The 144,179-nt window shown below is 37.6% G+C and overlaps 4 protein-coding genes and 1 non-coding gene across 8 annotated transcripts; 4 read left to right on the top strand and 1 right to left on the bottom strand.

The window, feature by feature from the left end:
- Positions 1-12,077: 12,077 nt before the first annotated feature.
- Positions 12,078-12,184, bottom strand: LOC116637919. Its single transcript, XR_004300559.1, has one exon. It is a non-coding gene; the product is annotated as a U6 spliceosomal RNA (small nuclear RNA).
- Positions 12,185-20,034: 7,850 nt separating this feature from the next.
- On the top strand, positions 20,035-54,176 carry DUSP19 (dual specificity phosphatase 19). Of its 3 annotated transcripts, none has more exons than XM_032406741.1 (4): positions 20,035-20,444; positions 26,291-26,337; positions 35,956-35,990; positions 54,157-54,176. In XM_032406741.1, exons 1-3 carry the CDS (start codon positions 20,219-20,221, stop codon positions 35,986-35,988), a joined length of 306 nt encoding a protein of 101 aa, XP_032262632.1. In that variant the 5' UTR covers positions 20,035-20,218; the 3' UTR covers positions 35,989-35,990; positions 54,157-54,176. The 3 variants fall into 3 exon arrangements, with proteins under 3 accessions (XP_032262632.1, XP_032262613.1, XP_032262624.1); XM_032406722.1 differs by lacking the exon at positions 54,157-54,176 and adding an exon at positions 41,532-42,642 and having other exon boundaries at positions 35,838-35,990; XM_032406733.1 differs by lacking the exon at positions 54,157-54,176 and adding an exon at positions 41,532-41,619.
- Positions 30,773-32,655, top strand: LOC116637500 (translationally-controlled tumor protein-like). The gene is made up of 2 exons (XM_032412933.1): positions 30,773-30,865; positions 31,695-32,655. Exons 1-2 carry the CDS (start codon positions 30,773-30,775, stop codon positions 32,142-32,144), a joined length of 543 nt encoding a protein of 180 aa, XP_032268824.1. The 3' UTR covers positions 32,145-32,655.
- Positions 42,667-49,312, top strand: LOC116633899 (tigger transposable element-derived protein 1-like). The gene is given in 2 exon segments (XM_032406708.1): positions 42,667-44,062; positions 44,065-49,312. Coding segments are annotated over 2 exon segments (1,779 nt in total). The 3' UTR covers positions 44,448-49,312.
- A 10,210-nt stretch (positions 54,177-64,386) lies between the features above and the next one.
- On the top strand, positions 64,387-136,245 carry NUP35 (nucleoporin 35). Of its 2 annotated transcripts, none has more exons than XM_032406693.1 (9): positions 64,387-64,526; positions 67,793-67,963; positions 71,092-71,219; positions 73,391-73,457; positions 96,654-96,795; positions 99,711-99,780; positions 101,188-101,316; positions 102,366-102,530; positions 136,126-136,245. In XM_032406693.1, the coding sequence occupies exons 1-9, from the start codon at positions 64,487-64,489 to the stop codon at positions 136,198-136,200; spliced, it is 987 nt and encodes a 328-aa protein (XP_032262584.1). In that variant the 5' UTR covers positions 64,387-64,486; the 3' UTR covers positions 136,201-136,245. The 2 variants fall into 2 exon arrangements, with proteins under 2 accessions (XP_032262584.1, XP_032262575.1); XM_032406684.1 differs by lacking the exon at positions 136,126-136,245 and adding an exon at positions 104,099-104,758 and having other exon boundaries at positions 64,393-64,526.
- The last annotated feature ends 7,934 nt before the right edge of the window (positions 136,246-144,179 follow it).

Below are 144,179 nucleotides of genomic sequence, written 5' to 3'. Positions count from 1 at the left end.
ACCCAAAATATTTACATTTAGTAGACCCCAAAAGTAAACAGTTTTTCAAAAATTTGGAAGGATATTGGATAAACTGAACTGGACATCCAAGGAATGGCCTAGACTGTAGATACAAATTTGGGATCATCAGAATACAGATGTTATTTGAAGCCACGGGAATAGATGAGATCACTTTTGGAACAAGTGTTTAAAAAAGGTAAATAAAGCCTGGTCTAAAGCCCTTAGGAACTCCAACTTTTAAGAATTGAGAGCCAGCAAACTGAAACTGAATAGAATTGTGAAAGGGAACAGAGACTGGGGCAGTACCTGGAGGGGTTAAGGGAGGGGCTTTTGCTTATTTTCAGTGGTAGTTGCCAAATTATCCTGTAGAAGGAGAGATTTATAACTCAGTGCAGAGAGGATGGTCAAAAGAGCAGAATCTTTGGGGCACCTGGGTGGCTCAGTTGGTTAAGCATCCAACTCTTGGTTTCGTCTCAGGTCTTGATCTCAGGGTCCAGGGATTAGACCCTGCTGTGCCTGCTGCCCCCACCCCGCACCTCCCACTCAGCATGGAGTCTGCTTGAGATTCTGTCTCCCTCTACCCCCCACCCACCCTGGTCTAGCACTTGCCTGTGCTCTCTCTCTCTCTTTCTCTCAAATAAATAAATAAATAAATAAGTAAATAAAATCTTAAAAAAAAAAAAAGAGCAGAAGCTTTGATAGAACAGGAAGGAAAGAGATGATGGGGAAGCAGATAATATAGAGCCAGAATGATATTTGATTGGAGGTTGTAGGGAGAGACAAGATAATGATATTAGCTAACATTTACTGGGTACTTGCAATGTGTCATGTTCTATTCCAAGTGCTTTTCAGGCATTAATGTGATTCATAATCATAACAAATAGTTCATTAGCCTGAACTATGGAAGGTCATGTGCCAGAAGATGTTAAATGTTCATTTGAATTGGTGTTATGTATTTAAATGGTTAGCAGAACAAAACCTAAGCTCTGAGGTCAGACTGATAGAGTTGGATCCTGCCTTTGCCACATACAGCAATGTGACGTTGACCATGTGACTAAAGCTCTCTAAATCTCAATTTTTCACCTTAAATCGGTATAACTTACCTACCTCACTAGATTGTTATGAGGAATGCATGAAATAATTTTTAGCACTGTACTTTATACAATTCAGTGAGAATAAATGTTACTGGTCATTACTACTATTATGGCTATTATTCTTATTGCCCCAGTCTGCTCAGTTGTATAATTTTCTATATTGGTAATGGCACAAAAAAGATGGAAGGTTATGGATTTTTCTTTTTTTGGGTGAGTGCAAAGGAGAGAGAAAGCAAAGGAGTTGAGAGAAGTGGTTAGGGAATAATATAGCTAATTCATTGTGTTTTAGCATTCGACAAAAAAATTAAAAGCCTACCTAATTGTATTAACATTGCTTTGCTTGACAAATTCCTATTTCAAAGTAATAATTTCTGAAAACGATATTTTCACTATTTCATGTTAAACACACACCAAAATCATTAAGCTTCTAAGTGTTAATTATGTGCAAATGTTAAGGATACTAAATTTGTTCTTATTATAAAATATACATTATGCTAAAATATTATAAACTCATTATAAGATGATTTTTTCCTCCATTAAAACATCACTGAAGTCTAAATGTTTAAAATAAGTCAGGAGTTCACTGATGCTTAAATTCAAGTTTGTATTCCCACTTAAATTCAAATCCAACATTACTTGACCACTATCATAAAAACTGAGCTGCTACTGTCAAATCCTTTTTTTTTCCTGCTTTAAAACTATGAATATACAACTGCCCCACCTGGATTGTTTGCATGTTAAAGTTTTACCATTTCTTCTATTATTTTTAATTACTTCAACTGATTACTATTTTCACAACAAAACTTTAGAATCAGAAATTATTCAAATTTTCCACACTTTTTGTATTTCTCCCATTCCTAATCATCTTTATTTGTGCCATATTTGCAATGATAGGATAAGCAATTAACTTTCAGTTTATAAGGAAATGAAAACCACTTCTCCTAACTAGTTTCACATTATCACTTATTTTATATAGTAGATTCTGCATTTAGAATATTAGGAGCATTTTAAAACAAACTTTTGCGTATACTTGTATATGTATAAATACTTTCTTGTGTCAGATTTTAATTATAGAATAGTTTGACATGAACAGTAAACATTTGTAAATTGATTTAAATAGAAAATAGTTTTGGTAGTTCTGTTATCTAATATATCAGCTAAAAATGCAACCACTCAATTATAAACTATAGAACTTCTAAACATCAGAAGAAAATCTTGGCTCTGTAATCAATTCTGGAAATAATGGAATTAGTCTAGGTCACTCTCTTGTTTTAAAATAGAGGATGAGATAAACTCAAAGCCCATGAATTGAATCAGAAGAAAGGAATGAAGTGAGCAACTCATTGTTACGCATGTCCTCCAAGAAGTTGAAGCAGAAACAAAACAAACCTGCAATCAGTTTTTCTTTATGTGTTGGTGTTTACAGACCAAATTAATTCTTGTTTCTGACTTAGGTTCCTAATTAACTTTGGATCTTGGACCCCTTTGTACATCTAATGAAGTATGCATCCTATCTATAAAAATATGCAAATTTTTAGTGCAATTTACAAGAGTTCATGGTCTCATTAAAGCCTCTATACAGCTTCATAGACCCAAGATTCAGAACCATTCTGGATTATAATGAGTCCACCTGAAAAGGCATAACAGGAGCAATTGCATACCCAAGTAATCATGTAGCTAAGTGTCCAGGTTTAACCTGACATAAATGTTAAAAGACAAACTTTTAAGACCATTGTCCAGAGGTGTAAAAAGTATTTTTCCTTTTTTTTTTTTTTTAAGTAGGCTCCATGCACAGTGCGGAGCCCAACATGGAGCCCAACGCAGTGCTTGAACTCACCACCCAGAGATCAAGACCTGAGCAGAGAACAAGAGTCGGACACCCAACTTACTGAGCCACCCAGGCACCCCTAAAAATTATTTTTCCTTATAGTTCAATGCATTACGACCAACTCCATGGTAATCTTTCCATGGACGTCATAGGGTCGCCTTTGTAATCTTATCAGGCTAATATCAGGACTGAATATCCCACTGCAGATGGATGACTCAAGTTCTCTCTTTATCTGCCTCCTCTGGTTGCCAGAACTTTGGCACCTCCAACAGAAGGTGGGAAGGAGAATTGAAAGCAGGAAACTCAAGTTGTTTTGTTTTTCTTTTAGTTGAATACCTTGACTAAACAGTTTAGTGCAAGGAAAGATGGAAACTGCTGTTTAGCACTAAATCTTTGAATTGTATGCAAGTTATCATTTGCCTACCTATCCCTTTCTCCTATTGTTATATGTAATACAGGGTTGGCTGCCTCCTTAATGAAATGTGCAGTGCTTTAAAGAGATCCTGTGGCTTCTGCACATTACATAAACCATAGTTAGTCAGCCTCGGAATGATTGCAGAAAAATTGTAAATTTAGTCTCAGAAACCTGCTGCTTAAAGCAGGCTCAGCCAGCTTTTCAGTTTTCAAAGCTGCTCTGTATAAAGCAGCACATTTGGAAATCTGTGGCTGATACACCTTATTCATACTCTACTCATAAGAAGTAAGACTTCACAAACTTAACTTGAGAACGAAAGGGGCATAGGATACATGAAAGGCTCACAAAAATGGAAGAAGCAATGAATTCTAAGAAAATCCAGTATTTGGTTTTCAAATACCTGGACATTAACATAACTTTGAAATTCTTGAATTATATGCCAGGTGGCAAATTCCCACTCTACCAGCATATAATTGGCCCTATGTTTCACACTGCTAATGCTTTTCCAGGTAAGCAAAAGGTAAATATAAAGTAAATGCAACTGCCACCACTACCAGCATCATTTAACATTAAATAACAGTTTGACACAAAGCAATGGACTTGACTACAATTATCAGAGTTAGGTAAGGTGCTTCAAATTCTTTGACGTCATGTAAAAATATAACCAAATACTAGGATTAAGGGATTTTTTCCCTCTCCTCCATGGGAAACAGATTAGTTTAATTCGTGTGAAGGATTTATTTTTCTTTTATGTCTCTTTTATTTGAAGAGGTATTTCAAGAGGTATTTATTCAAAGGGAATGTTTTTCTAAATTTTAACTTTTTATTACAAATGGTTTCAAACATAAAAAGAGTAGAGAAGAGTATACTAACTTCCCATGTACCCATTACCAGGTTTGACACTTAACATTTTCCAAAATTTAAATGTAAAGGGTTTTAATTTGTTTATAATCTAAACCAGAATTTTTAAATTTATGATAAATAATAAATTATTATAATATAAATAATAAATAACTAAGAACTCTTGAAGAGATCTCTTTGAATTATTTTTCTTTTTTTAAAATTTAAATTCAATTTAATTAACATATAGTATATTATTAGTTTCAGAGGTAGAATTTAGTGATTCATCAGTTGCATACAACACCCAGTGCTCATTCCATCAAGTGCCCTCCTTATTGCCCATCACCCAGTTACCCCATCCCCCCCATTTGAATTATTTTTTAAAAGATAACTATTTAGGGGCACCTGGCTGGCTCAGTTGGTGGAGCATATGACACTGATCTTGAGGTTGTGAGTTCAAGCCCCATGTTGGGTATAGAGATTACTTAAAAATAATCTTAGAGAAAAAAAAAAAGACAACTAATTATTGTTCCCTCAGGAAGGACCTGAAAATAAACAATACTCTTAAAATGGTGCTAATTTTATTTTCACCTTTTTTAGTGGTAATGTTTAGACAGATTTTAAAAGAGGAGACTGTGAGGATAAATATCAAAGTGGCATGCCTAACAATGGCCAAACCAAGTGGTAAAACTTACTAAGATCAGTTAAATATATATCTCTTTATCAAACTGAAGCTAAGCTAACAGCATGTGATATCACAGCTATCTGAGTAGTGCTCCCTAAATCTTGGTTTGATCAAAGAAGCAAATACAGAATGCACCAAGTACATTCATCGTGCTGAGTCACTGGGTTGGAAGAAAGATAAACCACCTACTGAACAATGACATATTTTTCTTCTAAGTGACTCACAAGTCTTTGAGGACTGGCAGGCATAAAGCCACCAGGCCTTGTGTTACCTGTCCTGTCTACGATAATTCTCACCCAGTGCTTATTCTGTAAATTTTGATCTTAGGCAACTTTGATTATGAGAATTTGCTTATGTAAAAAGCTCTCTGGCTGGCACGTAGGTGTAAGTAAAAAAAAAATTTTTTTTAATCAGATAGCATTCAAAATCATAGCGAAGTATTTATTAATCAAAACCTTTTTAGGTTAGTATTAAACATTTGCTAGATATTTACACTAATTGACAAGAAAATTACAAAATCATTTTGACCAACTCGGTCTAAGAATAGTTTCTCCTTTTTTCATCTCCAAAAAAATCATGGAATACCATTTTTGCTGGAAATACTGCTGTAGCTTTGGGAAACTTGACTTATTATATTGACAAGCTTGATAAATATACTCCTCATTTATTTTTTGTTTAGCAAATTTTAAGTTAAGCCTAAGATTCATTGTAAGAAAAAGAGCTGTAATAAAATAGAGAAATATTAATCTTTATAATTTTGTGTTGTCCATGTCAAATGCCTTTTCCCCTCTATAACACAAAAAATCCAAACTGCATTTTCTTCATGAATTTACAGTATGGGAAAAAAAGGAGATCTCCAAAATTTAGAGCAGCAAGACTTCATACTTTGGAAAACAAGAAAAATGAAGTTTAAAAATAAGCTGGTTTTGCAGTAAAAAGACCACTTTTATACAGTGCTATAACTCTTTTGGGGATCAGTTTGGACATATGTATGAAAATCATTTAAAATATGATACATATTTTGGTATTGGATTAAGGGATTTTTTCCCTTATCCAATATATAAGGGAAATATATATATATACATATATATATACACACACACACTCATAAATTGAATGTTTGACTCCTGGAAATATTCCCTAAGAAAAAAATCGAAAATAAAAAAATTTTGCACGTATGGATACTATTTATAACTACACAGTAAGATATAACCTAAATTCTTACACTTACAGGAGTTATAGCATATCCATATCAAGAACTTTTTTCTTTTAAGATTTTATTTATTTATTTGACAGAGAGACAGCGAGAGAGGGAACACAAGCAGGGAGAGTGGGAGGCAGAGGGAGACGCAGGCTCCCCACTGAGCAAAAAGCCCGATGAGGGACTCAATCCCAGGACCCTAGGATCATGACCTGTGCTCAAGGCAGACACTTAACCGACTGAGTCACCCAGGTGTCCCCATACCAAGAAATTGCTAAGCAATTCTATGTCAGTGAAAGAAAACAAGGATATCCAGGTCTAAAACCTGTTATATACCTGCTGCTAGCTGAGGCTTTTGCTAGAAGTTCTTGGTCCTCTATTAGTTTTTGAGAACTAAAAGGTGTGTATTAACTGGTAAAGTAGGCCCTATAATAAAAGCACGTAGATCACCAACTTGATGTGATATGCGTAACACTAAGTTCTTGATACTTAGAGTATTACAGTGTTACTTACCTTCAGTTCAGATTCTTAGCAGAAAGGAGAAAGTGGGTGAAATACTAAACTATCTCTTAGGCCCCTTTAAAAGTACTTGGGTCATAACCCAAGATTCAGTAATTCAGATAAATGGGCCTTCAGAGAGGGAGGGGTACCTGGAAGCTTGGTGGTCTAAAAAAAGGGTCAAGACAAGATAAGCACCACCATTTCAAGTCCTCCTTGGCCTCTGGACAATGAGTGACAGAGTTGGACTTCTGGGATACAAGATCCATTAACCTGTGGGAACTAAAATGAAGTTTCCACTTGGGGTTCTTTGTATTCTCTGTGGCACTCACAAAGCCCAATACCAAAATCACCCCTTTCATCGATTGAAGAGGCCTTTGCACAAACTATGCCTTTTGTAGCATTCTGTGGTGCTGCCCTACCCTTTTAAAGTCCCCACCATTCTTGAGGTGAGCCAAAAAATGTAATGGCACTGACTGAAAGACTGCTTTTAAAATATACTTGTATCCAAAAGGTAGACACAAATTCTCCAGTCCCTCTTTTCTTTTGTTAGCCTGGATTAGGTCACTAGGCAGCCTTGTACTGAGGGGGAAGACCTGAACAGAGTTAGTCTGTTTGGGAGGGAGTCTGGGTTTGGCAAGAATAACAGTGATAGTCTTGATGGTCTGGCCAAGGTGTGCTGTTAGAAGCACCTATTCCCTGATAAGAGAAAGAGGAAATTTCCTCTCACTGAAGAAAGCAGAGGAGGAGGACATATGAGCTTTCAGATGAGCTCTTAGAGAAGAGGTGATACTCCAAAGGAAGGAAACTATTTAAAAGGAATTCTAAAGGAGTTGGGCCCAGAGTAAGGATTGCTCTCAAAGGACAAGTATGGTGCTCCAGTTCTGCCACAGGGAAACTGCCTCCTCCCTATCCGTACAAATCTTGGAGGATAGAGAATGTACGGGCCCTGGAAGTTGTTGGGGTGGGGGAGGAGGAGTGATAGAGAAACTGAAACCCTGAGGAATCAGCCTTCAATTTCCCAAGAACTGAAAATGGGTTGGGTAGAATCAGCTCTGCTTTTTACCATTCTCTCCATTGACGTATATTATGACCCAGCCCATCTGAGGGTCACAGAGACTTTCCCAATCCCTTCGAGGAGTCAGATATTGAAATAGAGAAAGTGGGAAGGAGTATGTGTGAAATAAGCATCTTTAAAACTATAGAAAGGATTTTCCCCAATGTAAGAACTCCATTCAACTTGTCGTCATTTTAGAAAATTAAGATATTCTAATAAAGGTTAAGAAAATGAAGACAACTTATTTAGGAAAAAAGACTAAAAATTTGGAATTTATTAATTTATTATGGTAAATAGTTTTAAAACTCTCCTTTATAGGGGTGCCTGGGTGGCTCAGTTGGTGCCTGGGTGGCTCAGTCGTTAAGCGTCTGCCTTCGGCTCAGGTCATGATCTCAAAGTCCTGGGATCAAGCCCCGCAGTTGGCTCCCTGCTCCCTGCTCCGGAGGGAATTTGCTTCTACCTCTCCCGCTCCCCCTGCTTGTATTCCCTCTCTTGCTGTGTCTCTCTCTGTCAAATAAATAAATAAAATCTTTAAAAAACAAAACAAAAAAAATTAAGAAAATGTAGACAACTTATTTAGGAAAAAAAGACTAAAAATTTGGAATTTATTAATTTATTGTGGTAAATAGTTTTAAAACTCTCCTTTATAGGGGTGCCTGGCTGGCTCAGTTAGTAGAGCATACAGCTCTTGATCTCAGGGTCATGAATTCAAGCCCCATGTAGGGCATGGAACCTACTTAAAAAAAAAAAAAGTATAAAAAGGTGCATTGCTGATAAAGAAGACTCTTAAAAAAAAAACAAAACAAAATACCCTCTCCTTTATCTAACTAGTAAGGAGGAAAAATTGCCTGACTTAGGTTTCAATTTTTTTGTTTTTGTTTTCCAAGCTGATGTTCTCATAATGTTTCAAGTCGAATAGAGAAATCGTAAAATCATAAACTCTTAGAACTAAGAGAGACCTGCAAGATTGATCATTTCTTCCTCTTCATTTTATAGCCAAGAACTCTCAAAAAGGGTAAATGGCTAAAATGCAGGAAGCCAAAAAGTTGCAGGAGAAGCAATAAGTATAGATAGTCCATAAAATGAAAATGAGACCAAACAAAATCTTGAGTTTATTATAGAAATTGTTATTGCACTTAACCATAGTTTCTCCACAGATTTGGATATATGTTTGTTGTCTCTATTTTTGTTGGTTAAGGAATGGATCAAAGTTTTTCAAAATTGTTTTTTGCTGCTAAAATGGAAATCTACAAAAATGGGTAATAGACTATTTTGGGATCATTGTTCAGAAGTGCATTTATCTTAGAAATGGTTACCATGGAGATGAGCACACATTGTGTGACTCTACAGCTTGTGAGTTACAAGTCATCTATGCTACAAAGACATAAATAGCCATACATACACATACATGCACACACCCCCATGCACACATGCACAGTGAAGTTATATTGTTCCTCTCTTTTTGTTAAATAATAATAAAACTCCATGCAGTGCTGATCTCTTCATGGTGAAAGGACCTGCAAACTCTAGACATTTCAAAATGTTATATTGTATAAAGACATAAAATCACTTTTTAAAAACATTGTGACATGCTAAGCGAAATAAGTCAATCAGAGAAAGACATGTATCATATGATCTCACTGATATAAGGAATTCTTAATCTCAGGAAACAAACTGAGGGTTGCTGGAGTGGTGGGGGGTGGGAGGGATGGGGTGGCTGGGGGATGGACATTGGGGAGGGTATGGGCTATGGTGAGTGCTGTGAATTGTGTAGGACTGTTGAATCACAGAACTGTACCTCTGAAACAAATAATACATTATAAGTTAAAAAAAAAAAGAAGAAGAAGAAGATAGTAGGAAGGGAAAAATGAAGGGGGGGAAATCGGAGGGGGAGACGAACCATGAGAGACTATGGACTCTGAGAAACAAACTGAGGGTTCTAGAGGGGAAGGGGGGGGATGAGTTAGCCTCATGATGGGTATTAAAGAGGGCACGTATTGAATGGAGCACTGGGTGTTATACGCAAACAATGAATCATGGAACACTACATCAAAAACTAACGATGTAATGTATGGTGATTAACATAACATAATAAAATTTTATTTTATTTTATTTTATTTATTTATTTATTTTTTAGATTTTTTATTTTATTTATTTGGCAGAGAGAGACACAGTGAGAGAGGGAACACAAGCAGGGGGGAGTGAGAGAGGGAGAAACAGGCTTCCCGCCGAGCAGGGAGCCTGATGCGGGGCTCAATCCCAGGACCCCGGGACCATGACCTGAGCCGAAGGCAGACGCTTTACAACTGAGCCACTCAGGCGCCCCATAAAATAAAATTTTAAAAAATTAAAAAAAAAACATTGTGACAGTAGTCTGAATCAAGCTTAAAGACTAATAACATGCTTAGCATGTAAAACAAATAAAGAAGACATACTTCTTAGATATCACGCCTCTTTAAAGTAAAAATGCAAAAATAAGGAAGTATGATGGGGTGCCTGGCTGGCTCAGTCAGTAGAGCATGTGATTCTTGATCTTGGGGTCATGAGTTCAAGCCCCACCTTGGACATAGAGCTTATTTAAAAAAATAAAATATATTTTAAAAAATAAGAAAGTAAAAAAAAAACCCAGAGTATATTATTAAAAAGTTATTGAGTTGTTTTTTCCAAAGCATTATATAATATTAATACTAATATATTACTAATATTGATAATAATTAGTTATTAATAATAGTAGTAATAATATTAGGGCATAGTTTTCTGGCTAGTCTTTCCCTCCCTGCTTCTCTTTCTTTTTTTCATTTGTTTCCTTTTCTTCTTTTGCTTTTGCTTTTTCTTCAATAAATAAAAATTTTTTAAAAGATTTTATTTATTTATTTGACAGAGAGAGAGACAGTGAGAGAGGGAACACAAGCAGGGGGAGTGGGAGAGGGAGAAGCAGGCCTCCCGCAGAGCAGGGAGCATGATGCGGGGCTCGATTCCAGGACCCTGGGATCATGACCTGAGTCAAAGGCACACGCTTAACAACTGAGCCACCCAGGCACCCCTCAATAAATACAATTTTTAAGATGCTTAAATTCCCAAGACACGGGCCAATTTCAGGAGATCACAAAGGTATATATTCTTTTTTTTTTTTTAAGAGAGAGAGAGAGAGAAAACGGGGGAGGGGCAAAGGGAGAGGGAGAGACAGAATCTTAAGCAGGCTCCACACCCACTGTGGAGCCTGACAGGGGGCTCAATCTCATGACCCTGAGATCATGACCTGAGCCAAAATCAAGACTTAGACACTTAACTAAGCCACCCAGGCTGCCCACAAAGGTATGTGTTCTGATAAAAGTTAACCTGTTTTTATTTATTTTACTTATTTGTTCACTTTTTGGTAATGGATATTTTCAATTTTTCAGCTTTAGTACTTAATTGACATACAGCTAATTCTGTTTGATTTATAAACCTCCTTCCTCCATCATTTTAAATAAATTCCATTAGCCAATAAGAAAACTTTTTCCTCCATAATTTGATTTTTTATACTTTTCTTAGAAACTTCAAAGGTTTCCTTGTGAATAGGGTACAATATGAGGTCCTAAATTCAGTAGTGTAAGAATGACTAGAACTAGAATAATAAGGCTTCCTTGAACATTCAAACATTGAATACACTGATGATTTAGCCACATTTAGTTTTGAAGCACTGTTGGACTCTTTCTTATGTAAAACGAAATATTTTCTTACGCAGCATAGTTAAATTTCTTAGACTAATTAGTGCATATGTATTTAAAAGCATATTTTAAGGAAGCCACGAACCTTTATTTGTCTTATAGAAACACAAGAAATATACATTAAATAAACAAAACCAAAATATGTTTTTGCTCTTTTTCGCAAGACAACAATTTTAACATATTTGATTAGTAGACAAATACTCTATTCTTGCTAAAAGAGTACACAAAAGTTGTATAGTACAACTATAGAACAGCACGTCATCTTTTGCAGTCTTTCCATAAAAAATAGTCATGTAAAGTTTCTCATTATTTGCTGCTTTTTTCAAACTGAGGCATCATGTAGTTTTAGAGCTGGGGTATATTCTTCCTTTGAAAAATTAACAAAATCCAAAACTGAGATCAGCAAAAAATCTAATATAACCTTTATTCCCTGACTTTTACTTCACTATTCTTGCAGTCTGCTTCCTAGAATTTTAGCATGGGAAGAGTTGTGAAATTTGCATTTTTTTCCTAAATTCATTGATCCAATATGCCTTACTCTCTTCATGCTAAATACTTATTTATCAATGTATGTAAATCTAAATCTTTAAAATCTGAAGTTTTTCAATCTTGGTCTTTTAAATCTAAACATCAGGAAGTAAAAGACTTAGCTATCATCAAATGAGTGACCTCTCAGATAGCAGAAAAAATCCTTTCACCCTACATAGTCTCATCCCAAATTAATTAATAGTTTTAAATAACCATTTTTTATAAATACGAAATGCTTCACAAATATGCATGTCATCCTTGCACAGGGATCATGCTAATCTTCTCTGTTTCATTCCAATTTTAGTGTATGTGCTGCCAACATGAGCACTTAAATAACCAATTTTTGAAAAGAATGAGTGCTTTCTTCTATATGCTTAGCTCTAGTGATTCTAGCTTTTACTGTTCATCCTCATAGGATATTTTTAGAGATATTTCCAGATAAGTATATAGTTCTTTAGGAGTATTTCCAGAGAAACAAAAGTTACTATGAACTCCTGACTCAGTTGAGAAGATTGAAGATAAAAATAGAAGAAATGTCATATTGCACTGGGCCAAGTGGTCATCCAGCTGAATTTTGACACCAAGACACATTTTTTAGATTTTTAATTTTAATTCTGGTATAGTTAACATAGAGTGTCGTATTAGCTTCAGGCATACAACATAGTGATTCAACAATTCTATGCATTACTCAGTGCTCATCATGATAAATGTACTCTTTAATCCCCATTACCTATTCCACCCATGACACAGAGACACATTTTGAAGGAAAGCACTATGGCTTTCTAATGCATCCATCTAAAATCCAGAAATATATATGGTTTCCTTAGTGGATTAGACCAGTTGATATATGATCCAAACATTTTCTAAACTTCTTGACCATTATTCTGTTGTTTGCTTATTCCAGTGCTTTAGACAACATATTCAGTTAACATTACTACCCACCATGTTTTGTTTTGTTTTTTTTTTTTTTAAGATTTTATTTATTTGACACAGAGAGAGAGAGCACAAGCAGGGGAAGCAGCAGGCAGAGGGAGAGGGAGAAGCAGGCTCCCCGCTGAGCAGAGAACCTGATGTGGGGCTCAATCCCAGGACCCTGGAATCACGACCTGAACCTAAGGCAGATGCTTAACTGACTGAGCCACCCAGGTGCCCCCACCATGTGTGGGTTGGGTTGACATAAAATTACTTTTTTTAAACTTCAGGATATACTCCCTAGTATTTTTTAACATCCTAGGCTTTTATTAACTTAGTTAACATTATCCATATTATTCCTAATTTTTAAAATAATTTATTCACAGTTCTCTTCTCCATTTCTATCATTTTAAATAAAAATATAATAAGTTATATTAATATATATATTATATATATAATACATATATATACATAATAGGTATAATTATAGGGACACCTGAGTGGCTCAGTCAGTTAGGCATCCGACTCCTGATTTCGGCTCAGGTCATGATCTCAGGGTCCTGGGATCAAGCTCTGCATCAGGCTCCCTGCTCAGTGCAGAGTCTGCTTGAGATTCTCCCTCTCCCTCTCCCCTCCCCCTGCTTGCACTCTCTCTAAAATAAATAAATAAAATTTTTTAAAATATGTATAATTATATATAATGTAATTATAGATCTCCAATGTATACATATTTTATATATAATGTAATTAAAGAAGTTTAAAGGAAGATAAATTCATGACAGAAAGTGGAGAGGTTAACATTACTTGAGGATGATGCCATGGAAGGGGAATTTTCTGTCATTGACAATCTAGTACTTTCAAGCATGACCTACATCTGCCTTTGCTTCCAGTCCATCAAATCCCTTCAACCCCTCTAATTTGACATCTGTCCCTACCACTCTAATGAAGCCATTCCATGAAAAATCACCAGCTGATCTCATTTTATCATGCCAAGTTATCTTTTGTTGGTTCTCTGTACCTTGGCCTTTCTGTAACTTTTTATACCATTGGACAACTTTTTTGTTTTCAACTCTATTTAACCTTTGATTACACAGCCCATATTTTCTACTGGCTTTCATAACTTCTCCTTGTCTGGTTTCTTTTCATGTTTCAGTTGCTTTTCAGGCCTCCAAAATTTGTCCCCTGGGCATTGTCCTTGACTGAGCTTTCTCTAAACTGGATCTTTTGAGAAATTCATATTTTCTCATTGAACCATCACATCTATGTGAATGGCCTCAGTGAAACTCAGATGTCCTGGCTTTACTCACTCATTTGTCCATCTGTGAAAATTTGTTGAAGGCTTACAAAATGGCAGGTATTAAATAAATAAATTGGGTTCCTCAACACTTGATAAAACTGTAATTCATAACCCTTATAAGACTAGTATACAAGTTTCCCTAGCTTTAAACTTTCATAGCATGTTTGATGAACCTCTTTGTTTAATCTCTATATTCATTCTTTCAATATCTTTCACTTATTTTTTAAAAAGTGCCTTTTAAGTCATCAGTTCTTATGGGCTTCAACATAATCCCAGTTATCATGTCCCTATACGTGGATTATTGCTTTAGTTTTCTAATTGGTCCTCTGATAATTTTCTTCAGCCTGTATAATAAAAGATTTCTTATCATGTCACTTCTATTGTTCATAAACACTATAAGCCCAAACATTTCCACCTGGCTTTTGAAACGTATATAAACTAAACTTACCATACTGTGTAAATTTTATTCCCAACATGCACCCTTCTTTAAAGCTAGGAAGTTTCCCCACAACATGAATTATTATTTTTTACTTCTATATTTTTGCAAATACTGTTTTTCCTATTCTGTGATTTATTTTTTCTCAGTTGATTACTCCCCTCAAAAATGGAATTCTAACCTCTTGGAAACCAGGATCTATTTGTAGTTGTTGAATTTTATCAACTCTAAACTGCACATTTTTTTCATACTACTAACTTCCTCAAAGTCAAGAAGCATTTCATAATAAAGTTGACATCTTAAACATTATAAAAGTTTAACTGGCAGAATTTATTCTCACCTGGTGGTACACAAAATAACAGTGTGTATTCATTAGTATCTTAAATGCAATCAAATACCAATTTTTTTTTTTTTTACTTCTACAGCCCTTGAAGAAGTATTAGGCTCATTGCAGATATGCCATAAATGCTTGTTGGTTGATTTTTTTCCTAGTAATATGGTTTTGAACCACAAAAGTGGCTGCAATAAAGATAACCCACATTCCTAGCATGTTACTGATTTCAAAAATTAAAACAAAAACCATTTGTTTTTTGAGGGGAGATAAAAAAGATGAAAAAGAATTAGACAAGTATGTGAAGCCTACTTTTAAAAAAATGTGTATTACAAAGAAATTGATGAATCACAGACCTGTACCCGTGAAACAAATAATACATTATGTTAATTAATTGAATTTAAATTAAAAAGAAGTTATTAAAATACTGACCAATTATTTCTGTATAATGTAGGCAGAGTTCAAGTACTGAAAAGACTTTTACAAAAGTGTACAGAAATGTGATAGTCTATATTTCTATGTCATCAACAAATACAAATGTACAAAAATAAATTTAAGACGATAGAAAAAAAATGTATGTTACAGAGAACTGAACTCTAAATTTCTAAATTATATCCTAAACTCTCTTCCTCCAGGCTTTGAAAAGATCTCACTTGTTTTGGGCCATGTGAGATCCTTAACTATTGTATTATCATTATAGCCATGTATATATAAACAAAAGATGTTATGTAATCAAAATGCTCCAGTAACAAATTCATATAATAGGCATTGTATCCATAAAGAAAATTTGCATTCAAACTTGTTTTAATTGAACTGATTTTTTAAAAATATCTTTAAAAAGCTTGCACAGGGAAAAGTGCCATAATCATGAGAGAAGTTTGGTTTTTCTCTGTATTTATTTCAGCTTATGTCTGCACATCTCAGTGAAGTGCAGAATTGAGACAATTAAGTCAAGCCCTACACTGTAATGCAAAGTAGCTTTTTTATTATTTATCAATGTTTTTAGCCATGTAAGTCATATCTGAATTAATTAAGATTACATATTCCCACAATGATTTTATTATGTAATATGCCCAAATGTGTTATGTAGTGGGATGAAAGTGGGCACTGGGATCCAACAGACCTGAGATTGAATACTAGATGCTTAGTAGTTCTTTGCATTTCAATTACTTTATCTAAAAGCGGGATTTTTGTGAGGACTGAAGATAATACTTGGAAAATGCCTAGTACAGCGCTTGGCATAAATACTCTAAATCTGTTAGAAGGGGGAAATTATACAGGGGGCATGGGAACATATTCCAGGGTGTATTCACTTCACACTTTCCCCTTTTGCCCAGCCCAGGGCCCCTTAGCCCCTGGAAGGATGTGCCCCCTCTTTCAGGAAAATTCCTTACCAATCTTGTCCCAACAAATGCAATGCTTCCTCCATGGATGAAATGCTGCCTTCTCCCTCTGGCCTGGATCTCATAACATTTTGCCTCTTCTATGTCGTCTGCCAGCACTGCAGTCCTGAAAGAGTGGAGCTTCTCCCAATCCCTCTGCATCCAGGCTAGCTATGTGAGCCCTTAAGTGTGAGTTTTGCCCTTAAAGGACTTTTTGGAAAACCATATAGTGAAGTAGAACAAGCATTAGCTATTGAGTCAAGAGACTTGGGATCACGAGCGATGTGCCATTAGAAAGATCAGTTTATTTCTCTGGACGTTGGTTGTTGTTCTGTAAAATGACCTGTTGAGTTGGGTAGAGTTCGTGAATAGAATCAGTGTTTGGGTGTCCAGTGCTACTGCAGGCATGTTAGTATTACAGTATAATCAGCAGGGACCAGAGCTATCGATGTGTAACCAACCATTCTACCCATCCTCTACAGAGTGATGTGGTGCAAAGAGCATAGGCTTTGGAGTAAGATGGACCTGTATTCATCCTTGTTATTAGAATCTTACAAACAAACCCAAACTCTGTGACCAAAGGCTAGGTCCTTAAGTTCCAAAGTAAATGTAATTTTCTTTAAAAATGTAGTAGATACTATCTACCTCATTGGGTTGTCATGAGGATTGAATCAGGTATTATTCATATAGTGCTGGGACATAGCATCTGTTCCTGCTGAGGAAGCCTTTAAATCCAGTAATAGTGCTCAGTCTTCATCTTAATCAACACTATCAGCAACATGTGACAGTTGATCATACTGTCCTCCTTGAAACATTTTCTTCATTTGTACTCTCTGACTTCTCCCTCCCTTTTCCCTCCTATCTTTTGGATCTCTCCTTCTTAGTCTCCTTTGCTGGATCCTCCTCATCTTCCTCGCCCCCGAATGAAGGCATACATCAGGCTTCTCTATCAGTTTTCACTACTAGATCATCATATTTAGTCTCACGGCTTTAAAAGGCATCTTTAAGCTGATTACTCCAAAATTTACACTTCTGCAGGGATCCTTTCTATGAAGTCCAGATTCATATGTGCAGCTGTGCACTGGACATATCTATTTGGTTGATTAATAGGCATATTAAATTTAACATGTCCCAAACTGAACTTTTCATCTCCACATCACCTCTTTCTTGGTAAATGACAAATCTTCTCATTAGTTTCTTAGGCCAAAAATCCTTGTAATTATCCTAATCTCCTCCATATTAATCTGCTAATAAATCCTCTTGCCTTGGTTCTCATATATATCTAGGATCTTCCTACTTGTTACCTCTCCTTCTGCTGCCATTCTAGCCCAAGCAACTGTCGTCTCCCATGTGGACCATTGCAGTAGCCCCCTAACAAATCTCCCTGCCTCCATTTTACCCCCTCTCCTCACAGCAGCCAGAAAGATCCTTCTGCAGCATAAGCATAATTTCATGTCACTTGTCACTGACTGGGTTTCCCCAGAAGCAGACTGAGGTAGGGTTCTGGCATGCAGGACTTTTTTAAGGATTGTCCTTGGTATCGACATTTGTGGAAGTGAAGGGAAAGATCAGGATCGGGCAGAGAAGTCAAGAGGTTATGCATGTCCAATGACAGGCTTGGCCAACTACATGTTGGACTTTAGAGCTACAGTGCCCTTCAGAGTTGTTTCAAATTGAGCCAAGATGGCCAGGCCTTTATGCTTCCTCACCAATCAGTCATCAATGTGGTGTATCCTGTGAAAGGAGCAACCGAAGGCAAGGCAGCCCTCTGCAGTCGAGGCAGTTCCTAAAGGGACTGTCAAAAGCACTCCCAGACAACAGGCATTCACTGAAGGAGCATCCCGGCAGCACAATACAGGATTCACCACTTCTCTACCTGTTTCCCTCCAGTGGCTTCCCATCTCACTCGGAATAAAACCCGAAGTCTTTATCATTTTTCTCTTGACCTCATCTCTTACCTCTCTTCCCTTCACTTACCCCCAAAAGCCACATTAGCCACCCGTTAAGTTTCTTGAATATCTCCATTTCTTTCCTCCCACCAGTACACTTCTGTTTCAGCACTTACTATTTCCTCCATCTGCAAAGCTCTTCTCCCAGATGGCTGGGAGGGTCTGGCTCTTGAACTTTATTCAAATCTCTGCTCAAATTTCACTTTATCAGAGGGGCCCTCTCTCACTGATGCATAGCAAATAGCGCATTGCTCTTTCACTCTGTTCCCTTATTTCACTTAATTTTTCATTTTAGCACTTAAATCAGGACCTAACATGGTTATATATTTATTTATTGTCTGTCCATCTGCTCCCTCCACTTGGATACAAGCTCCATGAAAGAGGGGACTTTTATTTTTTACTCAGTGCTCTATCACCAGTGACTGTGACAGTGCCTGGAACATAGCAAATACTCAATAAATATTTTTAGCTATAATTTTGGGGGAGTGGGGCACTATTTCAAAGAAAATAAGAGCTAAGTCATTGGCCTAAAACAAATCTAGGTTTTATTTGTAGTTATAAATTTAGGAGCTGTGAAGTGTAAGATCTGTTATTTGCTCTCTCTGCATCTGAGTTTGCTCAGTTGTAAAATGTAGATGATTATAATACTATATTCATAATAGACTTGTCGTGAGATCAAATGGGATAATGTGTGTAAAGCATCATTAAGCACCTGATGGATAGCCCTGAGAATCTACAAACTGCTTGCAAGCACAGTTCCTAGCAAGTAGGAAGTGCTCAATAGTTGATCGTTTTTATTGTTGAATTATAAACATATGGAATAATGTGTGGTTAGAATTGATTTTGATGAACCTGTGATTATTTAAATGGTGTGAATCATTTCTTCAGTTTTTCATTTTAGAGTACTTTGTAGATAGCCTGGGCTTATATCTCACTGTTCAACAGAGAAAAATTTGGTTTATTTTAATTCTACATCAGAAAACTTCAAAAGAACAAAAACTTTGGTATGTAGTGTTGGAGAAGTTTTCATTAAGTGCAACTTCCTCACTTTATACATGTGTAAATAAACATTGTGTGTGAGACCATTTAAAAGTGGGGTAAGGAAAATTCCAATTTAATCTTGTGATTTCTTTTGCAAAACAAACCATTCTTTTGTAAGCAGAATCATCATTCCGTAACCGATCTGTCTTACAAATTTGTCTGTCTGCGTATCCATTTTTCTGAAACCATGTATGGAAGACTTGAAGAAATGCCTTATAAAGAGCGTATATTCACTGCATAAAGGACTCCAGTGTGGCGAAAACAGGAAAAAAAATTAGAAAACATGTTCCAAGCTCGTCTCAACCACATATAGGAACTTAAAGTATTTTTGTGGATTTATCTCACAATTCACACAACAGTATTTATGCAGCAAACGCCCCTCTTGGCAGTGATAGCATAAAATGTACAAAACATAAGCTTAAAGTTATTTTTGACATCGATAGCACCACTGTGTTAGTCTTAAAACAGGCGGACAAGAAAAGCTCTGCGGAGTAGGAAGGTTTGCACTACGACCTCGCCTTCTCGCTAAAAGCAGCAGCCGTACGTCCTTCAACCCGTTGTTTATGGTCTCTACAACAAGTGACACCAATCCAACATAGCCAGAAAATCATTGCATTTAAAAGAGCGAGGGAATATCAGTCGTCTCTCCAATTAAGTCTTCTATTTTCCCACTTTGCATGAATAATAAAGCTAGGTTTAAGCAGCAAAAATACACTCTGAGCGGATTCCTTGAGCCAGTGGAAATTAACGCAGCTTTTCGGCGGACCGGAAGAAGATACAGCATCCAATCGGGGTTCGTTTCTCAATGGCCAATCAAACTTCGCCTTACTTGGTGGTGCCGGGGAAAACGGACCTGGAAGTCTTTGTCTCCGGTGTGTGGCTGCTATCACCTGGAGGGGATTGCACACCTGAGGCTCTATTTTTTTAATCTGAGGGCTAAGGGACGGGCAGTTCCGGCCTTTTCCAGTCTTGGCTAGAGTTGCTTGTATTTTGTTCTTAGCCGCTGCTCATGTAATGCACTCCCTTAACCAGGAAATTAAAGCGTTCTCCCGGAATAATCTCAGGAAGCAATGCACCAGGGTGACAACGCTAACTGGAAAGAAAATTATAGAAACATGGAAAGATGCCAGAATTCATGTTGTGGAAGAAGTAGAGCCGAGCAGTGGGGGTAGTTGTGGTTATGTGCAGGACCTTAGCTTGGACCTGCATGTTGGTGTTATTAAGCCATGGTTGCTCCTGGGTGAGTATATCGATTTGGCACTAACTCATTCATTCCTTTTAGCCATATTTCTCGTTTTTTCCCGAATATGTATTATTCTGTTCTATCAGCTACCCTGCTGAAAAGTTGAAATGTTTCCTTTTTTAGATTTGGAACTTCCATTAGCTGGCCCACAATATATCCATAAGAAGCATAGATTCCAGTAGCACATGGCACCTGGTATTTGGATTTTAGAACAACTTTCATCCGTTTTTTGGTTTTTTTTTTTTTTTACTTCTCCGGAGGATAGCATGTTAATGTTGTATTTTCTTGGATTATAAATGGATTAGCCTTAAAAATCATCGAATTAGAAAGAATGCTTTTATTAGGTAAAACTCTAAGTAGCAAGGGGTTAAGGTTATAGAAAAGTTAGTACTTGAAATAGCCAAGTGCTTGTTTGCCTTCTCTGCTGTTACAAATCATGGAATGCATGACTCTTATAGCCACAAAAAACAGCCATCTAAGTGCCTGTTTTTTGAGTGTTAAGGAGAAATTGTGTTTTCATTTTATAGCTATGAATTTGGTAGTTTTATGATTTCTTGTATTAGGGAGAATATTGTTTCCCTATATAAAGCATGCTCCGCAAATAGTAAATGAAGAACAGTATGAAAAGTACAAACTTGTTAGCTTGGCAAGAATATGGTATGGCATTCTTTAAAAAAAATTAGTATGTTCAAGTAGATTTGAATTATTTTTCATTTGTGAGTAGAGAAATTAAGACTTGGAAAGATTAATGATTTGCCAATATTTATGCAGCCAAGCCATTCTTGAGTAGAAAGAACACGGAACTGGGAGTCAGAAATAGCCAGGTCCTGTTGTGAAGTGCACATAGCATCTCCTTTTTAAAAAACTCTCTGAAGTAGGGATTATCAACTCCATTTCACAGATGGGAACTGGATTTAACAATAGTTAAGTAATTTGCACAAGGTAACACACCTAGTAAATAACAGAGCTGGGCATCAAGGTCAAGTCTGATCCACTCCCGCTCTACATTATCATTTAGACTGCTTTGGGGAGTCCAGGTTTTCAGTCCTGCTCTACCTTAGTAGATGAACTAGCATAAGTCATTTGTTCTCTCTGGTCCTGCAAGAAACTATCTGTAAAACTAAAGTAAAGGTATCTATTTCTCTCATAGGGTTATCCTGAGGTTGTGAAAATTTTTGAAACAAATTAATTGCAGTTACATATGAGTTGTTATTGTATTATGTATTACATGTATTGCTACATGAGCTATCTTTCACTTCAAATAAATATCTCCAACTAGTTCCTGAAGCCCAGTGCAAAATCAAGGGACCATTTAGCTAGTCTGAAAGGTTGACCCAGGACTTGCACACCATTTCTAGGAAAGAAAATACGCTCAGGCACATTTTTCAGTTATTTGGCTTCCTTGTAGTAATAATGGTTTAAAATTCTATGGTAGAATTTTAAACTAAATTTTAAACTATCATTTCACTCTCATGAACTTTGCTTGTGATTTTTTTTATCTAGACTTATCCAAAGTGAGCTGATCAAGGTAGTATTCTCAGATTGGCATTGGAACCCTTCCCAGAATCCTGGGAGAGTTCTGGGAGAGACTTCTGAAACTAGACCTTATATGGATGGTCTCCTCTCTGGACCAGGAAATGGGATGTTTTTATCAGGTACAACCTGCTTTCCTGTGAGAGGTAGATGGACCTTTTTCTGCCTAGTTACAAGTGCCTTATTTCCAAGGGACCCGTGGATGATTACATCTTAAGTTCTTCCACATGAATGATGCAGGGGTTCTTTCTGACCAGACTGAGTTTCTCTCTGGAGATGGGGGGATTGTTTCTAGGTTGCTTCAAAGAGCTTTCTTCATCTCTTCAAAGCAACACAACTCCCACCTAGCACTATTGAAATTAGTATTTGTTTTTGGTAGGGAATAAAGAAAATGAAGCTGTAAAACTGTAATCTTTTTCGGTTAGCTCATAAATTCAAACCAGCTTCTGCATTTCAAAAATCTTACGTAGGCCCTTGAACTATCTAACAGGTTGACAAAAAGATCTTAGCATTTTTGTCCTAGGCTTTGAAAGTTATATTTTTACAGCAAAATCCCTAGGACTTTTCTTAAAACCAACTTACTTCGTAAAAGTAGAAAATTCCATTTCTCTTGGGTAGTTGAAAGGTACATGTATTATTTGTTTATATATATATATAAACTTTATATAAATATATATATTTATATTCTGTTAAGAAGTTCCAAATGGTGACATTTGAGATCTTCTCTTCAATTCTAAGTGAAAATCTTGGGATCTTTTATAGGGTTATGGAGATGGGAGGTGATAATACATTAAATTTGTATAGCTCTTTATTTTGTGCAGTTCTTCCACAAATACTGTTAACTCATCCTCATAGTTATTTATGCTCCTGTTTTTATTCATTTATGAATGTTCACTCCTACCAATTTTCTCAAATAAAACATTTCTCTTTCAAATATCATTTATTTCCCATTTCAGTAATGCTTTTGGTTTGTTTTTGTGATGATGAAAATGGTGACTTATAAATTAAGACATACTACATCAGAATTTATACAATACTTAGTATTTTCATAAAAAGAATCTCTTAAACAGGATTCTGGAGATCTTATGTAGTTATTTTTTATGATACATATATTATGATGGCAAAATACTGAAAATACCTCATCTTTGTATTTCCATAATAATCCTTGGCCAAATAATGAGTATTAGTGGCTTGTAAGTATCGATGTAAAAATAACTGTAAATTGTTATTCTTAGCCCTCTTTGTTTAATTGTTTCCCTATTCATCAACTTTTTAATCATTTTCAAAACTATTCATACAGTAAAGTTGACTTGGTATTTAGTTCTATGAGTTTTAATACAACTATGATTCATGTAGCCACTGTTAAAATTGTAAAATTCTTAAAATTGATATTTGTTTTTAAATCTCAATTAAGATAGTTTATAAAAGGATGACATTCTACTTTTTCAAAATAAAGGTTTAAATAATACATTGTTGGGGTACCTGGGTGGCTCAGTCGGTTAAGTGTCGGCCTTCAGCTCAGGACCAGTCACAGAACCAAGTCCCACATGGGGCTCCCTGCTCTGTGGGGAGCCTGCTTCTCCCTTTACCTCTGCTGTTCCCCCTGCTTGTGCTTGCGCGTGCACGCTGTCTCTCTCTGTCAAATAAATAAATAAAATCTTTAAAAAAAAAAAAAATCATTTTTAAAAATAACACATTATCGGGGCGCCTGGGTGGCTCAGTCGTTAAGCGTCTGCCTTCGGCTCAGGTCATGATCTCGGGGTCCTGGGGTCGAGCCCCACGTCGGGCTCCCTGCTCAGCGGGAAGCCTGCTTCTCCCTCTCCCGCTCCCCCTGCTTATGTTCCCTCTCTCACTGTGTCTCTCTCTGTCAAATAAATAAATAAAATCTTAAAAAAATAAAAACACATTGTCATGATATACAGTATACAGTGTTTCTTTTAATAATGTGTCTTTCCAATAAATGTTTAACAGGACTATAACACAAAGCAACCACTTAAAATTGGAGAAAAGCTGATGTTTATATCTAGAATTTAGAGAGAATTAACTTGAACTGTAATACTACCAAGTATTAAATGAAACATACAAGCCAATTACCTGAAATCCATTTATGCTGACTAAAATTGTTTCCCCACCTATTAACACTCATAATTTTCTTATTTGAAAAGGCAGAGCATACAAGTTAACATTTTTTTTGGTCTCAAGGATACTAAATTTATTTCAATAGAGTTCATATTCTGGAAGTGACTTTCAAAATGTACCAGCCAATTCTGAAATATAATCAACCTGTCGTGTTTGATGTGTGTGTGTTTAACGGAAATGATTGAAGTATTCAGCCTTGATAAATATAATAATGGCAATCTAGGGTTAAAAGAAAGAATTTCATTCATGCATGTTTCTTTCTTTTTTTTTTTTTTTTTTTGCTATTTTAAGACCTAGGCAGAGTAGAATTAATTATTATTTATTTTAAAAATGATTTGCATTTAATTTATTTGAAGCCATTTCCCCCCTGGAGATGGTTAGAACTTCCTGCAGAAAACTGAGAAATTACTTTTCAATTATGAAGTATTTCAAAGGTATAGATGATTACAGACAATAATATGACAGACAACTACATATCCACCATCCAGTTTTTAACAGATATTAATATTTTGATAGGCTAACTTTTAGGAATAAATTTAAATGTAGGCTCAGTAAGGAATCTGTGAGTTTCAGATTACTAGGCGAATATTGACCAACCAGTGTACTTGCTGGCTTTTCAGCTACCTAAAATCACATAATAGAAGCTGGCAGATTGCCTAGATAGGTGAGGTAAGAAAAACATCATGCATGGAAATGGATCCTAATTTAGGAAAGTAAAATACTTGAAATCTTTAAATAATAAATGCCCTATTTTTCAATTGTTTAACTCGCTTTATTTTAACTGGTTATCTCCTGTTTGGACTTGCATATTAGCTAGAGTCATTTTCCAAGTTTGGTAGATCTGGAGAGCCAACTTTGACAGGAAGAAACGGTAAAAGGGGATAGATAGCCCTATTGGTACACGGAATGTGGGTAGAATTCATAGACCAACAGTGTTTGCTCTAAGCTATTGGGTATTCCCAAACCAAATGGCACTGAGTTATTTTGTGGGTGGTTTTTTTAATACCCTTTTTTAAGTTACAAAAAAAGTAGATATTTATTGTAAAAAATACAGATGAACATAAAAAAAAGTTACCTGTAATCCCACTGTAAACATTTTGTTCTATATACTTCCTGTCCATTTTTAGGCATATACATGTTTTTATAAAAATGGATGATGGTATTTTGTAACCTAATGGTATCATCACCTAATATATTGAGAATATATTTCCATGCCATAAATATTCTTCTGCATTCTCATTGTTTTGTTTTGTTTAAGTAAACTCCACCCCCAATGTGGGGCTCAAAGCCATGACTCTGAGATCGAGTCACATGCTCTACCCACTGAGCCAGCCAGGTACCTCTGCATTCTCATTTTAATGGGTGTATATATTTCACTACATAAATGTATCATTTTATTTAACCCAACCCCTATGATTAGGCTTTTGGTTGTTTTTATTTGTTTTGGGGTTTTTTGTATTATAAACAGTACTATAGTGAACATCCTCATAGCTAATCTTTGCAACACCCGGGAGTTTTAAGACAAATTGCTGCAAGTGGGATTGCAGAGGACAAGATACATACACAAGATGAATTTTTTTTTTTTTAAAGATTTTATTTATTTATTTGACATTGTCACAGCAAGAGAGGGAACACAAGCAGGGGGAGTGGCAGAGGGAGAAGCAGGCTCCCCGCGGAGCAGGGAGCCCGACGTGGGGCTCGATCCCAGGACCCTGGGATCATGACCTGAGCCGAAGGCAGACGCTTAACGACTGAGCCACCCAGGCGCCCCAAGATGAATTTTTTTTTAAAGATTTTATTTATTTATTTGAGAGCAAGAACACAAGAGAGAAAGAGCATGAGCTGGGGGTGGGGGACAAAGGAAGAGGGAGAGGGAGAAGCAGATTCCTCACTGAGCAGGGAGCCTGATGGTGTGGGGCTCTATCCTAGGATCCCAGGATCATGACCTGAGCTGAAGGCAGACACTTAACCGACTGAGCCATATAGGCACCCCACAAGATGAACATTTTTTAATGAATATTTCTAAATTTTCTTTTAGAAGGTTGGATTGAGGTCCTTCCAAGTTGTATTTTTTAAATAAACAAATAACTAATAGAATTGCTACCAAAATTAGATTAAAAAGTTAGGATGATTATTTTTATGTTCAAGGTGATATGATTTATTTCTTATAGGGTCACAAGATGCTGCTCATGATCTGGATACTCTGAAAAAGTACAAGGTAAAAAAATGCTTTAGGTCTGGCACCATGTATAGGAAGTATTTTAATTGTTACATTTATTTAGAAACTATTAGTCCATTTCAGAGTTTGTTGGGTTTTTTTAGATTTATTTATTTATTTTTAGAGAGAGAGAGCACAGGGAGGGGCAGAGGAGGGGGGGAGAGAAACTTTTGCAGACTCCTCACTGAGCTGGGATCCCGATGTGGGGCTTGATCTCAAGACTCAGATCATGACCTGAGCTGAAACCGAAGAGTTGGACGCTTAATCAACTGCACCACCCAGGGGCCCCCATTTCAGAGTTTAACTGGTAACATTTTTGGCTCCTGTTTTAATAAAGTTGCAAAAATTATTGTACCTAATTAAAATATGTGGATTTGTAATCCATCTTTCCAATTTTATATTCTCTCTGTCTCCCTTCATGTATCCTTATGAACCTGACTTTGAAGCATGTTTTCTTGCCTCTGCTTATGTAGTTCCTTTGTGTGGGAAAGACTTTCCTCTTCTTTTCTCGTCCAAGACCTACCCATGCCCGAGTCCCAACTCACATACTACTTCCCCAATGCCATCTTCTTCCACCCTCAACTGGTGTGATTTATTATTTATTTCAGTGTTTACTAAAAATATTTCAGCCATCTATTTTGTCAAGCAGTACTTCAGCATCATGGAATTGCTATGGTTTGTGAAATGCAAGAGGTTTTTATTCACATGAAGCTTATGATCTGAGGGGCAGAGAGGGGAGAAAGACAAATAAGCAGCTTCAGTACAGGTGTATTATGTGCTTTGATGGGGAAATGCAGGTGCCGTTGGAGAGCATATGAATGAGATGATGCCCTTGACCCATGTTTGGGTTGGGTTGGGGATTATAAGGTCAGGGAAATCTTCCTGGAGGAAATGATACTGAAGTTTGCTCGGAATGGGATGGGGAGGGAGCAGACAGAAAAGCATTCAGATAGGAGAAATTGTTTGTGTGGAGGCCCAGAAGAGAAAGGCCAGTGCTTTCAGAGACAGGAAAAAAAAAAAAAAAAGTCAGTAACCCAGGACTTAGAGAGTGAGAAGGAAGGATACCAAGAAACAAGGTCAGAGATGTAAGCAAGAGTAAGATCACAAAAGTCCATGTAAGCCAGAGTAAACGCTTTGGACTTTATCCAGGAGTCTTTGAAAGTCTTTACCCAGGGGAGTAACAAGATCAAATTTGCAGTTTGAAAGGTTGCTTGTCAGAGGCAGTGTGGAAAATAAATTGGAGTGTTGCATAAACTAGCGTGGGGAGACTAGGAGGCAGTTGCAGTCACCATTATAACTGCCTGACAATAAGAGATAATGGCCTGGAATTGCATAAGGTTAAGAGAATTACTGTATTTCCTAATAGGATCCGTCTTAGATTAATATTTTAACATAAGTAGCACAAGTTTCGAAGTCTTGCTTATGCTAATAAGTTAATATTTCTCAAGGAAAAAATGAAAAATAGAAAAACTGATAAATTCGTTCATTGGCAAGTGTCTTATTATCTGTCCGCTCTTAGGATACACCAATTCAAATTCGCTTTCATCCTGGTGGTGTGAATCAAGCAGCTGTTTAAAAGATCCCTCTGTCTCTGTACTTGTGACACTGTTAGATGCCTAATAGAACAAAGGTAAACTGAGCAGCTGAATAGAGGGTTTATTGAAAAATTTAGTGATTTGGCAAAACTAGATTATTGATTTAAATGCATGGCACATTTCAAAGGGATATAATTTTTTTTTAAACTTTTTAAAATTTTTATTAAAAAGTGGAAACAGTACTAAAAAAAAGTTGACGTGAAGTGATACACACAAACAGAGAGATGCTGTCACTGTTCCAGGTGTTCTCACAAAAGTCACCTCCAGTCTTCTTTGTTATCAGTACTGTTGTGTTCATCCTTTCCCTTCATCTGGCGGGAGATCATGTGTCCCATTCTTTCCACTGAGCCTTGCAGCTTTCAGGACCCTCGTGTGTGTGTCTCACCTGGCCAGCCCGGAAATACAACCTGAAAGCAGTTCGCTTGGTGCGCCCGGCCTCAGAGCGGGTTGTAGGATTCCGATTGCAGGACTTTCAGTCCATTCTTCTCCACCACAGAACACACCTGCCTCTGGGAGTCAGTGCATCAAGTTGGGGAAAATGGGCGCCTTCTGCCTTCCTAGTGTGCCCACCTTGGCCTCTCTGTCCCTTGGTCTCCTGCCTCCCACACGTACTTGTCCTCCCCCCCGCCCCCCACCTGGATGGCACAGTCTTTCTCATTCTTCATCATATTGATCAGGTCAAACAAGTGTCTCAAGCTTCCTGTTGAGAGCATGTGAAATGCTTTCTTTCTAAGGTGACTCTTGCCACTATTTGATCTCAAGGACCCCATGATACTTTCATTCAAGTTGTCAACTCTTATAAGAGGTCCTGTTACTTTTCCCCAGGGTAGAATATATTAGGCCTGCTTTTTGAGGCAGATGGTACTCATTTGATTGTGTCATCTGCAAATGCTTAGGTTTCAACTTCCATCGGAGGGACAGATATTCTTATTAGATAAATTGACTTCAGAAGTACAAATTTCTTGTCAAAGGAAGTCTGAAAGAGCAGATATTGTAACTAAAAGAACAACTGGTACCTGAAGCACAAGAACGTTGTTGAAATAACAATAGACTAGAATTTGGAGCGCCTGGGGTCTCAAGCCGATTCAACCTTAAAAGCTCTGTCCCTGGCTCTCCCTCTCCCTCGCCCACCCCCTCTGAGGGCCAGAAGGCAGCCAGCCTCCGCAAGCCAGGCATCAAGCCCTCACCAGGAACCGGATCAGCCAGCATCACGATCTCGGCTTCCCAGCCTCCAGAACTATGAGAGATAAACGTTTGTTGTTTCAGCCACGTAGTCTATGATATTTTGTTTTAGCTCCCTAAGACACCCAAGGCCCTACGGTTACTACCAGGTTAGAACCAGGTTAGAAATGACAAAAACATCTGAAGAAATTGCCCCCAGGGCAGCCTAATAATCCCAACAGTCCCAGATCTTGGGTGCTGCTACTCTGAGGGCAGAATTAGAAATTAATTTGTGTCAGTGCCAGCCCTACTCCCCAAAACGTAGCAAATGACCTAGATGGTCTAATTCAGAGGATAGGCACTCCAAAGGCCACCTTGTGCAATAGTATCTTCCTGGCCCGGGAGCCAGAAAGCTGGGCACTTGCCAAGCCACCATTCACAAGTCCGTTCTTCTGGAATCAGCACTACTCTCTTCTGGAGGCTCTCTTTCAAACTGCAGGTTTCACTGAGCTGGGAGGCAGAAGCTCATTGCTCCAAGCTGGTCCACCAGATGCAGCTGCCAAGCAAGAGAGAGCCCAGAGGCCTGGAAAAAGAAAGGGTGGGGACCGGCGGGAGGGAACTGGGGGGAGGGAGGAAGGCAGATGAGGGGCCACTATTGCCTTTTCTGTGCGCTGGCACGATTCCACCATAGAGAATTCTGCTCCTGGCTTGAGCTGGGGTGCTAAAGCTATTATTTATAGCTTACAGCCTCCCAAATCAGGCGGCACTACACGTATGGGAAGGTAACCAGAAGAAGCAGGGAGCACATCACGGTGGGGACATTGCTACAGCAGATGGTGGCCATGGGAGCTGTGGTGGCAGCTTGTTCAGAGAAGATTCTGTTCTGCTTTAATAGCATCTGATTCCAAGTGAGGCTGAGCCTCCAGATCTGCTGACACTGCTGCTCCTGGATCCAAGTCGGTCAATGGCTCGGCATCTGGACCCCTCAGCCTTCGGGCAGGCTGCACTGAGCTCAGGCAGAAAATGGAATTTCCCCTTCCTGCCTCATTAAAGGAACCATCCGAGTTCACTTCTCCAACAGGAGCAATTTGGGCTGAATTGAGTCTTGAGCAGTGATGAGCCGAGGCATCAAATTCCATGAACCTTCCTGTGTCTCAGTAAGAAATGCACTGGAGTCAGAAAGAAATCGCTGCACCAGTCCTCTCTCCCATGGGACGTATGCAACTCCATCTGCTGCTTCATGTGCTAAGAGCTACGGATGACAGTCATTTCTAAGAAACCACAAAAATAAATTTCTTTCCAGGCTGTACTTCGCATTTTTACCTCCATTGAGCATATCACTGGGCACCAGGCAGAGAATACTATGGGTAACAAAATCTCATTGGCTTTAGATGTATCTACATTTGGGAAGCGGGCCATTCTGGAGGTTTCCTCTGGAATATCCAGATGATGGAGGTGCCACATTGATGAGATGTTTCCTATAACATCTCTCTTAATCCCCTCCTTTGTTTCTCCTGTGTGGACCCCGCTTTCCTTTCAGCTTCTTCAGCTCCATTCTCGGGCATGAGATTTGTTGTTCCAGCGTGGACTCACTCTCCATCCTTAGAACTGTCACCGATAGTTGCTTTTCTGGGTGAATAGGCAAACTCATTGGTTGAGAGACCTCAAGGTAGGAGGAAATGAGCTGCAGTGTCCACGGGAGAACTAGGGTGCGCTCAAGGAGTGACTTGGTGGCGCGTTCCCCTGAGGGTGGAGGCCAGCCTGCCGGGCGAGTAGGGAGGCCGAAGTAACCGCTCCGCCTCCCGGGCCCTTTCAGCCTTAGCTGAATCTCGCCGCAAAACAAGGAGGTTTTGCGGACCTAACGTAATTTGGAAAAACCACCTTTCAGCCCCTGCGTGTTTCTCCTCCCAAAGGTCCAGGTGTGCCTGCTCTCTCGTGCACCCCGGTCATTCCAGGCCGTCCTCTGTCTCAGGGCCGTAAAGTGCTATAATTAATAGAAATTCTCTTGTGGAGGACCATTTCAGAAGTTTCAGTAGGAATTTCATTTTAATGTTTAGGTACAGTAATAGTAGTTGCTTTATTAATAAGGTATTCAAGTGCCTGGTGTGTGCCCTATAAAGCCCTATGGAAGATAGAAAACTGACTCTAACATAAAATGTTCCAAGGTACTTCCTGCTGCATTGTTCATAATAGCAAATCATTGAAAACAGCCCACGTGATCATCGATAGGGAACTGTTTAAACAATAGTACACTCATACCATAGAATACTGAATAGCTATACAAAAGAACACCAAGAAAAGGGTCTGTAAATATACGAAAAAATCTCCAGGACATATTTAAGTGAGAGGGGAACCCAAGGTGTTGTCTTTGTGTAAGAAAGGGAATAAATTATTTGCCTAAAGATGTTCTAAAAGCGCGCAATGACGTAGGGGGACGTGCGTGCCCTCTGTATGAGGTTGGGGAGCGACTGAGTCGGCCTTTTCTGCCCGTTCCTCCCCCTAGCCCCTCCTTCAGCTTCTTTGAGCACTTAATAGAAAGTGCCGCTCCGGCTGCACCGCGCTCGGTCAGAGCTCCCGGCTCCTGCTAAGGTAGTGCCTTAGCATGATCATCTACCGGGACCTCATCAGCCATGGTCAGTAGGACAGACAGAGGGTAACGTTGATGACTCGCTCATTGGTGGAAATGCGTCCTCTGAAGGCCCGGAGGGCGAAGGTCCCGAAAGCACAGTAATCACTGGTGTTGGTACTGTCATGAACCATCAGTTGCAGGAAACCAGCTTCACAAAAGAAGCCTACAAGAAGTACATCAAAGATTACATGAAATCAATCAAAGGCAAACTTGAAGAACAGAGGCCAGAAAGAGTAAAACCTTTTATGACAGGGGCTGCAGAGCAAATCAATCACATCCTTGCTAATTTCAAAAACTACCAGTTCTTTATTGGTGAAAACATGAATCCACATGGTGTGGTTGCTCTGCTGGACTCCTGTGAGGATGGTGTGAACCCATATATGATTTTCTTTACAGATGGTTTAGAAATGGAGAAATGTTAACGAATTCTGCCATGACTTTGGATGCATCAGCTGTTGCCATAACGGGCTGCTCCTCTTCACCCACATGACACCAGGACTTAGACAGATGGGACTGATGGCCTCTTGAGCTCTTCATTTGTTTTGACCCTGATTTATTTGGAGCAGAGGCATTGTTTTTAAGAATAAAAAACATGTCATGTAGGTTGTCTAAAAATAAAATGCGTTTAAACTCATTTGAGAGAATGCCTCTTAGTTTAACACACATTTAAATCCATCCTGTGTAGTGTCCTGGAGAAGCTAGAGCCTGGTCGTAGACTACTGCTAGAAAGTATAAGACTGCCTGCAGATAACTTCTACAGTGAAAAACTACTTCTGGGACTGGAATATAAAAAACAAGAATCAAAAGTCTTCATTCTGAGTTCAAGTAAAGGGAAAGACCATGCTCATAGCTGGGCCAACGTTTGAAGTGGATTCCTTACACATTTCATCACCCACAAACAGAAGTAGTTAACTCTGGAGGAGATTACCAAAAGAATAAAAGGAGACTAATAACAGTAAAAAAAAAAAAAAAAAAAAAAAAAAGATGTTCTAAAAGAATATACAGGAAACTTCAACAAAGGTGGTTACCATTATTGTGGGAGATAATGGAGTAGATAGGGACACGGTGAGAACAAGATTTCTTAATGTTTCTATTTTGTAATGTTCTGATTTTTGAACCAGTTTCTTTCTTTTTTTTTTTTAAGATTTTTATTTATTTGACAGAGACACAGTGAGAGAGGGAACACAAGCAGGGGGAGTGGGAGAGGGAGAAACAGACTTCTCACTGAGCAGGGAGCCCAATGCGGGGCCGAACCCAGGACCCTGGGACCTGGGACCGTGATCTGAGCCGAAGGCAGATGCTTAATGACTGAGCCTCCCAGGCACCCCTGAACCAGTTTCAAAATATAAAAGTTTATTAAAATTGGAAATAATAATGCCTAAATGTGAGGATAAAGTGACATATGCCTAGCACATACCAAGTTCTCAATAAGGGGCTATTATTATCCATATTACAAAGGGCTTCCCAAGGGCAATCATTGTTAGGACCTCCGTAATTACATTTTGGAAGTATGCCTAATTACTAGAAAGGGTTTTAGACTGGATGCCCATCATCACCACTACCTGTGACTCAGTACAATTCTTTTTAATCAGGACCAATCAATAGCCATATAAACTGCATTTCCCAACAGCTACACTCCCCAGGCATTGGTAATCCACAATATTTGTAAAGCACTTTTACCTTTCAACAGGTTTTCCCAAGATTCTGGTTTTCTCCATAATCCTGTGAAGATCTATAGATCTATACATTTATATGAAAGACCTCATTTCTGTTCTTTTGGGAATGTAGAATACATTTGTAAAGACAAGGCGAACACATCAATAATGTAAAACATTGGAAGATGTTCTATAATTAAGGGCAGAATCGTAATATAACATTGGAAGATGTTCTATAATTAAGGGCAGAATCATAATATAATCCTGGTCAGAAGTACACTGACAGTGAGTGACTTGACATAGATAAGACTTCACTGGGGAAAACAGAACATTTCAGACTTTATCTTCTAAAAATGTTCTTACCTTTCTAGTTTCTCCCATCTCCTCTCTATTTAAGTCTTTCTTGAGTAGATAGTTGAGGTGTTTTCTGTTGTCTTTCTTCCACAAGGCAGTTAGGTTAGTAAATGGCTTATGGCTCTGTCTTCATAAGGTCTAATTCCTGGAGTGTCTTAATCAATGTTCTTTGGGTTGGGAAGCACAGAAACCTGAGCAAGGAATGAGAATGTGTATAATGATTTAGGGGGAGCTCTGGAATCAGAGCCGAGAGTAGCTGCACTGGAGAAGAGAACGCCATCCAAGATGGTTCTTCTCTCACACTGGCATCATGGCCCCTCTCTGCACATCTACTCTATTCTTATTTGGGAGCAGAAATTTTCAGCTTCTTTGAGCACTTAATAGAAAGTGGCTGTCTTAAAGCTCTCCAGTTTGTGGATCATTCTAGCTGTCTTGTACACCTATTTTTAAAAATTTCTTTATTTCTTTATTTATTTTTAAAGATTTTATTTATTTATTTGAGAGAGAGAATGAGATAGAGAGAGCATGAGGGGGGGGAGGGTCAGAGGGAGAAGCAGACTCCCTGCCGAGCAGGGAGCCCGATGCGGGACTCGATCCAGGGACTCCAAGATCATGACCTGAGCTGAAGGCAGTCGCTTAACCAACTGAGCCACCCAGGCGCCCATAAAATTTTTTTTTAATTTTTTTTTTTTTAAGATTTTATTTATTCATCTGACAGAGAGAGACACAGTGAGAGAGGGAACACAAGCAGGGGGAGTGGGAGAGGGAGAAGCAGGCTTCCCACTGAGCAGGGAGCCCGATGCGGGGCTGGATCCCAGGTCCCTGGGATCATGACCTGAGCCGAAGGCAGACACTTAACGACTGAGCCACCCAGGCACCCCCTATTTTTAAAATTTCTAAAGATTATTTGATCAGTTTTGTTTTAAGTCAGGTGTCTGCCTGAATCCAGTCAGCTGTGCTAGGGGAGGAGTAGGGCACTGCCAGAGCCATATCTAGGAGGGTAGTAGGGGCAAGAGAGGCAGAGCTGGACAGATAGTCTAAAATATATGTGAAATACATGAAAATACAGAGCTCAGGCAAAACCTAACACCCATGTTAAGAGAGAATAAGTACAGTGAGGCATGTCATAACAAGAAACAGTGCCTTGGGTGCCTGGGTGGCTCAGATAGTTAAGCATCTGCCTTCGGCTCAGGTCCTGATCCCAGGGTCCTGGGATCGAGTCCCACATCAGGCTCCCTGCTTGGAAGGGGGCCTGCTTCTTCCTCTCCCTCTGCTGCTCCCCCTGCTTGTGCTCTTTCGTTCTCTCTGTCAAATAAATAAATAAAATCTTAAAAAAAAAAAAAAAACAACAGTGCCTTATTTTTCTGATCCATTTTGCTTTTGAATTCTTTTAATTGACTTTCCACATAACTCCTTCCATATGCTTGGTAGACTGTAGGAAAGGAACTCAAATGCACAGATGGAGTAGAAGGTTGCTTTTGTGTACCATTTGAAAGAAAATCTTTCATGACCATCCTTTCAACCAGACTAATTCATTGGAATCTCTGGGTTTGAGGCTCTGTGGCATTGACATTTTTAAAAAACTCACTGAGTGATTCTGATGGGCAGGCACACTTGAGAACCATCATATTTATGACGAATAGGAAGGAAAATTGGGAAATAATTATTGAAAGGGAACTTTCTGTTATTGATCTACTTCCCTTATTCGAGTTTATTATATGGATATTCATTGATTTTTCTAACAAATATTTTAAGTAATTTCTGTGCTCAGGTCACTGCTCACTCACAGTGCTTACTTGGAATAGTGAATAAACCAAACATGGTCCCTACCCTCATGGAGTTTCTAGTACCATGAGGGAGACAAATAATCTCAAAGTGGTAAGAGCTATAATTAGGGCAAGTAGAGGGTGCTATGGGAATGTATAGAGTTAGCACTTCTGGTGAGGGATGGGCGGTCAAAGAAGGCTTCCTGCAAGTATTATTCAAGTGAGTTATGCTTAAATTGTTTATTCTTGTTACAAATCTCAACATCCCATTCTCTTTTTAATTAGCCTAATATTAATTCATTAGAGAATTTTTAAAAATCATCTTTTTTTTCTCTTTAAGGTGACTCATATTCTCAATGTTGCATATGGAGTTGAAAATGCTTTCCTCAGTGACTTTATATATAAGAGCATTTCTATATTGGATCTGCCTGAAACCAATATCCTGTCTTATTTTCCAGAATGTTTTGAATTTATTGAACAAGCAAAAATGAAGGTAAGTTTCATTTTGATCCACAGTTCCTCAAAGGCAGAAATTTTAAAGTACAAGTCCATTATCCAATCTTTATTCTTTTTGTGATGAATATAGAGAACCACTATGAAATTTCCCCTCCACCAATCGTTCATGAACTCCTACAACTTTTTAGTTCTCCAGTTTTTCTTCTCAATGAGATATATACTTTTTTTTTTTTTAAGTAATCTCTGTGCCCAATGTGGGGCTCAAACTCATGACCCTGAGATCAAAAGTTGCATGCTCTATTGACTGAGCCAGCCAGGCGCCCCTCAATGAGATACTTACTTTTAACATTAATTTCTCATCTTCCTATGGCTTCCTGAGAAATATTAGGAGATAAAAATCTCCACTTAACTGAATTTTCCTGTGTTTATATGTACTTAGATTTCCTTTGATGCTTTATAACCACCTGCCCTCTAACCAGTTTGCAAGATAATCAGGTGGAGTATGGGATAGATACTGCTGTAGTCCTTTTAATGTATTTATGAAGATTAATTTGCATTTTTGTGGATGTGGTAGGGATAGTGAATTTATGCATTTTTAACAATAGAAAGTTATAGGGTGCTCTAAGGACTAAATGTGTATTGCTTTACTGAGATTGTATGAAAATGCTGATCAAAAGCTGTCCACTGGTTCTCTTACTTTAAAAGACCAACAGATAATATCCTACTTCAACTTTGGTAATAGATCCAAGTCAACACTGGGCTTCTCGGTTGGCTATTACCAGTAATTATACCTTGAAATGACATCATTTTTAGTTAGCATATAATTCTTAAAAAATTTATGTGAGATAAATAGATGGGAGTGTAGAAGCACTTACAGAGAAAAGTTAACTCTCCTGGGGCACCTAACAATTAATGACACTCAACATTAGAATCCAGCTTAGTTGAATTCTGGCTAATGATTTCCCTTCTACCTTTTCTCCTAACCTTTTTTCTTCCCTCTCCCTTCCTTTTATTTAGTAAAATTTATTGAATGCCTTACGTGCCCAGCACTGTTCTAGGTGCTTTCCTTTAGATTATCTGGAAAATATAAAACTCTTCAACTCTACCATTCAGCTTTATTTAATAGCAGATATTTAGATAAAAGAAGAGGAAGAGGGTTTCTAATTCAAGGCCTACTATTGGCCAGTATTTTCTCTTATGAAAAATTTTATAAGATCTGGATTATAACATTCCAGTGTGCCAGTTGATAGTGTTAAAAATAAACATGATCATGTTTCTGTATTAGCTGCTTCTCTAAGGAGATGTGAGATATGCCTTAAATGGCAAAAGAAAAATATAGGCATCATCCATATGCATATTCATATTCAAAGATATGTACATGTTGCAAGCAAAAAGTAGAAAGGGTAATAATTGATTAAAAGTTTCCTTGGCTTGGGTTTCCTAAAAAACAGAACCTGAGACAAAGATTAAGAGCTGGTGCCTCATTTGAGAGATGGAATCCATGGGCAGTGAGAGTGGGAGAAAGGGAAGTGATTCAGGAAAGGATGGGAAGCCACGTGAGATGATGCATTTCCCTTGCTAAGCACAACTGCACAATGAGCTGACAGTGGACTAGTTGGGTGCTTAGCAGGTGTACCTGCTCTGCCACTTAAGGCATCTTCTGGCAGGGAGCACAAAGAATTGCACCTCTGTACAGACTTGGGGAGGGAGGGAAGAGAGAACTCATCTACCTGGCTTCCTGTCAGCTCCTGTTTTAGTGGTCAAAATTTACCCCCCAGGGAGGTAACTAATCCCACAGTTCCAGGTTACACACTCTGTCCTTCAGCAGCTGCCTTGAAGCCAAACTCAGTGGCCTGTGGACTTTGCATCCACGTTCAGAAGCAGCAGGGGAATCCAGAACTCAGGGTGTACTTGTTTCTGCAGAGACCATCACAGGGGAAGAGCCAGGCTTTCTCAGTAGGCCAGCAAAACTCATCAGGCCTAAGGGGGGCAGTGGGCCAAGAAGTGGAGGCTGAGGTGGAGAAGCTTAGGGCCCATGAGGTGATGGCACCAAGGGAATCTGAGGAGGTACCTACAAGGTTTCTGCTACTAGATGTATTAGAATTCCATAATCTGTTCTCATTTCTCAAGCATTATGTTTGTTTGTTTGTTTTTAAAGATTTTATTTATTTATTTGAGAGAGAGAGAATGAGAGAGAGAGAGCACATGAGAGGGGGCAGGGTCAGAGGGAGAAGCAGACTCCCTGCCGGGCAGGGAGCCCAATGCAGGACTCGATCCAGGGACTCCAGGATCATGACCTGAGCTGAAGGCAGTCGCTTAACCAACTGAGCCACTTAGGCGCCCCTCAAGCATTATGTTTTATACTGCAGTCCTAAACTCAGCCAATATTTCCTTGCCCTGAAAACTCTTTACAGTTCAAATTAATACATACTTAGTTTTAGCAATAGAATTCTTGAATTTTCTTCATTTTTTCTAGAAGAGATCTTTTCGTAACTTTCTCTGTTATATATGCAGGTTTTATTAAATGTGATTACTCAGTTAATTGAGTGTCTCAAAACTACCTTTCTAGGCCCTACACTTTGTTGTTTTATCTTTTCACATACAGCTGCCAAAAGGAATCTCTTCTATTTTCCCATGTCTTTTCTCATTTTCCTCTGTACTTATAAAACCCTGTTGTTTGGTTTCTCTGCCTTTTCTCTATGTCTGCCTCATGCATTATTTGTTAGATTTATGCCTTAAGGGACAAATACACACAAGAGGAAAGTAGTAGAGTAAGCTCTGTAGCCTTAAGAGTTCTTTTATGAAAATTTACTTGACTCCCTTTTTTTATGGGCAAAAGGTTTTGTTAATATGAAAAGGTGTATTTGATAGTCCATGTTTACTTTATTACTCATTTTATGGGATATGATTTTAAAAACATGATGTAAGTAAACTATGTCATTGTAGAAAAATTGGAAAATACAAATAAGTAAAAATTTACCCTCCTCACACCATTTAGACATAATTACTGGTAACATTTTCATATATATTTTTTTAAATATCAAAAGACTCATTTAAAAAAGACCTAAACTTGGCTCAGTTAATCTGTCAACAAATATTAATTACTTATTCTGAGAGGATATGAGGGATACATACATACTGCTGCCCTCAAGGAGCTTGCAGTCTAGTTGAAAAGTTACTCACAACAGCGTGAGAACAAAGAATGCTTGATAAACTGGAAATACTATAACATGATTTCTATCTGCCCATAGCAAAACGGTGATTCAAATTTTTAAGAGAACACTTTCTTCTTGGGAATGGAGAACAAAATTAATTTATTTGCTTGGCAAACATTCATGGAATATCTACTGTGTGCCTAAAATTGCACTAAGGATGCAGCATACAAAGATGGCTAAGATATCCCCCCTGACCCCATCTCACTCAGAGAGAGACAGGCTTCTTAGAGCAGAAGCTGGTGTTAGCTGGACCAAGAAGCGGAGCAAAGGCCTTCCAGGTGGAGGACAACAGTTAGTGCGGAAAATGTTTCTTTATGAATTTAAATCATTACTATTTTGAGTCCTGGAAAGCGGATATAAAGTGAATAACTTTTTTTTTTTTTTTTTTTACAATTTCATTCATTTATTTGACAGAGAGAGCACAAGCAGGGGGAGCTGCAGCCGAGGGAGAGGCAGAGGGAGAAGCGGGCTCCTTGCTGAGCAGAGAGCCTGACGTGGGACTCAATCCCAGGACCCTGGGATCATGACCTGAGCCGAAGGCAGACGCTTAACCTACTGAGCCACCCAGGCGCCCAAGCCAATAACTTTTCTGAGAATACTTTCTCTCCTTTTTATTTTAAGATTTATTTACTTATTTTAGAGAGAGAGCGAGGTGGGGAGGGGTAGAGGGGAGCAAGAGAGAATCTCAAGCAGACTCCCCGCTGAGCACAGAGTCCAGGGTGGGGCTCGATCTCATGACCCTGAGATCATGACCTGAGCAGAAACTGAGAGTCAGACACTTAACCCACTGAGCCACCCAGGAGCCCCTTTGGGAATACTTTCAAGGACAATATGATACCCAAAGAATAATAAAAGATAAATAAGTCAATTCAAAGGCTATAGAAAGCAACAGAAAGGTAGCTGTTACATAAGGGTATAAGAAAGAAGAAAATAATAACATTATTAAACATGAGTAGTATGTAGTCAGGATATATTAAAAATGACATTGAATGATATCTCTTATTTAGCTTACAATTCTGTGTTTCTTTCGAACATCTGATTTGTTTTGAGATGAAAGAAATTCCTTACTAGTTTTCATCATTTACTGTAATATGATTTTTAAATGCCTCTAATCTCATAAAAATGACCTATTACACAAAGTGAGAAAAGTTGCATGTATGTATAGTATTGGTATTAGCCCATCCTGTACAGAAACAGTTAAAATTTGGAAATAGTCATAAATATAAGAAAACAATTGAAATTCTTTTTTGATAATGAGGATTTTCAAAATACTAATTTTTATTGTGAATCATTTGGTTTTCTTGAAATGAGAAGCATTTGCAAATTTATTGCAATACATTAGGAAAGGAATTTTGCAACAGATTTATAATTGTGAGAGAACTGCCTTGCAAAAGTGAAATAATCCAATGAGTCCTAAGGATGATATTGTTAATCTATGCTTTGGGTAGAGAGTTTTCAGTTTAGGTTTTATTTTGTTCCCCTTCCCCTGTTCCCATCTTTCTTTTGTGTTGTACCAAAAGAAGAATCAGGAAATGAAGTAATTAACCAGAATGTCTAATTCTTTAGGGTTCACTTCATTTCATCTAGATCATTAACTTTTTAAAAGCCTGAGATAAGTCAACCTATATCAGTGCTGTTCCGTCAGCTCCATCATTTCATTATTAATGCAGTATTACCCCGTCAGCATTGGTCTTGCACTGTGTCCCTCTTCACTTGTAAAGTATCATTTGCAAGTTACCCGAAACATTTTTCATTTATTGACCTGATGCTAAGGTATCTAATTGCCTTTTCTACTTCATATTGTCATGAGCTGTTTGTGTCATCATTTTACTACCTCATAAATTTAACTATTTTTTAAGTTACTTCCTTCCAGAATAAAGTATATCCAAGGGTAGAAAATTTTTTCCTTGCTGGTCATTTTACACATAGATTACCAAGCCAGTGACACTAGTTTCTTCTTGGTCTTTCTGTTCAGTGTTATGATTGTCATTTTATTTGTTTCCACATATATTACCTGTGATTTTTCTCTTATTTATGGATGTGTATTTCCTAAGTTTACTAGGCTTTTATATGTACTTTACTATATTACTTCAGTTTAATAAAAGATACTTTTCCAAAATTCTAAATACATTATCAAGGCATTTCAATCCCTGGGGGGTAGGAAAAGAAGTTGGTTGATTGATTAATTGAATTTTTTTTCCATTCATTGCTTGTAAGGAATTGTATTTTGGTAATTGAATACATTGAGTCAAACAAATTGATAAAAGGAATATTTTAATAATTTCAGGTAGTATAAGAATGTACAAGTGATTTAATAACCTTTCTAAGTGAATAATGGAGATTTTTGATTGATTTTATTGCAGGATGGAGTGGTTCTTGTTCATTGTAATGCAGGAGTTTCCAGGGCTGCTGCAGTTGTAGTAGGTTTCCTGATGAATTCTGAAGAAATCTCATTTACCAGTGCTTTCTCTTTGGTGAAAAATGCAAGGCCTTCCATATGTCCAAATGCTGGCTTCATGGAGCAGCTTCGTACATACCAAGAGGGCAAAGAAAGCAATAAATGTGACAACATACAGGAATTAGAAAGGGGTGACAGCTCATGAGTTACATTCCAGCAGATAAAGGACAACTGTAATTTCTGAATTGGCCCCTATAGCCACCGGTCCCCTTTTTTGAAGAGTAGACTAGTAAAAACTTCCTTTTGTCTTGTGTTTTTCAAGTGGAAATGGAGGTTAATTGATTGTCTTGAAGTAGTGTATAAACACATTTTTAAGTTATATCATTTTTTCTTGGGTATTATAATGTGTGATTGAATGCTTCTTTAATTTGCTAAGAGGAGATAATGTATTACCAATAATTGATTTCTGTAGAAGAAAAAGATTTAATTCAAAATCTTTATTAGAGCATGAAAGGATTTTTTCTATTCCAGCAACCATTTCCATGAAGGAAAAAACTTGAAGTGCTACTTGACTTACTATTTCAGAGGGAGGTAAATTTCTTTGTAAAGAATTTGAGATTAAAAACTAATACCTTAAACCTCCCAAAGAGATAACCCAAATCTGAAGGTTGACACAATATAGGCATACCTCATTTTATTGCACTTCACTTTTTGTGCTTCGCAGATGTTATGTGTTTTACAAATCGAACTTGGCAGTCCCCCATCGAGGAAGTCTATTGGCACCATTTTTTTCCAATAGCATCTGCTCACTTCGTGTCTCTGTGTCACATTTTGGTAATTCTCATAGTCTTTCAAACTTGTTCATTATAATTGTATTTGTTATGGTGGTCTGTGATCAGTGATCTTTGATGTTACTATTGTAATTGTTTTGGGGTGCCACGAACCAGACCCATGTAATACAGTGAACTTAAAATTGATAAATACTGCATGTGTTGTGACTGTTCTATCAGTTGGCCCTTCCCCCATCTCTCCCTCCCCTTGGACCTCCTTTTTCCCTGAGACACAACAATATTGAAATTAGGCCAATTAATAATCCTACAATGGCCTCTAAGTGTTCAAGTGAAAGGAAGAGTCGCATGTCTCTCACTTTAAATCAAAAGCTAGAAATGATTAAGCTTAGTGAGGAAGGCATGTCAAAGGCAGAGATAGGTCGGAAGCTAGGCCTCTTGCGCCAAACAGTTAGCCAAGTTGTAAATGCAAAGGATAAGTTCTTGAAGGAAATTAAAAGTGGTACTCCAGTGAACACACGAATGATAAGAAAGCGAAACAGCCTTATTGCTGATATGGAGAAAGTTTTAGTGGTCTGGATAGAAGATCAAACCAGCCACAACATTCCCTTGAGCCAAAGCCTAATCCAGAGCAAGGCCCTAACTCTCTTCAATTCTATGAAGGCTGAGAGAGGTGAGGAGGCTGCAGAAGAAAGGTTTGAAGCTAGCAGAGGTTGGTTCATGAGGTTTAAGGAAAGAAGCCGTCTCTATAACATAAAAGTGCAAGGTGAAGTAGCAAGTGCTGATGTAGAAACTGCAGCAAGTTATCCAGAAGATCTAACCAGGATAATTAATGAAGGTGGCTACACTAAACAACAGATTTTCAATGTAGATGAAACAGCCTTATATTGGAAGAAGATGCCATCGAGGACTTTCATAGCTAGAGAGGAAAGGTCAATGCCTGGCTTCAAAGCTTCAAAGGACAGGCTGACTCTCTTGTTAGGGGCTAATGCAGCTGGTGACTTTAAGTTGAAGCCAATGCTCATTTACCATTCTGAAAATCCTAGAGCTCTTAAGAATTATGCTAAATCCGCTCTGCCCGTACTCTATAAATGGAATAACAGAGCCTGCATGACAGCACATCTGTTTACAACATGGTTTACTGAATATTTTAAGCCCACAGTTGAGACCTACTGCTCAGAAAAAAAGATTCCTTTCAAAATATTACTGCTCATTGACAATGCACCTGGTCACCCAAGAGCTCTGATGGAGATGTACAATGAGATTAATGTTGTTTTCATGCCTGCTAACTTGACATCTGTTCTGCAACCCATGGACCAAGGAGTCATTTCAACTTTCAAGTCTTATTATTTAAGAAATACATTTCGTAAGGCTATAGCTGCCATAGATAGTGATTCCTCTGATGGATCTGGGCAAAGTAAATTGAAAACCTTCTGGAAAGGATTCACCATTCTAGATGCCATTAAGAACATTCGTGATTCATGGGAAGAGGTCAAAATGTCAACCTTAACAGGAGTTTGGAAGAAGTTGATTCCAGCCCTCATGGATGACTTCGAGGGGTTCAAGACTTCAGTGGAGGAAGTAACTGCAGATGTGGTGAAAATAGCAAAAGAATTAGAATTGGAAGTGGAGCCTGAAGATGTGACTGAATTGCTGCAATCTCATGATAAAACTGTAATGGATGAGGAGTTGCTTCCTATGGATGAGCAAAGAAGTGGTTTCTTGAAATGGAATCTACTCCTGGTGAAGATGATGTAAAGATTGTCAAAATGACAACAAAGGATTTAGAATATTACATAAACTTAGTTGATAAAGCAGCAGCAGGGTTTGAAAGGATTGACTCTAATTTTGAAAGAAGTTCTACTGTGGGTAAAATGCTATCAAACAGTATCTCATGCTACAGAGAAATTGTTCGTGAAAGGAAGAGTCCATCAATGCGGCAAATTTCATTATTGTCTTATTTTAAGAAATTGCCGCAGCCAGCCCAACCTTCAGCAACCACCACCCCGATCAGTCAGCAACCATCAACATCAAGGCAAGACCCTCCACCAGCAAAAAAATTACGGCTTACTGAAAGCTCAGATGATGGTTAGCATTTTTTAGCAATAAAGTATTTTTAAATTAAGATATGTACATTATTTCTTTAGATATAATGCTGTTACACACTTAATAGACTACTGTATAGTGTAAATGTAATTTTTATATGTACTGGGAAGCCCCAAAATTCATTTGACTCACTGTTGCAATATTTGCTTTATTGTGGTGGTCTGGACCTGAACCTACAATATCTCTGGGGTAGGCCTGTATTTATGTAGTGGTTACAGTATTCACAAAGTTTTTATGTCCTTTTATGAAAATGTACCTACTTTTCATTTTTATTTTTAACTTAATTCTATTGCCTGTATTTATTTTTTATTTTTAAAGCTTTTGTATAGATGTTCTCTCATGTGATTGTGAGCTTATGGTTCTTTTGGTGATCTGGTCTCTTATAGTAGGTGTTTCACATCCTGGGTCCCTAGCTTTCTGTTTTTGGGTTACATGTCATAATTTTTGGTCTCCTTGGATCTGTGGGAGAATATTTTACACTGAAAGATCATGCTTTAGGTGTGATTTGTTCAAATCTCTTTTCTGGTTTGGTATTCTACTAGAGAATGTATTTTTAAGGAAAGAAGAGTTATGGTTTTGTAAGAAAATTTAAGTACTTTGTTAGAAAGCCTAAAATCATTTACAATTTTATCTCTGGCCAGAGGCTTTGAATAGTTTTCTTTTCTTTCTTTTTTTTTAAATTAAGTTTCCATACTGGCAAGGCTAAACTCTGTACATTGTAAGTTTGCTTAAAGATATTGTTTGAATTATTCAGAATAAAGTGTACTTAAAATTATAGTAATTAGGATAGAATTTATTTAATAGCTTTCAAATAGTCTTTCATGACTTAGAAAATTTCATTGCCATCTAGATTTTATTAAGAAAGTCTTAAGCTCTTCTTAAATACACATTCTAAAGAGCAAGCATATTCCTATGTGTAAGTTGGAAAGTGCACGTTGAGTACCTCTGTGTATTTGAGAAGGCAGGCTTTATTACGCTGTCATGATCAAAAAGTAGAAATGATAAATGCAAATTATATTTTGAGAGTGCTTATAGCCTGACAAGATGCCATCACATGCAAAGCTATGAACTTTGCTTCTGTTGAGAAGCAGCATAAATATATGTAACTGACCTACAGTGAGCTCTTTGAAGCAGACCAAGGAGACAGAATCTTCTCAAGTATGAGACTGATACATCATGTTGTCTTTATGGTCAGTATTGCTTAGAGTTTGCTAAGTGAACCTTTTCGACTCACATGAAAGCATTTATTTAAATACGTTTTCTTTTGCTAGGTGCTCTTTAGTTTTTAGCCATTAAATGTTGTGACATGAAGCCTTGACTAGAACTTGTTCATAATGAATAGTATATGATTTATGTCTCTGGTTTGTGTGCTTTGTTGTTGCCTGTTATCTGGTTATGGGGCAAACACATATCTTCTGTATCATCTACAGAAGTACTTTGAACATCAGTATTGTTTTATCTTAAATGATAGTAATTTGCCTATCTAAAATAGATAAATAGATGAGTGAATGTAATTCAGTCTCTTAAATTAGGGGTACTATGTAAGGCAATGGTGTGTTATATATAAATATATATGTCACATACACACACACACACACACGCACAGTATTTTTCTTGTGTGTCCCACGGATATGTCACTCTGTCAGACCTCGTTACTTATAAAAAGAAAACTGTTTCATTATGATCTTCTGTCTCCCATTTTAAAAATTTTTCTAAAAATGTATACCAAACATAGGTCTGTTTTGAGGCGAGGAAAAATGTTTCAAGGAGTTTTTGCCTCTGTTTTAAAATAGATTTTTTCTACCATTTTTAAAGGGAAGAGGAATGAAAATATCGTTTGCTTTTAAACATTGAAAAGAAATCTAGAGCCTTCCTAGCAAGCTGAAAAAAATGAGTAGAACAAAGGTACTGGAACATAAGATAAAATTATATTTATTTGAGGTTGATATTTTTTAAATGTTCTGCTAACTTTGTACTTTAATATAAGTTTGTGATTACATATAATTTGAATTGAAAATCCAGGAAGTATTTAAATTTTTGGAAAACAAGAAATATTTTTCTTAGTTTCTTTTGGGCAAAATTTAGACCATTATACTAACTCAAAGCCAAATATTTAAGGGAAAATGGAATGTGGTATTTAAAATTGTTATTGCAGTTTTTCTGCATCTCTTCTTCCCTTTTGAACCTGATTGAAATGTATGGATATAGAACTTGGAAATTTTTTTGCATGTGACATAGGGAACCTACTTTGATTCTGATGGAGAATTTCAGTGGTGGTGGGGAAATTTTCTGAATTTGTCAGTGTGATTGTTAGTAACTCAAATGGTTCAAATGTATAAAGTCCCCCTCAAAAGTAATTTCTCCAAATATTCAAAATGTAGCGAATATAAGTCAGAGTATTTTGTCTTATGGTATTACTCTGTGAGTTAATGAATTAACACCTCTATAAGCAAAACCGTGATACATTTTAAAACAACAGAAATACAGCATAATGAATTATAGTTGATCCTTGAACAACACAGGTTAGGGGCATCAACTCCCCACATAGTTAAAAATCCATGTATAACTTTTGACTCCCCCAAAACTTAAGTACTAATAGCCTACAGTGGACCAGAAGCCTTACGACGGATAAGGTAAACAGGTGATGTGTTATGTACTGTATTCTAACAATAAAGTAATCTAGAGAAAAAATGTTATTAAAATCATAATGAAGAGAAAATACATTTATGGTACTGTACTGCAACAAAATCTGCATGTAAGAGGGCCCGTGTAGTTTAAGCCCATTTTGTTCAAAGGTCACTTGTATTTGGTTTGCTAGGTGACTGTAAATAATTTTTATGCCCAAAGGATCCTGAACATATTTAGTTATTCTGTAGTTATTTAAGAATTTAAACAAGAAGATTTTAAAGTTTTATATTCTTACAATACATATAGTGGCATTTAAAGTTAACAAATTTATGGTTTGTTTCCACTGATATACTTTTAAAAATAACATAGTTAAAGTTTTCTATTTCAAGTGACTCTTTGACCTACTTATTTTGTATCCATATTTATAATGTACCCTTAATTGTTTCTAGGTATTGATAATACTTTAATAAAAATAATACATTTACTATTTTCCCCTATTAATATCTGTATTTCTTTGAGGCTATTTGTTTTAAAAGATTTACTACTTACTTGTTGTCACATTCTGGGTTAAACCTTCTATTGGCAAGGCACAAAATTATACATTTTGGAATATAAGTTAGTTAAAGGTCTATGGAGATTTGTTGTGCCGGCTACTTCAAGAAATGAAAAACTAAAGATCTTATAATTGGCATTACTGTGGATAAATTGGCAGTGAGAATTCAATAGAAAATTCTAGTATTTTAAATCAAGAGAATATGCTGAATTACTCTTAAACTACTGAATATTCTAGCCATGACAGCATTGAGATTATTTGGACACAGTCTGGCCCCTACCTCCCATGTTCACACATTATTACTTCTCTGACCTCATTGCTGTTGCTTTCTCCCTCACTCTGCTTCAGCCACACTGGCCTCTGCTGTTGCTTGCATACGCGTAATCAAGACTATGGCATTACCAGCGTTTCCCTCTACCTGTAATACTTCTCCAGCAGGAACATCCGATCTGTGCTCAAGTGTTAAGTCTCAGTAAAGCCTTCTCTGACACCTTATTCAAAATCGCCCCCATCCCTAACACTTTTATCTCCCTTTCCTACTGCATGCCCTAATTATCACCAACATTCTATATATTTTACTTCCTTACTTTGTTGTTTTTTCCATCAAAACTTGGGCTCCCGAACAGGGCAGAGGTTTTTACTATGTTGTTTATGTATACCAGTGTGTATCCCATTGTAGTCTTTCAAAAACTGCATGTTAGAAGAAAGGGAGGGAGGAAGGAAGGGGGGAAAACTGATGCATGCTGGTCGTTGTGGCAGTTTAATACTGGCCACTGCAGGTTTCAGTTCAAGCTCTGGCAAACGGTCCACACTGTACCTCGGTAGCCACATCTGATAGTGCACGAAGGTGACAGTTTGGAATGATAGGTCTGAAACAGGATCCACGTAGGACTCAGCAGCAGCAAATATGAATGCCTTTTACCTAAGGTAAAGTCTTCTACCAAAATTATTTAGAAATCAAAACATCAGCAAGAGTATTCAGTATATGGTATTTTGCATTCACTCATGATACAAAAACAATGGTTTATGTGCCGATTATCAATTTATTGTCTCTCAGCTCTAAACCCACCCTTCATTGCTTCTGCAAAAAGGAGGATGGGCCATTGAAGGATTTTTTTCCTTTGACAACTGGTATGATGCTGAGTTTTGTCAGTGGAAGGCACTGTGTTGGAGAGACCCTTCAGGAGGAAGGTCTGATCTGCTCCCGAGGTAGGCTCCTGCAGTATGGACCGTTCTCTGGCGGTACAGCCGGGGTCCTATGGTGCTCACGGCTTCTCTGCCACCCGGTCTTGTGGTGCGGGTGGCTCTTCCAGTGCTTGGCTCCTGGAACGCCCAGGGGCCAGCAGCTTCCCAGATAATTCCCTGGGGTGGTTTCGTAGTAGTGCCTATGGTGAGACATCTCCCTGTCGACAGCTTTGCCCGGCACCCTAGAGGGTGACCTCCCAGCAAGTTCTACCAGTCAACATCACAGCACTATCTCTGCCATCCAGGGAGCCATGGCTTCCCTCTGCAACAAGATTCAGATTGTAACCCCGGGAGTGTTCTTCCTTGAACTCTCAGCCTCAGGCGTGGTGGCTGCTCTTTTATCTGCTCTTCCTATATTGTTTAGACTTCTTTCTAAACAATCACTCATTACTCCAATCCTGTTATAGTTAATAAACCTTTATTAAACTTTCCCTGTTCAAATTAGTGTGTGGTTTATCTCTACTGATTGGATCCAGGCTGATCCAGCCTATAGTGTACAATTATTTTAGTAATGGTTCGTGTGGAGTATTTCTAACAGCAGTTCAAGTTATGCTACAATCATGCAGATTAGCATAATAACAGCTCAAATTGCAATTAGTATTGGAATATTTTTGAGGGTTTAATTCTATCAATATAAATGGTGTCCAATGTAAGAATATATACCCAATGACCTGATTTTGTTAATGCTTATTATCTACAGAGCGATGAATTCTTCAGTTAAAAAAACACACAAATAGTACAATTTGCTTTTATTCTTGTTTTTTACCCACTCTTTCACTTGCATATCAGCAGGAGAGGAAATGTGTTCCATTGCTTGCACTCTCTAAGCGCCTATTCCCCTCTTTCTATAGTTCAGTTCTTCTCCTAAATTTGTGAATTACTTAATCATTGTAATTACTGCTGTGCAACTTTGTGAACTCTGAGGGGTAAATGAAAACAGATAATGTCTTGCCACTACAGATTTGTTTATATATACTTTTTATAAAAGCAAATGTGTTTTTTCTGAAATAAGAGCCTGAGCTCTGAAGTCAGATTGTCTTAATTTAAATTTCTACTCCATTTCTTACGTGGGTAAGTTAACATCTCTAGGTCTCTTCATTAAGTTGTTTTAGAGATGGAGATAATAGAAGCTAATCTTTTAGCACAGTACCTGGCAGATTGTTCTCAGTAAGTATTAGTTACTATTATTAAAGTACTAAAAGTATAATAGTTACTGGGGTTGGATCCAGCTGGCAGCCTCATCTGATAAACCTACTCCCTTAGAAATGACTAGAAAGATAGATAAATATGTAAATCTTCAAGAGCACAGGAAAGAGAGAAACAATGTCACCAGTAGAGTAGAAATTTTGAGCAATTTCTGAAAGATAGAATGTGGGATTAAGGATAAAAGAAACCACAAATCATGTATACTTAGGACTCCTTTGGAGATGGTGTCATTCCAGAATTGCTCTAAGCTGAGGCTATGGATGGATATTGTCTGGGGAGAGTGTGTTGGTGTGGGCTGGGTATAAGGGTTGGGAGGTGAGTTGGGCATTTGGCCGGCTCCTCCCCACTTTTGCTAAATAATCAGCAGTGGGGGGCTTTAGCCACTAGTTAAAACAGGGATGTAAGTGCTTTGCCTAGTGAGGCAGATAGCTACTAAGAATACAGGAGCATTTCCTCTACCCCCACCATTAAAAACACAAAGTCCCCAAATGCCCCCAATAGTAACTAGCATCATTCAATAGAGTGATTTTCACACAAAGAGAAACAAATAGATCAGTGGCACAGAGTAGAGTACAAAACAACAGACCCAGGTATATGTGAGTATGACTTCTCTTGTTTTGGTCACTGATAGATGCACTAGGGCAACTCAAAGTTAAATGCTTTCTCAGGAGCCTCATCACATTACTTAGAGTCTCATATTGCACATCTAATTATAATTTTTTTTTGATCCTGCTTTTTTTTCACATCTCCATCTTGCACTTTTTCTTTGCCCCCCCCCCCAAGTAGAATTTAAAACTAGGGGGGAAGATGGCTTACTCAAAAAGGAATTAAAGATAATTTAATAAAGGGTCAAATTACAAAGGTGTGGACAGAGGGAACATTCAGGAGATGGAGAAGCACCTTGAATCTAGCAATAGTAGACAGCCATTGCAACCTCTTGGACAGAAAGTCGAGTGGGTCAGAGAAGTTACCAGAACATTGGGAAACTTGTAGCCATGGAGAGGTATGCCGGATAGGAGGGAGCAGTGGCCTTAGGTAGAGGCACACAGCCACTGCCAAACTGTGGCCTGACAGGGAGGGAGCCCTGGAAATGCGTACCTGGAATTCTCTCTCCTCCCCTCCTCCGATCTCTTCCCTGTGACTTTAATTGGCTGACTCAGCTGGAAGCAGGAAGTCAGTGGAACCCAAGATGACACAGTCTTTATATATAGATCTCCTGAGGTGCACGGCAGAATAGAAAAAGATAGTAAATCTATAGGATCCAAGAGAGAATATCTAGCATGCTAAACACTGCAAATCATTTGGGATCTTGATTCTGCCACCCACCATATTATTATTTTTGGTTTCATAAAATCTGTGAACTTCGTAAGAATGCTATGTCTATCTTTATTCAGGTTATTGACAAAAGGGTTGGATTGTCTAGGATAGAGCAATTCTGCATATTACTACATATCATTAGACACAGCTCTCTTAGTTGAATTTTCCTTTTCAAGTTAATCAACCATTTAAACAATTGTAATCCTTCCCCTAAGTAAACTCTTTTGTACGGTTTACAAGGCTAGTGTAGTTTTTTTTTTTTTTCTCCATCCAGCAACCTAGTAATTCCATCACTGAAAGAAGTGGTTCTTTATCGGCCATGACTTCATAAAACAAAGTTTTCTCTGGTGTATCCTTTCTATAAGTGCTCAGAAGCAAAAAGATTTATAAACTTTTCCCAGGATTCAGAAATGTGTAATTTCCCATAACAATAGCTTTTTATGTATAATTTACAGTGTTCTCCTTTAACTTTTTTTTTTTTAAACTGATATGATGGGGTGCCTGGGTGGTGCAGTCAGTTAAGCCTCCGAGTCTTGGTTTCAGCTCATGTCATGATCTCAGGGTCGTGAGATAAAGCCCAGAGTCAGGCTCCCATACTCAGCAGGGAGTCTGCTTGGGATTCTCTCTCCCTCTCCCTTTGCCCTCCACCCCCGGTCTAAACTAGCGAATTAACTAACTAACTAACTAACTAACTAACTAAATAAATAAATAAATAATCTGAGATAATAATGGCCTATCTTCAGCTGTATGGCACTCTCACAGCATGCCTCAAATATGACTGATCTGACTTTGGGGACATCATTAGCAGTTTTTCTCAGTACCTTTTCATCACATAAAAAGAACTCATTTCATATTAGGGGCTCCCCTATAGACTATTTTTTCATGGAACAAATATTTATTGGTCATCTACCACATGTCAGACACTGTTCTAGGCACTGGGGATACAATGGTGAGCAAAACAAAAATTCCTGCCCCTGTGGAGCTTGTGTTCAAAGTAATACCGTTAAGTAATAATCAGATATTATCTACATTGATCTCTTAGCCTTCTGCTGGTGAGATTTTTTTCCTATTTTATTTTATTTTTTAAAGATTTTATTTATTCATTTGACAGAGAGACACAGCAAGAGAGGGAACACAAGCAGGGGGAGTGGGAGAGGGAGAAGCAGGCCTCCCACTGAGCAGGGAGCCCGATGCGGGGCTCGATCCCAGGACCCTAGGATCATGACCTGAGCTGAAGGCAGATGCTTAACGACTGAGCCACCCAGGCACCCCAGAACTCCATTAGTTCTATTTCTTCTGCGAAATGTAACAAAACAAAGCCAACCACCCACATAGGCACCCCTATTTTTAACTTTTTGAGGAACCTCCATTCTGTTTCCCAGTGGCTGCACCAGTTTGCATTCCCACAAATAATGCGAGAGGGTTGCCCTTTCTCCATATCCTTGCCAACACCTGTTGTTTCCTGTATTGTTAATTTTAGCCATTCCGACAGGGGTGAGGTGATATCTCATTGTAGTTTTGATTTGTATTTTCATGATGACGAGTGATGTTGAGCATCTTTTCATGTATCTGTTAGTGATCTGTATGTCTTCTTTGGAAAAATGCCTATTCATGTCTTCTGCCCATTTCTTAACTGGGTTACTTGTTTTTTGGGTGTTCAGTTTGATAAGTTCTTTACAGATTTTGGATACTAACCCTTTATCACATATGTCATTTGCAAATATCTCTTCCCATTCTGAAGGTTGCCTTTTAGTTTTGTTGATTGTTTCCTTCGCTGTGCAAAAGCTTTTTATCTGCAAAAGTCTCAATAGTTCATTTTTGCTTTTGTTTCCCTTGCCTTCGGAGATGTGTCTAGTAAGAAGTTGCTATGTTTGATGTCAAAGAGGTTGCTGCAAAAATCATAGTTTTAAAACTTCCTTCCCCTGGGGTGCCTGGGTGGCTCAGTCATTAATTGTGTGCCTTCGGCTCAGGTCTTGATCCCAGGGTCCTGGGATCGAGCCCCGCATCGGGCTCCCTGCTCTGCGGGAAGTCTGCTTCTCCCTCTCCCACTCCCCCTGCTTGTGTTCCCTCTCTTGCTGTGTCTCTCTCTGTCAAATAAATAAATAAAATCTTTTAAAAAAATAAATAAATAAAACTTCCTTCCCCAATGTGCAGCTTATGTTTTGATCAAGCTGAGGATATATATCATATAAGTTTTGATCAAGCTGAGGATATATATCATATAATGTATAATATATATTCAAATATAGGTAGTGAACGTTTTATTAGTGATTTTCAAAAAGAACCTTATTCTTTTAAAATATTAATTAAAAAATATTAGTCAAGCCTGATATTTAAAGAAAAAAAGTGTTGATATTTTCTATTCCATGAAGGTATGGAGCCTTTGGATGACTGTATCTGTAACATGGGTAAGCTGTTTATTAACTGTCCTCACAAGAAAGTTGAGAGAATTAACAATTGAATGTTAACTTTTCATTTCTTGATTGAAAGGTGTTGCAATTATTATTACAATAAGATTAAGTAAGATTATTGAAGAAATTACAATGATAGCACCTAGCTTAATAGTAGGCACTCAATTGAAAAAAATTAAAGTAGATTTCCATATGATTAGTAGCCTAGGAATGAAAATTCTCACTATATAGTCCATCTCCTTAGAATTGGTTAAGCACTTATTTAGATCTCAAGAAGACTCTTTTTCTTTTTTTAAAGTAAGTACTAACATAACCTACAATTGTTATTATTTACAGATAAAAGAAGCATTCATAAAACTTTTACTTAAGAAGTAAATTACTATTTCAGTAGAGTTAAGAAATGGGGACATCACTAAAATTCAATGTTTTAGTCTTTTCCCATTCAGCAAGGATGAACATTGTGGACCTTGTTCATAAATAATACCCCAAACTGACCAATGCCACAAGTGTATGGCTCCTTGATATTGCAGACTCTTGGTCCAGTTGAGGCTCAACTCCACTCACACCAACCAATGACTGGTCTACCTTTTGCAATACTTTGGTCAGAGGAACTTGGAGCAAATTAGGCATCAAGTCATTCTCTTTTGTTATACCAGGCAAAGAAGAAAAATCACATGATCATGTCAATCAATGCAGAAAAAGTATTTGACAAACTTCAACACCGACTCAGCATCCTCCCAGAAAAATAAGAAAAATAGAGAACTTTCTCAACTTGATAAAGAGGAGCTACAAAAAATCTATAGCTAACATACTTAATGGTGAAAGTCTGCATGCTTCTTCTTTATTTTTCTTTTAAATTGGGAACAAGGCAAGGATGTGCATTCTCACCACTCTTCGTCAATATATTGCTTCAGTTTCTAGCCAGTGCAATAAATGAAGAAAAGGAAATAAAAGGTTTACAGATCAGAGAAGAAGAAATAAGTCTTCATTTTGCAGACAGTACTGTAGTCTACATAAAAAATTCCAAAGAATCTACAAAAGGACTAGAATAAGTTAAAGTTCAGCAAGGTTGTAGCATACTAGATAAATATCTAAAATTAACTGTATTTCTGCATACTAGCAATGAACACTTGGTCACCAAAATTTAAAAGGCAATATCATTCATAATCACTCAAAAAAAAAAAAAAAAAAGAGAGAGAGAGAAAAGAGGGAGAGAGAGACAGAAATAGTTAGATATAAATCTAACAAAATATGTATAGGACTTCTATTCCCCAAATCTCAGAATGCTGATGAAAGACATTGAATATCTAAATAAATGGAGAAATATATTGTGTTCATTGACTGGAAGACTCACCATAGTAAAGATGTCAACTTTCCCCAGGTGGATATATAGGTTTAATGCAATTTCTACCAAAATCTCAGCAAGAATTTTTATAGATATAAATGAGATTATTCTAAAATGTATATGGAAAGGCAAGGAACAAGAATAGCTACAATTCTGAAAAAGAATAAAGTATGCTTATTATATAGCGATAGCAGTACTTATCATATAGATATAAGACTTACTATACCACTACAGTAATCAAGATTGTGTGGCATTGGCAGAGAGATAGACACAATGATCAATGGAACAAAAAAGAACAGAGAACCCTGGAAATAGACCCACACAAACACACTCAATTGACTTTTGACAAAAGCAATTCAAACAAAGAAAGATAGCCTTTTCAACAAATGGTGCTGGAGCAATTGGATATCTGGATTTCCATAGCTTAAACAATGAACTTTGATGTAGTCTAATACCTTCAACAAAAATCAATTCAAAATGGAGCACAAAGTTAAATGTTAAACTATAAAAATTCTAGAAAAGAATAGAAGAGAATCTTTGGGATCTGGTGCTAGGCAAAAAGTTCTTAGACTTGACACCAAACTTAAGATCCATAAAAGGAAAAATTTATAAACTGGACTTAATCAAGATTTAAAATTTTACTCTGTGGAAGACCTTATTAAAAGGTTGAAAAGATAAGCTACAGAGTGGAAGTAAGTATTTGGAAACCATATATCCAACAAAAGACTAGTATACAGAATATATAAAGAACTCTCAAGAGTCAATAGTAAAAAATCCATCAAATTAGAAATGGACAGAAGATATGAAGAGACATTTTACTGAAGAGGATATACATATGGTAAATAAGCACATGATAAGATGTTGGACATCATTAGACATCAGGAAGGTGCAAGGTAGAACCACAATGAGATATCACCACATCCCTATTGGAATGGTTAAGATAAAAAGTAGTGATGATAAGTTCTGGCAGGGATGTGAAGAAACTGGATCCTCACATGTTGCTGGTGAAACCATAAAATGGTCCAGCCACTCTGGAAAACAGTTTGGCAGTTTAGCTTCAAAAAGCTAAACATGCAACTACCACAAGGCCTGGCAACTGTAATCCTGGTCATTTTCCTCAGAGAAAAGACAATGTACATTAACACAAAAACCTGTACATGAATGTTGAGAGCAGCTTTATTTATAATAGCCCAAACTGGAAACAACCTAGATGTTCTTCAGCGACTGAACAATTAGCCATACCGTGGTGGTAGCACATCCATACCATGCAACACTACGAACCAATAAAACGAAATGAACTGTGACACCTGCAACAACCTGGGTGAACCTCCAGAGAGTTATGCTAAGTGGAAAGCCAATCCTCACATGTTACACACTGTATTATTTCATTTATATAACATTCTCAAAATGACAAAATTATAGAAACAGAGAACAGATTAGTGGTTGGCAGAAAAAAAGAAGTTGGCAGCAGCAGAGGGAAGTGGCTGTCGTTATAAAAGGGCAACATGACAGATCCTCTTGGAACTGGAAATATCTTGTGTCTTGATGTATCAGTGTTCAATATCCTGGTTGTGACATTGTACTATAGTTTGGCAAGATGTACCTTTGGGGTAAACTGGGTACAGCATATATGGGATCTCTCTGTGTTACTTTTTACAACTTCCTGTGAATCTGCAAGTATTTCAAAATAAAAAATTTCATTTAAAAAACATTAACAAAAAAGCCAAAGTACCTGACCACGTGGAGTTTATAATCTAGCTCTCTCCCTCTTTTTTCCTTTGAGTGATTATAAATGGTATTGCCTTTTAAATTTTGGTGACAATCTAAGCTATTATATAGTTTACAAACTGTATAATAAGCATACTTTATTCTTTTTCAGAAAATAGATATTATTTTAAACATTACAGAAGTGTATAACTCAAAGTGTGGTCTTGTCTAGTTATACAGGAAAGTTTTCCTAACTTTTGAGTGACATTTGAGATCAGTTCTAAAAGATAAGTAGGTGTTAACTGATTGAGGGGGAGTGGGTTGTTGGGGATCTTTCAGAACTGAGGGAAGAACACATGTAAAGACCCAGGAAAGGGAAGAAGCACAGCACATTAATGGAAAGAAGGCTCAGTGGCTGGAGCAGTGAACAAGAGATGAGATGGTGTCAGGTGAAGCTGAGCCGTTAGGCCAGTCAAGTAGAGGCTTGTAAGCAAGCAGCTTTCGGATTTTGGTCTTTTAGAGCAGTGGAAACACCTGAAAGGTCCTAAGCAGGAGAGCAACTTGCTCAGAATATTGCTTTTAAAAGGCCACTCTCACTACATTGTGGAGAATGGATCAGGGAGGAAAGACAAGAGCGGTCAGGAAGCTAAGTTCAGGTATCAGATGATAAAGCCGGGATCTGGTTATAGCAGTAAAAACAGAAAGAAGTGGATATACTTGAAAGGTATTTGAAGGCAGAATTCATAGGACCTGACACCGGATTGGTGTTGCAAAAAGGTTGTCAAGACCATTCCCAGGTTTCAGGCTTTTCCAGCTAGATAGCTGGTGGTGTCTTTCTCTGAGATAAATATTCATGTTTTACAGAAAAGATCTTGAGTTTGGGTTTTTATATTTGATTTTGGGGTGCCTTTGAAATATCGAAGTGCGGATGTCATAGAGGCAATTGGATATATAAATTCGGACCTCAGAGAATGATCTGGGTTGGTGGTATGAATTGAGAGTTGCTGAGGGAATGGACACAGGTGACATCACACAGGGAAAGAGTTTTGAGTAAGACCAGACCACAAGGGAACACTGGGTGGCTCAGTCGGTTAAGTGTCTGCCTTCCGCTCCGGTCATGATCCTGGGTTCCGGGGTCAGGCCCCAACTTGGGCTCCCTGCTCAGCAGGGAGTCTGCCTCTCCCTCTGCCCCTCCCCCTACTCCTGCTCTCTCTCTTTCTCAAACAAATAAATAAAATCTTAAAAAAAAGGGGGGGGGGCACCTGGGTGGCTCAGTCTTTAAGCGTCTGCCTTCGGTTCAGGTCATGATCCCAGGATCCTGGGATCGAGCCCCACATTGGGCTCCCTGCTCAGCGGGAGGCCTGCTTCTCCCTTTCCCACTCCCCCCGCTTGTGTCCCCTCTCTCGCTAAGTCTCTCTCTGTCAAATAAATAAATAAAATCTTTAAAAAAAAAAAAAAACAGACCACTAGACTGAAACTTGGGGAACAACAACATTTAAAGGCTGGATAGGGAAGGAAGGAAGGATGAGTCAAGAAAAGAAACTTAGCCATATGATCCAAGAGGTAGGAGGAAAACCAAGAGAGTATAATATGAAAGAAACTAAGGAGAATTTCAAAGAGTATTTAATGTGAAGTAATGCTGTTGAGATTTATTTAACATGAGGACTGAAAATGTCTTGGATTCAGTTTCATGGAGATCTTTGGTGACCCTGGCAAGAGCTGTTTGGTGGGTTAATGGATAAAGAAGCCAAATTAGTTTATTAAAAGCTTTGTAATATGCTGAATGACAGATAAGAACATTAGGATAAATTTCAGTTACTGAATATATATTTTATATATCTATCATTAGGTGAATACGTCAATGTATTACATATGAGGTAGTTACTATTATTTCCACTATTCAGATAAAAGAGCTAACTTTTAGAGATTTTAATGTCACATACTATTATTTAAAATCAAGATTTACTCCTGTCCTCAACAAAATGCTGCTTTTCTAAATGAAGACACTGTCAAGTAAGAAAAGATTTATTTTTCCATTGATTTTTTTTTTTTTTGCTCACAGTTTTTTACATAAATTGGGGCAAAATGTATGACCCTTAAACATCTTAGAATTTAGGCTTATTGAATAAAAAAAGAATTAATTAGGGAAAATGTCAAACATACACAAAATTGTAGAGAATAGCATAATCAATTACCCATCAGTAATTATCACCCCATGGCTTTTCTTGTTTAAAGGATACCTTTAGCCATTATGCTCCTTCCCTGCTCCTGCCCTCACCATCCCAATAGATTATTTCAAGGCAAATCCCAGACAAAGCTCTTTCTAAAATCAATCCTATTTTTTTTTCAAAGCTGTCTATTTTGCTTGCTATAAACTTCCACAGGGCTTTCAAATATCTGATTAAATCTATATGATAGTTCCAACATAAAAGCAAGGAATAAAATTACACCTGAAAGTTATATGAGTTTTTAAAAAATATACCTTATTTTTTAGAGCAGTTTTAAATTCACAGCTACGGGCGCCTGGGTGGCTCAGTCGTTAAGCGTCTGCCTTCGGCTCAGGTCATGATCCCAGGGTCCTGGGATCGAGTCCCACATCGGGCTCCCTGCTCGGCGGGAGGCCTGCTTCTCCCTCTCCCACTCCCCCTGCTTGTGTTACTGCTCTCGCTACCTCTCTCTCTGTCAAATAAATAAATAAAATCTTTAAAAAATAAAAATAAAAATAAATTCACAGCTAATTTCCCACGTGCCCTGTGCCCATGCTAACCTCCCCACCACCTCCCACCAGAATGGTACATTTGTTATGACTGGTGAACCTACACTGACATACCCTTATCATCTAAAATCCATCGTTTATATTAGGGTTCACTCTTCCTGTTGTATATTCTGTGGTTTGAACAAATTTGTAATGACATGTATCCACTATTATGTATCATACAAGGTAGTTTCACTGCCCTAAAAGTCCTCTGGGTTGCACCTATTCATCCCTCCCTCTCAAAGTTATACAAATTTTGATGTTACTTTTTCACTTCCAACAGATGCAAGGAACCATTTAATTGATTTAAAAACAACAGGTGAATCAGCTAACTTGATGTTTCCCGACATTTGGCTGCCCCCTTTCTGCCAGTTGTTTACTGTAATGAAATGATAAGACAAAACTCATACATTCCTAAATGTAATAGTTTATTTTTAATTTATAAAGACATGGCTTTGGTGATTATTTATAAAAGTCAGATAATGCAAATAGTAACTAATGGATTTGTATTTTTCTAGACATGTTCCCTACATCTTAAACATCACAAAAGTCTCTTGGAGATCACTTGTCCTTGGGCCCTATGAAGTCATGACTCCTCTGTGTGCTTTATGTCACATCACAGTCTAAGTGACCGGCAGACCATGCTACACAAACTGCCAAAGGCTGAGATGAGGAGAACATGGATAAGATGCTTCCTCTCCTTGCTTTCTTTCTGAAGGTGATAAACTGTCCTATTCTTAAAGTTTTCTTAAAGGTGGATATCTTTTTTTCTCCACTTTAATTTTAAAAAGTTCTTTGTTTTTATTTTTAGAATAGACTGAACGGGGAGCGGGGAGCTTTTAGGAGAATGAATTTATGCTTATATATAAATACTGCATATTGATAAACATAAGTAGGTACTGAGTATTGAGTATATATGATATATATATCAGTATTGAGTATATATGATATATATATCACAGCAGTTTGGCTGTGAATATATCAAATTTATTGAACATAAATAAATTTTGAGATTTCATATATTTCTGAATTCTAACAAATTTGTTTTGACTTTAGAAGAAAGTTGAAATATACATAATGCCCAGAACTAATTTTCAAGTTGGGCTCACTGTAGCCCCAAGTACTCTACCCAGGGGTTTCAGGGGTCACCTGGAGGTGTGATGGTCCATAGACAGTTTAGGGCACAAGAGCCTGATGAGTTAATGGGGCCTCATATTCTTCCCATTTTTTTCCAACAAGAGCAGTTCTGTTGTATGTAGTAAGTATCTGCACCATACTTTGTTTAAAGAAAGGGTTCCCTCATCTAAGTTTGAATATCAGTAGTCTACAAAAACAGCACTTTGATGAAATCTTATGTCATTAGAGGGCAGGCTTCAGGGAACCATGAATCCAGAATAGAACTAGGGAATAGGTGTTCCACTTTATGGGAAATTTTATTTAATATGCTCAGAAAGGAAAGTAGGAAAACCAGTATTGTAATTAAGATAATAATATTCATGTATAGAAGAATATGGTGAACATGAAATATTGTTAAAGATTGTAGTTTACCTTTTAAGGTATTGTTTCTATTTTACAGAAAATAAAATCTGGAGATATTCAGTACAAATCCAAGTAATATAGGATTTAAGTGGGCAAGTTGGGCTCTGAATTCAAGTCTGTTTGACCTTAAATTCTGCTTTAACATGTTAGGATTTTAATTTTGGGTTTCTAAGAGACTAAAAGAAAAAGGGACAAATGCAATGGGGCTGGTTTTAGGGGTAAGATGAGTTTGTTTTTGAGGTTTTATATGCTGGTAGATTGTTCAGCAAGCATCTAGAAAAGTAGCATTTGGCCTTAGAGAGTGGTAGGGCATTAACTGCACAGATGAGAAGAGAGGGGGGACCAAGTTTTGACTAACAATAATATGTCCAGGTTAGAATGAAATGGAATCAGGTACAGAAAAGTTTGGGAAAGAGGACAAAGTTGTAAGGAGAAATGGAAAATGTAGCATCACCAAAATAGGAAAAAACATTTGTATTGAGGAAAAGATTGTCAAAGCTGTTAAATACTGCAGATGTCAAAGAGGCAGGCCTTGACTTGGCAATTAGGAGAAAGAGTTGGCATCAGTGGTTTCAAAAGAGGATTTACACAGGGGCCAGTATGTAAAGAATTAAAAAACGAGATGGAGATGTTAGGGAAAGAGATCATCTACTAAAGTCTATAGACCCTTCTTTTGAGATCTTGAAAAAAAGAGAAGAATGTGAGTGAAATTAGTGCATGGTATCTAGAAGAAGAAACAAGGTCTAGAGAAGGTTTTTTGATAGGGCAAACTGGGCATCTTTATAACTTGATAAGAAAGAGCAAGTTGAAAGGGTAGAAGATTGAAATGCAAGTGAAGAAAGGAAAATGACTTTCTTTCTTCAAAAAAAAATAAGTTGCTTTTTTTTTTTAAAAGATTTTGTTTATTTGAGACAGAGAGAACGAGTGGTGGGGAGAGGCAGAGGGAGAGAGAGAGAGAAGCAGACTCCCTGCTGAGCAGGAAGCCTGATGCAGGGCTCTTTCCCAGGACCCAGAGATCATGACCTGAGCTGAAGGCAGACGCTTAACCGACTGGGCCACCCAGGTGCCCCCCAAATTGGAAGAACAATAACAATAGTAAATAGCACCTATAATCAACCACTAAAACGTTATAAAGAATAAGTTAAAGGCCCTTCTTAAGCACTCCATTCTACAAACCCCTCTCCCACTCCATCTTCCCTGTTAATAGTTCGGCACAAATGTTTTTCAACTTCTTCCTTTATTTAAATAAGCATTCCCCCCACCCCTTTGCATATGTATCCAAATATTCTTTTAAAGAAATAAGATAAAATGCCATATATATTTTTCAAATTGCTTCTTTCAGTATATTAATCATGAAGATTTTTCTAGGTCAATATACACACTCATCAAATATATCTCATGCTTTTTAACAGGTGTATAATGTTCTTTTGTTTGGCTACATCACAATTTATATAGAAATTCCTTCATTTATGAACCCTTCTTGGTACCTTCATTCTATTTTTTTTTAAAGATTTTATTTATTTGAGAGAGAGGGAGAGTGAGAGGGAGAAGCAGACTCCCTGCTGAGCAAAGAGCCCGATGTGGGACTTGATCCCAGGACTTGGGGATCATGACCTGAGCCGAAGGCAGATGCTTAACCAACTGAGCCACCCAGGTGCCCGGTACCTTCATTCTAAAAAGGGGATTGGTGGGTGTGTTGGGCTGAATGATAGCCCCGGAAGGCATCTTCACTCTAATCTCTGGAACCTATGAATGTTACCTGACATGGCAAAAGGTGCTTTGCAGATATGACTATTGACTTACTCAGTACAACTGGATGTTGAAGTGAGAAGATTATCCTGGATTATCTCAGTGGGCCCTAAATATAATCACAAATGTCCTTATCAGAGGAAGGGACAGGGAGAGTTTACGACAGAAGAAGTGCATGTGATGCCAGAAGCAGAGAGAAGCAGTGTCAGGAAGATAGAAGATGCTATACCACTGGCTTTGAAGGAGATATGATGCTATAGAAGAAGATGCTATAGATAGAAGATGCTATACCACTGGAAAGAAGGAGCTATGAGTCCAAGGAAATAGATTTTCCCCTGAATCCTCCAGAAGAAACTAGTCTTGCTGACACCTTGATATTGGCCCCATAAGACTCATTTCAAATTTCTGGCCTCAGAACTATAAAAGATAAATTTTTGTTGGTTTAGCCGCCAAATTTGTCCTAATGTAGTATGACCTCATCTGAACTTGGTTACATCTACAAAGACCTTATTTCCAAATAAGGTCACATATATATATACTGGAAGTTAGACCTTGAACATACCTTTTTAAGGACACAATTCAACCCCCACACCTGTTAAAAAAAAATAAATTGGTTTTAAGTTTGGTTTCTGGGAACTTGCCAGAAATTAAGTAATGCTGGAATTGTTATTACCTCACTCAATTACAACATTCTTGCTGGATTTGGGATTTCAGGAAATCCCAGAGGAAAGAGGGAGGGAGGATGGGTGGATATTTAGAGTATAATGAATTTGTTATGGAGCAGAGAGCATCTCAAAATATATACATGCAGCATATCATTTTCATAAAGTTAGTGAGCAAAACTAAACATTTTTGCACATAAAGATATAGAATGTGAGTGTGTGTAACCTATATTTGAAGACCCTCTAAAGAAAAGCAGCAAAGTGGGGGGAGGATGGAAAGAGCACACAGGATTCTCCAGTGTGTTGGGTTCACGTGTGTTCATTACTATCATACATCGTTTAAAATCTTTTCTGTGTAACAAAAAGGCATATGCATTATGCTTAATGTTAATGTTAAATTATGCCTCTATAATAACGTGTTCTTTTAAATGGCATAGAGACGGTAGGAAGTACACTTTGAGAATGGGACTCATACTCTAAGCCCGAAATCAATATTGGAAAACGGCACCAACTGCTTCATTACGGTAATTTTTCCAGGTGTCCCTTGGAAAAGCTGAAAGATGACAGGGTACTGGGTAAACTCAACGCAAATTATAAAACCGTGAGTAAAAGAACTTGTGCTTCCACGAAACTCAAGCACCAACAATTCAGGAGGCGCACAGCGTCCCCAGAACCATCGTTTCTACCGTGGTTCTTCACATTCCCCGCTAAACGCTTTTTGGAAACGCAGAGACTGTGCAAAGACCTTCGCCCGTTTCCAAAATGACGGCTGCAGCGCCCACAGCACACGTACAGCGCAAGTCCGGAAGTTACGCAACCTCATAAGGCAGCGCGCCCTTACCCGTGGGGAGAGTTTCCGCCATTTTTGAAAATCGGGAAGGTCCGGGGCAAAGTGTAGTTGGTGCTGCGATGGCAGCCTTTGCTGTGGAACCCCAGGCGCCCACGTTGGGTGAGTGAAAAACTGCTTTTTCTCTCTGGCGCTGCGATCCACGCCGTAGGCCTGGGAGCAAGCAAGATTGAAAGCCAGTAGTCATCAGGCTCTTTGCTAGTTTCGGTCGCGGGGACAAGCCCCTGGTTCACCCCCAAGTTTCTAGTTGTCCCCTTGCTCAGGGCGTCGCCACCCTGCAGCCAGCAAGGCGGCTCCGGGAAGCTGCGGGCTCTGGGTAGGGTGTGGAAATGACTGTCTAGTGGTTAGTACGCCGTTTTGTTCCCCCCCCACACGCGGGCTGCGCTCGACCTGCCCATACCTGAGACCCTCCCGGGGCTGGGGACGCAATGCTGGGTTCCCAGATTCGCAGAGGCTTTGGTGGGAAGGAACTGACCGGCGTACACGTGGGTGGGCGGTGCCCTGGAATGTGGTTACAGTTTACGGTTTTTTGGTCACCAGGGCTTTTAGTTCCTGTTTGATTCTTTCCCTCTCCTGGGCCTTGTAAAAGGAATCTGTTAATAGAAACTTGAATCGTGTGACATTTAACCCGTTGATGATAGCTATGGAGATATTGGCGTTAATAGGAGGCCAGCAGTTCGTACCATTTTCCCGCCTTTATCTTGGGGAAGTGACTTTGTAGGAGGTCTTTTCTACTAATCAGTCACGTAATGAATTTTTTAAAAAAATTTCCATTGTTTAACGGAGAGCCTTGCTGAAAATGTTGTCGTTGAAAAATAAAAGTGAACAGGATGTCGATTTCCTTTTTTTTTTTTTTCCTGACTTTTGGCATTTGTGAGAACCGTCAAAATTTTTAGAGCAGAAAATTGCTATCACAGAGACGCATTTGAAAATTAAGCTACAGGGCGCCTGGGTGGCTCAGTTGGTTAAGCAACTGCCTTCAGCTCAGGTCATGATCCCAGGGTCCTGGGATCGAGTCCCACATCGGGCTCCCGGCTCAGCGGGGAGCCTGCTTCTCCCTCTGACCCTCTCCCCTCTCATGCTGTTTCTCTCCTGCTCACTCTCTAATAAATAAATAAATAAATAAATAAAATTAAAAAAAAAAAAAGAAAATTAAGCTACAACATTCGGAGCTTGGAAAAGAGAGCAAGCGCGATACGTGTTTGTAGAATGAGTTTTTTGGGTGTTTTTAGATTTGAAGGGTGTTTAGTGCTTGCCATGCTTTGTGCAAAATGTTTCTTTTGAGACTAGGGTAAACTTGAATTGTTTTAGTATTAGTCATAAAAAACTAAATGCATAATGTCAGTGCGGACATTTAAACTCTGCTACCTTTAAACTTATGTACAGATGTTGGTCTAGGTATTTATGTTTTGTGTTATTTTAGAGAGCAGGAGACCATTCATTTCCAGTTCCAAAGTGTTCTATTTAACAAAACATTTTGGTAATCATACTATTTCTTGGGGCTGCAAATGTGAATAAACTTGTCCCTGTTCATTGTCTGGTTAGAAAGCCGACATTTGCTGGTATTAATTGTTCAAGTCCACATATTGCAGGTATTGCAGGTGAAGAATAAATAATTTTCCCAGCACCTAATGTTATATTAAAATTAAGGGTTACTTGAGCAAACAGTGCTAGCTGAGTAAGACCTAGGACTTATCATTTTATGTGTACAAACCATGAAATGGAATTTAAGACTTGCAGGATCCACTGTGATAGCTCTCCAAGTGAAATTTAGACTGAGGGGTGGTTAGTAACAGGTGGATTAAGACCCCTTTGTGCCCTCACTCTGGTGCTTTCTAGTGTATCACAGTATATATCAGAACTTTTCTTGACTTAATTCTTCTTACAATTGCCATATATGTTTTTTTCTTTTGGGGGATGGGAGAATGAGGTAGTTGGTGGTACCTAAAACTTTGTATTTACTACTACAGGTTTCTAAAGATCTGTTCAGAATATCCCATTGTTTAGACTTTGGTGTGTATGTTCTTTGGAAATATGTAATGGTAACATAGTAACATAGCACTTTAAAATAATTACAATGTAGTTACAGTTCTTCACAACTTATTTCAGTATTTGCTTTATTTTTTCCTGAATTACTTGGCCTTTTTCCTCTTTTATACACTTGCATTGGCATTGTTAATATCTAGGTCTACTGTAATGAGGAAGGGTAAATAATTGACTGCATTTGGATAGCAAGAAACAAATTTTTGAGGCTGCTTAAAAGTCAAGGAATAGTTAACCATTATAAATAATACATCAAATGTTTGACCTTTCTGAGTGCCATGAATCACATTCAGGCTTGTCACATAGTTGAAAACTTAAGTTTTCATAAGCAGAAATTGCAAACTCTGCATTTACATTTTAGTCACTTAGTTTTTGCTATTCTAAGATAACCTTAGAATAATAACTAATGTTTGCTGAGCACTTACTGTATATTAGGTACTGGCTCAAGTGCTATATTTGCTATAATTCTAAGCAAAGCTCTGTGACTGAGTGTTACGTTTATGCCCTTTTTGCCGAGAGACTTGAACCCAGGTCTCTGACTCCAGGGCCCATGTTTTCCTTACCATGCTATTTTGCTCTGAAATTAGAGTAGGTTATAGACTCCTTATCTTCATAGTGGGAATAATAATACCTACCCTGTAAATTGTGAAAATTAATTTTGAATTGATGATTGTGAAATATCAGCTCTCTTTAAATTGGTTTTATGTTGGGGGGACTTTTGTTCATTATTCCTAACTTTAGAATTACTTTAAAGAATGATCCAAAAAATAAACTTTCCAAATTTATCAGTGTTTCTTAGTTGGGATGCTAGTCATTACTATTATTTTATATGTGCTCTAATGTGTGCATGATTTTACTTTTATTACACAAATGATTTACAGTTTTTGTTTGTGGGAAAGAAAAAAAATGGGACATATAGCAAGCTAAACCCATTGTGTTTGATTTGCTCAGACTTTCTGTAAGTAACTAGTGCGCCCTGCCCTTGTTTTTGCTTGTTGCATAGTAGAAGCTGACCCAGAAGTTATTCTGTGTGTAGTAAGAATTTTTTTAAGGTAATCCAAAATTTTTCCATTTAAAAATAAATGTCGATTCTTAAACCTGTGAAATAATGTAAACAAGAACAACTGGCAGATTAATATTGTTAATAAAAATACTTCTACATTTTTATAGAAATTTTTATTGGCTTTTAAAATAATAAATTCAACTGTGCTTCTGTAATATATAGTTTTGATTACATTCTCAAAATTATTTATGCTAGATTCTTGCATCTTTTTGTTAGATATTGTAACTTTGAGGTCCTTCGTTTTATTTTTTGCTTCATTTAGGATCTGAACCAATGATGCTAGGTTCACCAACATCTCCAAAGCCAGGGGTTAATGCCCAGTTCTTACCTGGATTTTTAATGGGGGATTTGCCAGCTCCAGTAACTCCACAACCTCGATCAATCAGTGGCCCTTCAGTAGGAGTAATGGAAATGAGATCACCTTTACTTGCAGGTAGGTAAATTGCTTAAAATAATTTCATGGTACTATTAATACATGTATTAGAATTTTAAAAAGAGTAATGATACAACATTCACCCTTATCAACACATTTATTAATTAAAAAATTAAGCAATGCCTCTATTTTTAAGTTTTAGATTCTTGGAATAGAGGTATAAGTAGTATAAGCTACTGTTAATTCCAGGAACCACTCATTAAAACTGTGTGTACTACATCTCATCCAATTTAAGATGCCCTTGATTGTAAAACTCACTATTATTTAAAGTACACTAAGGAAGAAAAGCACTATGCCAAGATACCTTTTTTTGTAAATTATCCATATCAAAGATGTTAAAGTGTGGAGGGCTGGGGAAGAAATATGGTCATTTAACTTCAACTGAATAATTTAATGCATTTAAATAATTTATCTTAAATATGATAATAGCAGATATTTAGTCAAAATAACTGTAATTTGTTTTTTTATTGAAGTATAATCAACATACAATGCTATATTAGTTTCAGTGTACAACATATTGACTTGAAAATTTTATATATTAGTGATCACCATAAGTGTAGTCACCATCTGTCATCATACAACGTTATTACAATATTATTGACTATATTCCCTATGCTGTACTTTTCATCTCTGTGGCTTGCTTATTTTATAACTGGAAACTTGTTCCTCTTAATCCCCTTTATTTTGCCCATCCTCTCACTCACCTCCCCTCTGGCAACCACCAGTTTGTTCTCTGTATTCAAGAGTCTGGTTTGTTTTGTTTGGTTGGTTGTTTTTTTAGATTCCACATATATGTGAAATCATGGTATTTGTCTTTCTCTGTCTGACTTATTTCACTTAGCATAGTACCCTCTAGGACCTTGATAGATGAATGGATAAAGAAGATATGGTATATGTACACAATGGAATTTTACTCAGCCATAAAAAAGAATGAGACATTGCCATTTGTGACAATAGGAAGTGTAATTTGAAATTTGTAGATATGAATTCTACATCTAGTCACAGTGATTAAGATTCTCACCTTGTTTAGTTAAAGGATTTACTCTACAAACTATGGGGTTTTTTTTTTTTTACACAGATTTCACAATTATCAGCATAAAATATCAATACCTAAATGCAGCATATATCTTACATGACTCCTTTAGCAAAGAAAGAATTTAAAAGGTAATTGAAGTTTTGACTATGAGTAATGAGAATTAGCTACAAAAATGGTTGAATTCGGGGCGCCTGGGTGGCTCAGTCGTTAAGCATCTGCCTTTGGCTCAGGTCATGATCCTAGGGTCCTGGGATCAAGCCCCACATCGGGCTCCCTGCTGAGCGGGGAGCCTGCTTCTCCCTCTTCCACTCCCCCTGCTTTGGTTCCCTTTCTCGCTGTGTCTCTGTCAAATAAATAAAATCTTTAAAAAAAAAAAAAAAGCCTGCTTCTCCCTCTCCCACTCCCCCTGCTTGTGTTCCCTCTCTCGCTGTGTCTCTCTCTGTCAAATAAATAAATCTTTAAAAAAAAAAAAAAAGGTTGAATTCCAAATGTGAGCTAATATCCTTTTAATGGATGTTTAAATGGAAAACTTCTTACTTTGATTGTCCTTAAGGTATTATTTATTTTAAAGTGGTTTATTATTATTTTAAGATTGATCAGGGATAATATAAATTGTATTTGAAGTTAATTGACTTAATCCTATTCTGGATAGGATTTTGTTTTTTATACAGTTGACCCTTGAACAATGCAGGGGTTAGGAGAACTGAACCCCTGGACACTTGAAAATACTCGTATAATTTTGACTCCCCCAAAACTTAACTACTAATAGCCTATTATTGACTGGAAGCCTTACCGGTAACATAAATAGTCGATTAACACATATTTTTTATATGTATTATAAACTATCCATATGGTAAAGTAAGCTAAAGAGAAGAAAAGGTTATTAAGAAAATCATAAGGAAGATGGGGCGCCTGCATGGCTCAGTAGGTTGGCCATCCGAATCTTGATTTCTGCTCAGGTCATGATCTCATGGTTCTGGAATTGAGCCCCTTGTTGGGCTCCGTGCTCAGCGGGGAGTCTGCTTGAGAATTTTCTCTCCCTCTCCTTCTGCCCCTCCCCCCACTTGCACACTTTCTCCCTTTCTATCTCTAAAATAAATAAATAAATAAATCCTTTTTAAAAAAACCATAAGGAAGAGAAAATACATTTGCAGTACTATACTGTAAAAAAATCTGTGTATAGGTGGACCTGTACAGTTCACACTTGTGTTTTTCAAGGGCTAAATGTATATTTTAAATGTATTTTTATTGTAGCTACTATATATTGAGTACTTAGGAGCCAGGCAGTATGCTAAGCATTTTATATGTTACTTTCATTCTTTTGTCAATCTTAAAGGATAAGTGGTAGTATCTACCTGATTTTCAAAATAGGAAACTGAGGCTTAATGTAATAAAGAACTTGCTTAAGCCTATTTGTTAATAAGTGACAGAGCAGGAAGTTAAAGCATAGGTCAGTCTTGTTTTATAGCCTATGCTCTAAATAGCTTATACTATACTATTTAAGCTCAGACATTAAGTCATAACAGAGTCTGGATTGTTTCACTGTTTGGTGTTGCTGATTCTCTGACTTGTAAAGACATCTTTATGTCCCCCAAAGTTGATCCTTTTCCTATATATTTATTATGTACTTAAATAGACTTCTATTGTGAGGAACATGAATGGGATCTATTTAATTTTGACAGTCAAATTCCACATTAAGGGATTATAATTATTCAAGTATATATAAGCTGGAACTGTTTACCTACTTTCAAGTGAGGAATAGCATTAAGTTTTGTATTGCAATGTTAAGGATTTTGTAGAGAAAGCAAAAGTTACATGTATTTACTAAAAACTAAAATTTCTGTTCTCTTATTCTGAAACCTTTTATTTGCATAACTGGGAGCTTGTTAGATTCATAATCTCAGTCTGCACTTCACATGTTCTGAATCAATCTGAATTTTAACAGGATTCCCACATGATTCTTCAGTGTATTAAAGTTTGAAAAGCCCTATGAAACGAGTTTAAGTCAATATTTTAAAAATAAGTGAAAAAGAATTTTACCAGAGAGGTGGAAGATTTTTTCTCACCTGAGTGTATTTTTTGTACATTGTAGGTGGGTCACCACCACAACCAGTTGTACCAGCTCATAAAGATAAAAGTGGAGCTCCACCAGTTAGAAGTATCTATGATGATATTTCTAGCCCAGGACTTGGATCAACACCTTTAACTTCAAGAAAACAGGTGACATACATACCCGTTTATGATCCATAATGATTTCATGTTTTTGTGTGGATGCACAGTGAGGATCAGTAATTTAAAGTGTTTTTCTGAGGTCTGCCTTAGTGTAACTGTGTTGCCCAGAATAAGCACTAAGGACATTTATCATAGAATCTACTTAAATTGTGTTTATCATGAAATGTACTTAAAAATGTAATAGAACACCAGATTATTTTCTCATATCAGTAATTCTGTGGTTTTATAGGTTCTGATCTTATTATTTCAGTTGATCCTTCCTCAGGGTGAATTTGCAAAGTAGCTATTATGGGCTTCATTTTATCATTGAGGAAACTAGGACACAGAAAGCTTAAGTAATTTGTCAACTAGTCTAGCTAGTGGAGCCAGGCTTTAAGCCCAGGCAGTCTTCAATCTAGAGCCAGTGTTTGTAACAGCCATGCTGTGCTAACACTACTGTGGTTAACTCTTGTTTGTTAGTGGAAAGGTAGTACGGATTTTTCTTTTAAGTATGAAGCTTAGTAGCCTGTATAGTCACAAGTGTTCTGTCTCTGTTGTGCTTAGCAGGGCTTAAAACAGGGTGTCAGTGAAACTGATAAGTTATTTGAATAAAGACATTTCTGCTGTTTGGTTTGGAGAAATGTTTTGTCTTTCCCTAAACCAAATTTAGCATAGTTATTGGAAAGTTTAAGAATGGTAGGAAGCATCTTTCAGTAAATTTTGACTATTTCTAGGCTTGATACGCCTAGCATACTGGGCCTACTTGTTAAGCAAAGCAAAATTAATTCATTGTGTTAAACACCTACCTTCTCTTTCCAACACTTTTATAACTGCTCTACTGTCCCAACACAGTAGCCACTGGCCAAGTGTGGCTGTTGACACTTGAAATGTGGCCAGTCCTGTACTTAATTGAGATATACTTAAGTGTAAAATACACACCAGATTTTGAAGACTTAGAAAGAATGAACTATCTCACTTACTTTTTTATGTTAATTACATATTGAAAGTGATAATAATTTGGATGTACTAGATTAAATAAACTGTACTTGTTTTTACTTTCTTAATGTGTCTACTATAAAATTTAAAATTACTTATACTGCTTGTGTTATATTTGGACAGTGGTATTCTAACTAAATCAGAATATTCTGGCCTGGGATATTTTTCTAAAGGTTGACAAGTAAATCTGATGTTTAGTTTGGTATGAGAACCACTGACTTATAAATTCATGCTAGTTTTCATTACTTCTCTGATGATCAATGAAAGCAAAGGTTGTTTACAGTTATTGCTATGTTCAACATGTTTAAAAGCCTTGTGTCATAATTTGTAGAGAATGTTTTTGACTTAAAGGTTGGTAAGAATATTATTATTAAAGCCCAAATTAGTTTTGCCCCTGAGGCTTTGCTCAGCCTCTTTCTAATCATGAAAGAAACTGGCATTAAGAATTGAACAATAAAGTATTTTGTATCTCTCTTAACATTATTTCAACATTTGGTTCTGGTTGCTAGATAATAGTGAGATTTTAGATTTCCTTAATCAGAGTTTGTTACAAAAGAATCTATATTTGTATATTTACTTCTGGAGAAAGAGTCTATTCTTACTCTTGATTAGATATTGTTGTCTTTGTTTATAGAAGGACTTTTAACTGTTTAATCTTTAATTTTCTCATATTTAAAGGAATTAGTATTGATAATTTTCCTGCTTTGTAACTTCCTACTAGTAGAGACAGAGATGTGCTGTCTTTATTATATAGACTGATTTGAATCTGTATTATTTCATGGTTTGTAAATATCTGTTTAAAAATGGGATTCTGCCATCTTTGTATTTTTCTGTGTGAGCTTGGTGATATGAAGAATCACCATGCTCTCTGTTATTTCAAATACTGTACCTTAGGAACTAAAAACAAATAGCAAAGTTACTTTCTACTAAAAATAGTGCCTTTATCTGATGTAACTTATTTTAAACAAATAATATGCTAAAGGGTCTAGCATATTTTAGATTAATACTGCTCAACTTAAAAAGGAAAACGGAGTACTCTTAGATTGTGAACTAATTAGAGGCATCTGTAGTACTTGGTAGACATGCAGTTGTCTGTTAAATAAGACCTTTCAACGCTTACTGTGTTTTGGTTATGTTTAGAACTTTGTGCTTTTACTTTAACACTTTATTCTCTTTTCATGTAGCCAAACATTTCAGTAATGCAGAGTCCTCTTGTTGGAGTTATGACAACTACTCCTACTCCTGGAACAGGTAAATAACGCTGTTTAACATCAAAGACTCTTCTCTCCTCTTTGAGATAATATAAGACTTTGTTGATCATTGCCAAAATTTTTTCTTTTATATTTCAAACTTGGAGACTTTCTCAAATGTTAGTAACTTCATTCAGAGAGGAAATACTTTGTATATTGGTTTTTTTTTTCTGAATTTATAGGTAGGATGTGATATTCTCAAAATATTAAGAGTTTAAAAAAAACACACTTTTTTTTAAAAAAGATTTATTTATTTATTTGAGAGAGAGAGAGAGAGAGAGCACGAGTAGGGGAGGGTCAGAGGGAGAAGCAGACTCCCTACTGAGCAGGGAGCCCGATGCGGGACTCGATCCTGGGACTCCAGGATCATGACCTGAGCTGAAGGCAGTCGCTTAACCAACTGAGCCACCCAGGCGCCCACACACTTTTTTTTTTTTTTTTAAGATTTTTATTTATTTAGAGAGCATGCACGCAAGAGTGGCGGAGGGACGGAGGGAGAGGGGGAGAGAGAATCTCAAGCAGACTGCATGCATGGAGCCTCTTGTGGAGCTCAATCCCATGACCCTGAGATCATGACCTGAGCCAAAATCAAGAGTCGGCCACCCAGGTGTCCCCCAAAAATACATACTGAATAGTGTCTTCTGAATTACTAAAAACTGTAATTTAAAAAAGAGGTGTTGCAATTGGGAAGAAAAGGAATACAGAGACTGAGGGATAAAGGTGTTTCGAAAGCTGTTAATGCATACCTATAAATCTAAATGTCATTAACTGCAAACAACCACTGATTATATGTAGTTTTTCTTGAAGATTAATGGTATTTTTATCACCGTCAGCATCATCATTAGCATAATCTTCTTACATATTCATATAATCTGTCAAATGTTCACCCAGCAAATATATGAATACATATATTCATAGGAACTGGGAAACTGAACAAAATATATAAACCTTGCCTCTGTGGAGCTTGCATTTATTTACAGAATTTACATTTATAGATAAAATAATTAAATTGTAGAGTTTGTTAGAAGGTAATGCATTTTATGGAGGAAAATTAAGCAGCAAAGGGGGCAAGGGGGGTGTCAGGGCTTATAGATTTAAATAAGGTAGTATATTAATTTTCTATTGCTGCCATAACAAATTACTACAAACTTAAAGGTGGCTTAAACAATAGTTGTAGAGGTGAGAAGTCTGAAATGGGTCTCAGTGGGCTGAAATCAAGGCATAGGTAGGGCTGTTCTTAGTTTATAGAGGCTCTGGGGGACAATCTGTTTTTTTGCCTTTTCCATATTCTAGAGGCTACCCATATTTCTTTGCTTGTGATCCCCTTCCTCTTCTTCAAAGCAAAACTTTGCATTTTTCTAGTCGTTCTTCTGTAATCACATCTCTGCTCCTCCCCCCTCCCCTTCCTTTAAATACCTTTGTGAGTACATTGGACCCTTCTGGATAATCCAGGATAATCTAATTTTAAGGTCAGCTGATTAGCAGCCTTAATTCCATCTGCAACCTTAATTCTTCTTTGCCATGTAACATGGCTTATTCCCAGATTCCAGAGATAAGAACATGGACCTCTCTGGGGGCCATTACTCTGCTTCCTACAGAAAGGTAGAGGAAAAGTAACATTTGCTCAGAAACCTGAACTAAGGAAGGGGAGGTACGGACAATGATCTAGAAAGAGGAAATAGCAAGTACCGAAGCACTGAGGTGGGAGTATATCTGGGGTGTTCAAGGAGGCTAGTGTGAAATGGAGCGAGTGAGGGATTGAATAGTAGGAAATGAGGTCAGAAAGATAATGGGGGACCCGTAGTACAGGGCCTTGTATGTCATGGTATCAACTGATCTTTACCCGGAGAAGGTGGAAAACAAATAGGATGAGACTGCTGCTGTGGTGATTATAGACTTTGGGGTGAGGGGAGGGTAGAAGCAAGAAGACCAGGTAAGAGGCTACTACTGCATTAATCCAAATGAGGGACAAAGCAAGGTGGGAAAAGAGAAAAAAGGAACAACAAAGATGGAACAGAAGAAACAATAGCAAGACAGTAGATTTAAAATGAACCAAATCTACAATTGTTATAAAGCCAAATGTACTGAACACTCCAGCAAAAGGCAGAGATCCTCAGAATGGATAACAAAAGTTATCCATTGGATATTTCCAATGACAGGTTAGATCTTTTTATCTTCTAGGTCCAGGTTTTTTGTAGCAGTCTGAATCTTCATTGGTGGCAGTGTCCTTATAGTCATTTGTAGGTAGATTTCTACTACCAGTTTGATCAAAGCAATTTAGCCTTTTTCTGTTACGTACCTCAGATTTCCAGGATCCACCCACCACCTGGTTCCAAAGCCACTTTGATGTTTTTAGGCATTTGTTATAGCAGCATCCCCCTTGTATCAGAATCTGTGTTTTAATTTGCTGCTTTAACAAATTATCACAAATTTAGTAGCTTAAAACAATACAAACTTACTATTTTTTTTTTTAGGATTTTATTTTTAAGTAATCTCTACACTCAACGTGGGGCTCAAACTTAAAACTGTGACATCAAGAGTCTCATGCTCTACCAATTGAGTCAGCCAGGCGCTCCCCTCCCCCCTCTTTTTAAGATTTTAAAACAATACAAATTTATTATCTTACAGTTCCTGTATATAAGATGTCTGGGCACAGATTGTTTCTTTGCTTTAGAGCTTAGGTGTTTGGAGGGCTGTGTTCTCTTCTTGAGGTTCTGGGGATGAATCCACTTCCAAGCTCATTCAGGTTGTTGGCTGAATTTACTTCCATGTGAAAGTAAGACTGAGGTCCCTGTTTTTTTGCTAGCTGTTGCCTGGAGGTGTTTCTCAGCTTCTAGAGGCTGCTCTTAATCTTCGGCCTGTGGCTCCCTTTCCATCTTCAAAGACAGCTGTGGCAGATCAAGATCTTTTTTATACTTTCAGTCTCTCTGACCTCCCTCTTCTGTTGTTTCTCTAACTTTTCTGTCATCTGCTGCTATTAAGGGCTCATTTGATTACACTGGGCCCACTGGAATAATCCAGGGTAATTCCTTATTTTGAGATCTAATTATTTAATAACCTTCATTCTATCTGTGAAGTCCCTTCTTAGTAGTACCTGGATTAGTGTTTGAATTACCAGTCAAACTAGGGGACAGAAACTTTGAGGGGATATCTTTAGATTTCTGTCTGCCACCTATATCATAGTCAAAATCTAGGTTTGTTACTTCAGTTTCAGTTACATATGCGAGGTGGAATGTTCTGGGGGAATTAGTCCGGGTTTTAACAATCTTAATCTGATCATACAAATAGGTAGATGACAGTGTTGTTACTTGACTAGTTGCTACAGTAGTGACTATTCAGTTATTTAATTGAGTCAATAAATGATCCCAGGGACATTGAAAATGCAAAAACACGTAATGTTAAGTAATGTATTTTATGCTCTAAAGGATCTCTTAGTTGTTTGAAGAGCATACGTTATAATATTCTTATTGTTGTCAAGTGGAAGAGTACATGATTAAAGTTAATTCGTTTTGTTATTTTTTCTAATAGTGTAACTTCTATGAGGTTCTTGTGTTTTTAGAAATTATATGTGAAAATACAAGAACCGTGGTAGGAAAATAAATGTATCATAAATTGGCCACTGGAAGTCTTAATGGGGCATAAGTGAAAAAGAATATTTTTAAAAAGATGATAGGCATGAGGATCTATCATACATGGTCAGTAATAAGCAAGAATTGGGAAAAGGAGTTGAGAAAATCGAAGGGAAAATGGACTTTTTAGAGCTATTTTTTTTTTTAAGCTCCTATAACTAAATGAAGATTTCTTGTATAATTTGTAAATTTTAACTTTCTGAGATTGGCAGCTCTTATAAAGGGATGTCATGGGATTTAATGATACGACTTATTTTATGCTTAGGTCTTTGTCCAGTAAGGAGTTTGTTTTAAGTTTGTAGCTGATGTTAAAATCTTTTTAAAAATCTTATTTCTGGTGCAGGGAAACCTTGGTCATATTACAAAGTGGGAACTCTACATTAGAGAATTTCAGAAACTCTTTTCAACCATGGCCTATTATTGCCCTGAGTATGTTTGCTCTATTTCCCCTTCCATACCCCTCAGTTTTCTTCTGCTACTATTTAAATATTCCTCTGCTTTTTATACTCTTTTAAATTTTTCTTAAAAAAAAATTTTTTTTTGAGAAGCTCTTCCTGTATCTATCAATTGTCTTCTCAGATGGTATACCAATTTTATCTACTGAATTAGAGTCCATATTTTAGCATATTGTTAACAGATTAAGTGTGATATTCAGACTATAGCACCTTCTGACTGCTTTTGTTGATGCTAGGAGCTCAGAGTTCTGATAATGTTCTCAGAAGGGAAGGAAAAGGACTAATTTATCTGTGAGGGACCTTTTCCTGACACTTCTTTTTCTGATCTGGGTTAGTGGTTCCTTGTATGTGCTCCTGTACAGCTCCTTCTGCTCAGCTCCTATCTTTCGCCATTACTGGATTATGAACTCCTTCAGTACAGAGATTCCTTCTATTTTTTCATTATTTACCCATCACAGAGCTGGTTATAAAGGGACCTCAGTAAATATTTGTTGACTGAATGGATTGGTGGATGTGAATTGTAGTGAGTTGAATGGTGGCTGTGAAATGATATGTCCATGTCCTGATCCTTAGAACCTCTATGGTTAAAACAAATGGTTTAAGATCTTGAGAGGAGGAGCTCCCAAGGAAAGCTAGGGAGTTAAGGAGAGAGAAGAGTGGGGAGAAGGTAATCCTGGTAATTACCTAGGTAGTCCCTAAATCCAATTACTAGTGTCCTGAACAGGAGAGAGATTTGACACAGACCTGAGAGACATGCAGAGGATAAGGTGATGTGGACTGAGGCAAAGATTAGAGTGTTGTCACTACAAGCCTGTGAACAACAAAACTTGCCAGCAGTAGTAACCAGAAGCTAGGAGAGGCAAGCAGTGGGTTTTCTCTTCGTGCCTTTGGCATACATTTGACCCTGCTGAAAAAAAATTTTTTTTTTTTTAATTTTATTATGTTATGTTAGTCACCATACAATACATCATTGGTTTTTGATGTGGTGATCCATGATCCATTGTTTTCATATAATACCCAGTGCTCCGTGCAGTATGTGCCCTCCTTAATACCCATCACCGGCCTAACCAATCCCCCCTCCCCCCTCCCGTCTAAAACCCTGTTTGTCTCTCAGAGTCCATAGTTTCTCATGGTTCATCTCTCCCTCCAATTCCCCCCCCATTTTTCCCTTCCTTCTCCTAGTGTCCTCCATGCTATTCCTTATGTTCCACAAGTAAGTGAAACCATATGATAATTGACTTTCTCTGCCTGACTTATTTCACTTAGCATAATCTCCTCCAGTCCCATCCATGTTCATGTAAAAGTTGGGTATTCATCCTTTCTGATGGCTGAGTAATATTCCATTGTATATATGGACCACATCGTCTTTATCCATTCATCTGTTGAAGGGCATCTCAGCTCTTTCCACAGTTTGGCTACTGCGGACATTGCTGCTATGAACATTGGGGTGCATGTGGCCCTTCTTTTCACTACATCTGTGTCTTTGGGGTAAATACCCAGGAGTGCAATTGCTGGGTCATAGGGTAGCTCTGTTTTTAAATTTTTGAGGAACCTCCACACTGTTTTCCAAAGTGGCTGTACCAGCTTGCATTCCCACCAACAGTGTAAGAGGGTTCCCCTTTCTCCACAACCTCTCCAACATTTGTTGTTTCTTTCCCTGTCCATTTTTGCCATTCTAACTGGTGTAAGGTGGTATCTCAGTGTGGTTTTGATTTGGATTTCCCTGATGGCTAATGATGATGAACATTTTTTCATGTGTCTGTTAGCCATTTGTATGTCTTCTTCAGAGAAGTGTCTTTTCATATCTTCTGCCCACTTTTTGACTTGATTATTTGTTTTTTGGGTGTTGAGTTTGAGTTCTTTATAGATCTTGGATACCAGCCCTTTATCTGTAGTGTCATTTGCAAATATCTTCTCCCATTCTGTGGGTTGCCTCTTTGTTTTGTTGACTGTTTCCTTTGCTGTGCAGAAGCTTTTTATCTTGATGAAGTCCCAAAAGTTCATTTTTGCTTTTGTTTCACTAGCTTTTGGAGATGTATCTTGAAAGAAGTTGCTGTGGCCGATGTCAAAGAGGTTACTGTCTATGTTCTCCTCTAGGATTTTGATGGATTCCTGTCTCACATTGAGGTCTTTCATCCACTTTGAGTTTTATCTTTGTGAATGGTGTTAGAGAATGGTTGAGTTTCATTCTTCTGCATGTGGCTGTCCAATTTTCCCAGCACCATTTATTGAAGAGACTGTCTTTTTTCCATTGCATGTTTTTTCCTGCTTTGTCAAAGATTATTTGACCGTAGAGTTGAGGGTCCATACCTGGGTTCTCTATACTGTTCCATTGGTGTATATGTCTGTTTTTGTGCCAGTACCATGCTGTCTTGGTGATCACAGCTTTGTAATATAGCTTGAAATTGGGCAACGTGAGGCCCCCAGCTTTGTTTTTCTTTTTCAACATTTCCTTGGCGATTCGGAGTCTTTTCTGATCCCATACAAATTTTAGGATTGTTTGTTCCAGCACTTTGAAAAATGTCATTGGAATTTTGATTGGGATGGCATTGAAGGTATAGATTGCTCTGGGTAGCATAGACATTTTAACAATGTTTATTCTTCCGATCCATGAGCATGGAATATTTTTCCATCTTTTTGTGTCTTCTTCAATTTCTTTCATGAGTGTTTTATAGATCCTAGAGTATAGATCCTTTACCTCTTTGGTTAGGTTTATTCCAAGGTATCTTATGGTTTTTGGTGCTGTTGTAAATGGAATCGTTTCTCTAATTTCTCTTACTACAGTTGCATTGTTAGTGTATAAGAAAGCAACTGATTTCTATGCATTGATTTTGTATCCTGCCACATTACTGAATTGCTGTATGAGTTCTAGTAATTTGGGGGTGGAGTCTTTTGGGTTTTCCACATAAAGTATCATGTCATCTGTGAAAAGAGAGAGTTTGACTTCTTCTTTGCCAATTTGAATACCTTTTATTTCTTTTTGTTGTCTGATTGCTGTTGCTAGGACTTCTAGTACTATGTTGAACAATAGTGGCGAGAGTGGGCATCCTTGTCGTGTTCCTGATCTTAAGGGAAAGGCTCTCAGGTTTTCCCCATTGAGGATGATATTCGCTGTGGGTTTTTCATAGATGGATTTTATGAACTTGAGGAATGTTCCCTCTATCCCTATACTCTGAAGAGTTTTAATCAGGAAAGGATGTTGTATTTTGTCAAATGCTTTTTCTGCATCAATTGAGAGGACCATATGGTTCTTCTCCCTCCTCTTACTAATGTGTTCTATCACATTGATTATTTGTGAATGTTGAACCACCCTTGCATCCCGGGGATAAATCCCACTTGGTCGTGGTGGATGATCCTTTTAATGTATTGTTGGATCCTATTAGCTAGGATTTTGTTGAGGATTTTGGAATCCATATTCATCAGGGATATTGGTCTGAAATTCTCCTTTTTGATGGGGTCTTTGCCTGGTTCGGGGATTAAGGTAATGCTGGCCTCATAGAATGAGTCTGGAAGCTTTCCTTCTGTTTCTATTTTTTGAAACAGCTTCAGTAGAATAGGTATTATTTCTTCTTTGAATGTTTGGTAGAATTCCCCAGGGAATCCATCAGGCCCTGGACTCTTGTTTTTTGGGAGGTTTTTGATCACTGCTTCAATCTCGTTACTGGTTATTGGCCTATTCAGGTTGTTAATTTCTTCCTGTTTCAGTCTTGGCAGCTTATAGGTTTCCAGGAAGGCCTCCATTTCATCCAGATTGCTCAGTTTTTTGGCATATAGTTGTTGATAATAATTTCTAATAATAGTTTCTATTTCCTTGGTGTTAGTCGTGATCTCTCCCCTTTCATTCATAATTTTATTAATTTGGGTCCTTTCTCTTTTCTTTTGGACAAGTCTGGCCAGTGGTTTGTCGATCTTAATTCTTTCAAAGAACCAACTTCTAGTTTCGTTGATCTGATCCACTGTGTTTCTGGTTTCTAATTCATTGATTTCTGCTCTAATTTTTTAAATTATTTCTCTTCTAATGCATGGCTTAGGCATCGTTTGTTGCTTTTTCTCTAGTTCTTTAAGGTGTAGAGTTAGTTGGTGAATTCGGGATTTTTCTATTTTTTTGAGTGAGGCTTGGATGGCTATGTATTTCCCCCTTAGGACCGTCTTTGCAGTATCCCATAGGTTTTGGACTGATGTGTTTTCGTTCTCATTGATTTCCATGAATTGTTTAAGTTCTTCTTTGATTTCCTGGTTGACCCAAACATTCTTGAGCAGAGTGGTCTTTAGCTTCCAAGTGTTTGAATTTCTGCCAAATTTTTTCTTGTGATTGAGTTCCAGTTTTAGAGCATTGTGGTCTGAGAATATGCAGGGAATAATCTCAATCTTTTGGTATCGGTTGAGACCTGATTTGTGACCCAGTATGTGGTCTATTCTGGAGAAAGTTCCATGTGCGCTCGAGAAGAATGAGTATTCTGTTGTTTTAGGGTGGAATGTTCTGTAAATATCTATGAGGTCCATCTGGTCCAGTGTATCATTCAAAGCTCTTGTTTCCTTGTTGATTTTCTGTTTAGATGATCTGTCCATTGCTGAGAGTGGAGTATTGAGGTCTCCTACAATTAAAGTATTGTTATCAATATGACTCTTTATTTTGGTTAACAGTTGGCTTATGTAGATGGCTGCTCCCATGTTGGGGGCATATATATTTACAATTGTTAGATCTTCTTGTTGGATAGACCCTTTAAGAATGATATAGTGTCCTTCTGTGTCTCTTATTACAGACTTTAGTTTAAAATCTAATTTGTCTGATATAAGAATTGCTACGCCAGCTTTCTTTTGAGGTCCGCTGGCATGGAAGATGGATCTCCATCCCTTCACTTTCAGTCTGGATGTATCTTTAGGTTCAAAATGAGTCTCTTGTAGACAGCATATGGATGGGTCCTGTCTTTTTATCCAATCTGCAACCCTGTGCCGTTTTATGGGAGCGTTTAGGCCATTCACGTTGAGAGTGATTATTGAAAGATATGAATGAATTGTCATCATGTTGCCTGTGAAGACATTGTTTTTATAGATTGTCCTTGTAAATTTCTGTTGTATATCACTCTTGGGGTCTTTCTCCTTTTATAAAACCCCCCTTAATATTTCTTGCAGGGCCGGCTTAGTGGTCACATATTCTTTCAGTTTCTGCCAGTCGTGGAAGCTCTGCATCTCTCCGTCCATTCTAAACGAAAGCCTTGCCGGATAAAGTATTCTTGGCTGCATGTTCTTCTCATTTAGTACCCTGCATATGTCTTGCCAGGCCGTTCTGTCTTGCCAGGTCTCTGGATAGGTCTGACGTTATTCTCATTGATAGCATTTTTAAGTTCTGCCTGTTCACCTTTTATTTCTGCCCTTAGAGACTCTATGTTGCCATTAATTGATTTGTTCCTCCCTCTGTACGTAAGGAATCTCTTCCCCCTAACTGCCCTTAAGATGGTTTCCTTGGTTCTAAGATTTGCAAGTTTTACTGTTACATGCCGGGGTGTTGGCCTGTTTTCCTTGATCTTAGGAGGGGTCCTCTCTGCCTCTAGGACTCGAATGTTTGTTTCATTGCCCAGATTAGGGAAGTTCTCAGCTACGATTTGCTCAAATACATCTTCTAGTCCTCTCTCTCTATCCACTCCCTCCGGAATTCCAATTATTCTGACATTGGAACACTTCATGGTGTCACTTATTTCTCTGATTCTATTTTCATGGATTCTGAGTTGTTTTTCCCTGGCCTCCTCTTTTCCCTTTTGATCTATTATATTGTCTTCCAGGTCGCTTATTTGCTCTTCTGCCTCAGTTACCCTAGCTGTTAGATTATCTAGGTTGGATTGGATCTCATTGATAGCATTTTTAAGTTCTGCCAATTCACCTTTCATTTCTGCCCTTAGAGACTCTATGTTGCCAATTAATTGATTTCTCCATTCTAGCCATTGTCTTCACAATTGCCAGCCTGAATTCCATGTCTGACATCTTGGTTATATCTGCATCCATTTGTAAATCTGCAGCATAAGTCATAATCTCTGAGACTTTTCTATTTTGGGGGCTCCTCCTCCTAGTCATTCTGTTGATGGGTGTTTGAGGAAATGTATAGAGTCCAAATTATTGACCAGAACCCAAGCAAGATGCACCTGTTTTCTTGGGACCTTAGGGTTGCTGGCCTCTTGTTTTCCCAGCCTGTCTTCTGCGGCAGGGGCCTGCCGCACTGTTACTCAGGCAACCCTGTTTGGGCGGTGTTGCCCTGCCCCCCTGTGGCGGGGGATGGGCTCAGTGGGAATCAGTCTTTGGGGCTTTTGTTCTCTGGCGGCTTTCTGCGTCTCTTCCGTGAGTCAGAGCAGAAGAGACCATTTCCAACCCTCTGCCTCAGAGCAGAGAGATCGCAGTCTGTTCTTCAGTGAGCTCTCCAGGCCACACTGTCTCCGTTTCTGTCCGTGCTGGTATAAACTTCAGCGTCCTGGGTTGTGCGCCCCTCTGCAGCGCTCCCAGTCCTGCCTCCAGGTCAGGGCACGTCTCTGTCCTTTGTGCTTCTAAAACTGCCAGCCATTCCCAATTCGCATGTGCGCGACCCCGCAGCTCAGGGTTTCCATCCCGGGGGCTGCAGTTCCCCCGTGCGACCCCGCCACTCCGGGTTTCCACCCCGGGGGCTGCCCTAAAGTCCTTTCCCCGCCGCTACCGGTCTGCGAGTCTGCACCCCGTCTGCAGCGCGCGAGGCCGTCGCTCACCGGCGGTGTAGGATCCCCATGGCCAGACACCCTCCCGCTGCCGTTTATCCTCCGATATCTGCCTCCGGAATCATGGCTCCCCACTTCGTACCTCAAAACCAACCGCCTGCAATATTCTGTTTGTAGAGATCCAGATCTTACATCTCAGGCTGGTTTCGTGGGTGCGCAGAGTGTTCTGGTAGATATCCAGCTCAATTCCGGGGACCAGTTGAAATAGGGTCCCCTACTCCTCTGCCATTTTTCCCTCCTCTCTTGACCCTGCTGAAAATTTGATCTATCTTGGACTTTTGGCCTCCAGAACTGTGAGAGAATAAATTTCTTTTGTTTTAAGCCACCCAGTGTGTGGTAATTTGTTATAGGAGACACAGGAAACCAATATATATGTATATAATGTTTTGAGGCAGTGACATCCCAATACCAAAAAGAGGATTGGAGTATTTGTGTGCAACTTGGCATGGCATAGTGTTTAAAAAATATAATTACGGGCGCCTGGGTGGCTCAGTCGTTTAAGCATCTGCCTTTGGCTCAGGTCCTGATCCCAGGGTTCTCGGATTGAGCCCCGCATTGGGCTCCCTGCTCAGCGGAGAGCCTGCTTCTCCCCCTGCTGCTCTCCCTGCTGTTTCTCTGTCTGTCAAATAAATAAAATAAAATAAAAATCTTAAAAAAAATATATATATACACACACATATATATAATTAGAATAAACCATAATCTTATTCTAGGTTTGCGTTTGTTTTGGATATTACTGAAACAAATTACCACAGATTTATGGCTTAAAACAACTCAGATTTATTATATAAAAATTCTGGAGGTCAGAAGTCTAAAATATGTCTCTGTGTGCTAAAATCAAGGCATTGGTAGGTTCTTTTTCTTTTCTGTATTCTTTTCTGGAGGTTCTAGGGGTAAATCTTTTTTTTTTTTTCTCTCTCTCTCTCTTTTCCAGCTTCTAGAGTTGTCCATATTACTTGGCTTGTGGTTCCCTACCATCTTTGAAGCCTGTACTAGCCAGTTGGACCTTTTTTATATCACTCTTTTCCTTCCCCATTTAAGGAACCTTGTGATTATGTGGACCTACTAGGTTAATCCAGGATAATCTTCTCATTTAAGATCAGCTGGTTAGCAGTCTTAATTCCATCTGCATCCCTTATTTCTTTTTACCATGTAATGTAATGTACTCACAGTTTCTGGATATTAGGATGTGGGCATCTTTGGGAGACCATTTTCTGCCTACCATATTGACTTTTTAAAAATTAGTCCTCAAAATTTATTTACTCTCATGCCAGACTAACCATAGTACCATTGGGTGGCATCTAGTTGTGGTACAGATAATATTTTATATTTTAGTCAAAACAGTAAAAGCAGATAGTTTTTAAAAATCAAACAGTACTTAAATACTTATAATGAAGTGCAGCATTCTTTAGCTTTATTCCTCCAGAACCAACCAGTCCAGATCTTAGAGCTATTCCTTTTGGAATTTACCTCCATTTATCTAATTGAGATGCTGTATTAGTTTCCTATTGCTGCTGTAACAAATTACCACAAATTTAGTGGCTTAAAATAACTCTATTTATTCTCTTTCAGTTCTAGAAGTCAGAAGTCCAGAATCACTGGGCTCACATCAGAGTGTTGATAGGACCAGTTTCTTCTGGAGGTTCTGGGCAGAATCCATTTTCTTTTTTTTTTTCTTCCTCCCAGCTTCTAGCAGTTACCTGTATTCTATGGTTTGTGGTGCCTTTTATCTTCAAGTGTATCTCTCCAGTCTCTGTTTCCATCATCACATCACCTCTCTATAGTTAAAATCTCCCTCCCTTTCCCTTTTGTAAGGGCACTCATGGATATATTGGGGTCCCACCTGAATAATCTTGGATAATCTTCCCATTTCAAGATTGTTAATTATATCTGCAGAGTCCCTTTTGCCATATAAAGTAAATATTCACAGGTTCCAAGTATTAGGATGTAGTCATGTTGGAGGTCCATTACTCAGTCAGCCATATATGATTATGTTGCTAAATGATTTTCAGTTTTCAATATTGGTATATTTATCTTAAGGTAATTGGAGATAATCTATCTTCTCTCCCCTACATTACTGAATATAATTATATCAGACTTTATTCCTTTGTCAGTGTTTGCAACTATATAAACACTTTTTTATGCTGAACCAAATAGTGTAATTTATCCTTTCTCTAAAATTTTTTTTTTTTTTTTTTTTAAAGATTTTATTTATTTATTTGACAGAGAGAGAGACAGCGAGAGCAGGAACACAAGCAGGGGGAGTGGGAGAGGGAGAAGCAGGCTTCCCGCCGAGCAGGGAGCCCGATGCGGGACTCGATCCCAGGACCCTGGGATCATGACCTGAGCCGAAGGCAGACGCTTAACGACTGAGCCACCCAGGCGCCCCTCTCTAAAATTTTTATTTCTCTTTAAGTTAATAATTGTTTTTTTCCTGTTTGTCTGATTTTCTCTGTGCCATCTGCTCCCTTTATTTTAAGCAAATGTTGTTGCTAAGATACATATCTTTTTAAAAATGCTCAAAGATAGTTTCAAATACTTTTTTGTTTTGCTTTAAACTGAGAACTTCTCTCTTAACCTCTCTTTTGGCTGTTTCCTGTTTCAGCATGGTATACAGTTACCATCTTAGGACTTGCCTTAGCAAATTTCTAGATTTGAGCTATTTTCCCTAGATGATATGCTTCTTTCTTATTTTATTTCCTCATTTTGGTGAGGAACATATTTGAGTAGCTTTCTAAGAAAGCTTGTGAGGGAAATGAAATTTAAGACCTCATATCTGAAATGCTTTTTTTTCTGTCCTCACTTTGTATTGCTAATTTGGCTCGGTATAGTATTTTGGTTCAGAATTTTGGAGGCATCATTCCATTGTCTTCAAGCTTCTAGTGTTTTGTGGAAATCACGTGTGGTGATGATTTCTTAGGCTTTGTATGTGGCCTGGTTTTGAAAAATTTAAGATCTCTCTATGGTTTTGTTCTCAATTTCACAGCTGTGCCTTGGTGTGGGACTTTTTCATTGTTTTCCTGGGGAATTAATGGATAGATCCTTTAAATCAAGACACTTACCTACAGTTCTGGGAAATTTCCCTGAATTTGTTTCATAATTGCTCTTACGTTTTTTTGTTTCCTTTTTCTGGAATTCCTTTTGTTTGTGAGCTCTGCAGAGATTTCTAATTTTCTCCTTTTTCTCCCTTACATTGTCTTTTATATATGTATTCTACTTTCTAGGACATCTTTAACCTCAGTTTCCAACTCTCGTAATAATTTTTTATTTTGCCATTTTAAATTTCCAAGAACATTTTTGTTGTTGTAGTTCTCTAAATATACTTAAAAACATAATATCCTTTTCTTGTTTTATGGGTAAACTATCTTACCAGTGAGATTAATGTTTTTTTTTTTTATTCCTGCTCATATTACCTTTTTCCTTCTAGTTCTTATTTCTCTCTCTCTCTCTCTTTTTTTTTTTTTTCCAGTATTCTTTCTTTCTTGGTGGGGGTGTATTTAATTGAATGAGACACTAAAAAGGTACTTGGAATCTGTGCATGTATGTGGATCAACATTGGCTGGAGAGTGGAAATTAGTGGCTGTTTTGTCTCTTACTGGGCTTTACTGTAAGAGGAATGAACAGTCAGCTAGATTTTTGTTGGGAAAATCTCTGATTTCAGCATATGTAGGTCTTTTTTTCCTTCGAATTTAATTTCCCAAAGAAGAGTTCTTTACATTCAATCTTTATGTCTAAGCAGGTATTCTAAATATAGAAAAGGGAGAAGTCTCCTTTTCAATATGCAGATTTTCACTTAGTTTCCATACAGTTCTCTACTGTGATTGGACTCACTGGGTCCTGAGCCAGTAAGGTTCCCTTTCCTCAGATACTGAATTCTTGGTCTCTTGGGGGTGGAGTGACTGAAGGGTAGTCCTCTGGCTGCCTAAGATAAGGAAGGCCCTGCCATATCATTCCTTTTTATATACACTTTAAACAAGTTTTCCTTGATTTCAGCCAGCATCCTCTTTCACACCTTCCACAGTTCCTGTATTCTCAACCTGAGACTTTCTAGAATGACTGTCATTGGGTGTCTGACCGGGCTTAGAGATGAATACAAGTGTTCAGTTCGCCATGTTTGATTGGGTGTTGTTATATCCATTGTTCAATATACTCTTGGTACAATGAGTTTCTTATCTGAAAAGTCTGAGGAAACATTCCCCCCCAAGATTGCCCTTACTTCAGATGCCACTTGCAGATTTGGAGGTCCCCAAGGCTGCTCTCCATTCAGACCAATTGACTACAAATGCAGGGATTTCTCAAACCTACTCTTAAGGTTTGATAATTCATCAGAAAGACTCAGAACCCACTGAAAGTGCTATGTTTAAGGTTACGGTTTTATTATAGCAAAACAGTATAAATTAGAGCCAAAGAAACATGCATAGGGCGAAATTTAGGCGAGTTCCAAACATGAAGCTTCCATGACGTGTTACTCTCCCAGCATTGTTATGTGGTGCTTATACATGCAGTATTGCCAGCTAGGCAAGATTACTGAAGCCTTCATGTCCAGTTTTTATTGGAGTTTCATTACATAAACATGATTGATTGAGTCATTGATCAGATGGCTAAGATCAGTCTCCAGTCCCCTCCTCTGCCTACAGGTGGGATGATAGCATATGGCTCAAAGCTCCAACCAGAATCCCATGGTTGGTCTTTATGGTGTGATCTGCCCCCAGCCTGAGCATAAACTATCAAGTGCCCTTGAGGGGTGTGTGTGAATAACAAAAACACTCCTGTCTCTGGGAAAATAACTAGGGTTTAGAGGTTACCTCCAGAAACCTCAACAAAGGCCAGACCTCTCTTTGGTCTGAGGCCAAATTCTTTAGTACACATTATGCTACTTTGTTTCATGGTAAGAAGGTAACAACACTGCCAGAAATCTCTTTTTCCCAAGTTTCATATGCCATGTATCTGTTTAAAATTTACCACTCTTTTTATCTCTTGTTTTCATTGATGTTAGTGGCCTATTTTGAAATAATTGAATCTTTTCCTTAATTGAAGACATTTCATAAAGGGTAATAAGGTCTTTTGCCCTCTACTTTAATTTGATCTTATGAAGAGTGTTTGAATAGTGATTTACCAAGGGAGACACATTACAGTCCAATTTGATGTGGTTTGATAGGTATACTTTATTTTCATCTTACAAAGCTTAGCATGTGGGTACCAGAAGTCTGATTGAAAGGAAGTAAAATCAGTGGAGCAATTAAACATTAACAAGGTGGGGGGCAATTATGCTAAACTTATGTAAATAGTTTTAGATTATGTATAAGTAATTACATTTTTCAGAGTAGTTGACAGGGCAAAAATTAGATTGCTTATTTGTTTGAGACTTAATTTTGATTTGTTTTATTTTTAAAGGTCATAATGGTTGTCTCATTTTGAGCCTTCATTTAATTTCTTGCTTGAAGGTTATTCATGATGTAGCATTACTAAATTGAACCTTTTTAATGGTAATACACAACATAAAAAATTGGAATTGGCTTCAGATTTTATACTAAAATGCCTTTTACTATCTTTTGTATGTTAAAGGCATGTCTTTGTAGTAAGAACTAAATTTATTTAAGAGTATCTTTTGTGTGCTTTTGCTTATTTCCTAAAGGGATAGTTGATAAGTTAGTTGATAAGCAGACAATTGTCAAGTAGCATGTTCCATTTTAAATTGTCTTCATTTTAAAAATGTGTTGTACTTATTAAATGCATCTGTGATGATGAGGAAAAAGAATAATTGTTAAATGTATTATATCATGTATGCGGTTTGACTTTTTTCAACAAATTGTATTGTCTCTTTCTTAAGCATGAATTTGGTTTTAAAAGATAAATCTGTAAGACTGACCCATGTAATATACTGAGATTCCATTTCCTTCTTGTATACCTTTTCATTTTCTTTAGAGTTAATAATGATTGCATATCTTCACTTGTTTGATTGCTTTTATAAAAAATACTTGAATATTCATTTTTCAAGCTTTCTGGCTGCTGAGCTGTTTTTGTTAACCTGGTTACTTGATGACAGAACATAAGCAGTCAGTCTTGAGCATCTTACCTTGTTTTCTAGTAGTGTCTTAAGATAGTGTTCTGAATTAAATAGATGCTTTAATAATGCCTATAGATTTGAGGTGATCTGAAACATATTTTTCGGAAAGAAAGGCTGTGTTACTAGGTTAAATTAGATTAATTGTGGGTTTCTAAATTTGAGTCCAAATGAAGTATATGGATTCAAGTTGTATAGCATACAAAGAGTTAAGAATTTTCAAATCTTTAGGTGACCATATTTTTTTTCTCTTTAGTTAGAATCACATGGTTGCATTATAGTTTTTACTTAATTGGTACCTTTAACTTTTGATCCTGTTGAGAGTATAGTTTTGGTTTGGTACCATCTGGAGGCAAGAGTTGGACATCATTTGTGGAAGTCTTTTAGACTTGACTCTGAATATATTTGTGCCTTCAGTGTAAAAGAGTAATTGTACCAAGTACATCATTTATATTGAAATTCTATATTGTTAAAAGTTAACTTTTGTGAGTTCTTATCTACCACTGTTCCATTTGATTATTGGAGTAACAGTTAATTCTTAGGGATATAATAACTAAGGGAAACATTTATTACAAGTTCCAGATACGGTTGACATAAAACATTGTTTAAGTTTAAGGAATACCGTGTGTTCATTTGACATACATATATTACAGAATGACTGTGGTGTAAGCTTTCAAGTATATAATACGATATTATTAACAATAATCACCATGGTGTTCTTTACCTCCCGAGAACTTATTCATATTATGAATAAGTTTGTACCCTTTGACTAACATCTCCCCATATTCTGCAGCCCCCGCGCCATAGTAACCACTACTCTCTTACTCTGAGTTGGGCTTTTTACATTCCACATAAAAGTGAGATCATACAGTATTTGTCTTTTCTTTGACTTCTTTCACTTAACAGCATGCACATCATGCCCTCAGGTTCTATCCTTGTTTTGCAAATGGCAGGATTTCCCCCTTCTCATGGCTGAAAAACATCCATGACATATATGTATCACCCCTTCTTTATGCATTCATCCACTGAGGGACACTTTGATTGTTTCTGTATCTTGGCTGTTGTGACTAATGCTGCAAGGAACATGGGGGTGCAGTTATCATTTTGAGATCCTGTTTCCATTTTCTCTGGATATGTACCCAGAAGTGGGATTGCTGGATCATATAGTAGTGCTATTTGTAATTTTTGAGGAACCTCTGTACAGTTTTTCATAGTGACTGTACCAATTTATATTCCCACCAGCAGTGTACAAGGATTTCCTTTTCTTCAAATCCTTGACAACACTTAGCATCTGTCTTTCTGATGATAGCCTTTCTAAAAGGTGTGAGGTGAAACCTCAGTGTGGTTTTGATTTGCATTTCCCTGATGATTAGTGATTTTGAGAACCATTTTTGGTACCTGTTGGCTATATGTGTGTCTTTGGAAAAATGTTACTCAGTTCCTCTGCTGATTTTTTTTTTTTTTAAACAAATTATTTGGTTTTTTGTTGTTGAGTTGTATGAGTTCCTTATATTATATATATTTTGGAGTAACCCCTATCAGATACATGGTTTGCAAATATTTTCTTCCATTCCATATGTTGCCTTTTCATCTTGTTGATGATTTTGTAGATGGCTTTGATAAGTATGGACTTTAACAATATTAATTAATGCTTCCTATCCATGAACATGGGATATCTTTCCATTTGTTTGTGTCTTCAGTTTCTTTCATCAAAGTCTTGTGGTTTTCAGGATACAAATCTTTCATCTCCTTTGTTGATTTTATTCCTATGTATTTTATTGTTCTTGATGGTATTTTAAGGGGGATTGTCTTGTTTATTTCTTTATTTTGTTGTTAGGGTGTAGAAATGCAACTGATTTCTGTGTGATTTTGTATCTTGCAACTTTACTGAATCCATTAATTAGTTCTAAAAGTTTTTTAATGGAGTCTTTAAGATTTTCCATGTACGAGAATCATTTTATGCGCAAAAACAGTTTTGTAGCTTTCTTTCCAATTTGGATGCTTTTTATTTTTTATTTTTTTCTTGCTTGGTTGCTCTGGCTAGGACTTCCACTAATATGTCAAAAGGAGTGGTAAGTGGGCACCCTTGTTCCTGATTTTAGAGGAAAAACTTTCCACCTTTCACCATTGAGTATGATGTCAAATGTGGGCTTGACATATATGGCCTTTATGTTGAGGTAGGATCCTCCGATACCCAAGTGTTGAGCATTTTTATCATAAGAGGATGTATTTTTGTCAGTAGCTTTTTCTGCATCTATTGATGATCATCTGATCTTAATCTGGCTTTTGTGTCAGAATAATGCTGGCCTCATAAAATGGAAACCAACATTTATTGAACCTCTTAAACATGCTCTTTCAGTTAATCTTTAATTATGTTGGATAGGTGTTTTATATATGTTTGTGTTTTGTGTTCCTCATATATAGAATGCAGAACATAGGTTCTATCTCATAGAATTGTTTTTAGTATTAAATATGAATACATGGAAAGAACCTGTAAGAGCACCTTGAATATAGTATAAGTGCTCAGTACTTGCTAGCAATTATCATTAATATTTTTATTGTTTTTGTTTTTATTTTTGTTGTAATATTTAGGAGGTGAGGTTCAATAACTTGTTCTAGTTGTGACAATAAGTAATAGAACTACATGTGAACTAACTACAAACCCATTTACTATCTTCCCTCTCATCTTCCCGTAATGCTGTCTACCAAGGTGAATGATTAGTCCAGGGCTAGCAACACTAGCCTTCTGCCATCCAATCCAGTCCTCTTCTGGTTTCCTAACACAATCACATATTGCCTTCCAAAAAAGCAAGATATTGTACCTTTTTCCCCCATACATTAAAGATATTTATGTATATATATATATTTTGTAATTCACTAGCAGTTGGAACATGAGGATCTAAAATAAAATAATGATGTCCCAAAATAAAATTTGGAGGGCTGTTCAGGATTCTTTTTAAAATTTAGTTTGACCTTTTGAGTGTTATAGCTGGGGAGTAACTTGAGTCTCCGGTAGTACTTTGTTGTGGATTAACGGTGTGTCACTGTGACTGGTCATTGAATATGTTTGGTAAGAGAACTTTTTTTGTATGGTTCTGAGAAAATCATTTGGTATTCATAAATAGGAAATTAATGAATAGGAAAACTCAGTTACCCTTTTTGCATCTCAGCTTTGGATTTGAATAGCTTTATTATTCATTTCCTAATAGCAGTTCCTGTAAATTCTTTCATTTATCAAGCATTTTTATGGTATATAGGATATACTCAACCCAAGATCAGCATTTACCAAAATACGTGTTTTATGAAGGTAAAATGGCATTATAGGAGATTTGGGGTTGAATAAAGTTAAAAATATTTCTTTATTCAATATTATCTTTCAGAGTTTTTTATGTGAATTGTAAATCTCCCATCAGGATAATATATATAGTATATGGCCTTTTATAAAACTTAACATAGTAGCTTTGTCCCCCCCCCCTTTTATTTATTTTTTTTAAGAGCATACTTTCAGAGCTCCATCTGACTACAAACACTTTGAAATGATTTAGGTTGATTTTCATCTCAATTGGGAATTCAGGACAAATGACTAGGCAGCAGATACAGCAGACACATAGTTAGAATGTATTGAGCAGGGGCGCCTGGGTGGCTCAGTCAGTTAAGCGTCTGCCTTCAGCTCAGGTCATGATCCCAGGGTCCTGGGATCCAGTCCCGCATCAGGCTCCCTGCTCCGTGGGGAGTCTGCTTCTCCCTCTACCCCCCTGCTTGTGATCTCTCTTTCTCTCTCTCTCTGTCTCTCTCTGTCTCTCGGATAAATAAATAAAATCTTTAAAAAAAATTAAAAAAATGTATTGAGCAGAGAGCTTCCAGAAATCAGTAAACTGGATTGGGAATCATGTACAAGGCCCTGTAGTTGTTCTCAGACTTCTTAGTTTCAGGGTCCTTAATACTCTTTTTTTTTTTTTTTTAATATATTTATTTATTGTTTTAGAGAGAGAGAACATGGGAAAAGGGGCAGAGGGAGAGAGAGAATCCTCAAGCAGACTTCTTGCTGAGCCCAGATCCTGACTCAGGGCTCTATCTCAACACCCTGAGATCATGACCTGAGCTGAAATCAAGAGTTGGATGCTCAACTGACTGAGCCACTCAGGCACCTCTTGGGTCCTTAATACACTCTTAAAAATTGAAGCCCAAAGAGCTTTTGGATTATAGCTGTTGATATTTACTACATTAGAAATTAATATTTTGCAGTATGTATTAATTCATTTAAAAGTAATTTGTTTCATGTAAACATAAGTAACCTTTTTTTAAAGTAAAAAATAACTTTATATAAGAAAAGATTCTCATGAGAAGAGTGACATTGCTTTGTGCTTTTCAAATTTTAAGGTCTGGCTTAAGAAATAGCTGAATTCTCCTGTCTACTTCCATATTCAATCTCAATTGATTGAATCGCATTAAGTATCCTCTGGAAAGGTCCACTGTATACTCATGAAAGAGTGAGAGTGTAAAGGCAAATGAAACCTTAAAAATGACTATGAAAATAATTTTGACTTGACTGATCCCATGAGAGGGGTCATCGGGAGCTCTGGGTCTCCAGTGCACATTTGTAGAACTGCTCCCGTAGTAAATACAAGTGTTAACTACATTACTTCCTAAGAGCTCATACTTTGAATTTGGATTGCCTAGATTGTTAGAATCAAATAAAATTGTACATGTAAAAAATGGTACAATAAATAATAAAATGCCTGCTGTTCATTATTATTTCAAGATTTTTGTCCTGTTATGTCACTTTCGCTCAGTTTTCCATTGGCTTCCCAACTCATTTGAGGTAAAAGCCAGAGGCTTTATTTACAGTGGGTTGCAAAGGTTTTTTTTCATCCTCTGATTTCTTGTTACCTCTCTGTGTTCATACACTTGTTTTGACCTCAAATGCCCCTCCTCACTGTGCAAGTACTGGTTTTCTTACTGTTCATCAAACACCAGTCATATCCTTTCTCACAGCCTTTGTACATGATTTTTTTCTCCAGTTAACATTTACTTCTTCAGATATTGGCATGTTTTATCCTCCAGTTCCATTGGGATTTTGGTTTTTGGCTTAATGGCACCTCAGTGAAATCTTTTTTTCATTTAACCCTTCGATGTATGATATATACACATTTCCTCTCTTCCTTCTCTGCTTTATTTATTTATTTATTTATTTATTTTTCTGTGGGAGTTTCTGTTTTCTAACATACTTTATTTACTTGTTTGTCTCTCTTCCACTAGAATTTAAGTTCCATTAGAGATAGGTGGGTTTTGTTTTTTGTTTTGTTTTGTTTTTGTTTTTGTTTTTTGGTCTAACTTGTTCATTACTGTATCTTCAATACCTAGAATATGCTTTAGTGCATTTTTTTTTTGAGAGAGCGTGAGCTAGGATGGGGAGGGACTGAGGGATAGGGAAAGAGAATCCCAAGCAGGTTCCGTGCCCACCGTGCAGCCCGACATGGGGTTTGATCTCACCACCCTGAGATCATGACCTAAGCCGAAATCAAAAGTCGGATGCTTAACCAACTGAGCCACCCAGGTGCCCCTGCTTGGTGCATATTTAAGTGCTGAAAAAATATTTTTTGTTTGAGTGAATCATTATCATTACTACTCCGAAGATGAAAGAATAATCTCTGCTTCTCAGAAATGTGTGGTCTCAGTAAGACAGTGCCTTTCAAATAAAATGAACATGTAAAGCATTTAGCTTGGCATTTTGGACATGTAGCAGTACTCACTAATTGGTAGCTGTTATTGAAGGATAAGCAAAGAAAGAACAGAATTAGACATTTCAGATAAAAATGACCTGAATAAAAGAACACTGCATTTACATCTCAGGAGCTAGGGTAGATACATTTTAGGGGAATATTGAAAAAACAAGGTTGGAACTATATTGTTCAGGCCAAGACATTTGGATTTTTCTGTAGGTAACGAGTTATTGCATATTTTTAAGGCAGAGGTGCTGTGATGACAGTGGTAGGTTTGGAAGATGAATCCAAATGGAAATCCTTAAGGTTGATTGGAAATCCTTCTGGTGTAGGCTGAACTGGAAATTAAAACATTAGCAAATTTATAATAACAAAACTTTTGCAAAATCATAAGTTATGCTCAGTTATTAATGAGCTCTGAAATTATATGGTAGTATAAAATTATCATTTGATTACAGTTGTATATTTTGAACTATGTTTGCAGTTGCCAGCTTTTAATGTATTTTTTTCATTTAAAACTGAGATCTTTGATTTAAAATAAACCAAGATGTTTATATTGGTAACTAACTTACTAAATATACTAATCTAGGGCAAAGTATGTTTAGTCCAGCAAACATTGGTCAACCACGAAAGACAACATTATCTCCTGCACAGTTGGATCCTTTTTATACTCAAGGAGATTCTCTGACTTCTGAAGATCATCTCGATGACACTTGGGTGACTGTGTTCGGGTAAGGTTTCTGAATCATTTACCTTTCCAAAAAAAAAAAAACCCATCCCCAGCATTTATAATAAACAAACATACCAAAAAAAAAAAAAGGATTGCACAGCAAATGCTCATATATCTGCCAACCGGCTTCTACAGTTGTTAATATTTTACTTACATTCATTTTATCTTCCATTAATTCATCTTTTTTTGTTGGTACATTTCAGAGTAAGTTGCACACATCACTACAAATCAATCACCCTGACACTTCAGAATGTATATTATTTATTTTATTTTATTTATTTATTTTTTTAGAGCGGGAGGGATAGGGGAAAGAGAATCTTAAGTAGGCTCAATGCTCAGGGCAGAGCCCTACGCGGGGCTCCATCTCACAACCCCTGAGAGCATGACCTGAGCTGAAATCAAGAGTCAGACACTTAACCGACTGAGCCTCCCAGGTGCCCCCAGCATGCACATTATTAATTAGTGTTCAATATTTGTATATAGTTTTTTTTTAATCATTTATCTGTTTGCCACTTCTCATATTCTTTTCTCTTAAGCATATTTGCTGGATAATGGAACAGGATTGCCTCTTTAGACTTAGGAATCTCCTTTCTTTGTAGTGGTTATTACTCTGCCCTTTTTTTTATTTGAGAGAGAGAGCACGAGTACGGGGAGGAGCAGGGGGAGGAGCAGGGGGAGGAGCAGAGGGAGAAGCAGACTCCCTGCTGAGCAGGGAGCCCGATGTGGGACTCGATCTCCGGATTCCCGGGATCATGACCTGAGCTGAAGGCAGACGCTTAACCGACTAAGCCACCCAGGTGCCCCTATTACTCTGCTTATATTGGACTTCACCAGTTTGGAACTATCAAATTGAATTTCATTTGTATATGTACATATTGTGTCACAAGGTTGGTACTTTATAGTTACAGGATATTGAGTATTAATAGAAATTGTACATGCCCTATATGCATTTTGAATAGATTTTTAGATTAAAAAAAGTACTTTAAAGCATTTTGGAGATCATACTGCATCATCTGCAGATGAGAAAACTGAGGTTTTAGATTAAGTGATTTATTCAGAGGTTTACATCTAGTTATTAGTAAAGTGTCAGCAAAAAACCTGAGGTCCTTTGATTTTTAAGCTGTTATTGTTCATACTGTACTACATAAGGTTTGCTTCTGAAAGTGTGATATGTCATACTGATATTGGGTCTTACTGTATTTAGTTTTGGGGTAAAAAGTGAGCTTCTTGAAGAACAATGCACAGTAAATGTTAGTGGACTTTATATATTCAGTTTATTTAAAATTTAAAAATTCAAAGGAATATATAAGAATCTACAGTGAAAACTACTCCTTCCTACTTTCCCCAGCTACAATTTTTCTCCCCTTTAAGGCAGTATTGGCCACCTGTTTTTTGTGTAACCTTCCAGAGAGATTCTATGTGTTATTGATCCTCTTTAGGTAAAAAATTGGGATCATCTTATTCTCCAGAAAGCCTATTCATAGCAATTGGATGGCTTCTTGATTGTTTTTTTCTTTTTTATGTTTAAATTTTCATATTCTCTCACGACATGGCTATGCCTTTGAACTTGGATGTCCACTCCCAAATCTGTTTTGGGGCTCAGTAGTAATGGTGTCACTTTTAAGATTCCTCAGTAATTAGATAAATTACTTGACGTTCTTCTGCTAGTCTTTTTCTTCATTTTTAAGATATACACTTTCCCACCTATTAATTTTCTGTTGGTTTTATGTTTTAGTAACCCTGTATATGAGTTTGATTGCAAGAACTGAAATGTTTTCTTCTAAGGGATAAAATATTTTGATCATTTATAGGGTAGTACATCTAAAATATGTATGTTCTTTCTTTGATAATTTAACTTTTTCCTGTTGATTCAGGGTCATCATGAAATGTTATTCATTATTTTAAGGGGTTCTTTTACAGGATAATGGAATGTTTCCACTCAAAGTGGTCCCTAGAGTCTTAGAATTTCATTTTATTTTTCAAGTACCTCCCTCACTTGCAACTATTATTTTTCTTTCATTTTTATTTTCTTCAACTCTGCTTTGTAGGCACTTTGCCTTATTTGTTGCTTTTCTTTGAGGTTACAAATCTTATATCCAAACATATATAACATAAAATAAAATTTCAGTCCTGAATGCAGTATTTTACTCATACGCATTTTAATATATGGACTTTATCATTTATTTTTGTGACTCAGATTTCTTTCCCTTAGGTTCTAATCCAGGTTCTTGATAACTGACGTTACTTGTTAAGGAAACTCCAGATTTTCAATTTAAAATAGCTTTATTGTTTGGACTATAAAAATAGTGTCTGATAAAATATTTAAACCATACAGAACTTGAAGAAGAAAATAAAAATCACAATTTTCTCAGAGATTTTTGGCTATTAAAACCTTGGTAACCATCCTTTTAAATGTTTCTATACCATTGATATTGGTACTGACTTTTCATTTTTGTTTCAGAACTAAATTTCTGAATTTTCAGTAGGTGCTCAATGTATAATAATATGAGTATATAATTTAAAATTCTTTTCCTCTTAATAACTGTAGTATACCTAAGTATTTCACACACACACACACACACACACACACGCTCACACACCCTTGTAAAATATATGCAGAGCTGCAACATCATAGTTCTTTCCTTAAGGGTATGGTAATGGCAGTGAGAATGGAATTTTAGAGTTTTCATAGATGGAATCTGGGGATGGAGAAGAATGGCTGAGTCAAAACTAACTTTAATATATTTGCTTTTGGGTGATAAGCAGTGGTAGATTTAGCTGATATAGGGGGAAACAATGGTCAGGGATTTCTTATTATTCTGGTCTGTTATGGGAAACTTACCTTGAAACACTTATAAGTATGGTAATTTGCATTTGTATTTATTATGAAAGTTGACTGGACAACTCTTTTTTCAGGTTTCCTCAAGCATCTGCTTCCTATATATTATTACAATTTGCACAGTATGGGAATATCTTAAAACATGTGGTAAGGTTTACTTCATTTCAGTTCAAGATTTAGTCTGAAGAAAAATAAGCTGTAAATTGAGGGAAACTCTGCTGCTGAATATTGTCTGCTTTTTCCAAACTTAAAAGTTTTTCTTTCTTTTTTTTAAGTTTTCATTGAATATGTCTGTTGGAGTCTAGAAGGCTAGAAGTTGCATAGTAGTTGATAAAAAGGGATAAAGAGAGAAGATAAGAGAGTGAGAATTTCAGGCTCCACCCCCCCATTTCTTTTTTAATAGTTCACAGTCTTTTAACAAAAATTACGCCAAATATTATATTACTGTCTTCCAGTGTGAGCTTGTTTTATTGGAGATAAAGGAAAAGAGAGAAGTTCCTGATTTACAGAGTTCTTAGGGCTTTTTTAACTTGTAGAGGGCTTTTTTGAAAAAGTATCTTACCTTACCTATAACAAGTTATAAATAACAAATCTTTTTTCTGTTACCAGGGATTGACTTACTTTAATTCCTACAGAAAATAAGATTGATGAATACAATTTTTAAAAACTTGATAGCAAGTGTTAATAAGACCTATTTATAAGGAACAATTATCTTTTGAGGTTACTTTCAGAATATTTGCCACATATCCTTTTTTTTCTTTTTTTTAAAGATTTTATTTATATATTTATGTTAGAGAGTGAGAGAGCATGAGCTGGGGAAGGAGCAGAGGGAGAGGGACAAGCAGACTCCTTGCTGAGTGTGGAGCCCCACCAGAGCCAAAATCAAGAGTTGGATGCTTAACCAACTGAGCCACCCAGGCACCCCAGTATTTGCCACATATTCTTTATAGTAGAGAATTGAGAGTTAGGTAGAAATTATTGAAATTGTTTAATAAGGGGTCGCCTTAGGTGGCTTAGTCGGTTAAGCATCTGCCTTGGGCTCAGGTCATGGTCCCAGGGTCCTGGGATCGAGCTCTGCATCGGGCTCCTTGCTCAGTGGGGAGTCTGCTTCTCTCTCTCCCCCTGCTCCTCCATCCTGCTTGTGCTGTCTCTTGCTCACTCACTCTCAAATAAGTAAATAAAATCTTTAAAAAGAAAAAAGAAAAAGAAATTGTTTAATAGGATTTTTGTTGAATCCTGCATACAGCTTGTTATGGGGCATCAAATAAAAAGTGGAAGCAGATATATATATATTTTTAAGATTTTATTTATTCATATGAGAGAGAGAGTACAGAGGGAGAGTGAGATGGAGAAGCAGACTCCCCACTGAACAGGGAGCCCAATTTGGGGCTCAATCCCAGGACCCTGGCTTCATGACCTGAGCCGAAGGGAGACGCTTAACCGACTGAGCCACGCAGGCGCCCCTATATCTTCATATATTTGTATTTTCTAATAGAATTCACTTTTTAGATTTTATGTATTTTATGTTTTAAGAGACAACTTCATTCTTTGCAGATGTCTAACACAGGAAATTGGATGCATATTCGTTATCAATCTAAACTGCAGGCCCGGAAAGCCTTAAGCAAAGATGGGAGGATTTTTGGAGAGTCCATCATGATTGGTGTAAAACCATGTATAGATAAAGTAAGTTATTGCTGTTGTAAGGAAAATAGCTTAATCTATATGAAGAGCACGAGTCTGAGCACTGACGACAGTTATGCCACTTTGCTTCACTATGCCCCTTTTTCTTGCGAAATGTGATGATATAGTACTGTTTTCATGGGAAGCCAAAGATGTCACAGGACTTTAGAATTTAGAGATAATCCATACAAACCCCTTCATTTTACAGATTAAGAGGCCAAGAGGACTTAAATAACTTACAGAGTGGTTAAAGGTGAGACCTAGATTTTAGGTCTCTTAACTTCTCATTCTCTTGTGCAAAGCAACATCAAATTCTTTAAATACTTTGAAAGAATGCTGCTGTTTCAGAACAAAAGGTTTCACAGGAATAGTTAACAGGGTTAACTATTAAAATGGCTGAAGCTTTTTATTAGTCATTTTTATTTTAAAATCTTTTAAACATATTTATATACCTATAAAATAATATTTAGCACAATTTATACTTTGTGGCTTGTAAAATCATGATCATTCTTAAATAATTATGCATGAACTTCTACTGTCTACCAGCACGGTGCTTGGTGCTTATATACACACATTAATGCACAAAAGCAGGCATGGCTCCCGTTCTTACAATCTGTGGTTGCTATAAAGTTATGTAATTATTATATTGTGCTGTAACAGATGTTTGTAGAGGCTAGAGGAGAATCTGGGGTTCCTGGCTACTAAGTAACATTGGACTTTAGTCTTCCCCCCTACCCCAGGATTTCCTCAAGATTCTGCTTTTTCTTGTGTTTTTTCATAGTATTTGTTAGGAGATTTTTACTCTTTGAAGTCTCTAGTTGTCTTGATCATGTTTGAGGTCATTGAAGTGAACTTTCTGTCTGAGCATTGTATCTCAAATACTAGCTAAGAAGCATATATTGTTTTAGCAAGGCTAAAATTGTTTGAAAGGTTAATTAGATCAAAGAAAGTATGCTCCTTTTAATAAAGTTTTCTTTCTAAGTAGGATGTAATAGTGAATAATAACATATTATGTTTATAAACAGAGAAGTTCTTTATCTTTATTTCTCCAGAGTGTTATGGAAAACAATGACAGGTGTGCTTTATCATCTCCATCTCTAGCCTTTACACCACCAATCAAAACCTTAGGTACACCAACCCAACCTGGAAGTACTCCTAGGATTTCTACCATGAGACCTCTTGCTACAGCATACAAAGCTTCTACTAGTGACTATCAGGTACTTTAAGAATTGGATAAAAAAGATATACTTTATTTATTTTTGTATTTATTTATTAAAAGATATACTTTAAAGGGGGAAGTGTCTAGCATGTTTAACTTTTTTATTGGGTTGATTTGTATGCCATTTAATATTTCTTACTGAAGTGATTGCCTTGATGAAATACCTATAAACTTTGCATTCTTAAATTTCCTATTTTAAAAATTAGAATTTTGGCCAATTGAAAACTTATGTTGAATTTTTAAAAAATTTCTTTGCCATTATTTAAAACATTTTGAGAGTTTTAGTTTTTTCTGAGTTATATTTGCATATATTAAAAGGTTTCTCTTGTGAACATCTCTGGCATGAGGGAATATTGAAACCCTTTGACTAAGTCTGATGGCATCACAAATGAAGAATCTCAGGTTGGAGTAGCTGTGGTTATCAGAGAAGCTACTGACCAGCTCCCATTTCATAATTTCTCATTTCAAAAAGTTTAAAGGAAAAGTTATTGTATTCATTGAAGAATGATAAAAGTATTATGACTCTCATTCAGTATGTTATTATTGTCCCCTACTAAATTAACCAGGTTCTGAACTTGCCTAGCTATAGACATGGGTCCTGAAACAGCAAATAAAACACTTTACACTTTAGTAAGACAGGTAGTGACAATTTAGTCTTTTGATTTCCCCTGAAATTTGGAGACTAGAACTATTTTTTTCCTTTAATTTTTTTCTTTTAAACCAGTATTTTTTATTTTTTTTGCTTTTAAAGTAGGCTCCACACCCAGTGCGGGTCTTGAACTTACAACCCTGAGATTAAAAGTCACATGTTCTACCGACTGAGCCAGCCAGGCGCCCCTAAACCAGTATTTTAAAATCCTCATTTCCTATCATATGATCTCACTGATATGAGGAATTTGAGAAATAAGACAGAGGATCATAGGGGAAGGGAGGGAAAAGTGAAACAAGATGAAACCAGAGAGGGAGACAAACCATAAGAGACCCAACAGGGGGTTGTTGGAATGGAGGGGGGGGGGAGGGATAGGGTGGCTGGGTGATAGACATTGAGGAGGGTATGTGCTACGGTGAGCACTGTGAATTGTGTAAGACTGATGAATCACAGACCTGTACCCCTGAAACAAATAATACATTATATGTTAATTAAAAAAATAAAAATAAAATCCTCATTTCCTGGGGTACCTGGGTGGCTTCGTCAGTTAAGCATCCGACTCTTGATCTCAGCTCAGGAGCTCAGGTCTTGATCTCAGCGTTGTGAGTTCAAGCCCTGCATTGGGCCCCATGCTGGGCGTGTAGCCTACCTTAAAGAAAACAAAACCAAACAAAACTCTTGTAGCTTTTGTGTTGTTTGTTCAGTTTCCTAATAAAAGGAGCAGATGTAATTTATCTTGCCAAAGGAGTAAGATTTTGTCCTTCTTTAGAGCATAAGGATGTTCTAACTAAATCCATATAGTAATCTTTAAATATTACAAATGCATTTAACTGTTTGGCTCTTTTAAATTCGTTAACTCTAGAATTGATTATGATCCTGAGGAAACTATAACACTAACAATTGTGTTTTTTTAATAGGTTATTTCTGACAGACAAACACCAAAAAAAGATGAAAGTCTTGTATCCAAAGCAATGGAGTACATGTTCGGCTGGTAGTGCAGTAAGAGCTAAGAACTCACCCCCCATGGAGGAGGCTGCTACACTAAAACAGAGTTAGCAGAGTACTGCCGCCTTTCTTTTGGTTAGTTGTATAACCACTCGTGGCAGTATTGGATAGCTATCTCATACTCTTTAGAAGCCTTTTTCTTTAAGGATACAGTGTATTTGTAGCTCGCACTTTAAAAGATGCTTGAGATACGTTTTAAACAAACAAAAAAATCCCTGTAAATAGGATTTTGTGCTTTCTGTGATAGTGCATGCTTAAGCGCAAAAACTCAGCATTGATTACCGTAAATTATCTAATTGAATTTGTGGTGAAGATTTGTAGTCTTCATGAGTTGGTGGGCTGAATTTCATGAAGGGTAACTTGTACAGCTCCTTATGACAAGACACAAAGATTATAATTAACAATTTGAATTATGGTCTTTTAATTTAGATAGTATTTAATATTTTAATTACTCTTGTTTATATATGTCCTGTCGTGGATTGTCATCCTTCAGTATACTAAAACCAAAACAGTCTTTTTAAAAACCTACTAAAGTTTCTTGATAATAAACTTTGTCAATTATATATATTGAACCTTTTTTGTAAGTGATTTATTTTATTAACTATTTAAAAAAAATTGAAGTGTTTGCTGAAATAGAGGAAATATGTCATGAATCTCCACATACCTGTAATTTAGCTTTAATAACCATGTAACCATCAATATTTTGCCTTGTTTCTTCTCTCCCCCTTTTGTTTAAAGCCCATCTCAGATATGATATCATTTTATTTTTATTTATTTTTTTAAAAGATTTTATCTATTTATTTGACAGAGAGAGAGGGAGAGAGAGAAGCAGGCTCCCCACTGACCAGGGAGTCCGACGCGGGGCTTGATCCCAGGGCCCTGGGATCATGACCTGAGCTGAAGGCAGACGCTTAACCGATTGAGCTACTCAGGCGCCCTGATGTCATTTTAATCTAAATACTTGAGGATATATCAAAAAAGAACATTCCCACTTATAATTACAGTATCAGTATCACACCTAACAGAATTAGTAACAGTTTCTTAGTATCTAATGTCCAGTCCATTTAAAAATTTCCCAGTTATCAGGGCACCTGGGTGGTTCAGTTGGTTAAGTTCTGACTTTAGCTCAGGTCAAGATCTCAGGGTCCTGGGATTGAGCCCTGCATTGGGCTCCACCCTCAGCAGGGAGTCTGCTTGTCCCTCTGCCCCTCCCCCTGCTCATGTGCTCTCTCTCTTTCTCTCTGTGTCCCAAATAAATAAAATCTTAAAAAAAAAAAAAAAAATCCCAGTTATCTCCAAAATGTATTTATGGTTGGTTGGTTCAAATCACTGTCTAGAGTAGGTGTACATGGTATATTTGGTGGTTTTTTCTTTTTCTTTTCTTTTTTTTTTTACGATTTATTTATTTATTTTAGAGAGAGCAGGGGGAGCGGCATAGGGAGACAAGCAAATTCCCTGCTGAGCGGGGATCTCGATGGGGGGCTCAGTCCCAGGACCCTGAGATCATGACCTGAGCTGAAATCAAGAGTCAGCACTTAACCAGCTGAGCCACCCAGGCGCCCCTGGTTGTTTTATTTTTAAAGGATCTTGAAATCTAAATTAGTTCCTGCTCTCTTCACACCGTACTTTTTGAAGAAACCGTGGGAGTTGCCTATAGAGTCTCATAGACTCAGTTCGGTCGATTGCTCTTGTGTTTAATTTGTTATGTCATTTATCCCATATCCTAAAAGTTGGATCTAGAGAGGAATAATTAGATTCTGATTTCTCTTTTCTCTTCTTTCTTTTTTTTTGAGCAATAATACTTGATAGTATGGTGCACCTTATATTTAATCAAGAGGCATTTAATTCTGGTTGTCTCACTTTACTGAGGCTCAAATTGGTCATTGGGCACATAGGCAAAATCTTGACACCTTTGTTGGAAAATTTCCCATAACTTTTTTGCATTATGTTTTTGAGAGTGTGCATTAACGGTATTTGCCTGAGTCAGTTATTTCATTAAGGTTTGCAAAATGAAGATTTTCCAAATCTATCATTTCTGTTGTATTTATTAGCTGGAATTCTTTTACATATAAAAACCTTGCTCCACCCATTAGGGCTATTTGGTTACATGGAATATATTCATACCAGAATGGCAGGATAAATATTTCATCTTTTCTTCTTACATTTTTCAGAGTAATTTTTGGTGCCCTGGCAACTCTAATTGGTGTCCAGTGAGTTAAAAAAAAGTTTTTCCCTTTAGTATCACTAGACACAGCTTTTTTTTTTTTTTAATCACTGTTTTTAGTCACTTGTAGTCATTATCTTTTGTTCAAATTACTACCCTTGGCTAGTAGAACCTCATCAAGCTGGCTCTTGAGTGAAAGGGAGGTTTTTAATTGAAATAATATTTCATCATAGTACAAGTATCTAGGTAATCTGCATCTTTCTTTAATACATCTTTATAAAAAATAAAATAGCACATTGTATGGGAAGGTATTGATGTGCTTTTTAATAAGGTCACAGCAAACTACCATTGAAGATTTGTTTAGTTCTCTGAGGTGAAGTGTGATACTAAGGAATATACTGGCATGGTAAAAATCCATTTATCGTTACATTTATAGAGTTTTTCTTCTAATACTTAACATCGAAGTTTTTCTCTTCCAACTTAAAATAAGATTGTATTTTATATCTTACATACAGAACTCAGTTTTCCAAGGTAGAACTGACTGCTAAATCCCGTTAAACTCTTGGCATTTGTATTTGTGTTTTACACATTTTGTAAAAGGATTATAGTTTTTTTGTTTGTTTTTGAGAGGGCATTTTATTTCTGTAGACCTTCGTGGAGCATGAAGTTTGCTTTCTGACTAAAAATACTTGTTTGCTATGTTGATTTTGTGTAAGCCCAATATTGTATTACTTGTCTTTGTATTCATAACATCATTTACTTAAAAAGAGCCAGAAAAGATATAAATGTATCAAACCAACACATTGTATGACTTAAACTTACACGGTGTTATAGGTCAGTTATATCAATTAAAAAAAATAATAAAAACAACAAAAACTAAAATGAATAGGAAAGAGCAAGGAAAATATCAGAAAGCAAACTGCCATATTTTTCAGTACTACAAAACACAACAGAAGTGGAAACTGAGAAAGCTATTAAAGTTACCCTGAACCAAGCCTCTTCCTCAAAATTCAGAAAAGCTGATTTCACACAAAAATAAGTAACATAAAACTATAGTCATGCAAAGTTGTTATAAAAAATGGATGGTAATGGAGTCCCTAGGTGGCTCAGGTCATGATCCCGGGGTCCTGGGATCAAGCCCCGCATCAGGCTCCTTGCTCAATGGGGAGCCTGCTTCTCCCTCTGCTTGTGCTCTCTCTCCTCTCTCTCTCTCTGACAAAATCTTTAAAAAAAAAAATGGATGGTAAGGAACAAAATATCTGAAAGACATTGAACACCAGAACGGCATGCACATAAGAGGTCAGAACTATGACCTAATATTTAAAAATGACTTCTAAGATGTTTTGAAAGTGATACAAAGTATGAAAGAATACCAAAAATTAGAATTTCAAAAACTTTGGGAAAGTACTAGAAATAAAAGGAAAAATAATTTGGAAGTAAGACTAAACTAGGGTAAACACAAAAGCAGACAAACAGCAGATAACATCTTATGGGAAATAGAATGTCAAAAGTAGGATGGCTTTATAAAAAGGATTCATGGGAAAATGACAAATCTTAGTAAAAAAATATATACAGAAAAAATTATATGAGGAATATTTTGCTTAAAAAAAAAAATACTTGGAGCTACACATTGAAACAACACCCTGCCTACCTGACAATGTTCTCTCATTTAAAACTTTGGATTTGGCTATCTAGATAAAAGCAAGTGACTTAGAAGCAGCACTGTGCCAGGAGAAAATAATACATTTAAGATACTTGTAGGAAAAAAATGTGAACAAAATATTTTATTTCTAACAAAACTGATTTTGAAGGGTAAATATTACTTCTCAGACATCAACTTGCAGGAATTCAGGAAACATGTTTTCCTTGAGTGCTTCCTGGGAAATGGACCAGAGAATGTGCTCAGATGAACTAAATAACTAGGAAGATGTTGACACAAAGTCTATGGTGAGCATTAAATTTGACATCACGTCACCACCAGAGTGCTGACCAGGTTCATTGCTTGAAGCTCAACCCACTGGGTGGATTGTCCCTCATTACTGTCTTTCTGTGTCTAATATGGCAGTGGTCAGTGTTTGGCATATAGCATTCTGATCCATCTGTGAATAAAACTTGTATTTTTTTCTCCCCTGTTAGCTGATGATAGTGAACTCTAAGTTGTAGATTGTGAATTGAGGGAGAGGTGTTAGTATCTTGGACTTAAGTGATGTAGGGTTCTGGGCCACCTTTTCATTAACCTTGGGAGCCTGTGGTCCTGCTTGGCCCCCATCATGAATGTACCATGGATTGCTGCCATGCTGGCTAGGCTGGTGGCTGGTGAATCTGACAATACTGAGCTGATGATGGGCCGCTCTGGTCACCTGGTTGATACACTATGTAATTGACGCTTAGTTACTAAGTCACTTGTGGTGCCCTCTCTCACTGGGGGCCCCACTAAAATCTTCCAAGTCACCTAAGGAATAGTTGGAAGCATTTTTCCCATCTATTTTATGTTGTCTCAAAAATCCAGAAGCCTACGAAGTGCTCTCTTTTTAGTGGTGAGAGGAGGAAGGTACAATAATTTATCCTTTAGAGAGCGATGTCCCAGCATATCCCAGTGGTAGAACTTCATAACTGCACCAATGTGGTAAAACTGCGTTTTGGTGCTTTACCTCCCACCATCTGGCATACATTGGCCTTTCCAAGATGTCTGAGTATTTGCCACTTACTTCTTGTAGGTTTAATGAACATGATGCCATCAATGCACAATATTTGAATGATCGAGTTCTCTGACTATATACTGTGATTCGCTCACGGACATGGGCCAGGGTTCCATTTATCAGGAACTATAGAACATTTGGGTTCATCAGTGTCACCTTATGGCCCCATTCTAACAGGAACTGTGAGAACATTTGGGCTTATCAGTGTTACCTATGACCTTGTATCTAACAGCCCTTAAAATATCTAGGTATTTCTCTTCAGTGCACTCTGAAAAATGAAGACTTGGGAGAATTGCTAGTGTATATACTTGCTGTGGCATTGAAAATTCCTTCCTCAGTTGCAACTCGTCTCCCATTTCATCTGGGTCTAAGAATTGACTATCTGGAAACTGGGCTGTAGGGCAGCAGACATCAGTCTTCTGCATATCTGCTTTTGATCTTTTTAAGTTGTATGTAAAGCGAAACCTCTTTTGGTTTCCTCCCCCCCCCCCTTTTTTTTTAAAGATTATTTATTTGACAGAGATAGCGAGAGCAGGAACACAAATGGGGAGTGGGAGAGGGAGAAGCAGGCTTCCCGCTGAGCAGGGGATCACGACCTGAGCTGAAGGCAGACGCGGCAGACGCTTAATGCTTAATGCTTAACGGCTGAGCCACCCAGGTGCCCCCTTTCCCTTCTTTTTAAAAAGCATTTTAGTTGCCAAATAAGACATAAATACAGAAATTAAAATACGGCTCAATGAAATAGAATTTTACTTGCAATTTCCATATGCCCCATTCCAACTTCTCTCCTTCCCCACAAAATTAAACACCACTATAATTATTTTTTGGAGGTCCAGGTAGGCTTTAAAAGAGTTGGGATTTCTACTTGATGTAGAAAGCCGATGGAAGTTAAAATTCTTAATGAGGTTGTAAGATTTTTGAATGCTAATGAAGGCAAAGCATGGGTGTTGTAACTCAGAGATTCAGTTTCCAAAATTAACTGCAGGTTAGTAAATAAGTTGAATCAATATTATTTTAACTTAAATTTAAGTAGGTCATGATTTAAAGTGAAAATAATCTATTTGACATAATTTTAAAAAGCTTTCCAAAATGGATATCTCTTATTTTCTTGACTCAAGGTCCTTACATTAATTTTAGTAAACATTCTGATAATGTATACAGTTCAGATTACTGTAGTACTAATTGGTTAATTAAAAAGTAGTGGTTAAGGTTACTAGAATTTTAGAATTTGCTTTTTACAATGATTAAGAGCATGGATTTTGGAGTGAGACTTAAAATCCTGTCTCTGTCTACTAGTTACATGACCTTGGACAAGTTAACATTTTTGTGCTTCAGCTTCATCATCAATAAAATGGATATAATATTAGTGTCTTCTTCATAGGTTGTTAGGATTAAATGAATAACTACATGTAAGTTGTTTAAAACAGTGCCTGGCTTATACTAAGAACCCATTAAACATTAACCATCACTAAAGTAGGTAGCAAGATTAGTTAACATGCTTGCTAATTAGCCTAATTTTTTAAAAAATGAGTATGTGGTGGATTAAAGATGCCTTCAGATTTTTGACATTCCTTCCCCCTGAGAGGCAGGATCTATTTCTCCTCTCCTGGGTAGGTTTTGTTTTGTTTTGTTTTGTTTTTAGTATAAAACCAATATAGTACAGGGAGAGTGATGTCATGCCAGTTCCACAACTAGCCTGTAAGAGGACCAGCAGCTTCTACCTTGGTCTCTTGAAGTCCTGATTTGCCGCCATAAGAAGACCCCTTACCCTGCAGGACAGAGATGGGAAAGGCCTGAGACCACTGGAGTGGAGAGGGACCCAGATCAGCCCAGCCTTCCAGTTGCCCAAGGCACCAAGTGTGTGAATGAGGCTGTCACAGAGCCAGAAGCACAGCCCGACTGCCAGGTCCATGTTGCCCAGAGTTCACATCCTGTGGAGCAGAAGAACTATCCAGCCGAGCTTTGCTTGAATTCCTGATTCATAAGATTGTGAGATATCATGAAATGGTTGTTTTAAACTAAGTTTTAGGGAGATAGGTCACACAGGCACTGGAACAGAAGGTGAGAACACAGAACACATAAATGTCTCACCTAAGGGGTGCCTGGATGGCTCACCAAACTCGGTTTCTGCTCAGATCATGATCTCAGGGTCAAGGGAACAGCCCCACGTGGTTGTGGTTGGGCTCTGCACTCAGCTGGGAGTCTGCTGGAGATTCTTTCTCCCTCTCCGTCTGCCCCTCCCCCTCTTGTGTGCACACTGGCCCTCTCTCAAGTAAATAAATAAAATCTTAAAAATAAATGTCTCACCTAAGGTCATATAAATATCTACTGATGGGAATAGGACAGAAACCCAGATTCTTTACTCTAGAATGCAATGTTGTGGAATCATAGTTTATTTTCTTTTATATTTATGTTATTTGATTTTTAAGTCATTTAAATTTAAGATGCACTGGAGAAGTGTTTTAAATTGGGTTCCAATTGCAGCTCTAGAATCAACTACCATGTAAAAGAATATTTGAAAAGGTATTAAAAACAATATAAAACCAAATAATTATTTTCGGGCATATAAAGTTATTTAAAAATTTACAATATAAAAAGTATCTCAAAATAAATCACCTCACACAATTGTTAACGTGAATATTTAAACATCAAAGTTGCTGAGTTCTTCATATATTTTGTTTGTGCTAGCTAGCACTTATCTAGGCATTACCATAGGGAAATTCTTGGCACAAAAAGACTCCAAGTTTCTGCAAACTGGGAGAAATCTCGGCATTGTGTGCTGGAGTGGGGACATGGACACTAGAAAGGGACTCAGGACTTTTTTCTAAGAGATGGGTCAGTGAAATAGGTTTCTTTGGAGACTTTGGTTCACAAATTACCAGGTTATTTCTTGGTTAATCCGTGGAACATATAAGTGTAGTCTATTTCTGGTTGTTTCTTATAAGCAGCTGCTAATTCTTGCCCAGTTTTTGAAGTGGAATTTAAATAGATTTTCTATTGTTGAAAATAATGTTTGTGTTCCAAGTACTTCAGAAACATTTAACTCAAACTACAGATGTACCTCCATCTTGTGGTGACTGTCAGAAGTGTCCAAAAAAGAAGTTTTACAGTAAAAACAAGCTGGAAAATCTGAGATGAAAAGCAATTGCTAAGTTTAAGCTTTTGGAAATATTGACAACTTTTTTACATCTTCGTTCCTTTCTGCCTTTTTTTTTTTTTTTGAGCCTTGGTGTTAGTCTTATTGCATATATTTACTTTTATCATAAAAGATAAAAATATTTACTAGAGGGAATGAACATGTATAAATAGGTCATTTTTCAAAGTTTTCTTTTGAGCCACAAAAAAAGGAATATTGATGAATTGAAATATGGAAACACTGAGTTATGTCATTGATTTAAAAAGGAGAAATTAGTATCAAGAAGATCTAAGTATTTCAAGCAGCTGTACTACAGTTTATATGACCTACAAAAAGTACATAGCTCCTGTAATCCTACCAATCAATATTTGGAAAATTTCTTTCAACAACCAAGTCAAGTAATAGTTGAGCTCTTAATATGTTTTATTTATTTATTTTTTTTAAAGATTTTATTTATTTATTTGAGAGAGAGAGAGTGAGAGAGAGCATGAGAGGGGAGAGGGTCCGAGGGAGAAGCAGACTCCCCACTGAGTGGGGAGCCCGATGTGGGACTCGATCCTGGGACTCCAGGATCACGACCTGAGCCAAAGTCAGTCGCTTAACCAACTGAGCCACCCAGGCGCCCTCTTAATATGTTTTAGAACCTTGGATTACATCAGAGGAAGAAAGACAGCAGAGCTGGGGCGCCTGGGTGGCTCAGTCGTTTCGCGTCTGCCGATCCCCACATCGGGCTCCCTGCTCAGCGGGAAGCCTGCTTCTCCCTCTTCCACTCCCCCTGCTTGTGTTCCTGCTCTCGCTCTCTCTCTCTGTCAAGTAAATAAAATCTTAAAAAAAAAAAAAAGACAGCAGAGCTAACATTCCAGCAGAAAGAGATAACAGGAGATAATCAAGTAAATAAGTCAGAGTAAGTTAAAGGGTAATAGGTGCTATGGGGAAAAAATGATCAGAAGTACTAGAGTGTTACACAGCATTCATGGTAGACCTCATTTATAAGGTGAGATCTGAGCAGACTTGAAGGGGATGAGGTTGTTAGGGTGGAATTTGGGGAAGAACATTCCAGGCAGAGGGAACAGCAAGAACAAAGGCAGGAGTTTGCCTGGTGTGTTAAAGGAACAGCAGAGAGGAAGCTAGAGTTGAGTGAGCAAGAGGGAGAGTAGCAGGAAAATAGTTGAGAGGTAATGGCTCAGATTGCATTGGATCTTCTAGACCTTAATAAGATTTTGACTTCTATTTTTTTGTGGTAGGCAGAATAATGGCCCAAAAATATGTCAGTGTCCTAATCCCCAGAACATGTGAATATGTTACATTACATGGCAAGGGTAACTAAGCAGATAATGATTAAGGGTATGGCCCTTGACAACAGGTACATGAAAGGATGTTCACCATCACTAATCGTCAGAAAAATGCAAATCACCTCACACCTGTTAGATATCACGTCAATGAGCTATCACCTCACATCTGTTAGACAACTATTATAAAAACACAAGAAATAACAAGTGTTGGTGAGGATGTGGAGAAAAGGGAACCCTTGTGTGCTGTTGATGGGAATATAAATGGATGCAGCCACTATGGAAAACAGAATGGAATTCCCTTAAAAAATTACAAATAGAACTATCTCATGATCCAGTAATTCCACTTCTGGGTATTTATCCAAAGAAAACAAAAACACTAACTCAAAGAGGTGTATGTACTCCCATGTTCATTGCAGCATAATTTACAATAGCCAAGATTTGGAAGCAACCTAAGTGTCCAATGGATGAATGGATCAAGAAAATGTACATATACATGATAGCATATCAGTCTGCCATCATAGAATGAAATCTTGTCATTTGCAACAACATGGATGGACCTTGAGGGCATTATTATGTTAAGTGAAATAAGTCACACAGAGAAAGACAAATACCATATGATCTTATTTTATATTTGGAATCTAGGCAAACAAAGACCAACAGAAGAAGAACAACAAAAACAAAACCATGCTCATAGATAGCAGAGAAGAGATTGGTGGTTGCCAGAGGGGAGAGGTGTGGGTGGGGTGGCAAAATGGGTGAAGAGGGTCAAAAGGTACAAACTTCCTGTTATGAAGTAAGTCATGGGATGTAATGTACAACATGGTGCGTATAGTTAATAATGCTATAAAATGTATTTGAAAGTTGCTGAGAGTAGATCTTAAAAGTTCTCATCAGAAGAAAAAAAATTCAGGGGTGCCTCAGTGGCTCAATTGGTTGAGCATGGACTCTTGATTTCAGCTCAGGTCATGATCTCAGGGTTGTGGGATGGAGCCCCACAAGGGGCTCCACACTCAGTGCTGAGTCTGCTTGAGAGTCTCTCCCTCTCCCTCTGCCCCTCCCCCTGCTCGCATAGTCTCTCTCTCTCTAAACAAACAAATTAAAAAAAAAAAAAAATTTGGGGGTGCCTGGGTGGCTGGTTAAGCAGCTACCTTAGGCTCGGGTCATGATCCCAGGGTCCTGGGATCCAACCCCACATTGGGCTCCTTGCTCGATGGGGAGCCTGCTTCTTCCTCTACCTCTACCTGCCATTCTGCCTACTTGTGCACTCTCGAGCACTCCCTCTCTTTCTCTCTCTCTCTGTCAGATGAATAAATAGAATCTTTAAAAAAAAAAGAAAAAAGTGGCACCTGGGTGGCTCAGTCGTTAAACGTCTGCCTTCGGCTCAGGTCATGATCCCAGCGTCCTGGGATCCAGCCCCACATCGGGCTCCCTGCTCTGCGGGAAGCCTGCTTCTCCCTCTTCCACTCCCCCTGCTTGTGTTCCCTCTCTCGCTGTGTCTCTCTTTGTCAAATAAACAAAATCTTTAAAAAAAAAGAAAAATTTTGTGACTGTGGTGATCATTTCATAATACATTCAAATATTGAATCATGTTGTACACCTGAAACTTGTATGTTAATTGTACCTCAATTAAAAAAAAAGCCAAAAAACAAGCAAACATCAAAAGGGTATGACCTCAAGGTGGGAAGATTCTCTCTGATTATTCAGGTGGGCCCAATCTAATCATATTAGCCCTTAAAGTCAGAGGAGGCCCTCCTCCACCTAAACCAGAGATAGAGTCTCTTGAATCTGAGAAGAGCCCTCAGCTGACAGCCAGCTGGGAAATGGAGATATCAGTCCTCCAACCTTGCAAGAAACTCAATTCTGGCAACAACCTCAATGAACAAGGAAACAGATTATCTTCTAGAGCCTCCAAAAAGAAGCACATCCTTGTTGACTTCTTGATTTTGGCCTAGTGGGACACTAAGCAGAGACTCATCCCAGCCTCCAGACTTCAGACCTATGGGAACTGTAAGATAATAAATTTTGCCCTATCTTAAGCCACTAAATTTGTAATAATTTGATTTAGCAGTAATGGAAAACAAAACACTCTAAGTGAAACAGGAAGGGATTGGATACTTTTTAGTACAGGAGTATCATGATATAACTTGTGCCCGTTTTACTGATCATATAGGTTTCTGTGTTCTCTTGACAACACAAGTGGTTTTTACAATTAATCTCTCACTAAGGGTAATTACCTTTCACTTTGGTAGTTGAAAGCCCAGTAATTTATATCCATGACATAACTTTGATAGTTTGAAAAGACTTTTCCACTTTGTGAATTTCAGCATTAATATGTGTTCCCCCCGCCCCAGGAAATCCAGATTAATATGATCTGGAACAATTAAGTGAATTTAAAGTTATTTCACTCACTTAGGGAAAAATGATACCTATTGTCAGTAGCAAAGCCAACCTGAATTATCTCTGAAGTTAATTTTAATCCTCTACTTCCTTTTTTCCTTTTTTTTTTTTTTTTGCATTTTCTTCCCACAAGCTAAGTCCTTGTTAGAAACTTAAGTACTAAGGATTAAGTGAGGGATAAAAGATACGAAGCTTGTCTTTAAGCTCCTGTTTCAGTGTTTCTTAACATTTGGATATATTTTCCACATTTTGGTTGTCTCAAGCAGAAGCAGCACAAGAGTTTAGTGAATCAATCCTTAGCAAATAACTATTTGTGTTCTAAACTGGTACAGAATAGTACCTATTTCCATTTGCGGCAACACATTTCAGTGTGGGACCAAAGAGCTTCTCCAATCAGCTATGGATAAGAAGTTGTAGTTGTAGGAGAACCTCTAGGCCTACATGCAGAAAGGCCAAAAATGGGGCTTAGCAGTTACTAATAGAATGTTCTTAAAAAGAGTTTCCCTCAAAATTATCTGTATTCAATAAAGTATGTATATTGATGGAAGCTAATCCTCTGTTGTGCTTTTGTGTTTCAAAATAAATTGGCCAACTCTGTGCACCAGAAGGCCACTAGCTTCAAAAAATAACTTAAGTGATAGAATTAGATGAGTATTCTTAGGGAGAAATTCCCATGTCCCTGGAGAGAAAAGAGTTTAATTTTCTCTTTCTCTTTTTCTCTTTTTCTCTTTCTCTCTCTTTCTTTCTTTCTTTCTTTCTCTCTCTCTCTCTTCCTTCCCTCCCCCCCCCCCCTCTTTTTTTTGTGGTAAAATGCTGGGCACAATTTATATGCTGCTTTGACAGTTCTTTCTAAACTAAAAAAGATGAAGTTACTTTACCTAAGACTAAATTCACTTATGCATTGTAAATTTGACCAAACATTAAGGCAATTGGTTCTGTAAGTATCAATAAAGCCTGTTCACCTTAGCATAATGCAAATTCTCAAAGCAGCAAGTTCCTATTCCTACTGAAACCCCAAACCCGCTGTAACATTGTCAGATTTAAGTTAAAACTTTTAAAATATTAATGATGAATATTATGATTAATTTAGGAAAGAAAATTAGTACTGTAAGTTTTGAAATATTAATGATGAATATTATGATTAATTTAGGAAAGAAAAGTTGGTACTATGAAATGCTGAAAACCAAGGAGGCAGAGGGCTTGTAACATTTAATGTAAAGTATTCATCATGAGTTAAGAGGCTTCACTCTGGAAATCTGTTGGGCAACTCACAATCTTTATTGTCGTGATTCAAGTCAGACCTACTCCACTTCTACAAATTAAACTTCATACACCTGAAACTAATATAATACTGTATGTTCACTAACTGGAATTAAAAAAAAAAAAGACTTCAGTAGGGTGCCCATCTGATTCAGTGTTAAGGACACCATGACTTACCTGTGCCAAAGATAATCTATGTCAAACTCTTCTGATTACTGCTTTGGCTTTGCTACCCATATGGCGACCATATCCTCTTTGTCTTTCGAAATCAGCTTGGCCCCATCACTCTGCCCTATTGAATTCAAGGGGCCCAGTTCAATGGCAGGAGCTTCCCCTGTCTTTCCTGATTTACAGAAAACAGCCACCCCAGAGCTTTGAGGATCTTGAGACTCTCCTTATGAATGTATATTGCACTGCCTTCATGACAGTAATGTCCTCTGGACCCTCGTAAACGATATGGTTAGGGGGCAGATGAGCAAGTCTTATATGATAAATTCACTCTGGCATTCCAGTCTACCTCTGCCTTGGATATCTTCCTCTTCCAGTTCCCAAAAGTATTGTCTGGGAACCAATGGGAGTTGCTGAGAGCCTTTCTGGATGTCCTTGAGCTCAAAGTTTTTTTTTCCTAATACGAAGATTTTGCCTTTTCCATTCTTGAATGCACAGTGGAGTTTTTCAGAGGCTTCGTGACATGTGATGATAATATCTCTATGATGGCTTAAGGAATTTATGATTGTGTATTCTTGTGTTTAAATTTTTTTAGGGGGATGTTCCTAGTAATTTCTAAGAATGTAAAGGGGTCTTGAGACTAAAAAGTATGAGAACCAATGCCTTATAATATCTCAAGGAAGTTCTCATTTCAACTTAATTTAGTGTGAGCTACCTCTGATTTTATAGATTTTTCTCAATTGTTTTTGTATTTTTAATTTCACTGATTTCTGCTATAATATTTATTATACTATTCTTTTTGTTTGTTTTAGGTTTAGTTTGTTCTTTTTTCTGGTTTCTTTTTTTAAAAATTTATTTTATTTTTAAGTAATCTCTGCATCCAATGTGGGGTTCAAACTCACAACTCTGAGATCGAGTCACATGCTCTACCGACTGAGCCAGCCAGGTGCCCCTCTTTTTCTGGTTTCTTAAGGTAGAGTTTAATTTATTGATTTTTAAATCTTTCTTCTTTTTGAATATAGGCACTTAATGCTATACATTTTCCTTAAGCGCTGCTTTAACTGTATTACACAAATTTTGAAATATTGTATTTTAATTTTCATTTAGTTTAAAATATTTTAAAATTTCCCTTGAGACTTTCTCTTTGACCTATGAGTTAGACATGTGTTGTTTGCTTTTCATGTATTTGAGGATTTTTAAGATACCTTTCTATTATGATTTCTAGTTAGTTCTGTTAGGGTCTGAGAATGTACTTTGATTTCTATTGTTTTAAATTTGATGAGATTTGTTTTATTGCCATGAATATGGTCTATCTTATTGCACGTGCTGTATATGCTATATACATAAGTATACAGTAATTGGGAATTGACCTTATATTCGAATGTTTCAGAATAGAAATGGCATGTAAAATGGTAGATAGATCACAAAAATGCCCAATTCCTTACTTTATGTCCATATCCCTTGCAATGTGACTTGGCAGCTCCTTGCATTACACCGCGGGGTCCCTTTCCCTACCCCGTGAATCTGGGGTGGCTTAGTGAGTTGCTTTGGCCAATGGAATAAATGGAAATGAGAGTGTAAAAGTCCCAAGTTTAGTCCTTAAAACGTTTGCACTCTTCTCACTCTCTTGCAACCCCACCATCACTATGAAAGCAAGCCTGAGTTAGCCTGATGGAGGATGAGAGAGAAGGTCGAACAAAGCCAAGTTATCCCAGGTATTTACAATCAACTCAAGCCTGGCCCGGATCAGCAGAACTTCCTGCCTGATCCACAGCTGACTGCAGAGGTGTGAGTGAGGCTAGCTGAGACCAAAACTGCCTGGCTGACTGTCAGACTGATGAGAAACAATGGTTGTTATTTTAAGATTCTATGTTTTAGGATAGCTTACTAAGCAGCATTATTGTGACAATTGATAATTGATACCATGCCAAGCTTCAATTTGGTTACTCAAAGTATGTTTACATGGAAACATATATAGGCACTAAAAATAAGAGTTACAAAGACTTCCTGGTAATTAAATTCAAGGTATCACAAATTTTGTGGTGACAAAAGGTCAGTTTTCCTCCCAAAGGTACATCTCTCCCTCATCTTACCTTTGATCACCTACGTCCGTAAAAAAGGCATCCTATTCAGTAATGCTTCTAAAAATAATACATGTCTCCCAAACAGAGACAAATGAAAGACAGCTTAATCATTAAGAGTGTGGACTTTGGGGGGCAGATTCTTCCACCCACAAGCTGTACAATCTTGGGAGATGATATTAGTGTCTATCATATGGGACTGTTGAAAGAATTAAATGAATTAATGTATATAAAGTGCTTAAGATAGTACCTGATAAGTGGTAAATATTAATATAAGTCAATTTTAAGTAAGTTCTTAGTACTAAGTGCAGACTTCCTGTTGGTGGGAAATTACAAAGCTTATGTACTTTTAAAAAAATTATAAAGAGGTCAGTCTTCAAGAAATAATTTCATTAGTGAGTTGGATAAATCCTAATGTGCTTGAAATATTTTATTCCTTTTCTAATCTCTGCACTCAAAATGCTACTTCGACTTACTTGCTGGTGGAGAGTGGCGAGCATGCAGGAGAGATGGAATAGCTCTTATAGATCTGTTCAAGGAGCAAATGTACATTCTGTTAAATGGCCTAAAACAACTTCCCTGAGTGATTTTAGAGCTAGAGAAGTTTGAGGTTGGCAATTCTGTGACTGTACGAAAGAAATATGAACCCATATAGCTTTAAAAACATCCTTGTACACTTATGATGAAATATGAAATAAAATGATAAAAAAATAGACATCCTTAAAGTTTTAGCTTTGGCTCTTTGCTGGGCATAATGCTAATTATCTTACCAATCAGCTTTAAGGTCCTTTACATCCTTCTAAAGATAGTGATTTTTGAGGCTCCTAAAATAGTTATATTTATATTAAGCTTGACAGATACTGCTTTAACCTTCAAGGAAAAGAAAATCTGTGTTAGAGAGATGTTTTTCCAGAATGGGGAAAAATATTCTAACAGGGATTAGAATGGGAAGCCTCAGAAGAAAATAGAACTATCTTATGTAAGTATGTGTCTATATTTGTACTCTGCTTTTTTCAAAAAGCATTTGAAGTAGCTTCTAAAAATATATACTGTATAATAGGATGAAAATCATTTAAAGGGAACATCAGTTGAAGAACATAAGCAGGAAATCGTTTCTTCCTTTATGTGTCTACCTTTTTTGTTTTTTCTGAGAATTATTTGCATAGAATAGAAAATCAGGTGTTATGTGAAAGCTGATATCTTCAGTTTAGTAAAAAGGAGAATAGATACTAATTCTGGTAAGTGGCAGCTGACCCATTTTGAGGTTGAACGATTTAAGCAAGCAGAATTTTCAGTACTAAAAAGACATATATAGATCTATAGATATCAATATAAAATATTATCTATCTATCCATCTATTTACTCAATGTAATTTCCAGTTAACTCCAATCCACTGATTACTCTTTGGGAGCAAATTAAATCAGGGCAAAGGGTTGGAGAATTCTGTGACCCCTTAGAGAAGGATGCGTATTTCTAGTCACAACACTCAGTCATGTCTTCCAAATACAAAGCCTCCTTTGGGCAATGCTGGACAGAAACTATGATTAATCTCATACTGCTTAGTAACAGAGGCAAAAAAGGCATTTACTTAATGAGGGTTGAGTCTCAAAAAGATTTTAATTTTTTTCTTTCAATAAAAAGTATAAATGGTTCCACAATAAACAGTATCTTAGAAAATTTAAAAATGACTATTTAAATGGTCTCACAGTTAAGAAATCAAAAGCAAATGACAAATTCAAAGGAAAGGAGATTTTGAAGTGGTTGCTTCCTAATCTGTTTAATGTGGTTAGTTTCTGAAGAAGTGAAAGTCCATCTTGGAAGGAAGGGTTTTGTAGATGGTGGAATTGGGTCTAGGGTTCATAGAAGCAGTACACTTGAAGAAATCAAGCCTAGAAAAACATATGCAAATAGACTCTAGTGGTAACAGATATCATACAGTATCTCAGATTTAGGAACTTCGAGTCCGGCTCATGATTTGCAAGGATATAAGTGTTATAGACTGATGAGGTGCAAAAGGACCCAGAGCATTGGAGTGAGTCCGTCTTGAAGACAGAGCCAAAGCAGGGAGCAGATGCCTTATAAACCAATTGGGATTTATGATTAATAAGCCTTCATTTGGAAATTTGCAAAGAATTTTATTTGGCAGAAATCTTGGTGAACTGGTCTCTCAAGAAAAGTGATTGTCCTGGAACATAAAACCCTTATCCTAAGGGGTTGGTAAGAAGGTTTGTAATTTGAAAGCATACAGGGACTGTGGAGAAAGTTTAATAATGACCATGTATTGGGAGGAGAGAGAAATGTCAAGAGGAATTTTGGGCAACTTTCTGTGTGATATGCTACGTAACAGCTGCACTGCCCCTTTCAGGAAAGCAGTGGTAAATAGGTGATTTTTCAAGGCTTCTGGCAATGCTTTTTTTTTGTTTTTAATTTTTTTGGTTGATAAGCTGAAATAAGCTTCCTGGAAGCCCACCTATATTTAGGTTATAGGTAGCCTTATTAACAACATTCAAATTAGCGTCTTTGGGTCAGGGACTGTTTTATTTAACTCAGTATCTTCAGTTCCTCATAGAGTGCATAGCATAGAGTAGGTGTTGAATGAATGAATGAATGAATGAATGAAGGGGTGTTATTTCTGATTTCAGATAGCTCATCAGAGAATTACTTGGCTTTTAGTATTTCGACACATCACAAAATTTGTTCTCTGAAATTATTTAATACTCTTCTCAAGGTTTAGAGAGAATAAATATAAAATTAGCCAATTTGAACAGTACACTTCATTTATAGTCTTTAAATTGCTTGTAGGTCTCCTTACCTGATTTTTCTGTTCCTTGACCCTCTGCTTTTCTTCACTTTGCACTTTTCTCCATGAAGAAATGACCCATTCTTAGGGATTCAAACACTTCCTTCTCACGGCTGATTTTAACTCTTATATTTTCGGTCTTGTACTCTCTCAAATTCCAGTCCTCCTGCCGAACATTTATTTCTACCAGGGGGCCCCACTGTTATCCTAAATTACACACTTGGAGCTCTATCATCTTTCTTTTGCAAATCAGCATCTCTTACCAATTTCTTTCCTTCCATTCCCCCATTCTTCTAGGTCTGACACTTTGGTATTATTTTTGGTATTATTCCATTGCCTTTATTTTAAAAATTCAGTTAATCAGAGTCCTTTTGACTCTTGTCTAGAAATACACTCAATATCCACCAGTTATGTTCTAGTCTCACTCCAACTGTTCTTATCTAGTCCTTAATAATTTCCTGAATAGATTAATATAACATGCTTTAATTTTTTGTGGGAATTCCATTCATTCTAGACTGAATGCTGGAACACTGATCTTAAATTGGGACTTCTTTTTTTTCCCCTATGTTACTCGCCCAAGAAATAAAACCTTGCATAGCTCTTAGCTTTTCAAAGTGTAGTTGCATGATGCATGAACCTCTGCTCCAGAGTCACCTGCGGTGTTTGCTAAAGGTACAGTTTTGCTGTGCACATCCCACGTCTATAGAATCAAATCTCTGGACGTGGGTTCTGGGAATCGGCATTTTTAGAAAGCAATGCAGATAATTCTGCTGCACACTAACATTTGAGAACTATCGAAAAGGATAATATTCAGCCTCACATTTAAAACCCTTTCAAATAAAGGAGCACCTGGGTGGCGCAGTCGGTTGAAAGTCCGACTTTTGGTTTCAGCTCAGGTCGTGATCTCAGGGTCGTGAAACGGAGCCCTGCGTAGGACTCTGCATTCAACGCAGAGTCTGCTTGAGATTTTCTCTCTCCCTCGCCCTCTCCCCCTCCAGCTCGTGCTCTCTCTCTCTCTCTCTCAAATAAATAAATAAATAAATCTTTAAAACCCTTTCAAATATGGCCCAACCTTGTGTTCTCCAGCTTATTTCCCACGAGGCCTAATAAAGCTTACTGCTTGAGCAATCACTCTGGATGCGCCATGCTCAATTTGCCTCTGGGGCTTCGGTCTCAGAATGCCTCATTCATTCAAAATGCCTTGTGTTTCCTCTGCATCCAGCTTTCAAGCCCTCCTTTTTAATGGAATCTTTTAAGCTATGTTTTACCGAGCACTTACCATCTGTCAGGCACTTCATCAAATACTGTCACTGTCCATAAAGTAACCTAGCTATCATTGTTCCCATTTTTCAGGCAAGGGCATTGAGACTGAGTACAGTCTGACACAGGACTGACTCTAAAGCCCATGCTCCTCCCAGCGGCAGTTTTCAAGTTGGCTGCAGGACGCGCTGATGCAGCTGTGTAGACGCAGCCGAGCTGTTTTTATGTGTTTATACGCTCGCACTTGCCCACGGGGGGACTTGGGGATACAGCTTACACGTTTGTGAAATCAACTGTACAATTTCCGTAAGGACAGTTAGGGCACTCAAATGGAATGCATTAGGTCATTATTTAACTGTTAAACATGTGTTGGCTTCTTAGAAGCTCCTAGAGAACTGAAAGCAATTAAAAAAAAATTTTTTTTAATTTATTTTTTGACAGAGAGAGAGACAGCAAGAGAGGGAACACAAACAAGGGGAGTGGGAGAGGGAGAAGCAGGCTTCCTGCTGAGCAGGGAGCCTGACGCGGGGCTCGATCCCAGGACCCTGGGATCATGACCTGAGCCGAAAGCAGATGCTTAACGACTGAGCCACCCAGGCATCCCTGAACACAATTTTTAAAAAACCTATCCCATTCATTAGCTACTATAGTAGTACTTGTATTTAGTAGGTGTTCACTAAATATCTGCTCAGTTAAATAGAATCCAGGACATTGAAAATGTGCTTCCAGTGAGTAGGAGCCACTAGTCCCAGAAAATTAGAAATGGAGAGTATCTGAGGGCAAGAACCATCAGTTATTTTTAAAGTTCATTAGGGCATTTATAAGAAGAGGTGAACTTAATACATATAAACAGTTTTGTCATTATATTTTACCATCAACTGCCTAGATTAGAAAACATTTTCTAAAATCTTTCTTTGCTTAATGTGAAATAAAATAAAGCCCAGGGGCATCTGGGTGGCTCAGTCGGTTAAGCGTCTGCCTTCAGCTCAGGTCATGACCTCAGGGTCCTGGGACTGAGCCCCGCATCGGGCTCCCTGCTGAGCATGGGTCTGCTTCTCTCCTTCTGCCTCTCCCCCCTGCTCGTGCTCTCACTCTCACACTCTCTCTCAAATAATTCAATAAAAAATATTAAAAAAAATAAAGCACAAAATGTTAATAGAAAAATTCTACTAGTAAGATATGAAAACTACAATAAAATATAAAATTTTGGGATGTTATAGACCCAATATCATTAAATTTCTCCTACTATAAAATTTAAAACTTAAAAAATTAAAATTTGTTTGTTATAAAACATTTATACTACCTAACCTCCAATATATTTGTAGATGAGCCCAAAAGAGCCCCTGTTCTCACATCACAAAAATACATTTAGCACAAATGAATTGACTTCCTTCTTCACAAAACAGCTCTATATGATTAATGAATTAGCCTATTAAATTTCGAACTGAAGAGGAACAATCAATGGAGTAAGTATTTTTGATCCCTTAGGTACAGTGTTAACTCTCAAGAAAGCCTGTTTGGTGAAGCAATATTTCCATGTTTTCAGTGTGCTGGGAAGAAGGAAAGTTCTCAGTGAGGTTGTGGTACATAAGTATTAATAAGCACTGAATTCCTAACAGCACTGGCTGTCAAACCTGTGTGTATTAATGTGAATTAATGAGGTTTTCTTCTCCCAAGAGGAAAATAGGTTGTTACAGGTTAAACAACGATAAGCAAAACACAGGCAATGTCAGTTTGATAGAAAGCCTTCAATTTAGAGGAGTGACCTTTAAAAGGGAATGCATAAATAATCTCAACATAATCACTTGGTATAATATTTTGGGTTTACAGTTTAGATGGCAATAAAGCATATTTATTTATTGATTTGGTTTTTAAAAATTGTGTCTTTTGGGAAATCACCTCAGTGTAGAAATAAGGTGAAATGACAGAGTTGTCAACAAACAGGAACAACTGAAACAATCATGTCATGAAAAATGGTTTGAAAAAGTCACCCTTTTAATGACTTACTATTGAGGAAAGTCAGGGATTTTTAATTGTTCCAAATTACACAGAGCAAGTAGAAAGTAGTTGTTGGTGTGACAGGGATAATACCTCAAGGCTACTCAACCAGTACATTTTCCATCTTAGTAATCCCCAGTTCCAAGTTCACCCAGGGCTTCCATTATTTAGAACCATGCCAAGAGGACTCTGATCACATATTTTCTTCTACCGGTAAAAATAACCCTTCTACCATTCACACTGAGAAGTAAGGTTTAGTACCCGAAAGAGAAGAAGGAGGATGTTGTGCTCCAGAAGACTCTGCCAGAAGGAAAGGAGAAAGTCTGTTTCTCATGGTCTCCGAATATGAAGGAAAGAAGTAGTCAGACGCAGGTGTCCTTCTTCAGGCTGATAAATTCACAAGCCAGCCAACCAGAGACTAGCTTTTGTTCCATTCTCCTTTGGAATGTTGGCAGGAGGCTGCCCTTTAGGGTGGCTTGTGTGTCCCCGTGGGAGGCAGCAGTGTGGGCATGGCTGATGAAGGCGGCTAGAGAGAGAGATGAGTCTGAGGCAGCATTCCTGGCTCCCCCAGTCCAGCTGTTGTCTGGAAGGGATCTTGCTGGAAACTTGCTGCATTGGTGGGTGAGGTTAGACACTCCATGGGCGCTACCCCCAGACCCCATGAGGACATCTGCACAGCAAGCAAGGCCGGATGGGGGGTTAAGTCCCTGCCAGTTGAGTGAGGTGGAGGGTGGAGTCTTATCAGGCTATGACTGCTCAAAGAAAACAGACCTTGTATTCCTCAGTCATACAGTTTGGTGTCTTCAAGGGTCACACCCGCCATCCCACAGCAGAGATCAGCACAAGGATGGCAGGCTATGTAAAAGGAATAACCCCTGAATTCGGTAAGCTTTCCTACATCCAGGTGCCAGCTTGCGAAGAGGGGGTTGAGAAGAAGAGCTCTGATAGGGAGTTAAACTTGGAGTTGATTGAATTTTTTTTTTTATATCCTAGAGTCTGTTTAAACTGAAACTGTTAATTGGCAGTTTTGAGATAAGTCTCTGTCCTTTCATTTTCCTCCAAATGGGAGGAAATATTAAATGAATTATAGAAAAACATTAAATGAGTTATAGAAAAAGAAGAAGCTAGGCTTTTCTTTGCTCATTTCAGGAGTAGTAGACATTTGAGAATTCGCTGGTGAATCTGCCGTACCCCTCCCTACTGCCTGCCCCCCTCCGCCCCCACTCTTCAGCTGATATCCAGGCTTTCTTTCTCACTAAGAAAATGGAAGAAATCTGAAGAGAATTTCACATGTTTCCATCACCACATTTTCTCACCTACAAACTTCTGTGACCATATACTCTGTTTTCACTTCCGTACCCATAGAGGACTCGTCTGATCTTCCATCCAAAGGCAGACACTTCTGCTAGGGCACTAGATCCTGCTTCTTCTGGCCCTACTACAACACTTCTCATTTCTCTTTGGAGTCATCAGTTCTGCCCCTGCTGTGAATTATTCCATCATAAAATAACATGGTGTTCTTTCTGTCCTGCCTTAGGTGATAGCAAATTATCATAGACTGAGTGGCTTATAAAACAAACATTTATTTCTCACAGTTCTGGAGGCTGGGAAGTCCAAGGTCAAGGTGCTGGCAGATCTGGTGTCTGGTGAGAGCCCACTTCCTGGCTTGTAGATGGCCATCTTCTTGCTGTGTCTTCACATGGCAGAGAGCAGAGGGAGACAGAGCAAGCTCTCAGAGTCCGTTTCTTTCGAGCAAAACTTCTCAAATTCTTCCAGTTTCTTTCTTCCCATTCTTCTTTAACTCACTGCCATGTGTTTTACCCCGAATGTTCTGCTGAAACTGTTCTTAAGAAGGTAACCAACAACTTCCATGTTGCTAAATGCAATAGCTAGTTCTCCATCTTCATCTGCTTTGACTCATCAACAACATTCGGCACCTTTGATCGCCTCTTTTCCTCTTTCTCTTACCTCACTGGCTGCCCTTTCTCAGTCTCTTTTGTTGGCACCTCCTCATCCTTCCAACTTCTCAACGTTGGGGCGGTAAGGACTCAGGCCTTGCATTCTCTTTTCTATCTACACTTAACTCCTTTTGTGACCATGCCCAGGCTCATGATTTTTAATATCATTCCTATGCTGATATTTCCCAATCCTTTCATCCAGTATGAAACTATCTTCTGAAGTCTCTATCTTCTGAACTCCTATACTAAATCGCCTATTCATCAACTCCACTGGAGTATCTAATACACACCTCAGACTTAACATATCCAAATGAAACCTCCTCCTCAGTTGATGATAACTCCATCCTGTGGTTGTTCAGGCCAAAGAGCCATGGAGTCATCCTTGACTCCTTTTCTCTCATAATCTATATCAAGCCCACCAGTAAATTTGAGAATCCTGCACTTTCTCACTACTACCACCACTGCCATTACTATTTCCACCTTTGTGTCGCTGGAGTCTATTTTTTTTTTAAGATTTATGTATTTATTCATTTTAGAGAGAGGGAGAGAGCATCTCCAGCAGACTCCTTGCTGAGCGTGGAGCCTGACAGAGGGCTTAATTTCATGACTCAGATTACAACCTGAGCTGAAATCAAGAGTCGGACGCTTAACCGACTGAGCCACCCAGGTGCCCCTAGAGTCTATTCTTAACCCGAGTGATGCTTTTGAATGTGAGGTCATGATACTCTTCTCAAAACGGTCCAGGGGCTCCCTGTGTCCCTAAGAGTAAAAGCTACAGTTCTAACTCTGGTTCACAAGCTCCTATATAGTTTTCCTAAATTATTTTTCTTCCTCACCTCTTTACCTCACCTACTACTGTCCCCCTTGCTTACTCTGCTTAGCCACATTGGTCTCCTGTTTTTCAAAAATGCTAGGTACAGTCTGATCTCAGGGATTTTGCATTTTTTAGTCCTTCTGTATGGAAAGCTCTAACTTTAATATCTGTATGACTCAGCCTCTCATCCTATTTGTTTTCATTTCTCAAATGTTACACTCTCAGTGGGGCCTTCTCTGACTACCCTATTTAAAATTAGTCTCTACTCCCTGATCTGGCATTTTCTATCCTTTCTCTGGCTTTGTTATTCTCCATAGTTTTTATGACTTTCTAATATCCTAAGAAAGTTATTTATTTTTAAAATTTATTTATTTGAGAGAGAGAGAACATGAGTTGGGGGAGGAGAAGGGGGAGAGGAACAAGCCAACTCTATGCTGAGCATGCAGTCCCCTTGGGGCTCAATCTCGTGACCCTGAGATCATGACCTGAGCCGAAAGCAAGAGTCAGATGCTCAACCTACTGTGCCACCCAGGTGCCCCTATTTATTTTATTTTTAATAGAGTGTACTTTACTGTTATATGAATATGTCTATGGAGTAGAGGTTGACTGTAATTTGCTAAAGACAGAACATTCAGTTCATAGCTGGACAAGGGCAGGACTGAGTACATTTAAAGGGAACTCTGTTATTTGGGACAGTGTGAAGAAACAGAAAATTTGTTTCATGGGCAGTTTTTAGAGGGGAATCTCCAGGGGATCTAAGGAACACCATTGGTTTGTATAGATGTAAAACAAAAAGTGAGAGACCTCATGCAGAAACTTACGCTGTCCTCATTCTTTCTAGGTTAATCAAATTTATATTTACTGCAAATTTAAGTTTATTGTGCTGTTCTAGGAGAGAGAGGAATCCCAAAGAAGCCTATGTTCCATTTTATTAGTGATACTATACTCTATCTAGACCAGGTCATAGGAGACAGTGAAGACTGCAGCTAAGGCTTACCAAATGGTTCTTGAAAATTATTGTGGGTGAGAATCACCTGGAACTGGCTGTGGGGGTGGAGAAGCTTGTTAAAAATGCACATTTCCTGGCTCTACCATCAGGCACTCTGGATCGGAAGGTTTGGGGCCAGGTTGGTGATCTGCTGTTTTAACCAGCTGCTGTGGTGATTCTGACACAGGTGGTCTATTTGCCTTCCTTTGTGAAATATCATCTCCTTGATTATTATTGTAACAGTACAGTATATTACATTGTCAGAAGAAACCTGAAAGGAATGTCTAGAGAATTTTATGTTTGTTTTTTTTTTTAAAGATTTTATTTATTTATTTGACAGAGAGAGAGAGAGAGAGAGCACAAGTAGGCAGAGTGGCAGGCAGATGGAGAGGGAGAAGCAGGCTCCCCGCTGAGCAGGGAGCCGGATGCGGGGCTCGATCCCAGGACCCTGGGATCATGACCTGAGCCGAAGGCAGACGCTTAATGACTGAGCCACCCAGGCGCACTGAGGATTTTATGTTTTTGTAGAACACTGAAGGATTCAAGGATCCAGATGGCATTCTTATTTCTTCTTTCTGTTGATGATTGTTTTTTAATTTTTAATTTTTTTTTTGTAAGGAGATGAGGAAACTTAATAGCTGAGGACATTAGAAATGTCAGGGACCTGGACCTGTTTATAAAATTAGTGTGATGGAATCCTAGCAAGGAACGAGACTTTTCACAAACACCAGAAGAATGTGTTTGACTGAAGATTAGCCCTTGATCGGAGTCAATATTTGTGACAGAGGGAGAAATTTCCTAAGAAGAGTGTGAAGTTGGATATTATGTAGTTTAAGAGACTTATGCCGTTTAATAGCTGCATAATGGAGAGTATTTGTGAAATAAAACATTAGGTCTTTTCTCTGGTCTGAATTATTTATAACAAACATGCATTATTTTCATAAGTAAAATATTTAAACAAATCCATGGATAACTCAGAAAATGGGCACTGGCTGCGTATCTGGTCAAGTGGATCATTTTCAGAGACCTGAAAGTTATCTAAGTTTTGGGTTGCACCCCAGACATGAGTGGCTCCAACCTGGGTCTGGAAATTTATTTCAACACACTGTTCCTCAGATTCCTTCACCTTAAAATATTTAATATGCCAGGGTTCCATATGTTGGTGTAGCATGTCCTAATGCCCTGTCAGAGACATTTCCAAATATGGAGGCTTCCTATCCCATCCAACCAGCCATGAAAGCACACTTCTTATCCCAATTAACTAGCTGATTGACCTTAACAGGTCACTCAGTTTCCTCTCCGGACCTCTGTTTGTTCATCCATGAAAGCACAGAAGTGGATTACATAATCTGTATAAATCTCATACTTTAAAAACAAACCTATGAAATCAAAATATGCATCTTTAAAATTAATTTTCAGCTCAAAGACATAGTGCATTTCTCTTGACAATCAACTTTTAAAAAATATAAATTTCATTAAAACGAGACTATTGGATATAAAAATTCCATTGTATTTTTTTATTATGTTATGTTAATCCCCATACATTACATCATTAGTTTTTGATGTAGTGTTCCATGATTCATTGTTTGCGTATAACACCCAGTGCTCCATGCAGTACGTGCCCTCTTTAATACCCATCACCAGGCTAACCCATCCCCCGACCCGATTCCATTGTATTTTTTTAAAGAGTATCTATATATTTTGCTGAGATAATTTTTTTTTTTTTTTTTTGCTGTAGGTTGTTAGCTTGTTGGTTTTGAATTTTCTATTACGCTGTGAACACTACTCAATTCTACATATATCCTTTGTATTCCCATAAAATTAAACTAAATGTATGTCACTTCTCATGTAGGAATGCACAAGCAAATAAACAGTATATAGCCACATATATCAGAAGATTAAACTGAACTGAAATTATCCCTCATGCTGACACTGTAATAGGCTATTGATCTCAGATCGCATTTTTCTGTTTCTTTATAATTGAATTTTGTTCCCAAATGAAAGAGCATGTTCATTTTCAGATTGCATTTAGTGAAATAAAAACTGCATCTGGGATCAGTTTTATCATGTGCTCAATGGAGGACTAAGCCTTTCATAAAATTAAGTATGGAACACAGTGGCTATTAAAAAAAAAAAAAAAGTATACCACCTTCTTAGAAGAGATTTTTTTTTTCCCCAGAAAAGCTAAATTTTGTATCTCAACTGTTTAAAAAATTCTACATGATTTAATCCAAAAATTAGAATATATGCAAAACTATGGAATTTCTCCCTATGAATGACTACTTATGGAAGATATGTATTTTATAAATTAATCCATCTATAGGAACTAAAAGAAATTAAGACTATAGGAAATAGAACAGAGGGTTTGAAAATAAAATGAAAAGATCTGTAAGTATGGGCGCCTGGGTGGCTCAGTCGGTTAAGCATCTGACTCTTGATTTCAGCTCAGGTCATGACCTCAGGGTCATGAGATTGAACCCCATGCACTGGGTGTGGAGCCTGCTTTGGATTCTCTCTCTGCCCCTATCCTCCTCTTAAAAAAAAAAAACAAAAACCTTTAACTAGAAAACGTTGTCTGCCAAAAGTAGAGATGATTTTCCTTAGGCTAGACCTTACTCTGATTTTTGAAATAGCAATAAAATGGAAATTTTAGGAAGCTAAGAAAGATCATTCAAAGACTTCTGCCTGCCCCTTGTTCTCTATTGAATGCAAGTCTCCCAATAATATTCAGATTTTAATCACACTGCTCTCAGCCCTCTACCTGAAGGTGAGAGTCTTCAACTATCCAAAAAGTCCTGCGTGCCCAAGATCTTAGTTTACTCATTGGTGATTGTGTGATTTTCATCTAACAGCCAGTAGAAGGTACGGGGTTACTATTGACACAAAATGGGCATTTCTGACCCTTTCTCTTCTCTCAGTGGTGGGGGTGGGTGAGAGAGCTCCTGGGTGAAATTCAGTTACAAAGCATTTACTCTCAGGACTCCCATTGTTTGGACGCAGGGAAAACTTCCCTACTCCTCTTGCCTAAAGTCCTTAAAACTGAATGCTGTGACAGGGATGTGTTGTGGTGGTGTTCACATTGGAAAGGACACAGCTTCAAGGCATGGGGAGAGTGTGAGCAGAGGAAACAGTAAGTGAGAGGAAAGACAAATTCACTTACCAAAGCCTTCTGTCAGACAGCGTGAATGCAGTGGATCACATAGTGCCTGGTGTCATTTTCTTGTCTCCTTTCCTGTGTGGTTTGGAGACACTCATGAGTTAGTGAGGTATTCTCAATGGTTACACATGGTTACTGAGGAATGTTTGGAATGATAAACAATTTGTTTTATTCTTAAACACAATTCTTGTGTATTTGTGTTTAGATACACTATACGTTAAATATGACACCACACTGACAACTAGGTGGCTATTTAAGGTTAGAATTGGGAATGGTTTTACTTTTCCAAAGTATTGAATAATATTAATTAACATTAATAACCATAATTAATTATGGTTATTAATTAAATCTAAAAAATTAAACTAAGCTACTGACTTTAAATAATTCTGATTTAAAAGTTGATTCCATTAGTAATTGTGACTTAATTTTAAGAGATAGTTTTGAATATTTTAAGAGAAAAACTATTTGAAAATATATGAGGAATAATATTTCAATTTTTAACATTCACTTTAACTCACGTTTTTGATACACATATATACACATTTGAACGCTTTGAAAAAATTACAGTTACTTTTTAATTATTTTTTTAAAATTTTATTTATTTGAGAGAGAGAGAGCACAAGCAGGGGGAGAGGCAGAGGGAGAGGGAGAAGCAGTCTCCCCACAGAGCAGAGAGTCCAATGCAGGGCTCAATCCCAGGACCCTGGGATCATGACCTGAGCCGAAGACAGACCCCTAACCGACTAAGCCACCCAGGCACCCCCTATTTTCAAAATATATCAAGAATCCAATCAGTTCTTCTTCCTCTTCTTCTTCTTCTCCTCCTCTTCCTCCTCCTCCTCTTCCTCCTCCTCCTCCTTCTTCTTCCTCTTCTTCTTCTTTTTGAGTATAGTTGACAGATAACGTTACATTAGTTTCAGGGGTACAGTTTAGTGATTTGACAAGTTTGTAGATGACGTTCACAAGTATAGCTACCATCTGTCCCATTATATCGCTATTATGATATCACTGACTATATTCCTTGTCGTGTGCCTTTTATTCCCAGACTTACTCATTCCATAACTGGAGGCCTGTATCTCCCTCTCCCCTTCACCCATTTTGCCCAACTTCTCCCCCCCTTGCCTCTGGCAACCATCTAGTCTGTTCCTAGTATCTCCATTGCTACCACCCTGTTCCACTCTACTGTCACCGTTCCCTGTTCTAGCCTCCTAGCTAGTCTCCTGTTTCTACCCTTGCCCTCTGTGGAAGTTTAAAGTATATTCACAAACTCTGAGTCTTCAGAAGGTAAAGCCTAATTCCATTCTCCTTCAGTGTGGGCTGGACTTACAGACTTGCTTCTAATGAAGAGAATAAGGCTCAAGGGACAGTGCATCTCCCGAGGGCTGGGTCATGAAGACACTGAGGTGCTAGCCTCTTTCTCTCGGATCACTTACTCTGGGGAAAATCAGCGGGCATGCCATGAGTACACTTAAACAACCCTATGAAGAAACCCCATGGCAGGGAACTGAAAAATCTCTTGCCAACAGCCAACAGGGAACTGAGACCTCTTGGCAGCAACTTTATGGGTCAGCCATCTTGGAAATGAATCATCTGGCCCCATTTGAGCCTTGGAGCTGTAGCCCCAGCTGACATCTCGACTATAACTTCACAAGAGACCCTGAGCTAGAATGACTTAGCTTAGCTGCTTCCAAATGATTGACCCATAGAAACTGAGAAACTGTAAATGCTTATTGTTTTAAGTTGCTATGTCTTTTGGAAATTCATGTAGAAATGCATAACTAATATACCCTCCTTTAATCTGCTCTTAAAATAGCAAGCCACAGCAGTCCAATGGCTCCCCATTTCCTTCAGGGTAAAATCCAAAGTTGTGGACTGAATGTTTGTATCCTCCCAGAATTCATGTTGCTTGGTCCTGGGGATGCATGTGTAAATAAAACATAGTTTAAAGGAAATTCTAGTTTAATAGGAGGGAAAGTCAGCAAATGGTTAATAGGAGATGGGATAGGTTGAGAGCAGTGATTAGTTTACAATTATACGTGTTAAATTATAGGTGCTTTTGGGATATCCAAGTAGAGATAAATGGGTCTTGAGTTTATAAGAGAGTTTTGGGCAAGACATGTAGATTTGGTGTTATTGTCATAAGGAAGTGAATGAGGTCACTGGGGAAGAATGTACACAGTGGAAAAAGGAAGTTAAGAATCTAATTCTGTGAAATATTTACAGTGGGAGGGAGAGGATATAGTTATAGGGACTGTTGACAAATATTCCTGTTCTTTTCCTTCTGGGCTTAGAGAAGTATTACATTTCTCTGGCCTCTGTGAGGTTATGGCCATACAACTTGCTTAGGTTAATGGAATGTGAGCAGAAGTGATGCGTGTCACTTGTCCGGAGCTTTAGGAGGCAAAGCATGAGTCAGCTGGCTCCCTTCTTCTTGCCTCGGTGATTATGAAATATGTTGAGATGGAGCCTCTGCCACCCTGTCTTCCTGCGTGTTTATCAGTATTGAAGGCCCTCACGACCTGTCCGGGACTTGCCATGTGAGTGAGGAATACACTTTTTTAGGGGTATGGCACTGAGCTGTTTGTTACTGCACAATAACCTCGTTGGTCCTACTGACTCCTGGAGGGCTGTAAGAGATGAAAGGAGAATGGTGAGAAGTTCCTAGAAGATGAAGACAGCAAGGTTCATTGCAAGACAGAGACTGAAAAGTGTTCATTTGATTTGGCATTTAGGAGGTCAGTTGTAATTTTAGTAAGTTACATGATATGGAATAAAACACAGTCCCTTTCAAATGGTTAACAATTGAAGAAAAAGATTATGGGTCTGGGCAGTAATAGAAGTGAGGGAGGCTCTTGCTGTTGCCATTTCTTTGCTTCTCATTTAATTCACAAACATCAGCAATTGGCATCTGATCCCACCAATTTCTCCCTTCCCTTTTCCCTGCTCACTTTGAACTTACAAACCTCCATACTCTTTCCTTCATCCCCTCCTTCCCACCTCTGTAGGCTTCCTTGAGATTCGATCACAGCTTCCTCCATCCTTTCTCAGTGGAACGTCTTAAAAGAGAGGCATGTAATTTCAGTTTGCACTTCTTCACCCCTTCAGCCTCCTGCGAATTGACTTTTAACCTCATCAATCTACTGAAATGGCTCATGCCAAGGAGATTTTTCATGAAAACCACATATAATTAGTTTTTTTTGTTTTACTTTCTGCATAAATCTCTTTAATTTTATATTACGACACAGTGCGCGATTATTTGCTGAGTAGTTCATTTTGTATTAGCTGAAGAGAAAATTGAACCTGTCAGTCAAACTGCATGGAATAAGAAATAATATATTTTTGTTAGCAGTAAACAGAAACTTGTACAATAAAAATGTTTTGTGTCACTTGAAGTAGTACCATTGGTTGCAAGTTTGGAAGGTATGCAAAGTGTTTTCCTGTCCTTGTTTATTTTGGTGGCGACTTTGATTGCAGGCAGCGTACCTTTCATTTTTTCTCCCTTTTGGTTTGCAGTCACAATACTTGAACACAAATATAATGAGGGCTTGTTCAATTTGAGACTTCCCTATAGTAATGCAGTAATATTACAGAGATTTTTCACAGACATTTCCTCCTTTAATCCTCAAATGACTTTTTGAAGGGTATTTAATTTTCCCCCTACTTACAAATGAAGAAACTGAAACTCAGAGAGGAAGATAAATGGCCACATGCACATTGCCACAGGTTGTGTGTCTGTGTTTGCTCAACTCTAGCTTTTCTGATCCCAGTTTAGAGCTGTTTCTACGATGACCCAGCTACTTGAATGCAGTACATGTACACAAGGAACGACAGAGGTACAATGACTCTTCAAAGTAAGTCTGCTTTTTAAATTGACATCTTTGTTAAAACATTACAGGACCATACATTTTCCATAATTTAAAGCTATGTTGATGCCGTATCAAAATGTTGCACACTGAATGCGTTTGGATATTAATGAGCTTAGGTTGGCAATAAGCAGCCACCCTACACTTGAACAGATATTCTTTCACACCACTCTGTTCTGAACAGCTGAGTTTACATTGTCCTTAACATAGAGATGACTGTTTAATAGTCTTCGGCGATGAGAGGAGGTTAAAGAAGTTTGGGTAGAAATAGTGAGAAGAGCAATTGGATACGATTGTTATCTTAAGTACCAGGCTGTTGATTTAAGTTTCAGTCTGTCCTAAAATATTCATAACAAAATTCTGTGGGCATCCTGGCTCATTTATCCATGTCTATGAATCTACAAGACACTACTTTATCTGTAAGGCTGATATGTAGATGATAAACTAAAATGTAGGCTTTCTAGATACTTTTAAACATTAAAGTACCAGATATGTGAGCACTTAGACTCAAAAGTCTGGCTTTGCCTTTCCCAATTCAAATTTATATTAATAAAATCCTTCTCAAAGTCAGCCTCCTTGAGAATATGCACAGACTCCTGGAAATGGTCAAAATAAGAAGATTAATTGGTGGACTCAGCAAGAAAAGGAGTTCAGAGAATTTGGTTCTAGAAGGGAACTAGATCAGGTAAACAGGATGAGTAAGCACTTATAAGAATAAAGAGAATTTTTAGTTTCAGGCATATCTAAACTGGGGAAAGAAGGAGGTGGTTTGTTCTCTTTTGTTTTTCCCAGAAGTTAAGAGCATAATCAAGTCTGGAGCTGAAAGTCTAGTGTATGTGGGAGACAGCAAGGCCAGCTGGCTCACTAGCAGCCATGGGTGGGTACAGTAAGGCCAGGTGTAGAGGCTGCTGTAAGTGTGGGGATGCATGCTGAATGCAACAAATTGCTATTGAAGTTTCTTTTTTTCGCCAATTTTATTTAGGTATAATTGACATGCAACGTTGTGTAAGTTTAAGGTGTACAACATGATGGTAGTATGATATCATGGATATACTGTATTTGATATATGTTGATACATTTATATATGTAAATAATATAAAATGATCACCACAATAAGCTTAGTTAACATTCCTCACCTCACATAAATACAAACTTTTTTTCTTGTGAGGAGAACTTTTAAGATCTACTCTCAGCAACTTTCAAATAAATAGTACAGTATTGTTAACTATTGTCATCATGCTATTCATTACATCTGTTTGGCCTGATTCTGGGGTATGGATGTCAAAGGAGGTAACCAGACTCAAGGAGATCAGCTACTACTGTTTGACAGAATTTTGGATTTCATCCATCAGGAAAGTTCCTAAAAAAATTCTTGAGAACTAACATATAGTTGTCAAATATTTGTTTTGCTAAGGAAGGATATTAAGGAAAAAAACAAACCAAAAAAATAAAAAGTAAATGACCACATGCTATCGCCACTATTTCATAAAGGAATCAAATTTTAACATCAAATTAGTAGAAAGGACACTCTCCCAGAGCCAAGGACAGAACATTAAAATGAATCCACTTGGTGTTATTAAAGACTTACTGCATTGTCCTTATTTTCTCATTTCCTCTTGTACCACTAAAACTTTGTCCCTGGCCTGCCCGTCTCCTCAGACTGATGTCTGAGATTCACTGAGCTAAGAGAATATCATCATTATTCAGGCATAAGATGATGGGAATCTGGGAAAGAAGAAGAAAGAACAGTGAAGGCAAGAAGATGATGATGGAAGAATGGTGGTGCTTGGTGACAGATTGAATGTAGAAGATAAAGGGAGAGAGTGCAAAATACCTTTAGAAATTATACTGCAACCTGATATAATTTTTTAATAGTTGGGATTGCACATAGCATTGCCCTAATTCATCTCATAAATATGACACAAAAATATGACATTCTTTGGGATGTCTTATCAACAGATTGATGTCTTGCTGTCTTCTTTATCTGCACCAGAAACCAGAAATGCAATGTACCAAACATATGAAGATCATGTTTTTATTAGTGATCGATGGGTTAAAATATTTTTCCATCTAAAGCCAAACTGATCTTGTGCAGGATTTTAAAGGAGGCAAGAAAGTTGATTTTAAAGGAGATGCAAAAGTTCACTATAATGAATGACCATCATGTAGTCCTATCAAGCTTTCAAAACATTCTTAAGCGATTACCAGGATTCTTAGAGCTCATTAGTGATGTTCTGTTCCTGACTCTTGAAAATTGCCATTTAGCAGTTGCCAGGTTTTACTGTTGTAGAGTTTCTGATTCTATTTAAGATTTTATTCATGTATTTGAGAGAGAGAGAGGTAGCGAGAGAGAGCATGAGCAGGAGATGGGGAGAGGGAGAAGCAGGCTCCCCGCTGAGCAGGGAGCCTGACTCAGGGCTGGATCCCAGGATCCCGGAATCATGACCCAAGCCGAAGGCAGATGCTTAACTGAGCCACCCAGGTGCTCCATCTTTTTCTTTTTTAATAGAATGATGTCATGATATAAGTAGAGGTATTAGTTGTTCTATTTGCAGAAAAAGAGCAAAGGTGCTTTGTGGTTTTGGAAATTACATTTCAAGGCTACTCACAAGAGGATACCTTGTTTGGGAAAGAAGGTGCATTCTTTCCTTTCAAGCAGGAGAGTTCTTCAAAAATAGTTAATGGCAAATGTGTTCTTGGCTGAATGTTAACCTACAGCATTAATTTAAGATGTTCTTAATTTATATTTCTGGACTTCTTTTAAAAGTCAAACTTTAGAAAGGCTAAACTGGCTCACCCCTCTGCTAGGAAATAGCTAGTATTGTCTTTGCTGCAGGGCATTTCAAATGAAATTTTGAGGTTTATTGAAAAATGGTACCAGTTCACTTACTATACAAGAGCTTGGAATGTGAATATCTGAAAGAAGAAAAATTCAATAAATGGCTGTGGAGTTATTTGCTGGAATTCACAACATAATAGCAAGAAAAGCTTTGCCACCTTGATCGTAAAGGAAATGAGTCATTTAATTTTACCCTCAGTGCTGGTACCTACTTTCAGCACTCAGTAAGAAGTCTGCATGCATTTAAATAACTTAAACAATTATTAAAAGAAAGTTGCAAGAAATAAGTGGCATTTATTTTAAAAGGAGACTGGCTTCAAACTTTTAGTGCTTTAAAATTTCCATAAGAGCAAATTCAAGTTTGGAATAGGATTTAGTAACAATTAAAGGGATTTCAATCCCTTAACCCCTTTGTGAAGGAAAAGAATAAAATGTTAATGTTGATTCATATCAGCACTTGTAACTGAAAAATTTATTATATATTGTAAATACTTATGACCCCAACGATTATTTGATTTACAAGTTAGGTATTGAAATGTAATGAAACACTTTTTATTGATTTGTAATCACTGAAAGAGCAGTATGAATCATCCTTCAAATAAAAATACTTGCTTTTTTTGGGCGCCTGGGTGGCTCAGTTGGTTAAGTGACTGCCTTCGGCTCAGGTCATGATCCTGGAGTCCCAGTTATCGAGTCCCGCGCAGGGAGTCCGCAAAAAAACAAAAACAAAAACAAAACTTGCTTTTTTGACCTTTCCCCAAAATGTTTCAAAGTAAAAGGATGCCTCTCTGTTTTGTCTCATGTCTCAAGACCTTTACTCATCATCTTGAAGGTGATTATTTTCTAGGCTGGTCCTAGCCTTGCAAGATAGAGCCTTGATCTATCTAGAGACTTAAGTGAGAAAATAAATTTCAAACTATTCAATAATATTTTACCTAGAATTATTACACTATTAAGAGTAAATATCTTATTAAACTCAAGAGGGAGCCACAAAATGAATAAGCAAGATTTCTAAAGGAGGTACTGGGTATATATAAAATAACTAATAAAAAAATAAAAGTTAATAAAATGCGGCAGCTAAATCATATAAGTCAACGAAATTTATATTAAAATGACCTTGTAAATCTTAACTTAAATTTTCCTGGATGGCTATATTGAATTGCTATTATGTGAAGTAAGAACAAAACTTGGGAGATATCTGACACTTTATTTAAATTTATTTAAAGTTTGTACGTGTTCTAAACCAGCTACGGTTTTTGAGACACTGTTCCAAGTGCTCATATTTGTTAGCTGTTGAATCCTCACCACTCCACCATGATCTGGAAACCCTAGTTTATGCCCATCTTATAGATGAGGAAAGTACGATGCAGAGGTCCAAATGGACACATGCTCTTGAGCAGCTCTGTGGTCTTGGGTCTGAGTCACATCCCCCTTCAAGAATTGGATTTCATGATTCCTTCTTGTCTCCTGTCACCACCAAATGCTATAATTTCATATGTCTCTGGATTGTTCTTTCTTCTCATTTTTGGGGTTCTCATCACTTATGCCTGACCAGGCTATTATAATCTCTCAGTTTTGTGAATCTCAGGCATCGGTCTCGGGATTTAAGCTGATTCGTGATGAAATTTCAGCACCCACCCTCTTAACCTATTGATACAGTTCTGGGTTTCAAAAAATGGTTCATGTGGGACAACAATTATTTATATACTGCTGTGGAAATTGTTGTAGTCATTCAATTAGCACTTACAAGGGCACTTTATAATCTCCAGAATGTTCTCCCTGCATCCATTCTTGTTCCCTCTATTTTGTTCTCTATTATATAGCAGCCAGAACTAACTACTCTTTTAGAGTGTAAATTGGATCATGTCATTTTCTTTCCAAAATCTTCCAAGCTTTCTACTGCACTTAGCATAAAATCTCAACACCTACGCAGGACTTCAGGACCCTGAATAAATGCATTCCTGCCTACTTCTTTCATCTTCTCTTAGGTACCTCTGTCCTTTTGTTCCCTCAAATGCACCTTCCCACAGTCCTTCCTTTGCGCTCTTTCTCATGTTTACCTCCTAAGCTCCTTTGTGCGCTTCTTGTCTCGCCTTTCCAGGGAGGCATTCTTTAACTCCCTGGCTCAAGTACGCCACCCAGCTATTCTCTCTTAGGCACTCAGTTCTTTTCCTGCAGAGCCTCACTCCAGTTCAAAAAAAAGTTGTTTACTTATCTTATGATGTCTTATGCAACAAACTGTAAGCTCACCGAGGACAAGCAGGGAGTCAGTGTGCTTTGTTCGCCAGTGCATTTTCAGTACTTAGCACAGTTTCATGTACATAGTGGATGCTGAATAAATATGTGTGGAATATCATTACAATCTTATGTATTTTGATGTGTTACAATGGTGTAGGCAGAAATAGAAGCTTTATAAAGATTTATAGAATCCAAATTTGAAGTGAGTTAGAGAGAGGGAATGCAAAAATCTCAAAAATGGTGGAGGTGGGACCATGTCTTTCAGAAGACTGAACTTTGTACTTCTGTCCCACTCTATTTCTATACACATTCTTTTAAACAGGGAAGAAATTGAAAAGAAAATCATCTTGGAAAACAAATGACTTCTGCTTATGCAAAAATCAGTTGTGATAGTGAAGGCGATCATAATATGCCACTTTCGCAGGAGAATTGTTTTGAGCTGAAGGCAATTAGGAAGCAGTAAAGGCAGAAAGAGGTCTCTGCCTTCTCCCTCTGCCTCATAGCAGGATGTACATTTCCCTTTGTGACGATCCTCCCTGTGCCCTCTCTTATACCGGGGTGGGGGAAAACAAACATTATTAACTGGAGACAGAAAGTCAGCACTGAGTTGAGTCCGCACAAACAACCTTTACTAAAATTACCTTTATCTTCCATTAGTTTCCCCCATGTGTTGACCTTCACACAATTTACCAACCCTAGAAGGCCCTTTTCTTTTGCCAATTCTCTACAAGTTTATCACTCTTTGTTAAAGTGGTATATGAGCCCCTGGGTATAACTACCCATTTCATTTTCTTCATTTCTTTTCTATGAAGATCTCTATGCACATAAAGAATTAAAATATTAACATCAAATAAAAAATTTGTATGCCTTTTCTTCTGTAATCTATCTTTTGTCAGTTTAATTCACAGGTCTCAGGTACTAAACTTAAGAGGGTAGAGGAAAAGTTTTTTTCCTCTCCTACAATAGTAAGTCTTAGATAAGCTCCCCCTGTATGAACAGAGTTATGGCTCTTGCTTTCTTGATATGGAGATGAAGACCTCTTGCCTGAAAGTCATAACTTAGAGTCTTCTATTTGCATTGATGCTAAGAACATCCCAACTACATTTCTTTACTATGCTACATGGGCTATTTTGCCAGGACCTTCCAGACTTTCACTTTTTGCCTCTTTCCTTTGCCTAACAGGCATATGCAGCTATGCAAATTTAAATTAATAGAAATTGGCTGGTGGCTACCCTATTGAAGAGTGCAGATATTGAATACAACCATTATTGCAGAAATTTCTGTTGGATAGCACTGCCTTTACGTTATTCTAGAAGACTCGAGTTGTAAATAGGCAGAACAGAAGAGCTTCTCAGACTTGAGTTCAGATGGCTATATTGCTTTTTTGACACGTAAATGACAGTCTGGGGCACTTGGCTGGCTCAGTTGGTAGAGCGTGTGACTCTTGATCTCAGGGTTGTAGGTTCGAGCCCCACGTTGGGTGTAGAGATAACTTAAAAATAAAATCTTTAAAAAATAAACAAATGACAGAGTCACACAGGATCAGCCAACGGAGGAATAATCCATATTTAATTGTCATATACTTTTGAAAGATAATGAAATGGTAAAATATTAAGTCTCTGTGCAAAGCACTAAGGAATAGGACTTGTTTTGGGTGGAGTTTAAGACGGAGGATCTGACGTGAATGTAGTGTTCAGAGGAAAAGGAAACCAGCTACAGATCTGTCAAGCCAGGGTTGAGTTTGCTGATCCAGGTTAGCCAGGCAACTGTTCATTTCCTCCCAAGCCATTCCTGACCTCTGGGGTAAAAGAGAGCTCTTAGAAGACAGCTGTTTTGATTAAGATCTAGAAGTAGTAATAGTTTTTCAGTCTACAAGATTGATCTAGGTATTGTGTGGTTGATAAGGCTAACTGCAGTTACTCTGGTTTAAGAAATGCAGCTAAATGGCAACAAAATGACATTATCTTTTGTTTGGCAGTATTTTGCTAAAGGAAAGCTACATTGAGGTTAAACAGGTTTAGCCTGGGGCATTTCCTCCAGCCAACTCTCAACAAGAGGAAACAAGGTTATTTAAATCTTTCTAAGGGTTAGGTTATATGAGCAGTCCAATTTGCTTTGTGTAAGCATTTAAAAAACTCATATTGAATGACTGATCTGTTTTCCATCTGTAACTCTATTCAGATTTATCCCCGTAATGAGTGTTCGGTGAAGGAACTTTTCACTGTGATGACTCTGGAAAAGTGATACCATTTTGGACAATGATTCTTCTTCTTTTTTTTTTTTTTTTCCCCTTAAATAACTTGTTCATTAAAAAATACACTAAATAAATACACTATAAAAATGACAGCTTAACATTATGATTTCAGGCAAAGACATATTTGACAGTTTACTTGACATAACAATTTCTATTCAGAGGTTTTCATATGGAACACATTTGAATTGCCTGCCATGTACAAATGAATCCAAACCATTTTCTTTGTGTGTATAAGGGAAGGAAAAATATCTTTTCTCTCTTCCGCCCCAGGTTCTCTGGCAGGGATCCTATAAATTAGATTGACAAAAGACAAATTAACAAGAGAAAGGCATAGCAGTTTATTTAATATGAGTTTTATGTGACACAGGAATCTTCATAAGGAAATGAAGTCCGGAAGAAATGGTTGAATCTGAGTGTTTTTATATTAGGCTTGATGAAGAGTGGAAAACTATGGAAAAATATGATAGAACAAAGGGTATGGGCTAAGACTAGTAAACTGGGGGAAACTCACAAATCCTGTTTGGATTCCTCTCCATATCCTTCCATCTTTGGAAATAAGGATGACCCTTTCCTCTGGGAAATAGGGAGGGTACCTCTCACATGAGGGTTACATGACCTGCTTCACAG

This window comes from Phoca vitulina, unplaced genomic scaffold (genome assembly GCF_004348235.1).
Source record: "Phoca vitulina isolate PV1807 unplaced genomic scaffold, GSC_HSeal_1.0 scaffold1, whole genome shotgun sequence".
In the NCBI taxonomy this organism is placed as follows: domain Eukaryota; kingdom Metazoa; phylum Chordata; class Mammalia; order Carnivora; family Phocidae; genus Phoca; species Phoca vitulina.
Note: the sequence above shows the minus strand (reverse complement) of the source record. Positions and strands in the feature narration are given on the sequence as shown.

Coding starts and splice junctions, on each gene's coding strand:
- NUP35 (XM_032406684.1), top strand. CDS start 64,487: ATGGCAGCCTTTGCTGTGGAACCCCAGGCGCCCACGTTGG. Junction 64,527..67,792: donor ACCCCAGGCGCCCACGTTGG/GTGAGTGAAAAA, acceptor TGCTTCATTTAG/GATCTGAACCAATGATGCTA. Junction 96,796..99,710: donor ACTTGGGTGACTGTGTTCGG/GTAAGGTTTCTG, acceptor CTCTTTTTTCAG/GTTTCCTCAAGCATCTGCTT.
- LOC116637500 (XM_032412933.1), top strand. CDS start 30,773: ATGAGCTGCAGTGTCCACGGGAGAACTAGGGTGCGCTCAAGGAGTGAC. Junction 30,866..31,694: donor GAGGCCAGCCTGCCGGGCGA/GTAGGGAGGCCG, acceptor GTAGTGCCTTAG/CATGATCATCTACCGGGACC.
- DUSP19 (XM_032406722.1), top strand. CDS start 20,219: ATGCACTCCCTTAACCAGGAAATTAAAGCGTTCTCCCGGAATAATCTC. Junction 26,338..35,837: donor ATACTCTGAAAAAGTACAAG/GTAAAAAAATGC, acceptor TTTCTCTTTAAG/GTGACTCATATTCTCAATGT. Junction 35,991..41,531: donor TTGAACAAGCAAAAATGAAG/GTAAGTTTCATT, acceptor ATTTTATTGCAG/GATGGAGTGGTTCTTGTTCA.